The 144,179-nt window shown below is 43.7% G+C and overlaps 4 protein-coding genes across 5 annotated transcripts in view; 2 read left to right on the top strand and 2 right to left on the bottom strand.

The window, feature by feature from the left end:
- Positions 1 to 550, top strand: part of dtymk (deoxythymidylate kinase (thymidylate kinase)) — a 50,265-nt gene extending 49,715 nt beyond the window's left edge. Inside the window, exon 6 of the mRNA XM_059951067.1 lies at positions 1 to 550. This exon is cut by the window's left edge and continues 576 nt beyond it. The gene's annotated coding sequence lies outside the window, so the exon portion shown is untranslated.
- The window catches only part of atg4b (autophagy related 4B, cysteine peptidase), an 84,063-nt gene extending 25,446 nt beyond the window's left edge, over positions 1 to 58,617 (bottom strand). Inside the window, exons 1-8 of one of the 2 annotated variants that reach the window (XM_059951041.1) lie at positions 58,548 to 58,588; positions 42,144 to 42,273; positions 27,126 to 27,227; positions 11,099 to 11,170; positions 7,437 to 7,535; positions 7,023 to 7,124; positions 3,242 to 3,314; positions 608 to 687 (exon numbers count right to left, since the gene is read on the bottom strand). In XM_059951041.1, coding sequence (XP_059807024.1) covers positions 608 to 687; positions 3,242 to 3,314; positions 7,023 to 7,124; positions 7,437 to 7,497 — 316 coding nt within the window. In that variant the 5' untranslated portion in view covers positions 7,498 to 7,535; positions 11,099 to 11,170; positions 27,126 to 27,227; positions 42,144 to 42,273; positions 58,548 to 58,588. Of the gene's footprint in view, positions 1 to 607; positions 688 to 3,241; positions 3,315 to 7,022; positions 7,125 to 7,436; positions 7,536 to 11,098; positions 11,171 to 27,125; positions 27,228 to 42,143; positions 42,274 to 58,547 lie in introns of both variants that reach the window. The other variant, XM_059951033.1, reaches the window with a different exon arrangement.
- Positions 58,618 to 62,501: 3,884 nt separating this feature from the next.
- Positions 62,502 to 68,741, bottom strand: LOC132381549 (uncharacterized). The gene is made up of 2 exons (XM_059951054.1): positions 68,603 to 68,741; positions 62,502 to 65,678 (listed from the first exon to the last, which is right to left on the bottom strand). The coding sequence occupies exon 2, from the start codon at positions 63,456 to 63,458 to the stop codon at positions 62,502 to 62,504; it is 957 nt and encodes a 318-aa protein (XP_059807037.1). The 5' UTR covers positions 63,459 to 65,678; positions 68,603 to 68,741.
- On the top strand, positions 65,898 to 125,024 carry thap4 (THAP domain containing 4). The gene is made up of 5 exons (XM_059951115.1): positions 65,898 to 68,805; positions 90,857 to 91,010; positions 94,891 to 95,000; positions 107,285 to 107,388; positions 122,152 to 125,024. Exons 1-5 carry the CDS (start codon positions 68,781 to 68,783, stop codon positions 122,266 to 122,268), a joined length of 510 nt encoding a protein of 169 aa, XP_059807098.1. The 5' UTR covers positions 65,898 to 68,780; the 3' UTR covers positions 122,269 to 125,024.
- The last annotated feature ends 19,155 nt before the right edge of the window (positions 125,025 to 144,179 follow it).

Raw genomic sequence — 144,179 nt, 5'->3', positions numbered from 1 at the left:
AACTAAGCATACATGTTCTCCTGGGCTCCAGTGTTTTTCTTCCAATTAATTTCTGGGAAAACAAAACATAAAAGGCTCATTCTATACCCTACACCTCAGTAAACAGCCAGCATTATCAAAAGACCCCAAACACTCTCTTCCTTCTCCTTTTGGGCAAAAAATACAAAAGCCTGAAAGCATGTACCACCAGGCTCAAGTACAGTTGCTATCATGCTGTTATTAGACTTGTGAACAGACCTCTTGTACGATGAGACCTCACAATCCACCTTGCCCTTTATTGTTCACCTGCATATCACTTTTTCTGTAGCCTTTGCACTTTATTTTGTATTGTTATTATTTCATTTTCTTCTACCTCAATGCACTGTAATGATTTGATCTGTAATAACAATATGCAAGGTAAGCTTTTCCTCAAGTATTGCTCCCCTGATCAGAGGAACACAGCAGGCAATGCCCAAGTTTAAAACCTCATTTGAAAGATTCTGAATTGGGGTTGCACCTGCCACCCTGCCTTTGCCGCCCCATCAGAAATAGCAGAAAATAACAGCGCAAACTCAGGATGGTGGCAGAAATACAGAATATTGCAGATTCGTTCTGTGGTAATACTCACTGATGCTGTCAATTATTACTGTGTTATCCATTGCCACGTGAACTGCCAGTGAGCTCCAGTTGTCAAAAAATGTCAGCTTCCTAACAAAATTAATATTCTTATTCAGTGTGAGTCATGAAAAACAAATAAGCACACACACAACAAAGACAGCATCATGTAGATCACTTCAAATGGTCAATTCCAACTCTCGTATAGCTGGCCGAACAGACCATTCATCCAATCAGAAACGGTGGTCCTCAACTTCCAGTTAGTTGTCACTTCATTCCCCTTCCCACTCTTGCCTTGTCCTTAGCCTCCCACATCATTTAATGAAGCTCAACACAAGAGCAGCAACCTTAACTGAGACATTACAGTCCTCAGGCCTCAACAATGAATCCAGTGGTTTCAGACAACCCTCTGTTCCTTTCTTGAATCTTGTTTTCCAGCTGATTTGACTTTTCTTCCTCCTCTTCTAGAATTTCAAATGTCATTCATCTCCTATTTATATACTGATACTCCAGATACGTCCTGTTACTAGGATCTGATAGCCTCTGTAGGCCAAGAACCAATCTCACCTGATCTCCACCTTTTCACAGATTCTTTTTCATTCTCTCCACTTCTTTCTCTCTCCGTAATGTTAAACATACAGTAGTGCTAAAAAATTTGTGAACTCTTTTGAATTTTCTCTATTTCTGTAATAAATACGACCTAAAATGTGATCAGATTTTTACTTAAGCCCCAAAACTAGATAAAGAGAACACAATTGAATAAATAACACAAAAAACATGTGAAAAATAATCCAATTTTGCATGTATTTGTTGGAAAAAGTATGTGAGCCTCTTGGAAATTAGAATCAGGTGTTTCAATCAATGGGATGATAATCAGAAGTGGGTGTGGGGGCAGCCCTGCCCTATTTAAATAACATAACTTGGGTCTTCAATATCAATATGTGATATTCATCACACAAGTTTTTGGAAATGTGCCATGCCTTGATCAAAGGAGAATTTTGAGGAGCTCAGAAAAAAAGTTGATGCTCACCAGGCTGGAAAAGGATACAAAACCATTTCTAAAGATTTTGGGCTCTACTAATCCACAGTCAGGTAGATGGAGGAAATTCAATATTCAAACACTGAACAATGGTGTGCATGGCAGGACTGCAAGGAAAAAATCATTACTCTTCCAAAAAGGACTTTGCTGCCCGTCTAAAGTTTGCTAAAGATCACCTGGATAAGCCAGAAAGCTATTAGAAAAATGCTCTGTGGAGGATGAGTCCAAAATAGACCTTTTTGGCTTAAATGAGAAGTGTTATGTTTGGCAAAAGCAAACACTGCATTCCAGCATAAGAACCTCAATCCCATCTGTGAAATACAGTGGGATTTCACAGATGCCATGGTTTGGTTCTGCGATGCTGCCTTGGGACCAGGACAGCTTGCCATCATTGATGGAACATGAATTCTGAACTGTACCAGCAAATTCTACAAGAAAATGTCAGGGTATCCATTCATGAACTGAAGCTCAATAAAGTGGGTTAACATAGAAATCTACAGCACATTACAGGCCCTTTGGCCCACAATGTTGTGCCGACCATGTAACCTATTCTAGAAACTGCTTAGAATTTCCCTACTGCATAGCCTCTATTTTTCTAAACTCCATGTATCTACCCAAGAGTCTCTTAAAAGACTTCATTGTATCCAAAAGACCCTTCGTCATGCAGCAAGATGACGACCCTAAACACACAAGTCAGTCTACCAAAGAATGGTTAAAGTAGAAGAAATTTCACGTTTTGGAATGACTGAGTCAAAGTCCTGACCTTAATCCTATAGAAATGTGGTGGAAGGACCTGAAGCAAGCAGCTCATGCAAGGAAGTCCACCAACATCCCTGAGTTGAAGCTGCTTTGTAAGGAGGAATGGCCTAAAATCCCTCCAAGCCGATGTGCTGGATTGATCAACAGTTACTGGAAACGGTTGGTTGAAGTTATTGCTGTACAAGGGGGTTGTACCAATTACTGAAAAAAAAGATTCACACACTTTTCCCAGCAAATACATGTAATTTTGGATTATTTTTCTCAATAAATAAATTAACAAGTATATTTTTTGTGTTATTTATTTAATGGGTTCTCTTTATCTAGTTTTTAGGACTTGCATGAAGATTTGATCACATTTTAGGTCATATTTACGCAAAAATAGACAATTCTTAAGGGTTCATAAACCTTCTAGCACCACTGTATTTCATTTGTAATTGTTCCCAATTATCCAATGCGTTAATTCTGAATTTTCTCTGCTGTTGGTGCCTGACCTGGGTAATAGCTCTGTTTTACCTAACACCATTGTATGTACCTTTGCAACTATAAACTCCACTTCTAAAGAGTCATTTATTATTATTGCATGTAAATGGAGTCAATCTTTACATTATCTAAGCATTATGAGTTAACATTGGTACGGATCCAGTGAAATATCACTAGTGTATTTGTAGGTTAAAATTCCCAAACCACTTTAGAACATTCTTATCTTCAAAACGAAAGCATTTTCAAAATGATGCACATTAACAAGAGGAACACCATCTTTGCATATTATTCAATAATTGTAGAACACCACTTATTCTCACAATGTTAGCCAGATTTCCAAATGCTGCTGCTGAAAGGATTCATACTTACTTCAATACTTGTGCTGCAGTATTTGGACCATACCACTGACCAATCGACTTCCCCTCTCCGACTCCCATTTGAGCTAATCCAGGACAAAAGAGACAGTCACAACGTTTTCTTTCCCTAGATGCAAATTCCCAATCAATGCATTTACTCAGATAACCAACCCCTCACACTGTATATTGTTGGTGGATGGCCCAAAATTAATATAAGCATTAATTATGTATTCAGCTGTGGCTTACCAATAAAATATATCGAAACACCAAAACTTAATACCTAAAATTATAAAATAATTTTTTGAATGTATTGTTAATTATGAAAAAACTAAATAGCAACACAATTTAAATACTTAAAGTGCAGTAACCATGTTCAGATTAAAACCTAACGCATATCTGTGGATGAAGTCCTGACTCCAGCTTCTATGCTCAAAGCTCATTACCGAGTGATCTTGGGAAGAAGTTTCCACCTCTACGATAGTGAGTCATGGTGTATGAACCAGAACTGAAGCTGATCGCTCAGGATCATCTGTCCGATACTTCTGCCTCTGTACTGGAAGAAGTTCCCTTTCTATTTCTAGTTTCAGTTTAATTACTTTTACCAGACTGTCCAACCAAACTCAACTCCAGTGTAGTTTAATCACCTGTTTTTATAAGGTGTTGATGCACTGTGTATAGCACCCGGTGTTATATTTTGACAGACACACTGTGCCTTCATATCCATTTATTACATCATTTCATCAGTTTGACCAAAATTCTAATTCCAATTCAAGTAGGCCTCAGTTGCTAACACCCCCATGTCAAAAACAATGGAAGTTGTTTTTTTGTTGCCTATAGGGGAGAACAGGCAAAGGAAAGAAAACAGCAGGCATCACATTGTTTGGAGGATACATTCCAGACTTGGATCATGGAAACATGATGTTTCCAATAAAGGTAATGGAGTTTTTTTTTTAAACGATGCACTTTTAATATTGCATACCACATAAACAAACCATTTAGCCCAATGGTCAATATCTCTTCAAGAGATTCCTCCTACTTTAATTGCATCTTCTATTGCCATCTTTGTACACAGTGTCTATGCAAAAGGAATTGCATAGAATTGCATCTTTGTACACAGTGTCTATGCAAAAGTGATACACTTTGGAAGGATAGACTTGAAGGCAGAGTACAAAGTTAATGACAGGATTCTTAGCAGTGTTGAAGAACAGAGAGAAGGATCTAGGATCCAAGTCTATAGATCCCTGAAAGTTGCCATGCAAGTCGAAAGGATAGTTAAGAAGGCATGTGGTGTACTGGCCTTCATTAGTAAGGGGTTTGAGTTGAAGAGTCACAATATAATGTTGCAGCTCTATAAATCTCTGGTTAGACGTGAAGTGTTGTGTTCAGTGCTGGTTGCCTCATTACAGAAAGCTGTGGAAGCTTTAGAGGGTCCAGAGGACATTTACCAGGATTACAGAACATGTCTTATGAGAAAAAAATAGAGCAGTTGGGGTTTTTCTCTTTGGAACAGAGGAGGTGGACAGGTCAACTGACAGAAATGTGTAAGATAATGAGATTTAGACAAGCCTTTTTCCCAGGTGGAAATTGCTAATATATAATTTATATATACTTTTAAGGTGATTGGAGCAATGTAATGGGTTTATCAGAGGGAGGTTTATGTTACACAGAGTGTGGTAATTACATGGAACACACTGCCAGGGATGTTGGTAGAAGCAGATACATTAGGGACACTTAAGAGACTCTTAGAAAGACACATGGATGGAAAAAATAAATGAAAGGCTATGTGGGAGGGAATGGCTAGATTGATCTTGGAGTAGTTTTAAAGGTCAGCACAGTATCGTGTGCTGTACTGTTCTATATTATATGCTGCATTCCCTAGTCCAAAGCAGCAAGCTTCACTTTTCCCAATAAAAAATATAAGGTATATTAAATGCTCAGTTAAATAAGTAACATCTCATAAATCCAACAACATTTAGTTCTTTACTGCTTATACATTAAAGACACTAAGCAGGGTACGTAGAGAAAGGCTAAATGCAAAGTGGAATCTTGAGCAAATCAAATTATGAACAGACTCAACACTTTGATATTTTTATTGCAGTCTGTATTAACTAATAATGCAGAAAAGAGGTGGTGCATATTCAACTCATTTTGAGTTCAGAAGTCAATGGAACCAAACACACCTGTGCAGCATGAGTAAGGGTAAATTAGACATGATTTTTCAGTCATTCACTAGCACAGTAATACCAAAGGTCTGATTGTTGATGTTCCCACAGCAACAACTATTTCTATTTACAAAGTACTTTGGTATGAAGAAACCAGAACCTAAGGTTTCATGCATTCTAGTTGGAAGAAATTTCTGCTCGTCAAAGTTCAAAGTAAATTTATTACCAAAGTACTTCACCAAATACAACCATAAATTTTCTTCATCTAAATATCACAATGAGCAGGGGCCCCTGCAGAACGCCACTAGTGGGCAAAATACACTCCATCTACTGCCACCCTCTCTTCAGTGGGCAAATGTATACACCATATATTTTCTTGTGGCATACTCAATAAATCCAATAACTATAATAGAATCAATGAAAGACTGGACCAATAGGATGGATAACTAGTGTGCAAAAGACAACAAACCATGTAAATACAAAAAAAAGAAAGCAATATTAATAAATAAATAAATAAATAAGCAAGCAAGCAAGCAATAAATATTGAGAACATGAGATGCAGAGCCTTTGAAAGAGTCCATAGGTTGTTTGAACAGATTAATGATGGAGCAAGTGAGGTTTTCTCCCGATTCACCATATACAACACTGAGTCGCATTTTCTTACAGGTATACTCAATAAATCCATAGAATAACCAAACCAGAAACAGTGAAAGACTGCACCAACTTGGGTGTTCAACCAGTGTGCAACAAATTGTGCAAATACAAAAAGAAATAACAATAATAAATAAATAGGCAATAACATCAAGAATGTGAGATGAAGGGTCCTTAAAGTGAGTCCATAGGTTGTGGGAACATTTCAATGGTGGGGCAACTGAAATTGAATGAAGTTACTCCTGTTTGTTTAAGAGACTGATGGTTGAGGGGTAATAACTCTTCCTGAACCTGGTGGCGTGAGCCCTGAGGCTCCTAAACCTTCTGCCTGATGGCAGCAGCGAGAAGAGAGCATGATTTGGGTGTTTGGGGAGGGGTGGTCCCTAATGATGGATGCTGCTTTCCTGCAACAATGCTCCATCCATCCAGATGAGTAACAAGTTCACAACTGAAAGATTAAGCAGGTTCAAGTCAAGTGTAGAGAGGTAGAGATGGGTATTGCTTGCATGCAAATGTTACTGTATTTTACTACATGGTAATGTTAATATTTTGCTAAAATATTCTAAACTTAATATACTATACAGGTGAAATCCATGTTACGACTGTTCAGGTAATGAAATTCACTGACACAGAACTCATAAATCACCACTAAAAAAAAATCTGAGATTTAGATTATAATTCACTCTCAAGGAATCTGTGTCTCAATTTGATCATCACTTAACTAGAGATGCAATAGCTATGATTACAGGCAAGAGAGTTAGAAAAGGGAGACGGAGAATGTTTATCTTAAAGTTGTGAAACGACATGAATTCATTTCAAAGGAGTGTTGAGGGAGCAAATCTCAACAGTTTAGTTAGATTGGATAAATATGACAAAATCTATAAGGATTATGGGTGAATAACTGACAATGCAAACATATTCAATGCACCATCTAACTCCCATATCTTTCTTCTTACTACACTGTAGTGGTAAACAGCTCACCTATTTGATGAATGGAGTAGTAGCTATCCTTTTTGTCAAGAAATGCATTCAGTACACTGTAATATTCATCTCTTTGCTGTTTTCCATTTTCCCACCTCCAGTCTGCAAAGAGAAGAAAAGTAAGGAAATAAAATTCTACTGAAAAAGGCAGGAAGCTGATTTTGAAATGTACAGGATTACTGCGATATTCCCTGCAACTCTTCAGTACCACACGGAAACAGATGGAGATGAGACCCACTTACTCTACCTTTACGAATGGAGACAGTAATTGCTGAATTCTGTCCAAAGTTCTAATTTATAACTCTATTCACTGACAGACACAAAAACAATCCATTTTTCCACCATTAAGTTTCTACCTTGCCCATTTACCCAAATGATTCTGAAGCAAGGTCTGAACTAGTTCATGAAACTCACCTCGACCCAAATGTCTGCAGATGAGAGCCTGAGCCAAGATCATCTGTCCACATCGCAACATGCAGCCCCAGCCATTATCGGAGGTGGGCCCTGTGCCTCCTGTTCACATCACAAGAATTAATATTGACAGCATGCAATAAATACCATATATTTATTATAGTAATTAATCTTTTCTGGGAAACTGAAAGGAAGAAATCCAGTCACAGGACAAAACAAAATCACAATAACATTTTTCAAATCTGGGGAGAAATTTTGCAGAGCTATGTTCAAAATATCTTAAAACTAATGCTGTAATGTGTCAAACACCCACCAAGGCTGTTAACAGAAACCAAATAGGACATGCTGGAAGTATCCAGCAGATCAAACTGCATCTGTGAAAAGAGAAACTGTAACACACTAAATGCTGGAGGAACTCAGTAGGTCAGGCAGCATCTATGGCGAGGAATAAAGACTCAATGTTTTAGGCTGAGAGCCTTTAGCAGGACTGGAACGGAAGAGGAAAGAAGCCAGAATAAGAAGATGGCGCAGAGGGGTGGAAGGAGTACAAGGTAGAAGGTGATAGGTAAAGCCAGGTGAGGGTAAGGTAGGTGGGTGGGTGGAGGGGAATCAGTGAGAAGCTGGGAGGTGACTGGTGGAAAAGGGAAAGGGATGAAGAAGGAAGAATCTGAGAGGAGTGTGGACCAAGGGAGAAAGTGAATGAGGAGGGGCATCTGCCACCTTCTAGCTTCCCCTCACTCCAGCTTTTTATCGTGGCTTCTTTTCCTTTACTTTCCAATCTTGATTAAGTGTCTCATTCCGAAACATCAACTCTCTACTCCTCTCTGGAGATGCTGCCTTACTTGCTGAGTTCTGCCAATATTTATGTGTGTTACTCTCGATTTCCAGGATCTGCAGAATCTCTTCTGTTTAGAAAACAGAAACAGAGTTAACATTTCACACGGAAGAACTTTCATCAGAACATCAACCTGAAACATTCACCATTACTCTCTCTCCACAAATGCTGTCTGCCTTGCTGAGTGTTTCCAGCATTTTCTGTCTTTATTTCAGTCAAGAAGGGCTGAAAGGTGGCCAAATAAAAATGTTTAAAATGATGAAGAATTTGGTAGGAAAATATAAAAAGGTTTCTATTTTTGCATAGAATCCAAAGCTAGGGATCATAACTACAAGGAAGTTATGAATAAATCTGGTTAAAGGTTCAGGAGTAACATATTTAAATAAAGAATGTTGAGCGTGTTAAACATACTGCCAAATAAAGCAGTTAAACAGAAGTAGATGAGTGGAGGAGGAAGAAATATTCTGAGAAAATAAGATGAGAATGAGTGGGAGAAGCTATAGACAGACTAAATGTCTTTAACTGGAATGTATAATAGACAATAGACAGTAGGTGCAGGAGTAGGCCATTTGGCCCTTCTAGCCTGCACCGCCATTCACTGTGATCATGGCTGATCAAACACAATCAGTACCTCATTCCTGCCCTCTCCCCATATCCCTTGACCCCGCTATCTATAAGAGCTCTATCTAACTCTCTCTTGAAAGCATCCAGAGTCTTGGCCTCCACTGCCTTCTGGGTCAGAGCATTCCACATATCCACCACTCTCTGGGTGAAAAAGTTTTTCCGCATCTCTGTTCTAAATGTCCTACCCCTTATTCTTAAACTGTGGCCTCTAGTTCTGGATTCACCCATCAGCGGGAACATGCTTCCTGCCTCCAGTGTGTCCAATCCCTTAATAATCTTATATGTTTCAATCAGATCCCCTCTCATCCTTCTAAATTCCAGTGTATACAAGCCCAGTCGCTCCAATCTTTCAACATATGACAGTCCCGTCATTCCAGGAATTAACCTTGTGAAACTACGCTGCACTCCCTCAAAAGCAAGAATGTCCTTCCTCAAATTTGGGGTCCTGGTGGGGTCTCACCAGGGCCCTGTACAGCTGCAGAAGGACCTCTTTACTACTATACTCAATTCCTCTTGTTATAAAGGCCAGCCTGCCATTAGCTTTCTTCACTGCCTGCTGTACCTGCATGCTTGCTTTCATTGACTGATGTACAAGAACACCTAGATCTCATTGTACTTGTATTTGCATAAGTGAGTGGATTACCTAGGATTAATAGAATAACAGCCATTCAGCTCCTCAAGGCTGTCCTGCCATTCATCATGTAGCTTAAGTCCATCTTCCCAGCAGAGATCCATAACTTTTAATATCATCACTTTTTTTTCAAATAACAAAAGTATTGTGAATGTTAGAAATCTAAAATCAAAACAGTAAATTCTGGAAATACTCAGCAGGTCAGGCAACATCTGTGGAGTAGAAGGCAGAATTAATATTTTAGGTCATTTACCAATTTCCCTCAAGCCAGAACGAGTTTGACAAAAAAATGTTTTGAATGTTTAAAATTAGTCCCAGGTTATGTTTTTCTTTGGAGAAAGTGTTCCAAATTCCCATAAATACTGGACTTCTCCAAAGATGTTCCTGCAAAACATAGCTCCAGGATAAATGTCACCTTGCGCTCAAATGTTCCCACACTAATTTAATCAATGTACCACCAAAGTCAATGTCATCAAACCTAGATTCATACTTCTCTACTCCCTCATCCAAATTAAGTGCAACAAATTCTATTAGTGATGATATTCAGCTAGAAAACAGCATTATGAAATAGATTAGTTCAGATTCTAACCTGTAGTTCACTGCAGGATTTCAATGGTTTAGTAATAAATACTATCCAAACATACACTTCGTGGCCACTTTATTTGGTATCTCCTCTCCCTAATGAAGCAGCCACCGAGTGTAGGTTTGTGGTTTTCTGCTGCTGTAGCCCATCCATTTCAAGGTTTGACATGTTGTATGTTCAGAGATGCTCTTCTGCACACCACTGTTACAATGCATGGCTATTGGAGTTACTGTTGCCTTCCTGTCAGCTTGAACCAGCCTGGCCATTCTCCTCTAATCTCTCTCATTAGCAAGGCGTTTTTGCGCACAGAACTGTTGCTCATTAGATTTTTAAAATTGATTTTCTTACCAGTCTCTGTATACTCGAGACTGCTAGAGTATCTCAGCAGTTTCTGAGATACTCAAATCACCCCATCAGGAAGCAACAATCATGGTCAAAATCACTTAGATCTTCCCCATTCTGATATTTGGTCTGAACAACTGAACCTCTTGATCATGTCTGCATGCTTTCATGCATTGAGTTGCTGTCACAAGATCTACATTAATGAATAGATGGCCACTGAGTATATATAGCCAAGCTACTGGCATACCATTTAAGTAGCATAATGTGGCAATTAGGAAGTTAGTAGAGCTGTTGCTTCACAGCTTTAGCAACTAGAATTCCATGCTACCTCCTTTGATGTCTGTATGGAGTTTGCATGTTTTGTCTGTCATAGATTTCCCATAGATTCTCTGGTTAGTATGTTAATTGGCTAATGTTAATTGCCTCTAGTGTGTTAGTTAATGGTTGAATATGGGGGTAGCTGTTGGGAGAGAATAAACTGAGATTAGTGTAAACATGTGTTAGGAAACTGACACAGTCTCAGTGGACAGAAGGGCCTTTATGATTTGGTAAAAAGCATTTGGACTATCTCCAAAATATTAATTTAAAGCAATGCAAGGTGGCTTAACAAACTAATGAATTTTAGCTGGTTAAGACCAGTGAGTACTTACCGATAGGAGAGAAATTCTTCCTGTAGGTAAACCAGAGTCGTGAAGTGACGTCTGCAAAGATCTCATCTTTATCTGAAAAGTAAAGACTTGGATTAAAACACCTACTGGATTTTGTAATGCAGACATTATCTCTGCTCTAATCCATGCCCCCTAGATTTTGACCTGACTTATTAGGGAAGTAAGTCCTTTCTTTTTCAATCTTTTTATTAAGTTTTAATAATGTATACATAGCAGTCATAATAGTACAAAGAGAGTGGGATTACATTATTGGTAGTTGATACATGTTGATATAAGCTATAAGTAACACCAATATAGTTGACCTCCCAAGCTCTTAACATAAACATGATATAAAGAAACAAAAAGATTGAAAAAAACAATGAAAAAAATCCCCAAATTGAAAATAAAATATCAAACACAAGGTAAACTAAACTAAACAAAACAAAGCTGGGCTGATTTTATCACATCAGATACAATCATTAATGTCGTCAACTCTGCTCCCTATATTTAAGGTTAATACAAAGGAATCAGAAAAGGTCAAATTACATTCTATGAAAATATTGAATAAATGGTCTCCACATGTCTTCAAATTTAACTGAGGGATCAAAAGTACCACTTCTAATTTTTTCTAAGTTTAAACAAGATATGGTTTGGGAAAACCATTGAGATATAGTCCAAGGGTTAATCTCTTTCCAATTCAATAAAATGGATCTTCTAGCCAGTAAAGCAGCAAACGCAATAATCCGACAAGCTGAGGAGGGTAAATCCATCATTGGTAGAGCAAAAATTGCAGTAATAGGATGAGGTTGTAAATCACTATGCAAAACTGTAGAAATAGTATCAAAAATATCTTTCCAAAAGAGGGCAAGACCAAAACATACGAGTCAAAGAAGCTACCTCAGAATGACACCTATCACAGATCAGACTTGTATGAGAATAAAAACGAGCTAATTTATCTTTAGACATATGTACCACTTTAAATTGAATCAATGTATGTTTAGCACAAACAGAAGAAAGGTTAACTAATTGAAAAATTTTCTCCCATTTCTCTATGGATAAGGAGAGTTGAAGTTCCTTCTCCTATTTGTTCTTAATTTTATCAGATATACCTGACTCTGCTTTCATAATCATATCATAAATGATTGCTATTAAACCTTTTTGAAAAGGTTTAAGCCTAAAATTTTTTCCATAATATCAGTTGGATATGAAATCGGAAAAGTAGATAAGAGTATTCAAGAAATCTCTAATCTGTAAATATCTTTAAAAAAAATGGGATCAGGGCAAATTATATTTATTAGACAACTGTTCAAAAGACATGAAACAGTTATCCAAAAAGAAATCATGAAAACATATTATACCCTTCATTTTCCATACCGAAAAGGCTTGATCCATAACAGAGGGTTGAAAAACAATTAGACGTAATAGGACGTGACAGAATAAATATATTCAAGCCAAAAAATTTACGAAACTGAAACCATATTCGTAATGTATATTTAATTATTGGATTAACCATTTGTTTGTTCAATTTGGAAAGAAAAAAGGGAAGCGAAGTCCCTAAGATGGAAACCAATGAAAATCTTTGTACAGAATTACATTCAATTACCCATTGTGAACTTACATTTATATCCACACTCTGTGTCCAAAATCTTAAATATCGAATGTTAATTGCCCAATAGTAAAATCTGAAATTTTGGCAGTGCCAAACCACCATTCTTTTTGGATTTCTGTAAATATTTTTTACTTAACCTAGGATTTTTATTCTGCCATATGTAAGAAGAAATTTTAGAGTCAATAGTATTAAAAAAGGATTTAGAAATAAAGATTGGTACTGCTTGAAAAAGAAATAAAAATTTAGGCAAGATAATCATCTTAATAGCATTAATTCAACCAATCAATGATAAAGACAATAAGGACAATTTAGTAAGCAATTGCTTAACCTGGTCTATTAAAGGTAAAAAATTGGCGTTAAATAAATCCTTATGCTTTTCGGTAATTTTAACACCCAGGTAAGTAAAAGAGTCCGTAACCAATCTGAATGGTAAACGTCAATAAATTGGAACCTGCACATTTAAAGGGAAAAGTTCTCTCTTACTAAGATTCAGTTTATAACCAGAAAAGTTACTGAACTGAATGAGCAGGGATATAACAGCAGAAATAGTTTTCTCAGGATTTGAAATATATAGTAACAAATTGTCTGCATATAATGATAACTTGTGTATCACATTCCCACGGGAAATGACAAGTATAGTAGGTGAGTCGCGAATAGCAATAGCTAAAGTCAAGTCAAGTCAAGTCAACTTTTATTGTCATTTCGACCATAACTGCTGGTACAGTGCATAGTAAAAATGAGACAACATTTTTCAGGACCATGGTGTTACATGACACAGTACAAGAAACTGGAATGAACTACATAATAAACACAGAGAAAGCTCCTCTAGACTACAGACCTACACTGGACTTCATAAATTGCACAAAAACAGTGCAGACATTACAATAAATAATAAACAGGACAGTAGGCAAGGTGTCAGTCCAGGCTTCAGGTATTGAGGAGTCTGATAGATTGGGGGAAGAAACTGTTACAGAGTCTGGTCGTGAGAGCCCGAATGCTTTGGAGCCTTTTCCCAGACGGCAGGAGGGAGACAATGGAAATCATCAGAAAGGACAATTCTCAATTGGGCAGGAAACAGCAGGACTGGTTTGAGCCCCATTCGAAAGAGTTCCGACATCAGTGGCTTAAAAGCCATTTGTTCCTTCAAAACTTTGGGGCTGAAATCTTCAACGAAGCGAAATTTGAAACTTTGAACTTCAAACATGCCTTTCCGCCGAGCAACACGTATCAGACGATCCTTGATGTGAGCATAATGGAAACGAATAATAACTGGTCTTGGTTTAGATTCAGTAGAAGGTTTCGGATGTGAATGCAATCGATTAATGGAGGGGCATCCAGAACTTCTGTGCCAAACACATGGAATATGAATTGAGAAAAGGACTTGATAGGATCACCCTTCTAGACATCTTCAGGAAGACTGATTATCTGTAGATTCTGTCTTTGGGATCGGTTTTCGAGGTCGGTAACTTTTAATTTATAATGATCCAGCTGTTGAGACATCAAAGATAAATTTTGTCCCTAAGTTGTAATCCTTCGATCTCTCTGCCAAGCTCTGAAATTCTTGCTTGTTGTAGTTCAAACTCACGTTTAAACGATTTAAAATTATCCTCAACCGTCTTTAAAACTCCTTCAAACACAGAAAATTTATGACTGAGTTTTTCATCTAAAAGCTTCGACATTGTTTCAAAAGTTAAAGTAGGTTGTTTAGATAATTTCGGATTTCTTTTTTTCCATTAGCATCAGATTCTTTCCCGTTTTTAGCTTCTCATGATCTGGTATTCATTTCAAGCAACTTAAAGTCAAAGTCCAAAAATACGTCTATAACATAAACCCTTTAGTGTAGGTAAAAAACAAAGTAAATAAGGGTAGCTAGGGGTAATAAAAGTAAAAGGAATGGAGCGAAGCCAAAATGAACCTCACGCCATGAGCACCGCCAGGAGAGCTGCATCCTTTCCATTCTTTCTAAGTCCCGACCAGAATTTTGAAGACCTCAATTAAAGTATCATTCAATCTCCTTAGTTCAAAAGGAGAATTGCAGTTAATGCAATCTCTCCTCATAGCTACAATTCTCCAGTCCTGTTAGCATCTGCTTAAATTTCCTCTGCACTTTTTCCAAAGCAAGCCATATATTTGTTATAATGTGGAGACCAGAACTATAGGCAGAACTCAAGCTCGGGCCTAATTCAGATTATATACAGTTCTAGTACAATCTATTTGATCTTATTCTCAATGGCTCAGTTACGAAGTATAGCATCCAACACATCTTTTTAACTATATATATATTCATTCCAAGGTGCTTCTGTTCCACCACATGACTCATTTTCTTTTCATTTAAATTTCTACCTTGCCTTGCTATAACTCCTGAAATTCATTATCTCACACGTCTCTGGATTAAATTCATCTGCTACTTCTTTGCCCAAATGACAAGAACATCTATATCGCTTGCAACCTGAAGCTTTATTTTCCTCATTATCCAGTTCAGGCCAATGTTTGGACCCTATACAATAGGGGCACTGATTAGTAGGTCAATGCTCAGAGCACTGGGCAAGAACTCTAGCTCTTCATTGAAACCATGTAATAAGAATTAGCCTAAGAGGGAATATGTAAGTTCATGTACTACTTGTCCATTTTATTTAAGGCTGTTGATACATTGCCAGAATAAACAGAGATATTGATTAATAAAAAACATAAGTGTAACATGGGATTAGAGTTTATTAATTTATTCAGAGCATGTGGGATTACTTAATCTTTACACTTGAAATGAGGTTACTGAGTCACTGTGTTACCATAGTTTTTTTGTTGCTCCAGATCCAATGCAGCACCATTACTTTGTACTCCTTTACACTAGAGTGCTGGGAATGACATTAAACTATCTTGAACCTTGAATGCAATAATTCCAAGGAGGGACTTCTCCAATTTTAACCCAGCAACAATCAAGGAATAGCAATATACTTTTAATTTGCTTTATACTTATAACTCAAGACAGGGTCTTACAGATGGAAATAACTCCACGTGCCATCTGCCCTTGTTGCTCGAGGTGATAGAGTTCATTGGACTGCGCACCTGCCATTGAAGTCTGGGTGAAATGCCGCTGTGTATTTGGTATTTTCTGTGGCTATCATTGCTGGTGCGAGTCAACGTTTTAATGCATTGATTTTAATGTGTTGGACGGATGTTTGCCTTTGACTGTTATTTCAGTTCTTGCTATTCTACCACATCCCTTTGGATGGATAAAGAAGTGGACACCAACCTTTTTAAGCCCAAGATCCCCTACCTCGGCCTTAGTGAAAGGCAAGATCGACCTACTAAATAGTTCAGAGAAAAAACAGCTCAGATTGCACTTCCGACTTGAGGCCCTTTATTTGGGCTAATTGTATTTTACTTATATAAAATATTTTTGTCAAACTTTCAAATTAATTTAACCAAGAAAACACTGTAACTAGCATATCAAACAGCCCACGGCGGAATCGAGCTCATCCAATAATGCCTTAATAAGTGGTGCTGAAGCGCTTTTGCTCGAATCAAGTTTATCAGTTTGACCACCAGTGTGATTACATGAGAAAAATCCACGAATTTCCCAGCCAAGGCCTGCTGATGAATCACACAGTGATAATCCAGGAAGTCGGGAAAAATCAGGGTCATTACAACACATGGCTATAAAAACCAACTCGTACACCACGCATTGCTGGGGCCCCAGCAGTAGTAATTGCCACCAGTTTATGAATAGGGATGTCATTTTCACGGACATTTTTTAAACTCATTGTAAATATCCTCACCTCTTGTTCTCTCCTTTAAGTACAAAAGATTGAAGAAGTCCTTTTTTATGAAATCCTGGAAAGCCATTCTGACAAATACAACAAGCTGAGCTGTTTGCATTACATCCAGGGATTCATCAAACTGTCATGAAAAATATTCACAGAGTGACAAGTCCTTTAACAATTGTCATTCCACATCCTCTGAGCAGCATGCTTGCTGGGCCTTCAACCCCGATTTCAGCTCCTCAACTTTCCTGGTATTGGTAAACTAAATGAGACACTAGTATAAGTTTCAGGGGTACGCAAGCTAATGACACCACTGTTTTTGTTTCCCATTTCTTGTACCTTTGGGGAATGTTGGAATTTAAAGGGGGAGAAGGGTTGTAATTTGAGCATTATAAAGATAAGTTAATACCAATTAGGATCATGGAATTATAGCAATACTCCCGCTACAGAAACTGTTAATAAAGAGCGATTGTTTCCGGTGTTGCGGGGTTTTCCTTCTGATCTTTTCTGCCCGGTGCGCATTAGTGAAAACTTCTGTATGCGAATATTGTTTTACCATCCTAGATAAAAGTTTTTTCCTTTTGGACATGAAATTGTCAAGTGGTTCTTTTTCAAAGTAGAAGTTACTACATATTTGCATCAAAAGGTTTGTCAGGCATAATGTATTTGTGTATTTATTTTTCGTTTCTTTTCAGGATCTACTGGGGAAGTCTCAAAGATCAACCGGTCAATCGCGATCGACTGGTTGGTGACCTCTAGAATAAAGGTTCTGCGGTCAGTCAGAAGGTGTCGCTTTGTTTAGTATGATGTATGGCTTTCTCTCATCACCTTAACAGTAGCTAGATGGTTAAGCTTCAAGTTAATGGTGACTGATGTTGACTAATGAAAGCTGATGTTGGGTATAAATATCAGGAGAAGGTGCTTCGCTAACTACTGCCCAGCAGCTGCACAGCATTAATGTTATTGATTGCTCAAAGCCTGAATATTATCCACACTGCAGGCAAACACAGACTCTTTTAGAAGGAGGTAAAAGTGAAAATGAACACTACAGGATTATCAAAAAATGTTCTCACTTCCAACCTCATGAGAGGGAGAGAGAAAGAGAGAGACAATCACTGATGAAACAACTGAAGACAGTCAAATGAAGGAAAACACACAGAGGACTTCTTCCTATCATGCCTGGAAATTCCTGGGAACTGGGATTTGATCTACAATTCTGGTATTTTGAAAATATCAGAGCTCTGGAGATTTGGAGAAAACGTCTTGTCACTGCTAAATGAAAGATCAATTCCTTTCAGAACAATGCATGGGAATCTGTTGTTGGACCCAATGCTAGGCACCAGGCATCATACCTTTCAATTGGTGCACAAGTATAACTGCTGGCAATGTGCATGCTTTACTTAGAGCTTACAGAACTATTTAGGGTCAACTGAGTGGAAAATCCCAAAGAAGTTTTAATGCTAGGAAAGATCCAAGACAATGAAATTTTGTCAAACTAATTTTGCTAGGGTTCTTAAAATGCCAGAGTTGATCAAATACTACTTTGATTGCAAGGGGAGTTATTTTGATTGCACCTATGGAATTTAGCCCTTTTGTTTGTGTTAGTTGCAAAAACTTAACCGTGGGCTGGAGCTCCTGCTTCCAGCAAGTCAATGTAAATATCTGTTTACTAGTAAGCATGGCTAGATAGCACTTTTAGTGACTCAATGGCATTAGAAAAGCGGGAAAAAACTGGACACCCTTACTTTTATTGACATGACATTACTGAACAATTTTCCTTGCTGGGTGAATATCTGTGTTGTAAATTTTTTGTAATCTTGGCCACCAAAACCGCTAGAACACATTTTCAGGTCTTCAGCATTTCAGTCACCATGCACTGAAATGCTGAAGACCCCAAGTCCTTACCAAGTTAATGTTTAACACATCTGATACATTAAAATATGCCTTATTTTCTGTTTGCCGATGATAATATCTTTGTTATAGGATATAGTATAATCAATAAGAGGGAATAGCAAGAGAAAACTGAGATAGACAATTTATTTGGTACTTCTTTTGGCCGTAAATGCTAAACAGGTGATGCATCATGGCTTCCTCAAGATCTTCATCCTGGACTGCAAAGCTTTGATCTTATTAGAAGACTCCAAGATTAATTATTAATATTGTATGCTGTGTTTTGTAGTTGATTAACATGCACATAATCAGGTATTATACCTTTATTGGACTGCTCTTCATTTTTAGGTATGTTTAGCACTGCTCCTAGCATGCTTTTCTGCATTTTACTTTGAGTGATGATTGATCTCCCTTTCTCTTCTTTGTACTGTCAATCTCCCCTCTCAGTCATGATGCACGGTTTCAACTGGACACATTCACAATTCCTTTCCCTTCCACAGATGTTATGCAACCACAGAGTTCCCCTAGCAGATTGTTTGCAGCTGAAGATTCCAGGAGCTGTATACTCTTGTGTCACCTTAAGGACTGGGTTACCTAGTGAGGAAAGTGTACTCTCTGGATTTCAGGCAAATCTGAGAATTCTGATAAAGGATTTTGAGGATCTTGGCAGAGTAGATTAAGGAAAGGTGTTTCTCCTGACGGGGCATTTAGAACCAAGAAAATAGGCTCAGGACAGACATGTCAGTTAGGTTCAGAACAGACTAAGATGAAGAATTTGTTGTATCATACAATGATCTATCTTTTGGAGTTCTCAGTGCTGAATAAGTATAGTTAAGCTGAGTCTGGTCACTTGCAGTCCATAAAAGTAAGGTTGTGAGGATCAGTACGGTAAACATTGAGAACAATGACCAGATTAACCATTATTTACTGGATAGTGAAGACTCCATGGGTATGGAACCGCTTCCATCTCTAATATTCCCTCTCAAACTTCGTAATGTGCAACATGTAGAGGATGATGGAGGAGCACTTAATAAAAACTTGCAAGACAGAACTGAATAAAAGTTTGAGGAGAAAAAGAATGATACAGTTTATGGGTAGAAAGCAAACAGAGCAATACATTACTCTAATTTGAGGCCGCACAGATGCTGAATGGTTTTCTTCTCAGGCAGCCTGCAAACAGAGGCCAGTAGGTGAGGTACAAATTACAACAGATAATAGAAAAGGAATGTTAAAAGGGCAATGTTACGATGGTCATAGCAGGTTTCAATATAGAAGTATATTGTGAAAATCAGGTTTGTGCTGGATCCCAAGAGAGTGGATTTGCAGAATGATTATGAGATGGCTTTTTAGAACAGCTTGTGGTCAAGACCATTAGGGAGAAGGCAATTCTGGATTGGATGTTGTACAACGAACCAGATTTGTTTAAGAAGCTTAAGGTAAAGGAACCCCTAGGAGGCAGTGATCATAATATGATGGAATTCACTCTGCAGTTTGAGAGGGAGAAGCTAAAATCAGATGTATCAATATTAAGCTGGAGTAAAGGGAACTACAGAGGCATGAGTGAGGAGCTGGCCGAAATTGATTGGGAGGGCAATTCCCTGGACCTGATTGCTTCATTTTCACCATGGATGTCCATTCTCTATATACTCCTACCCCCCATCGAGGCCCTTAAAGCTCTCCAGTTCTTTCTTGACAACAGACCTGACCAGTTCCTCCTCCATCACCACCCTCTTCTGTCTTATGGTACTAGTCCTCACACTCAATAAGTTCCCTTTTGGTTCCTCCTATTTCCTCCAAACCCAAAGAGTAGCAATGGGCATCTGTATCGGCCCTAGCTATCTCTGCTTTTTTTGGCAACTTGGAACAGTCCATGTCCAAGCCTTCAATGGCAATGCTCCCCAACTTTTACTCCACTGCATTGGGGCTACTTCATACACCCATGCTAAGCTGGTCAATTACATCAACTTTGGCTCCAACTTCTACCTGTCTGTAAATTTACCTAGCCCATTTCTGACATCTCTCTCCCCCTTTTCTCAATCTATCTGTCTCCACCTCTGGGGACAAACTGTCTACAGATAACTTTTATAAACCTACTGACTCTCACACCTATCTTGAATATAACCATATAACAATTACAGCACAGAAACAGGCCATCTCGGCCCTTCTAGTCCATGCCGAATATACTTCTTCCCACCCTGTCATCTGTAAAAATGCTATTCTCTTTTCTCAGTTCCTTTGTTTCCACTGCAGCTTTCTCAGGTTGAGGCTTTCCTTTCCAGGACATCAGAGACATCCTCCTTCATTTCCTGGACATGCGTCCTCACCCCATCTTCCTGCTGCCTTAACAGAGATAGAGTTTCTCTAATCCTTACCTACTCTGCATCTAACATATCATTCTCTCCATCTTCAAAAGGATCCAAATGTCAAACACACCTTCAACCCCCCCCCCAACTGTCCGCTTTCCTTAAAGATTGCTCTCTCCCCATTTCCCTTGTTCACTTGCCCCTCCCCATTAAGCTCCCTCCTGGCACTTAATCCTGCAAGCAGAAGTACTACACCCCTACCCATTTGCCTTCTCTCTCACCTCCATTCAGGGCCCCAAGCGGTCCTTCCAGGTGAGGCAGCACTTCACCTGCAAAACTGCTGGGGTTGTCTATTGTATCCAGTGCTTCCTTTGTTGCCTCCTGAACATCAGTGAGACCCGACATAGATTGTCAAGCACCTTCTCTCCACCCACAACAAGGATTCCCTGATGGTCAACTACTTTAATTCCAGCTTCTCATTCCCATATGTCAGTCCATAGCCTCCTCTATTGCAATGATGAGGCCAATCTCACTTTGGAGGAGCAACACCTCATATTCTGTCCAATTAGCCTCCAACCTGATGGCATGAATGTCAATCTCTCTAAATTCCAGTAATATTTCCTTCTCCCTCTTCTTCTATTCTTCACTCTAGCTCCCTTCTTACCTCTTCTCTTCTCCTTACCTGCCGATCACCTTCCCTGGTGCCTCTCCACCTTCCCTTTTTCCCATGGTCTACTCTCCTCTACTATCAGATTCCATCTTCTCCAGCCCTTTACCTTTTCTACCTATCATTTCCCAACTTCTTACTTCATCGCCTTCCCCCACCCAAAGAGAGTCAAAGAAGTAAGAATGGATTTTTTTCAAACTATTTCTTATCTGAGTTTGGAAAAAATTAGAAGCACTATTTTTGACTCATCAATTAAATTTGAAGAAACTTGGGGACCGTTCATCCGACATTTTCATATGAATTAATTTGGCCTTTCCCAGACCTTCTCTCTGTTTATTCTTGTTCAGGTATGGAGTTCCGGAGTTCTTTGACACTATCATATACTTATAAACTGTTATTATTGCCCATGCTAGTTTTAGTTTAGTGTTTGTTTCATATATATATTTTCTTTCACACATCTCTAATTTTTTTTTTCTTTTTCTTTTGATGATTAGTTTTGTTTTTTTTTCATATATAATTATATAGACTTGATTGATTAATGTACTTTTTTGTTGTTGATGTTTAATAGGATATCATTATCCTATTATTAATGTAATCTTAAGTCTATTGTATTCATAACCTATTCATTATTATGTTATGTTTTTTTTATATTTATATGAAACTCAATAAAAAGATTGAAAAAGAAAAAAAAAGAATGGATATCCGATCGCTGGAAAATTACGCTGGAGAGGTAGTAAAGGGAAACAAAGAAAATGCAGGTGAACAATGTAGGTATTTTGCTGTGGAAGACACCAGCAGCATGCCAGAAGTTCTAAAGCATCAGGAGCCTGAATTGGGTGCAGCTGCTACTACTGTGGAGAAGGTCCTTGGCAACTGAAAAGTCTGAAGATAGATAAGTCACCGGGACCAGATGACCACACTCCAGGGTTTTGAAAAAGGTAGCTGAAGCATTAGTAATGATCTTTCAACAATCACTAGATTCTGGAATGGTTCTGGAGGACTGGAAAAGAGCAAATGTAATTCCACAAAAACAGATGGAGGCAAAAGAATGGAAATTATAGGCAGGTTAACCTGATTGGGAAGGTGTTAAGAGTCCAACTAGAGACATGGGACAAAAAAGGCCAAAGGCTTCCTTAAGGGGAAATCTTGCCTAACAAATATGTTGGAATTCTTTGAGGAAATAACTGGTGAGGTAGACAGTCAGTGGATATTGTTTACTTGGATTTTCAGAAGGCTTTAACAAGTTGCTGCACGAGACTGCTAAACAAGAGTACACTGTATTACAGGAAAGATACTGGCATGGATAGAAGACTGGCTGACTGACAGGAGGTAAAGAAAGGGAATACAGGGGGTGTCTTCTGGTTTTCTGCCAGAACCCCTGTTCCACAGAGTTCAGTGTTGGGTCCGCAACTTTTTACATTATATGTTAATGAGCTGAATGACAGAATTGATTATGATGATGATGATAATAATACTACTACAGTGAATTCTGGTCAACTATGACAGCTACTTATTTTGGACAAATCTTAAAGGACAAAAACTGATTGAGAAAATAGCCAGGATTCCCTTTGTTTATTTTGGATACTACGCCACTCAACTGGGACAGGAGACTGTTACCAAGCAGTTTCTAAATAGCGTCAATCCTGTGCTTGGAGCAAATAATTTTAAAATGGGGGTGTGTGTGTGTGTGTGTGTGTGTGTGTGTGTGTGTGTGTGTGTGTGTGTGTGTGTGTGTGTGTGTGTGTGTGTGTGTGTGTGTGTGTGTGTGTGTGTGTGTGTGTGTGTGTGTGTGTGTGTGTGTGTGCGTGCGTGCGTGCGTGCGTGCGTGCGTGCGTGCGTGCGTGCGTGCGTGCGTGCGTGCGTGCGTGCGTGCGTGCGTGCGTGCGTGCGTGCGTGCGTGCGTGCGTGCGTGCGTGCGTGCGTGCGTGCGTGCGTGCGTGCGTGCGTGCGTGCGTGCGTGCGTGCGTGCGTTTGTTTAAAGCAGTGATTTCTGTCACTAATATTTGGCGAGAAATGAGTAATAAGACAAATTCAGTACTGGTTTGCTCACTGCAGTTTCAAACATTACTACTTGGAAATGTCAGAAATGGCCAGGAGTGAAGATGAAACAATTTCACTACTTCAACAAGTTAAGAATTATGATGGATTTGAAGGTATCAACAATCATTTTGAATGTTACTTTTAGTCCCCAACAGACACTTAGCTCTCAGCTGTAGCTCCAAGTAGCTGTTTGCGTGGGACAGTGGGCACTCTCTGGTACACCACTTTGAAGGTGGGCTAAACCGGGTGAGGGTAGCTAGCAGGCCTCATACCACGGTAAGATAGGGGCACATCTGTCTTAGCACTCGGTCAGCTCAGATCCAATGGCCAGGAAGGCGATTCAGTAACAGTATGTGGAGAACAAAGGGCATGACGAGGGACAAAAGAGATCACAGTTATCCACTGCAACCAAGGAAGATCCCAATTGTGATGTCTACCACCATATCCGTACTTCCAAGGTCAAGAGAATGAAACTGCCCCAGTGCAACCTTTTCACTTTAAAGAACTTCCACAGGCTTCCTGTCTTCATTGGATACAACGCACAACCAGCAGTAGTACTGCTAGTGTTCTAATTTGTTCTGTATTTCATTTAAATACAGAATTTGCTACTGGGCCAAAAATGTATTGGTCCTGATGTGTTCTATTTAACTGGAATCCACTTATTTGTAGAGCACTTTTCATACTAACAATGTAGTTCAAAATGTTTTATAATGGGAAACATAAAAATAAAAGACAAAATGTTAGTTAAAAGCAAGGCCAAATAAATAGATTTTGAGTTGGCATTTAAAAGTGTCAGCTGATTCTGCATCCCTTACAGTTTTAGGTGTTGAATTCCACAGTTTAGGAGTGTAGCTCAAAAAAGCTGACTAGCAATTATCTTTCAAGGGGGATTGTCTAAATTTAAGGACCAGCAGAAGAAGACCTGAGAGTCTGAGCAATCCTGTCCCTGACTATTGAGAGCTTTAAAAGCAAGTCAGAGAACTTGATGATCAATTCCAAAAGATACAAGAAGCCAATGGAAAGTAGCTCGGATGGGAGTGATATGCTCACTTATCCTGGTTTTAGTTAAAAGTCCAACAGTGACGTCCTGAATGAGTTGAAGCTTGCCAACAGATTGTTTTGGAAGGTCAGTAAAAAGTGCATTGCAATAATCTATTCAATATAAAGGTGTGAATTAGTTTTTCAGCATTATAAGGTGATAGAAACTGATGTATCTTTGCAATTATTTCTTAAATGTAGAAATACTGCTTTTGTCACTTTCTTTATGTGGGACTTAGCAAAGGGAGCCAAGTTCTCAAGTTTATCAGGAAGTTCATCTTGTTTGGCTTTGGGACTAACTGAGGTATTTCAGTTTTATGTTCATTTAGTTTTGGAAAATTATTGCTCATTCACTTGTCTATTGCAGCCATACCAGAAGTCAGAGACGATGGGGTGTTATCATCATCAGGCTCGACCAAGATGTACAATCGTGTGCCATTTGTTTAACTGAGGAAATCAAGTTTACGCTCTCTAACGATGTCTCCTAAGGGGACAATAGGGGACCAAGACAGCTTCCCTGAGCAAAAGCATCTTAGAGAATTGGTCCTCCAGTTTATTTACATATTTATTGAGATATGATATGGCATGGGCCCTTCTGAGCATCTGGGGGAAACCCGCGTGATCACAGGGAGAGCGTACAAACTCCTTATAGAAAGCAGCAGCAATTAAACCCATGTCACTGGTACCATAAAGTGTTGTGCAGCCATACCATTTTTAAAGCATCTAGGAGATGTTGTGGTCAATTACGTTGAAGATAGCACTTAGATCTAGGAGATTTAGAACCGAGTTGGCATTAGTGCTAAGCCTAAGGTTACTAACAATTTTGGTACAGGCTGTCTCCTTGCTGTGGCCTGCTCTAAATCCTGACTGAAACTTTTGTAGAATACTGTTCTCATTTAGAAAGTTGTTCAGTTGGTTGAAAATGACTATCTCAAGAATCTCGCCCAGGAAGAACAGATTTGATATAGGTCTGTGGTTAGCTAGTACCTCACTATCAAGGTTTGGCTTTTTAAGTAGGGGTTTGACAGCCACAGTTTTGCAGAATTGTGGAAAAACTCCAGATTGAAAGGATGTGTTAATAACTTTTCTAACAGAATTGAAAAATACTAAAAGAGTCCTTAAAAAATGTGGTAGGAATAGGGGTGAGACACCAAGTAGATGGCTTACTCTTTGTTACAATCCTATAGAGTTCTGAACTGGAAATACTTGTAAATTTTGACATGGTTGCCATCATTTTACAATGTTTGTTATAGAGGTTACCAGTATTTGTAGTTAATTAAAGTAATTTTGGTGTAACAATATATTGCAAATTCCTCACATTTTGTGGCTGATGCTTGACTGAGGATATTACAGGTTGGGGCAGGTTCAACAATTGGTTTATAGTTGAGAATGATATTCTTGAATCATCACTATTCTCTAATCACCTTGGAAAAATGGGCTCATATTGCAGAGCACATAGCAGCATTAAAGGGGGCTAGTTTTTCCCTTGAAAATATTACAGTGGATTTCTAGCCCAGTTTTCCTCCATTTTCTCTTAGCTATGTTTTTCTAGATGACTTCTTTGGGCCACAATGTTTAATATATTCATCAAATTATTGTTGAGAACCATTTCATGAGGCTGCTAAACAAAATCAGGGCCCATGGTATTACATGAAACATACTAGTACAGTTATAAGATTGCTGACTAGCAGGAGGTAAAGAGTGGGAATAAAGGAGGCCTTTTCTGCCAGACTGCCAGAACCCCTTTTCTGTAGAGTTTGGTGTTGGGTCCACTACTTTTCACTTTACATGTTAATGATCTGAATGACAGAACAGATGACTTTGTGGCCAAGCTTGTGGATGATACAAAGATCAGTGAAGGAGCAGGTTGTGTTGGAGAAGCAGTGAGTCTGCAGAAGGATTTGGACAGATTAAGAAAATGGCAGGTGAATTATAGTATAGGGAGGTATATAATCATGTACTTTGACAGAAGGAATAAAGGCAGACATTATTTACTAAAGGGGATTGAATTCAGAGATTGGAGCTGCAAAGACATTTGAGAGTCCTAGTGCAGGTTAACTTGCAGGTTGAGCTGGTAGTGTGAAAGGCAAATGCAATTTTAGCATTCATTTCCAGAGGACTAGAATATAAAAGCAAGGATGTAACTGGTCAGACTGCATTTGCTTATTGTAAAGTATCCTGGGCCCTGTATGTAAGGCTGGCATTGGAGGAAGTCCAGAGGAGGCTTATGAGAATCATCCCAGGAATGAAAGGGTTAACATATAACAAGCTTTTGATGGCCAATCTGAACTATCTAATAATGGAATAAAAATACTTGCTATAAAAATACAATGTAGTTAGGTACTGAGCAATACTTACCTGTCTAAATGCTTCCAAAAGGAAATGGAGTTTTATCAACACGCACAAAATGATGGAGGAACTCTTTATGTTGGCTGTACTCTTTTCTGTAGATACTGTCTGGCCTGCTGAGTTCCTCCAGCATTTTGTGTGCGTTGTTTTAGATTTCCAGTATCTGCAGAATGTCGTGCTTGCAGTGGAATTTATCATTTGGCTAGAATGGTTAGAATGCTGTATTCCTCGCCCAGCATCTTCCTGAACTTCCAACAACAATTTCTAACACTGGCAGCAGCTGCCCACCCAGCCCAAAACTAAAATTGCACCAGCTGCTGCTAACTTTTCTCCCAAGTTATAGTTGCAAGCCATTTACCGAGTCTTTTCCTACCTGTGAGTGCACTATACTTGGTTCCTAAAATCCAAACAGGCTCTTTTGTTTCCGGAAAGTCTTCAAAATCACCAAACCTCAAGGTATCGTACGTTAGAGTAGCTGTAAAGAAAGAAGAATGGTTACAGTATCAATCTAAAAAGGTTTGCAGAGAATGCTACAGAATTTTCAATTTCCCTTGTTGTCAACCTTTCTTTTCTGAATGCACTATATTACAATATCAACTAATGACAATGCTTTGTCCATCTCTCATTCCGTTGTTAACTTGGTGGGATATTAAAACCGAGGTGGATGGACTTGCCAAGATGAAAAATGGATAAAGACGATCAGATTAAGACAGTATAAAGGAGGAGGTAAACCACATCGGAGAGGAGAACAGCAGGATAAGCTAATGCAAATAGATCACAGGATACTATCATAGTGCTGTAGAAAAGTGAGGAATGAACAGGGGTTAAGAAACCAAATGGAAAGTTAAACACAAAAGCAGTTGGCTACAATCAGGGTTCTGCTGGAAGAAGTCATCATAAAGGAGTTTGGGGAAGAGGGAAACAGGGCACATGGAAATGCTTCACATACGTTACAAGTGAATGAGTGATGAGCTGGAAACATCAGGTAAGTGGTTTGAGTGTTGCCACCGTCATATTGTTTTTCTTCTGGTCAGATATCACATGCACCATCACTCATGATCTGTCATTATAAGTGATGGATTGTTAGTGAAAGAACCATGGTAGACAAAAGAAATCAAAGATTTAGTCAAGAGGAAAGAGGCACACTTAAGGTTAAGGAAGCAAAAATCAGGCAGAACTCTTGAGTTATAAAGTAGCCAGGAAGGAGTTTAAGAGGGCTAGAAAGGGACATGAGAAGGTCTTAGTATGTAGGATTAAAGAAAACCCCAAGGTGTACTATACATACGTGAAGAACAGAAGGATGAGTAAAGTAAGGATAGAGCTGCTCAGGGATAGAGGAAACATGTGCCTAGAAGCAAAGGAGGTAGGGGAGGTTCTTAATGAATACTTTGCTTCAGTGTTCATGAAGGAGAGGGACTTTGATAGATGAGGTCACCGTAGAACAGGCAAATATGCTGGAATACGTCAAGGTTCCGAAAGAGTCAATGTTGGAGCTTTTGAAAATCATTAGGATAGATAAGTCTCCAGGGCCAGACAGGATATACACTGGGTTACCACAGGATGTGAGCAGAGGTTTCTGGGAAGTCAATGAAGGTCTGCATCCTCCCTGCCCAAAGGAGTATGTCAGAGAACTGGAAGATGGCAAATTTTGTTCAACTATATCCTGGGAAAGCAATAATCCTGGAATTATAGACCAAGAGAGACCAATGTGCCTTACAGCAGTGGTAGGCACACTCAGAGAGAATTTCTAGAGACGAGTATTTTGAGAAGCAAAGTCTTATTAAGAATAGTCAGCATGGCTTTATGAGTAACAGGTCGTGCCTCATGAACCTGAGTTTTTTGAGATGGTGACAGTGCAAAGTGATGAAAGTAGAGTGGTGAGTATGGTGTATATGGATTTTAGTAAGGCACTTAACAAGGTTTCCCATCTAGAAAGTCATGAAGCATGGGATCCATGGAAACGTGACTGCATGGACTTGGAATTGGCTTGCCCACAGAAGATGCAAGGTGGAAGTAAATGGAGTGCATTCTACCGGGAGATCCGTCAGTATTGGTGTTCCACAAGGATCTGTTCTAGAATCCCTGCTCTTTGTGATCTTTAAAGTAACTTGGATCAGGAAGTGGAGGGGTGGGTTAGTAACTTTGTAGATGCCACAAAGGTTAGTGGTGTTCTGGATGGTGTGAAAAGTTGTCATAGTTTACAATGGGATATAGACAGGATGCAGAGCTGGGCTATGAAATGGCAAATGTAGTTCAATCCTGAATGTGAAGTGATCCATTTTGGAAAATCAAACTTAAAGGTGGAGAAACAGGTTAATAGAAGGACTCTTACTAGTGTGGAGGAACAGAAGGATGTTGGGGTCCAAGTCAATCAATATCTCAAAGCTGCTGTGCAAGTTGATAGGGTAGTTAAGAAGGTTTATGGTGTTTTGACTTCCATTATTAGGAGGAATTAGTTCAAGGGACATGTCGCTGCTCTATAAAACTCTGGTTAGACCACCCTTGGAGTCTTGTGATCTTGTAATAGGAAGGATCTAGAAGCTTTACAGAGGGTGCAGAGAAGACTTACCAGGATGCTACCTGAATTAGAAAATATGTCCTATGAGGCTTTTCTCTTTGGGGCAAAGGAGGATGCAAGGCATCTTGATAGAGGTGTACAACATTATAAAAAGGCATAGATGGAGTGGACAACCAAAACCTTTTCCCCAGGATAGCAATGGACAGAACCAGAGGATGTCTGTTTAAAGTAAGCGGAGGAGAGTTTGGGAAAGCTGTTTCCCCCAAAGTATGTGTCTGAAATGGCTTATACAGTGACAGAGGCTTATACAGTAGGGGTATTGAAGAGACTCTCAGATACACATGCAGATATAAGAATAATGCAGGGTTATGGGCTGTGTAGGAGGGTAAGGTTAGATTCATCGTAGAGTAGGTTTGAAGACCTTCTCACAAAGGTGAAGAAAAGGAAGCTGAGATGGTATGGCTAGATAACAAGATCCAGTGGCCTTGCTAAGACCGTTCTACAAGAAACTGTGGAAGGGAAAAGAAAGAGAGGCAGACAGAAGAAAAGATGGACGGACATTAAAGAATGGACAGGGAAAACATCTGCGATGACCCAGGCCCTGGCACACAACCACGATGGTTGGAACAGATTGGTGATGGCGCCCTGACGACTCCACCAGGAGTTAAGGGTGCAAGAAGAAGAAAAGTTGATTTATATAGGGTGGTACAACATGCGCTGATTTTGTTCAAAAGAACATGGCACTGAACTCTGGATGAATTTCTCTATCGATGACTACCAGGAATGAATACTCTGTTTTATAATACTGTAGTAGTATTGATAGTGATATAAATCGTTCTGTATTTACTTTAAATACTGTATTTACTCAGATAAATGGTAGTTTGTCTTTTTTTTATACCTTTGTAACTATTTCAATGGAATTTCAGCTGATTAGTACGGCCGCTTAATTGGGCCAAATGTCCTCGTCCCGATGTGTCCCAATTAGCCAAAGTCCACTGTATTTGTATCAGGCCACTCCCTCGGCCCCTAAAGCTCCAGAAAAAAAAAAGTCTTCCAAGTTTATGCAACCTCATAGCTAAAACCCTAATCCATGAAACATCCTGGTGAACCTTTTCTGCATCCTCTCCAAAGTGTCACTGAGGATTCTCACCACCTAGGACATGCCCTCTTCTCATTACTACAATCATGGAGCAGATATAGGACCTTGAAGTCATACACTCAATCATCCAGAAACCATTTCTTCCTTTCCATCATCAGATTTCTAAATGGTCCTGAAACACTATTGCATGGCATGGTGTGAAGAGGGGAGTGTAATGTGGCAACGGTAACTACTCATAACACTCCAAAGGTTGGATGATTAAAAGTTTATGCAGCTGCAACATGACTTGCCAACTTTTATACTCAGTGCTCCGAATGATGATTATAAACATGTTACATGCCTTCTTCACCACCCTATCCACTTGCGTAGCTATTTTTAGGGAGCTGTGAACTTACTTCCCAATATCTCTCCATTCATTAATGAAGCAAAGGTTCTTCCTTTTGCATTTGATCTCCCAAACTTCAACACATCATCTGACTTCATTAAACACAATCTGTAATTTTTTTCCTACCACATTTCCAAAGAATCTGCATCTTGCTGTATCCTTTTGATACCTGTCTTCATTATCCGCAATTTTGCTAATTTTTTCTCATCTGCAAACATACTATCCAGACAACTTACATTTTTGTCCAAATTATTTACAAAACAACTGAGGTCCCAGCACTGATCTCCCAGCACGGAACACCACTGGCCATGAGCCTCCAGTCACCATAAAACCTGTCTAATACTACTGTCTTCAATGGACAAACCAATTTTGAATCCAATCTACCAACTCATCATGAATTCCATTTATGTTGATTAGCGTATCATAAGGGATCTTGTTCAATGCTTTATTAAAGTCGATGTTCACAATATATATTGCCCTACTTTCATTAATTAACTTTGTCACTTCCTCAAAAAATCATAGAACTTGGCTTTTCCCACACAAATCCATGCAGACTATTGCTAATAAGTCATGCTTTTCCATCACAAATAAATCCTATCCCTCAGAATCTTCCTCATTATTTCCTTATCTCTGACGCACGGTTCATTGGCCTATAACTTGCTGGATTATCTCTACTGCTGTTATCAAGGGAAAGGAACAACACTGGCTATTATCGAGTCCTCTGGGACCTTGCCTGTGGCTAAAAAGCTTCCAGAAATCTCTGTTAAGCCACAGCAATTACTTATTTTGCCTGTCTCAATAACAGGGGTAGATCCCATCAGGCCTTGGAAACATCCATCTTAATGCTCTTCAAAAGGCCTACAACCCATCCCCCTTGATATCAACATATCCTAGAAGATCAACAGACCCATCCCTCATTTCGCTATCCTCCAGATCCTTCTTGTTGGTGAAAGCTGATACAAAGTCCTCATTTAGTGCCTCATGCATTTCCTTTGGCCCCTCTGCCCTTTCCCTAGCTAAATGTATGCATAAAATGAGTTGGGTTTTTGTAATCCTACTTGCAAAGTAAATTTTATGGTCTCTGAATTTCCTGTTTAAATTCTTTCTTCTTTCTTTACATTCATCTAGGGTCTTGTCTGATTCCTAAACCTAATAAACACTCTTTCTCTTTTTCATAAATTTACATCTTGCGACATACAACATATCTGAATCTTGCTATCTACTGTTGTGTGGCTCTGACCAACTGGCCTTTAAACAGCCAGATGTGGATTTACCCAATAATAATCACTCCCAATCTTCTCTCGACAATGTTAACCATCTGCACTCAACAGGTCAAGTATCTTCTTTGGGAGGAAAGGAACTGTTGGCATAAGCTGAGCAATGGACCTTGATGGGCAACTTTTTGATTTATACATCTGAAACCGTGAACCTTGAAACCCTTGTTATGAATATAACAAGTTATGGTGTCAGATGTTATTAGGATTTGTTCATAAACAAAAATTAAGAGGCAAAGGAATAATTTTTGAGTGAAGTTGTTGATTTAAATATCCTTTTTCTATTATCCTTTTTCAAAAATTAACATGCAGTTGAATTAATCTATAATTATGAATTAGATAAAAGCCTAAAATCTGTAGATGCTAGAAATCTAAAATGAAGACAGAAAATGTTTGGCCTGCCTGTTCTGCTGAGTGTTTACAGCATTTTCTGTTTTTATATTGAATCAGTTCAAATGTCTACTACTTGATTGATACAAGTGAATTGCAAGAAACTTGCACTGAGGTAGAATAAACTTTGTAACAATCTCAGTAAAAGCACTTGCTTCACTAACAGGAAATGCACACTAAATTAATTTTTATATACAAAAAACCCTAGGTAACAACCTTCTCTGTTGAGTTACTCTTTGCCCCTTTGCTGTATTTCTAGTGAAATAATGACATCTCCCTAGAGAGGTTCACAAGAACTCACAGATTAGCTTTGCATTTTACAACCCTCCAACTTGCAAAGCCCCCTCCCTCTCCACCTTAATACCCATCCTCTGGCTCTATTAGCCTAACGGTCTACATTAGCAAAGTACAGTATTGATCACAAGATGGCCTACTGCACTAGTAAGGCTGCTTTACATCTTTGAATCTCCAGTGCACAATTAAACTACACAATATTCCACCAGAATGCCCTTTGACTTTTCAAATAACTAAGTAGAATCACAAAAAAAGTTAAAATTTACAATTTCATTGCTTGTAAAACAGACAGACAGACTTTATTAATTCCGACGGAAATTGGGTTTTGTTACAGTTGCACCAACCAAGAATAGTGTAGAAATATAGCAATGTAAAACCATAAATAATTAAGTAATAATAAGTAAAATTATTCCAAGTGGAAATAAGTCCAGGACCAGCCTATTGACTCAGGGTGTCTGACACTTCGAGGGAGGGGTTGTAAAGTTTGATGGCCACAGGCAGGAATGACTTCCTATGATGCTCAGTGTTACATCTTGGTGGAATGAGTCTCTGGCTGAACGTACTCCTGTGCCTAACTAGTACATTATGGAGTGGATGGGAGACATTGTCCAAGATGGCATGCAACTTGGACAGCATCCTCTTTTCAGACACCACCGTCAGAGAGTCCAGTTCCACCCCCACAACATCACTGGCCTTACGAATGAGTTTGTTGATTCTGTTGGTGTCTGCTACCCTCAGCCTGCTGCCCCAGCACACAACAGCAAACACGATAGCACTGGCCACCACAGCCTCGTAGAACATCCTAAGCATCGTCCGGCAGATGTTAAAGGACATCAGTCTCCTCAGGAAATAGAGACGGCTCTGACCCTTCTTGTAGACAGCCTCAGTGTTCTTTGACCAGTCCAGTTTATTGTCAATTCGTATCCCCAGGTATTTGTAATCCTCCACCATGTCCACACTGACCCCTTGGATGGAAACAGGGGTCACCGGTGCCTTTCTGACATTATAATTGTACAGGGTCACAAGAGGTTGCAGAGGGTTGTAACTCAGCAGCTCTATAATGGAACAATTATCGCTGCCATCTTCAAAAGGCAGAGATTCATGAAGGTGGAATTCATTGTGAGGATCCTCACCATCCAGGACCTATCCCTTCTCATTACAGTATTACCATCAGGGAAAAAGCATTGGAGCCTGACAATACACGTTCAATGCAGAAACAGCTTCCTCCCCTCTGCTGTCCATAAAATACCTCATTATTTCTTTGTTTTTGCATTATTTATTTTGTAATTTATAGTAAATTACTTAGACTTTACTGCTACCACTAAACAACAAATTTGACATCATATAACAAAGATAATAAACCTGATTCTGACACCTGAAAGCATTTTTCACACCTCTTTGACTCATTACTTGAATTATTCCAACAGAGACTTCTGTCTGCGCTGTTGGTCTCTTTAATGAGACATTGTCCAGGAAAAAAGCCTTTACAGATACAGTAATCACCATTCACAATAATAAAGTCCAAATTCAGGAGACAAAATATTGTAATTTTCTATCTGTGGTAAATATTTTGATTGCAACATTTGACATTCTATTTTATTCTTCCCTTCTAATTAATGATTAACCTTCTAATTAACCACATTTCATTAACAAAATTATACTACATAACATGAAATGCATGAGGCCGACTACAAATCTTTAAGACAAAATTATTACAGCCTTTTAAAAGTAAACAGAGGGAATGCATCTCATGTTGGTGCATCTCGTTTTGCACATGCAAACACGTGAATTCTAACGTGATCAGAATGGCTAGCGTCCTTGTGCGAATAAAATTTTGAAACATTTAACTGAAGACTGTGAATATACTGTACATCAGTTCACAATGTTTAAATCTGAGTACAAATAACTTATAAGCAAGATAGAGATGGAGAACCACATATTAATGGACAGGTTCCCCTTCATCAACTCTTGTCTGCATGTTTCGTTGCCTAACTAAATCATAACCAAAGACCCTACCCACTCCAGACTCTCTCTTCTCACCTCTCCTACTTGGCAGAAGATATAAAAATCTGAAAGCACATACCACCAGGCCTCAAGGTCATAAATTCAACCTACCAATTTTACATCAAATCTTCCAGCTTACAAAACTAACGAGAATGCTGGAAATAGACAGTAGGACAGAGAGAGAATGAAAGGTCAAAAATGTTCTGAATTGCAGAGAAGGTGACCAGGAGACAAAAATTAGATAGTGGGTTTCATCAATCACAGATGTTCAGCATTTAGATTTTATTTTTAAAAAAAGAGATAAATGAAAGTACCAGAACGTTGATGAACAAAGCCCCACAGATACTGGAAATCATATGCAACCACAGAAAGCTGGAAATGCCCATAAAATCCAGCAACATAAAAAGAGAGCTCATGTCCAGGTTGATGGATCTTTCATTGGAGAAAACTAGATGGAAAGTCTGGATATCTGAAATTGCTGAATTCCAAACCCTGACAGTGGCAATGCAAGCCAAAAATTTAAAAAAGGACAAACATGGAACATAGAAAACCTACAGGCCCTTCAGCCCACAACGCTGTGCCAAACATGTACTTACTTTAGAAATTACCTCAGGTTACCCGTAGCTCTCTATTTTTCTAAACTCCATGTACCAGTCCAGGAGTCTCTTAAAAGACCCTATCGTATCCGCCTCCACCACAGTCACCAGCAGCCCATTCCACACACTCATCACTCTCTAAAAACTTCCCCCTGACATCTCCTCGTATCTACTTCCAAGTACCTTAAACCTGTGTCCTCTCATGTTAGCCATTTTAGTCCTGAGAAAAAGCCTCTGACTATCCACACAATCAATGCTTCTCATCTTATACACCTCTATCAGGTCACCTCTCATCCTATGTCGCTCCAAGGAGAAAAGACCAAGTTCACTCAACCTATTCTCAGAAGGCATGCTCCCCAATCCAGGCAACATCCTTGTAAATCTCCTCTGCATCCTTTCTATCGTTTCCACATCCTTCCTGTAGTGAGGCGACCAGAACTGAGCACAGTACTCCAAGTGGGGTCTGCCCAGAGTCCTACATAGCTGCAACATTACTTCTCAGCTCTTGAACTCAATCCCACGATTGATGAAGGCCAACACACCGTATGCCTTCTTAACAACACAGTCAATCTGCACAGCAGCTTTGAGTGTCCTATGGACTCGGACCCCAAGATCCCTCTGATCCTCCACACTGCCAAGAGTCTTACCATTAATATTATATTTTGCCATCATTATTTGACCTACCAAAATGAACCACCTTACACTTGCCTAGGATGAACTCCCATCTGATACTTCTCAGCCCAGTTTTGCATCCTGTCAATGTCCCACTGTAACCTCTGACAGCCTTCTACACTATCCACAACACCCCCAACCTTTGTGACATCAGCAAATTCACTAACCCATCCCTCAACTTCCAGGTCATTTATAAAAATCACGAAGAGAAGGGGTCCCAGAACAGATCCCTGAGGCACTCCACTGGTCACCAACCTCCATGCAGAATATGACCCAGCTACAACCACTCTTTGCCTTCTGTGGGCAAGCCAGTTCTGGACCAACAAAGCAATATCCCCTTGGATCCCAAGCCTCCTTACTTTCTCAATAAGCCTTGTAATGGGGTACCTCCATCAAATGCCTTTATGAAATCCATATACATTACATCTACTGCTCTTCCTTCATCAATGTGTTTAGTCACATTCTCAAAAAATTCTATCAGGCCAGTAAGGCACGGCCTGCCTTTGACAAAGTCAAATACTATTCCTAATCATATTATGCCTCTCCAAATGTTCATAAATTTTCCTCTCAGGATCTTCTCCAACAACTTACCAACCACTGAATCAAGACTCACTGGTCTATAATTTCCTGGGGTATCTCTACTCCCTTTCTTGAATAAGGGAACAACGTCTGCAACCCTCCAATCCTCTGGAACCTCTCCCAGCCCCACTGATGAAGCAAAGATCATTGCCAGAGGCTCAACAATCTCCTCCCTCGCTTCCCACAGTTGCCTGGGGTATATCTTGTCTGGTCCTGGTGACTTATCCAATTTGATGCTTTCCAAAACCTTCAGCACATCCTCTTTCTTACTGTTTATATGCTCAAGCTTCTCAATCCGCTGTAAATCATCCCTACAATCGCCAAGGTCCTTTTCCATAGTGAATACTGAAGCAAAGTATTCATTAAGTACCTCCGCTACCTCCTCCAGTTCCATACACACTTTTCCACTGTCACACTTGATTGGTCCTATTCTCTCACATCTTATCCTTTTGCTCTTCACATACTTGTAGTATGCCTTGGGGTTTTCCTTAATCCTGCTCAACAAGGCCTTCTCATGGCCCCTTCTGACTCTCCTAATTTCATTCTTAAGCTCCTTCCTGTTAGCCTTATAATTTTCTGGATCTCTATCATTACCTAGTTTTTTGAACATTTCGTAAGCTCTTCTTTTCTTCTTGACTAGATTTTCAACTGCCTTTGTACACCATGGTTCCCGAACACTACTATCCTTTCCCTGTCTCACTGGAACGTACCTGTGCAGAACGCCACACAAATATCCCCTGAACATTTGCCACATTTCTGCTGTGCATTTCCCCGTGAACATCTGTCCCAATTTATGCTTCCAAGTTCCTGTCTTTTAGCTTCATATTTCCCCTTACTCCAATTAAAACATTTTCCTAACTTGCCTGTTGGTAAAGGAGATAGACTTATGATCACTATATCCAAAATGCTCTCCCACTGACACCTGACCAGGTTCATTTCCCAATACCAGATCAAGTACAGCCTCTTGTGGGGCATTTGACAAGGTGCCCCATAAGAGACTCATCCAGAAAGACACGAGGCATGGAATCAGTGGAACCTTGGCTGTTTGGGTAAAAAACTGGCTTACAGGAAGAAAGCAGAGGGTAGTAGTGGAAGGAAAGTATTCTGCCTGGAGGTTGGTGACTAGTGGAGTGCTGCAAGGATCTGTCTGGGACCCCTGCTCTTTGTGATTTTTATAAATGACCTGGATGAAGAGGTGGAAAGATGGGGGAGTAAGTTTGCGGATGACACAAAGATTGGAGGAGCTGTAGGTTGTCGAAGCTTACGAGAGGATATAGTCAGGATGCAGAGTTGGGCAGAAAAGTGGCAGATGGAGTTCAATCCGGAAAAGTGCGAGGTGATGCATTTTGGAAGGACAAACCAGAAGGCTGAGTACAGGGTTAATGGATGGCTACTTAAGAGTGTGGATGAACAGAGGGACCTTGGGGTTCAAATCCATACATCCCTCAAGGTCGTTCTAAAGGTTGATAGGATAGTTAAGAAAGCCTATGGGATGCTAGGACATTAATGGGGGCATTGAGTTCAAGAGTAGAGAGGTCATGTTGCAACTCTACAAATCTCTGGTGAGACCACACTTAGAGTATTGTGTTCAGTTCTGGTCACCTCATTATAGGAAGGATGTGGAAGCTATGGAGAGGGTGCAGAGGAGATTTACCAGGATGTTGCCTGGATTGGAAAACAAGTCTTATGAGGCAAGGTTAGCAGAGCTGGGACTTTTCTCTTTGGAGTGTAGAAGGATGAGAGGGGACTTGATAGAGGTCTACGAGATTATGAGAGGCATAGATAGGGTGGATAGTCAGTACCTGTTTCCCAGGGCACAAATAGCAAACACCAGAGGGTGTTTGGAGGGAAAGGTAAGGGAGGGAAGTTTAGGGGAGACATCAGGGGTAAGTTTTTTTTACACAAAGGGTTGTGGGTGCCTGGAATGACTTGCCCGGGATGGTGGTGGCTAAAACATTAGGGGTATTTAAGAGCCTCTTGGACAGGCACATGGATGAAAGAAAAATAGAGGGTTATGGGGTAGTGTGGGTTTAGTACTTTTTTAAAGGAATATATGGGTCAGCACAACATTGAGGGCCAAAGGGCCTGTACTGTGCTGTAGTATTCTAGTGTCCCTCTTGTAGGCTTATCTACATACTGTGTCAAGAACCTTCCTGAACACACCCAACAAACACCACCCCATCTAAACCCCTTGCTCTAGGGAGATGCCAATCAATATTGGGGAAATCAAAATCCCCCATCACAACAACCCTGTTATTACTGCACCGTTCCAGAATTTGTCTCCCTACCTGCTCCTCAATATCCCTGTTACTATTACTATTGGGTAGTCTATAAAAACACCCAGTAGAGTTATTGACCCCTTCCTGTTTCTAACTTGCACCCACAGAGACTCAGCAGACAATCCCTCCATGAGTTCCTGAAGCCGTGACACTATCTCTGATCAGCAGTGTCATGCCCTCACCTCTTTTGCTTCCCTCCCTGTCCTTTCTGAAACATCTAAAGCCTGGCTCTCTAAGTAGCCATTCCTGCCCCTGAGCCATCCAAGTCTCTGTAATGGCCACAACATCATAGCTCCAAGTACTGATCCATGCTCTAAGTCAGGGGTGTCAAACTCATTTGAGGTCTCGGGCCAGATTGAGCAAAATGCAGCTTCATGCGGGCCGGATCAGTCGGACGTGTGTGAACACAGCTTTCGTTGCCTCCGTTTTTTCAGCCTGCTCTCATGTGTCTCAGTCTCTGCTATAACTACAAAGTGTTTCACTTTACAAATTCCGTTTCTTATGAAGAAGACTGCCGAGCAAGACTGCCGAATAAACACTAAAAACCCTGAAAACCTGGTACCTAAATAAACTCAGCATTAGCCATATCATACGCCATAGGCGCTTCGATTACTGGGGCCAGCTTTAATAGTAATTAGATATTATCTCGCAGGCCAAAGATAATTTCACCGCGGGCCGGATTTGGCCCACGGGCCTTGAGTTTGACATATATGCTCTAAGCTCATGTGCTTTGTTCATGATGCTTCCTGCATTAAAACAGACACATCTCAAACCATCAGTTGAAGCGCATCCTTTCTCTATCACCTGCCCAACTTCCCTCTCGCACTGTCTGCAAGCTTTGAGCCATCCACCCCTTCCTCTGACTCTTCAGTTTGGTTCCCAACGCACCCCCCCAGCAATTGTAGTTTAAATTCTCCCCAGTAGCCTTAGCAAACCTCCCTGCGAGGCTATTGGTCCCCCTCCGATTCAAGTGCAACCCATCCTTTTTGTACAGGTCACGCCTGCCCCAAAAGAGGTCCCAATGATCCAGAAATCTGAACCCCTGCCCCTTGCTCCAATCCCTCAGCCACACATTTATCCTCCACCTCACTCTATTCCTATACTCACTGTCACGTGGCACAGGCAGTACTTCTGAGATTACTACCGTTGAGGTCCTGCTTCTCAGCTTCTTTCCTAACTCCCTGTAGTCTTTTTTCGGGACTTCTCCCTTTTCCTACCTGTTGTTGGTACCAATATGTACCATGACCTCTGGCTGTTCTCCTTCTCACTTCAAGATATCGTGGATGCGATCAGAAACATCCTGGACCCTGGTACCTGGGAGGCAAACTACCATCTGTGTTTTTTTCCTGCGTCCACAGAATCGCCTGTCTGATCTCTTAACTATAGAGTCCCTATCACTACTACCTACCCCTTCCCTTCCCTACCCTTCTGAGCTACAGGGTCAGTCTCTGTGCCGGAGGCACAGCCACTGCTGCTTCCCCCAGGTAAGCCATCTCCCCCAACAGTACTCAAACAGGAGTACTTATTGTTAAGGGAGACAGTCATTGGGGTACTCGCTAGTATCTGACTCTTGCCCTTCCCTCTCCTGATGTTACCCACTTATTCGTCTCCCGAGACCCCGGTGTGGCTACCTGCCTATAGCTCCTCTCTATCACCTCCTCATTTTCCCTGACCAGACGAAGGTCAACAAACTGCATCTCCAGTTCCCTAACCCAGTCCTTAAGGAGTTACAGTTCGATGCACCTGCCACAGATGTGGCTGTCTGGAAGGCTGGGAGTCTCCCAAACATCCCACATCCAATACTGAACCCCGGCTTCACAGACATACTTCCTATTCCTATTCCTCCCAAGTAACTTACCTTGCCTCGACCCATTATTTGGGCGCCCATACCAAACTTCCTCAACCATCTCAGGTGAAAGAGGTGCTGTTGTGCCTTTTTCACCACACAGCTGGTGTGTACAGACCACGCGAGGTCTTAGGTGATGTGGATACCAAGGAACTTGAAGCTGTTTACCCTCTCAACCCCAGACCCATTGATGTCAATAGGGGTTAGCCAATCTCCATTTTCCTGTAATCCACAACCAGTTCCTTTGTTTTTGTGACATTGAGAGGTTGTTTTCTTGACACCAGTGTCAGAGAGATGACTTCTTCCTTGTAGGCCACCTTGTTATCATTTGAGATACAGCCAATCAATGTAGTGTGTTACGAAATGTTTCACTCAAATGGCAGAAAATTAGGAACGATCTCAATTAGCATTTCCTGATAATAAACAAACTTGATGACAATCACTGTTCCTAAACCTCACCTTAAAAAGGCTGCAGAGTGAGTTTGAATTTTGATTTTGCAGTAACACACTGATTGAATGGTTTAATGTGTTTGAACTCTCTACAACTTGGAAATGGGTGCAGGTGAATATCCAGTCTTGGTAAGTTTTCTGAGGCCAAACAACTTCCAAAATTCACAGTTTACACTCTTTTCAGCTGACAGCAAGTAATGTTTCACTGAAGGTTACAAGGTGGAAAAGAAATATTGGTTATTTGGTTTCCTAGGAACTGTGGCTCTCCACACATAATGGGAGAATCACACAGTGCAAGGACATTCAACTCAACCAAAATTCAGTTGCAAGACTGACAGGAAAAATTATGGACAGCCTTGATGGTTTGTGTTTGTGACAGGTACACACCCTAGAATGGAAAGATTGGCCAACCTAAGCCAAGCACCCTCGAAAATAAGTTAAAAAGACATGCTCTAAAACCCAAGTCAAGTTAAGAACAGAAGTGAAGATCAGTCCATATATTAAAATATCAGGACAGGTTAAAAAAAAGTGCAGGGAATGAGAGGAGACAGTTTAACTTTAAAGGGAAAAAAATCTTACACAAACTTGGAAATAACAAAGTAACACAAGTAGGGATGGAGCCAACTAGGAACCAAAATGAACAACTATATCTGGAGGCAGAGGGCTCAAATATTCCACACGTCATTACCATGAAAGCTACTGCCAAATTCAAAGTAGAGACTGTTGACATACTCAATAGGTTAAAAATTGTAACACTCAAGAAACAGGAGGTTCATGGTTGTGCTTTAATCTGAACACCATTTCCCTGCCATTTCCACATCATCAATACTTTTAATATCCGTAAATCGACCAATCTCCATTTGAACACAATTAATGACAGCCATCCAGGGTAAGCAGTTTCAAATATTTACCCCTCTTTAAGTAAAGGAACTTCTTTACATTTCATTCCTAAAAGGCCTTAGTTAGAGACTCCCTCAGCAGGGGAAACATCCTCTCCATACTTACCTTGTCTGGGACCGGGTGAAGTTCAAGATGCTTTGTCTGCATGTGTTTTTTTTCTCTTTCTCTTTCTCTGAGCAATGGTTTTTGGTCTTTTTTTAAACTGGGTTATTCGAGTTTCTTGCTTTGTGGCTGCCTATAAGCAGATGAATTTCAAGGTGTATAATTTATACATTCTTCAATAACAAATGTGCTTTGAATCTTTGAACCTTTGTCAAGCCCCCCCCCCCACCCTGAATACTCTGTATACTGTATCTCTACTCCCATTTTCCTCGGCAATTCAATCCCTTCATATAATAGACCATCCAACAGCCAGTCTGGAAAATCTGTGCCATACTTTCTCTTGAGCAAGAATATCCAGATTTAGGTAAAGAAACTGAAATTGATAAAAGATCTTAGAAAGTATGTGTTTATGCAGTCACCTGCACCTCATAAAGGTTACAAATTTCTGCTAACAAACTGCAAATGTTTCTTTTCCACAATTCTGTCCACCCTGCCCATGTTTGCACTGAATCTAGGTAAGAAGGCCTTACTCTCATATGTTACGTGTCTATGCTCAGATGTACAGAGCAACTTCATGATGCAGGGGAGAGAAACGGTTGAAATTTGTTATGAATGTACAGCTCTGAGGGGCCGAAGGGGTGGGAGGAGCCCCCTCCTTCCGGAGAATCGCAAGATCACTATTAATTCGGGTCTCAGACCCAGGAAATGAGAGACAATGCAATGGTTTTGACCATTGTTCTTAGAGACACCTGTGTGAATTGCATGTCCCTGCTACCTGACAGCTACCAGGGACATGGACACCCTCGGGCAATGTGGAGGTGGGGATTGCATCACCCTACTTTGATGGACATCTACAACTGGGCAAGTCAAGATAAAAGGGGACTGCAGGAGGCGGTACCCCAGCGACGCACCGAAAGGACACACCGTCGCTCAGCACTCCCGTGCTAGCGGGAAGCCATTCAAAGCCACGTGCGTTCCGTTCACCTTTGCTTGGTGAGCGGGAGGCTGATAACACCGAAAAGGACTTCGAACTAACAACGGGGAACCAACGCTCCCCTGATTCAACGGAGTTGCTTCATAAAGACCCGAGCAAGTTTTCCTTTCTTCACCAATCTCTCTCAAACACGTGAAACCTGGCGATTCCCAAAAGGCTGAAGCCTGCAGACTTCTGAGTGACTTTTATATTTCCAACGGACAATATATTATCCCCTAGACAACAGTCGAGCTTATTTCTTAATGATGACTATTACTATACCCGCGCTTTAGATTGAGTATTGACGACGTATATTATCTGAATGTTTGTATTAACCTTACTTTTGGGCCCCCTTTATAAATAAAAACGTTTGAAAATAGTGCCATCAGGCTTCAACGGACCTCTCTATCTTTGCTGGTAAGTGATCCAGTTACGGGATACGTAACAACTTGGGGTTTCTCATCTCGGGATTTGACACCAAATTGGGAGGCCAGTGAATCGGGCTTATAAGTCCAAACTTGAATCTGGTTACGCGGGTAGCCAGACGGGAAACCAGCAAAGATGGACGTGGGTGAATTTATGAAAAACCCAACTGTGGGGGCACTAGAGGCGGCCACCAAATCAGACTTGTAAATTTGGTGAAGGGGTTGAACCTCGCAGAAGTGAGGTCATCCATGAAAAAGCGGGAGGTGCGAAGGGCCATAACTTAGTATTACATTGGGAAAAATGTGTTTGAAGCTGAGGTATTGGAAGATATCCCTGAAAAGGTACCATCAAGTGGGACGGCTCAGTTAGAGGTGGAGAAATTAAGGTTGGAACATGAAATTAAGTTAAAAGAGCTGGAAGCAGCTGAGAGAGAGAAAGAAAGGGCAGACAGAGAAAGGGAGCAGGCGTTTCACCTGAAGGAGCTAGAGGTGAAACGGGACCATGAGCTCCAACTAAAGGGGTTAGAGGTGAAAAAGGAGCAGGACCAAACTAAGAGGCAAAGACAGCATGAAATTCAGCTAAAAGAGCTAGAAGCAGCCGAAAAAGAGAAGGAACGAGCGGAAAAGCAAAGAGAGTATGAGGAGAAAGAGAAACAGAGGAAACATGACTTGGAGATGGAGAAGATAAGTAACGAGCGAAGAGATCAAGGGTTAGACCGAGCGGAGCGGTTTAATGTTAGTAGGGAGTTGAGATTGGTACCTCCGTTTGAGGAGACAGATATTGATAGTTATTTCTTGCTTTTTGAAAAGGTGGCAGTAAATCAGAAGTGGCCAAAAGAGCAGTGGGTGGCGTTGTTACAAAGCGTGTTAAAGGGGAAGGCCCAACGAGCATATGTGGCGTTGTCCCTGGAGGAGGGAGAAGCGGAGAATTATGCTGAATTATGCGGAGGCCATTCTCCGGACTTACGAATTGGTACCTGAGGCGTATAGACAAAAGTTTAGAAATTTAAGGAAAGGGTGGAATCAAACGTATACCGAGCTAGCCCACGAGAAGGGGGTGCTCTTGGACCATTGCTGCACCGCGGAAAGGGTGGACGAGGATTATGGGCATCTCAGGGAGTTACCTTTGATTGAGGAATTTAAAGGTTGTGTTCTGGAGGAGATCCGGATGTATTTGACTGAGAAGCCGGATAAGTCCATCTCAGAATTTGCTAGGTTCGTAGATGAATATGCCCTAACCCACAAGACAAAGTTTTCCTCGAATGAAAGTTCCCAGAGAGACCGTGGGAACGATCGAGGAAGTCCGCTGAGTGAGGCAGAGGTCCCGCCGGGAGCTAGTGGTAAGGTTGAGGGGGAAAGGCAAGACAGCTAGAGATTTCCAGGCTTGACCTGTTTTAATTGTGGAAGGGGAGGACATATTGCATCTCGGTGCTTTGCTACGTGAAAGGAGCCAGAAAAAGGGAAAGCAGCGGTCCCTATTTGGCATGCAGTGGTAGTCAGAGAATCGGCAAGAGGGTGCCGGGTAAGCAGAGTGCGCGAGGGGTCTGAGATTTATCTGTCACATGGCACCGTGTCGTTGAGGGAGGGGGACCCACCAATTCCCGTACGGATTTGGAGAGACACGGGGGCGGAGCTATCACTGATTAGCCGAAAAGTGTTAAAATTTGGACCTCAGACGGGAGAGGTAGCCCTGAGAGGAATAGGAAAATGGACCAGAGTGGTGCCTTTGCATCGGGTCCTTCTAGATTGTGAGTTGGTGTCGGGACCAGTGGACCTGGGGATCCTGCCGGAGTTGCCGGGAGAAGGCGTGGACGTCCTTCTGGGGAACGACTTAGCGGGTGGGAAGATGTGGGGTGCAGCCGTGAAGCTGACAACCCAGCCTGCGAGGGTTGAGGCCACTTCCTCAGATCCTAAGATCTATACCGCATGCGCGGTCACTCACAGCCTGTCGAGAGCGGCAGCAGTTTTGATTTGGCCCAGAAGTCTTTACCGACCCTGTGCCACGAGGGTTTAAAGACGAAGAATAGTAAAGTGAAAGGGGGTAAGGGAGAGGAGTTAGATCTGCCCTTAGCGAAGAAAAAGGTCCTAGAGGTAGGAAATAAAGATGAGAAACAGATAAAGCTGTTAAAAGGTCCAGAGTTGGACATGGATGATCTGTCTGGGGTGGCAGCCCTGTTTGAAGAAGTTGAGAGTTATAAAGGTGTTCCCGATAATGAGATGAGGGCAGTCCTAGAGGGAACGGGTACCCTTGCCTTGAGGAAGTCTGCTGGAGTGGCCAAGGAGGTTGTTTCAGCTCGCAGGGTTGCGCCTTCCCCGGATGGGAGCTGCCTAGAGAGTAACTGGGAGGATCAGGGGAATTTTGGTATTGAAAGCCTGGACGGGGCCCATGTCCCGTTTGAGTGTGTCCAAGATGGGGATGCACGTGATCCTGAACCGAGTCCCAGAGCTCAGAAAAAGTCTGAGGTATTTGATTCAGCTGTACGAGACGGCCGTCCTTTTGGATCAGATAGACCTGGTTCGGGGAAGAAAGGGTTAACCTTGGTAAACGTGGGAAGTGTGAGTTCCCCGTTGGTCGTGCTGAAGGGGGTGCTCAGAGCTAATATGGAGTTTACAAATGGAGAGATAACTGTTGTTGTGGAGGGGAACGGGAAATCTGTAGTTGCCAAATCGAATGAAGAAAATTTAAAGTCTAGATTGATGCCTGCGCATCGATTACAGGTTGACTTGGAATGTAAAGGTGCCCCACACGCTATTGTTATTCAAGAAAGTGCTGTGGAGGAAGCCGAAATTTAAATGCGGCCTGAGGGAAAGGTTCAAACTGAAACCCATCAGCCTGCATGGTCTTGACAAAAGAGTTAGCATTAAAGAATTGGGTGGGAATTCACAGGATGGTCTAGGTTTGGGACACGGAGTTAAGAGAATAACCCTTATGGGAATGAAAGGCGGGAGAGTACCTCGCCAAATTACCCAGGTCCCCCACGAAGGAACTCACCGGAAAAGAGGTGACGGTTAATGGGGGGCGCCAGTTTTAAATAGAACCACCGGCTGTATGGGATTTTGACAAAGCATGGGAATAACAAAGACAAACCCCTTGGAACCCTACCTGTTAAATGAAGTCTGATGCTACCAGCCTCTAATGTTACAATATTAAAAGGGAGCGCCACAGTAATTGTTAACCATCTAGATGCTGAATTAAATGTATGACTGTATGGCTCTGTAGTTAAAAGAAAAAGCTTGGGTATTGTGTTAGATTAAAAATCCTGTAAGACTCTGTACAACTCCGTTTTTAACCGCTGGTAAAAAACGTTTTTTTTAAGAGGGGAGGTGTTATGAATGTACCACAGCTCTGAGGGGCCGAAGGGGCGGGAGGAGCCCCCTCCTTCCGGAGAATCGCAAGATCACTATTAATTCGGGTCTCAGACCCAGGAAATGAGAGACAATGCAATGGTTTTGACCATTGTTCTTAGAGACACCTGTGTGAATTGCATGTCCCTGCTACCTGACAGCTACCAGGTACATGGACACCCTCGGGCAATGTGGAGGTGGGGATTGCATCACCCTACTTTGATGGACATCTACAACTGGGCAAGTCAAGATAAAAGGGGACTGCAGGAGGCGGTATCCCAGCGACGCACCGAAAGGACACACCGTCGCTCAGCGCTCCCGTGCTAGCGGGAAGCCATTCAAAGCCACGTGCGTTCCGTTCACCTTTGCTTGGTGAGCGGGAGGCTGATAACACCGAAAAGGACTTCGAACTAACAACGGGGAACCAACGCTCCCCTGTTTCAACAGAGTTGCTTTATAAAGACCCGAGCAAGTTTTCCTTTTCTCACTGAGAGAAATGATTCTTAAGGAGTCCATTTAGAATGTGCTGACACAGAAAGAACGTGCAAAGCAACTTGCAGGGCAACGTATAAACCAATTTGCAAAATCAGGATGAAACAATAGCTTGCTGATTAAAGAAGCGATACGGGTAATGGGAAGACATGCTTAACGGTTGAACAATAACGGTGTTAATGCGCTGAGGCTGATAAGTGGGCCAAAGGGTAATCACATTTGTAATTTTGTAATGAGATTAAGGAAGAATGTCTGCACCTCACATGGGTGCAACTCACAAAGTCGTAAACAAGTAGGGTATAAAAAACTGTGCAAAGTGTAATTCGGCACTCAATCTAGCAGGAGCTGGTTGGGTCCGACTCTGCAGACTCGAAAAATAAAGTTTACCGTTCTGCAAATTGCTGAGACTCAGTGTGTTTCTGACAACGTGGGGGCTCGTCCGGGATCCACACTCCGGCCGCGGTGGACACGAGGAAGGACATCGGAGACGGTGCACCCCGCCGAGTTTGGCAGTCCCTGACTCCTTGCTCGTCGCTCCAACGCGGCTTGAGCGAGTGATATCCGGACAGCGCAGAGCGGTAAACGGGGAGAAGGGGACAGTACCTGGTACTGGAAGTCCCCAGGACGCACCGGGTAAGTGCCTACTATTATAGTAGAAGGGTGCGGGAATAAGTAAGGACGGAGAAGACCGGGATCGCTACCCGGGGGTCCTCCTGATAAAAGTCCTTGGGACGCACCGGGTAAAGTGCCTACTGTTGCAGTAGAAGGGTGCGGGATTAAGTAAGAGCGGAATAAGATGGGAGGGGGTGGCTCTAAAAAGAAAGAGGAGACGGAGAAGACTGGGACCATACCCGGGGGTTCCTCCTGATAGCCCCCTCGGTAGAATGTTTGAGAATTGGGGATGTGGAAGACTAAAAGGGAAACAAAAGAAAAAAAATGATACAGTACTGTTTAATTTGGTCGAAACAGCCGATAGAAAAACCTGCGGTCTGGTGGCCGCGGCTTGGGTCTGAGGAGGATTGGGTACGACAAGCCTTAAACATTTACGTTAATTCAAAACCAAATGTAAAACCGGAAGAAATTGCTTATGCTTTTTGTTGGGCTCCCTGGCCAGGAGTAACAACAAGGAGTTTTAAATTGGGCATTAAAGGGGAGCGGAAGTGGGACCCACTCGATCATTTACCCCTTCCCTATGTCCAGCCTTCTGCGCCCCTTGCGGGAGCAGAGGGAGGACGTGAAGAAAGTGAAGGAACAGAAGAAATAGACCCGGAGAGGGAAGAGAGGGATATTAGGGAAAAAGCAAAAGCAAGGATCGAAACAAGGAGTGTGACAGGAGCAGATAAGAAAAAGAAAGACGAATTAAAAAAGGAAGAGGTACAGCTGTGTCCCCTTCGAGAGGTTCCAATGGGAGGAGAACGGGGAGGAACAGGATTTGTAAACGTCCCTCTGACAAGTACCGAAGTACGAGGATTTAAGAAAGATATGAAAACTTTATTAGAAGATCCAATGGGACTGGCAGAACAGTTGGATCAATTCTTAGGACCTAATGTTTACACTTGGGAAGAAATGCATGCGATTATGGGAATGCTATTTTCTGCACAAGAGAGGCAAATGATACGTCAAGCTGCAATATCAATTTGGGGAAGGGAACAGCCGAATGAGTTACCGGGGGACCGGAAATTTCCAGTAAACGACCCACAGTGGGACAAACAAGCAGAAGAGAGAAGACGGCAATATCCCATTGCCATGGAAGGGAGGAGGGGATTACAACCTGTAATTGAGACATTAGTATCAGATGGACTCCTGGAAGAATGTATGTCACCCTTTAATACCCCCATCCTACCGGTCCGAAAGCCCGACGGCACGTATCGAATGGTTCAAGATCTGAGAGGCTTAAATGCGGTGGTCCAAACACGATACCCGGTAGTGCCTAACCCCTATACATTAATGAGCAAAATACCTCCTGAACATGAATGGTTCAGTGTGATAGATCTAAAAGATGCCTTTTGGAGTTGCCCGTTGGAGGAAGGTAGCCGAGATATGTTCGCATTTGAATGGGAAAATCCCTTCACTGGGCGGAAGAAGCAACTCCGGTGGACCGTCTTGCCCCAAGGGTTCACGGAGTCCCCAAACCTATTCGAACAGATACTGGAGCAAGTATTGGCTGGATTCCATTGTACCGAAAAGAACCAACTATTACAGTATGTCGATGACCTACTACTATCGGGACCAGCAGAGGAGGTAGTGCGAGACGATACTATAAGACTCCTGAATTACCTAGGAGAAAAAGGATTGCGGGTGTCCAAGAAACTGCAATTTGTCGAGAAGGAAATAACATATCTCGGACACAGTCAGTAAAGGGCACCGCCAAATAACCCCAGAAAGAATAGCGGGAATAACTAAAATACCGCTTCCCAGGACAAAGAAGGAAATAAGACAATTTCTGGGCTTAGTGGGCTATTGCCGGATTTGGATAGAGAATTATACCTCCCTGGTGAAGTTTATGTACGACAAATTGGCAAAGGAAGACCGGGGAATAATCAGCTGGACCGAAGAAGAAGAACAGAAGTTCAGGAAAATAAAAGGGCAACTAATTCGGGCCCCGGTATTAACACTGCCAGCACTGGAAAAGCCCTTTCAGCTGTATGCAACAAACAATGAAGGAACTGCGTTAGGAGTACTAACCCAAGAAAAAGGAGGAAAGCGGCAACCTGTGGCCTTTTTATCAAAAATGTTAGACCCGGTATCCCGGGGATGGCCGACGTGCATACAAGCCGTAGCGGCAGCAGCCGTACTAGTAGAAGAAGCACGGAAATTAACCTTTGGGGGAAGAATGACGGTGTATACCCCGCACTCCGTTAGCACCCTCTTAGCCCAAAAAGCTCAGCGGTGGTTGACGGACTCTCGCATACTGAAATACGAAACCATTCTGATGGTCGGGGATGATTTAAGCTTTGAAAAGAACAATAGTTGTAACCCGGCACAGTTCTTATACGGGGAATCAACAGGGGAGCCCGACAAACATCAGAAGGCGAGTGGAAGACCCCCGACGGAAGGCAAGTACTGAATAAGGAAGTAACTCGTCATATACTGCAACAACTACACCAACAAAGCCATTGGGGAGTGCAAGCTATGTGCGACACTATCCTAAGGGACTATGTTTGTAAAGGGATATTCACACTAGCTCAACAGGAGGTGTGGGGCTGTTACACCTGCCAAAAGGTAAACAAGAAAATGATGCGTGCCACCCATAAGGGGGGACAAACACTAGCCGTCCGACCGTTCCATCGGATCCAAATAGACTTTACGGAACTACCACAAGTTCAGAGATGGAAGTACCTGTTAGTAATTGTGGATCACTTCACTCGGTGGGTGGAAGCATTCCCAACCACTAAAGCGGACGCCCCTACAGTGGCACGGATCCTATTAGAAAATATAGTCCCGAGATATGGAATAATGGGGTCTATTGATTCAAATAGGGGAACACACTTTGCCTCAAAAACACACCAGCTAATCTGTGACGCCTTAGGAATCCAGTGGAAGCTGCACACCCCCTGGCACCCTCAGAGCTCAGGAAGAGTTGAGAGGATGAACAGTACTTTGAAGACGCAATTGACAAAACTAATGATGGAACCCAAGCTACCCTGGACCAAGTGTCTACCCCTGGCCCTACTAAGAATCCGCACGGCTCCTCGAAAAGATATAGGAGTATCCCCTTATGAAATGTTGTTTGGCCTTCCATATTGGAACAAGGTGGAGGGCTATCCTTCCCTGCAAGGGGGAGATGTCTTTGTAAGGGACTATTTACAGGCACTGTCTCGTTCTTTTGCAGAATTGCGCAGGAAGGGGTTACTCGCACAAACCCCACCTCTGGACTTCGCACTCCACCGAACTCAGCCCGGTGACTGGGTCCTGATTAAGACTTGGAAGCCAGAGAAGTTACAGCCGCAGTGGGAAGGCCCATTCCAGGTGCTACTGACCACCGAAGCCGCAGTAAGGACAAAAGAAAAAGGGTGGACCCACGCCGCGAGAATCAAGGGATCCGTAAAGCCCGAAGAAGGTGCAGAATGGACTTGCGTCCAGGGAGAAGACCCGATGGTGCTAAAGCTCAAAAGACGGACAGAATGAACTTTGGGACTGTAATGTATATACTGCTATTGTTGAGAAGCGCTGAAGGGGGATGTGATAAGTGCAGGACGACGGTAAGGGTGGGCATGACGGTTTTTCCAGGGTCCTTTGTATCACACGCGCATGTAAACGAGAAATGTTATGACTACAACAAAAAGGAGGAGTATGTGGAAAGTTTAATCTAACCAACTGCAGCTTAAAGATAGATGACAACGGAAAGGTGGTTCAAAAAATATCAGATAAAATAAGGAAACTGGCCCACGTGCCGGTACAGACCTGGAAGCCGCTGGGGTATTGGGACTGGCTGGACGGATGGTTGAAAGGAGGCTGGTGGCGAACCGCTTTAGGGGTTATAGGAGGGGGATTGATGGTCCTCCTTCTGCTACCATGTCTGATCCCCTGCTTGCGGGAGCTAGTAGCTCGGGTGGCAAGACAAGTCATGCAACCAGGGGCCCCAGCTGATCCTGTTCAGGTACTCCTACAAAGGGAAATAGAGCTAGAGGAAGAAGCCTATGTAAACCCGTGGCAAAAGCCCAACTGATAGCACATTCTAAAAAGAAAAAGGGTGGATTGAGAGAAATGATTCTTAAGGAGTCCATTTAGAATGTGCTGACACAGAAAGAACGTGCAAAGCAACTTGCAGGGCAACGTATAAACCAATTTGCAAAATCAGGATGAAACAATAGCTTGCTGATTAAAGAAGCGATACGGGTAATGGGAAGACATGCTTAACGGTCGAACAATAACGGTGTTAATGCGCTGAGGCTGATAAGTGGGCCAAAGGGTAATCACATTTGTAATTTTGTAATGAGATTAAGGAAGAATGTCTGCACCTCACATGGGTGCAACTCACAAAGTCGTAAACAAGTAGGGTATAAAAAACTGTGCAAAGTGTAATTCGGCACTCAATCTAGCAGGAGCTGGTTGGGTCCGACTCTGCAGACTCGAAAAATAAAGTTTACCGTTCTGCAAATTGCTGAGACTCAGTGTGTTTCTGACACTCACCAATCTCTCTCAAACACGTGAAACCTGGCGATTCCCAAAAGGCTGAAGCCTGCAGACTTCTGAGTGACTTTTATATTTCCAACGGACAATATATTATCCCCTAGACAACAGTAGAGCTTATTTCTTAATGATGATTATTACTATACCCGCGCTTTAGATTGAGTATTGACGACGTATATTATCTGAATGTTTGTATTAACCTTACTTTTGGGCCCCCTTTATAAATAAAAACGTTTGAAAACGTTTGAGGTCAACGGACCTCTCTATCTTTGCTGGCAAGTTATCCAGTTACGGGATACGTAACAAATTTAATCTGGAGAACTACAAAATGATACATTCACGTTGTAAGAATACATTGAGATAATGTAGTTTCCCTGACTGAAGCAAGAGCCTGGCTGCATGGGTACACATTTTTGAGATGACAGGACAGATTGGGAAACATTTAAAAAGGTAGAGGTTCCTGGGCTTTATATATAGTAGCATAGAGTACAAAATAAAGGAGGCTTGCTGAAATTACAGTAGATTCCATTAACTGGGCCATCGGTTAATTCACGCAGCTGCTAATTTTGGATCAACACTTAAAGAACAAAAACTAATTGACAGAATAGCTGGGATTCCCTTCATTTATTTGGGACAGCAGATTATTGCCTACCAGTTTTTAACTAACATCAGTTGTGAGTACTTGTTAGGCACGAAACAGTGCTTAGAGCAAACGGTTTTTAAAATAGTGTCAGTAGTGTGTTTGTCACTGATCATTGGCGAGAAATAAGCAGTTAGGCAATTGGAAATTGTTTTGCTCACAGTGGTTTCAAGCAATCAGGCTTGAAGATGCCAGAAGCAGCTGGGAATGAAATTAAAATGATTTCACTACTTCAGCAAGTTAGGAATTACAAAGAATTTGCAGTTGTCAACAATCATCTTGAATGTTACAATGGAAATGAAGATTTGGAGGATGACCTCATTGAAAGTATTGTACGAGGACAATCCATTATCTGCTCATAGAGTCAGTACTGACTTTCATCTTTTACAGACAATCAAAAGAATTCGTCCATCGATAAGTATCAGGAACTGACAGTTTTATAGTACTGTAGTTTATTGGTAGTGTTCTAATTGGTTTGGTATTTCATTTAAATACTCAGTTAAAAATAGTTTGTGTTTTTATACCTTTTTAACTATTACCATGAAACCTCAGCTAATTGAGGTAATCGCTTAATTGGGCCAAAACGTACTGGTCCCAATGCACCCCAATTAACTGTAATCCACTGTATATAAAACAAATTCAGAAGCAGCTCATTATTTTATACGATAATGGACACCTTGTCAAAAGAAAGATGCAAGTGTTCTACAGGGGATCTATCCACCAGGCACCTGAACAGTTCAGTTACTGCTGCAGAAGGTTAAGTGTGGCAGTTGAAGTAGCTATTTCTGCTGGGATCATCAAATTCAGCAAACATGGATTCAATAGGAGGAAATGCAAACTCTCTCAATTTGCTTGACAACTCAGAAACATGATTTTTAATGTATTTTTTGAACAGTGGTACATGATGCAGTAAAGTTGAGAATGAGAGACACCAATTATGTGGATAGTCTGGAAAATCTGAAGTAGCACACCTTAAGAGAAGAAAAAGATGAGAGGTGATTTGATAAAAAATGATTATCAAGGACAGAGTGGTTGAAACCCAGAGGACAAAGACAAGGTGACTGGCAAAGACATCAAGAAAAAATATTCTCAGACATTTACTAGTGTATAAACTTCTTGCCCTGACTGCCCAGCCAGACAGAAAGATGATGATTCCCAGATGGGTGTGTACAACCAAGTATCAGCCATTCAAGAACATGATCACTCTTATGTGCGTGCACTAAACCGCTTTCTTTTGTGTAGATAATTGACCCAATGAGTGAATATGCACTCTTTGCATCCAACAATGTAATATAGGGAGTGGCTGAGCAGAAATTGTATTAAATGAGTTGCTCCATTTGAACAATATAAAGTACTCATTTTATACATTCATTCAGAGTAAATAGGATTGTTGGAGTTCTTCATTCAAGGCCAGATTTTATTGCCTACTCCTGATTGTGTTTGAACTGAGAGACTTGCTAGACCGTTTTGGAAGACATTTTAGAGCAAACCACAGTTATCTGCTAGTTTTGCAGCTAGTGTTACTAGGCCTAGCCACTTCATTTTAATTCCAGATTATTAATCCACAGTTGCTGCAATGGAATTTCAAGTCAAGTCAAGTCACTTTTTATTGTCATTTTGACCATAACTGTTGCTACAGTACACAGTAAAAACGAGACTTTTTCAGGACCATGGTGCTACATGAAGCAGTGCAAAAACTATACAGAAAAAAAACACTAGACTACAGACCTAACCAGGACTGCATAAAGTGCACAAAACAGTGCAGGCATTACAATAAATAACAGACAAGACAATAGACACAGTAGAGGGCAGTAAGTTGGCATCAGTCCAGGCTCTGGGTATTGAGGGGTCTGATAGCTTGGGGGAAGAAACCGTTACATAGACTGGTCATGAGAGTCCAAATGCTTTGGTGCCTCTTCCCAGATGGCAGGAGGGAGAAGAGTTTGTATGAGGGGTGCATGGGGTCCTTCATAATGCTGTTTGCTTTGTGGATGCAGCATGTAGTGTAAATGTCTGTAATGGCAGGAAGAGAGACCCCGATGATCTTCTCAGCTGACCTCACTATCCGTTGCAGGGTCTTGTGATCCGAGATGGTGCAATTTCCGAATCAGGCAGTGATGCAGCTGCAGAATTTGAGTCCATGGATTGTTATTCTAACCCTGAATTATTAGCCTGATTATTTAATCTGCACTACAGCACACCTTAAAAATGATAATATTGTGCAGAATGACAATGACAGCCTCATTTCAGTGATAATGAAAAGGTCATGAAGCCACACAGGAGTTGAACATGAAATCTGGATACGCCAATCAGGATTTGAAATGAGTGAAGTAAAACTTCAGATTTAGTTATTCAGATATTAAACCAGGTGGTAAAGCTTTGGTACTATAGGAGCATCTTGACAGAGCAGAAGAGGTATCAGCAGGATATCCCTGAACTTAAGGTCCAGGCCGCTGAAGATTGCCAAGAATTAAGTAAAAGGCATGGTGATGCATGAAGTCAGAGTCAGAGGAATGTGGAGCTTTCACAGGCGAGAGTTTAATCCAGAAGGTGGTGGGAAGACAATTGAGAAGTTTGAAGCTAAAGATTTTCCAGATCAGACACCAACATAGATCACTGAATACCTGGTTGTAGTACACAAGCACTAGAATTTTAGACAAAAATTAAGTTAAAGGGATTGAGGGCAGGCAGGATTGCAATATGGGACACCTGCTGATGAACTATGAGGAAAAAGAAATCTACCAAGGTAATCCCTCAGGTCAAGGAAGACCTACTTCTGCAACCATTCTTTGTTTCCCAAAATGACTAAGTCATATGGGTGGAGGTAGTAGGATGAAGGAATTCATGAAGTCTGAAAGAGCTGGCCAGTTGTAGAACAAACAGAGAAAGTGAGCTACCTGAAATTGTTGAATGTGAGAGTCAGAAAGACAGTGTTCCCAGATGGAAGATAAAATGCTGTTCCTCAGGCTTACCGTGAATCCACAGGAAGAACGGTTGGAATAGGAGTGAAGTGATTAAAGTGAGCTCGGGCTCAGTCCTCCATATTGACAGTGTGCCAGAAAGTGGCCAACACATCTGCTCAGTATTTTCTTCAATTATGACCTATATTCAACAGCATTTACTGTATATGTTCTGATGTCCATATTTTTCCTCTGTCATCCAACTACCCTCATTAACCCATTATCATGTCATGTCCTATCAGAGATATTTCCCTTGCCCTGTCCGTTTCCCCATCCTCTTTGCACCCCAAACCTAACTTGTGTTTTTTCCACTTTCCCAGTTTTCATCAAGGGTCTGCAACCTGAAACATTAACTTTTCTCTTTCCCTGACTTGTCAACTGTATCCAGCATTTTTATTAGAATACCCAAGTGGGGACTAGCAAATATTTTGTCAATAAACTAGGTTAAGGCAAACGACAAAAGAGGCAGCATATGTTTTTTGTAATGCACAGAATCCAGAGCCAAGACTCTTGTTTCAGGGTCAGAAGTGACAATGGGTTGTATGACTTGCGCAGCAACTATGGTAGTTGGTGGAATTTCTAGCAAGAGCAAGATAGGTTCCCAATATTGAATTGCAGAAGACAGTGACTCAAACAGTTGTTTGACAACTCAAAGGAGAGTGAAGGTGTGAAAGGCACCTGGACTTTAGTTGCATAAATGCAAAGCAGGAGAAGGTGGAAGCATGGGACAGTCAGAATATGGCCAAAGCCATGCTTGCAGTACAACTGTGTCAGTAAGAAACTTACATCATTCATTTGTTACATTCTATCCAAGGCCATTGACTGACTGAAGAACAAGTAGATAAGAAAAAGAGGTAAGCAAATATTGTTGGGGGACTTGGTGCAAAAGGCCATTTGAGGAGAAATGATAGAATCAGCCAGTGTATCAAATGCTGTCAAAAGATAATCAAGGAGATGGAGGAGGATGAATCCAACCTAAAAGGCTGGAGGATTTACAGCATACTCCTAAACTATGACATCAAATTTGGATAAATCTGTTTCATTGCTGCACCAGAAGCAGGAAATGGATTAAAGATATTCAAATGTGGAGTTATGCAAAAGAAGCTAACATAACTTTCAAGGACAAAAGGATAGGAAGATTAGAAATGTGCTATGAAATTCTAATTTCAAAATAATATCTCATTAACAGCTGAATTCTGATGAAAGGTCATCTATCTAATTGTTTCCAGTATTGGCACTATTTTTGTTTCTGGATTACACTTCAACAGTAATCACTGTCTGAAGAACTGACATAAAAAGAATCCAGTCACCAATTTCACTCTTACAGCATCGTGCAAAGGACACCCCAGAGGATCTATACTGAAAGGGAGATGCAATGATCCAGTCGACTCAACATCCTGCGGGGAACAACCGGTGGCTCCTAATTGCCTGCCAGTGTGACATGGATCAAAAAGAAATAAGACAACCAAAAACAGTGCATTTTTTATTTACTGCCTGTCAGACATCTAAGATTATAAGAGTGAATACTTTCAGCAAAATGCGTTTTTATAGGCAGCTTTATTTTTGTACCCTGCTATTGTCTTCTTGAAATATTGTTTTCACAGTAGATTCTTAACATCAAGTGCTAGTAAAAAAAAGTCTAAGGTAACCAGCCCTCTATTCTTTCCTTCTCACTTACAAGTATCAACACGTAACCAACCACACATGAACACACTTAAGACTGAGATCCAAAATACTATACAGAGAATCATATGTGCGAACTCATACCCTGCCACACGGCAGTTTGCGTAGCAACACGCCATACAGTGCCAAGGAAAATAAAGTGCAATTTAAAATGAGTCTAATGCTTTGCATTAAACAATAGGGAACGCCACAAACCACTTCAATGGAACCAGAAAATGAAACTACTATAGGAACGACTTCTACAATGACACGATAGCAAACATACAAAAAAAAATTATAACATTACGAAATCGTCGATCTTGGACTGGCAAAGGCCAGACTGGAAAGCGGAGCAAGAGAACGCCATGTGATGATTATGGGACAGAGAAAAGCCGGGGATGGTGCATCGCTCCACACAATAAGTGTGTCCCTGGAACAAGACAAGCCAGAATGGAGGGGACACAGACAGGAGAGGCCAGGCCAGGTCACATTTCGGAGAGACGCCCCGGATCTCATAAAGCGGTGAGACACGTTGCACCACGCGTCCTGAAGCACCTGCTGGATGGGCCAAAGACCGAGTGCGACGTCGCTGCCAACAGGAGCGGAGCAGCAGATAGCCCACCCCGCTCACTGTCAAGCCCGGTCCGCGGGCGAAGGGTGGGCGTTGGTGAGGGAGGGGGACACCGCACCAGCTGACACGCAACAACGGAACAACATCGGCAGCTGCGCCTCTCATAAATAACCCGAGAAACTCAACCAGACGAACCCCTGGCCTACCTGCATCCATTGTGCACACTCCTCTCCCGGATACACTGGGCACCACCCAGCAACGCTGATTGACAGCAGCGGTGAGCCAATCCAAGCATTCGCCTCGGCTTGCGGTGCTTGAGCCGCCCCTCGAGAGGGGGCGGTGACTAGCAGATGCGGTCCTACGCTGAAAGTGTCCGGCCAGGGAGACTGCCGGAAGTTCCGTCGGCGCCATCTTGTCGTACGGAAAACAGACAGGCTTTGGCGCAAGTCGAATCAACTCGGGGTTTGAAGAATTTACATCGGCTAATATTTATTTCATTTTGTGAGGAAAAGTGTTGTTTATCATCCGTTTCTTATGCGATAGCAATAACTCCCACGTGGTGAGCTTGTGCACCATGGCGAAATAGGCTTTTGCCCGCTCCTTTCATAGGAGTTATTTTATCAACAATGTGTTCCAAACTTAGACCATTTTCCGAATCTCCACACAATTCTTTAAGTTTAAGCAAGTTGCTAGTTTTCGCTTCAGGACCCTTCATGCTCTTAGTTTTCAACTTAAGATCTGAAAGCGATCCCTCTTTGTTCAAACAGCATTTTGAATTCTGCTTTTTCACACCACACTCTTGAATAACAATAGCGAGTGGGGCACCTTTACATTCCAACTCAACCTGTAATTGATTCACAGGCAAAGTGTTACCAAGCCATTGTCTCTGTAGCCTGGATGCTGCTTCTGACATCAATCCAGACTTTAAAATTTCTTCATTCAATTTAGGAACTACACTTTTCCCTTTTCCTTCAATAATAAGATTCACATCACCACCTTTTATCTCCTCACTAACTTTTAACACACCTTCGAGCACAAACAACTGGGAATTCTCACTTCCCACTATTACCAAGGTTAACCCTTTCCTCACTGAACCAAGTCCATCTGACCCACAAGGACTGCATTCCTTTTCAACTGAATCAAATACCTCAGACTTTTTCTGAGCTCCATTACTAGGTTCAGTACCACGTGCATCCACATCTTGAACACACTCAAACGGGACATTTGCCTCTTCCAGGCTTTCAATACCCATACCCTTTTCAAATTCTAAATTCCCCTGATCCTCCCAGCTGCTCTCTGGGCAACTCCCTTCTGGAGTAAACTCAACCCCGTGGGCTGAAACAACCTCATCTGCCAACCCAGCAGACTTCTTCAAGGTAATGGCATCTTTTTCATCTAGGACTGCCCTCATTTCATTATCGGGAATGTTACGTACCCCGTAACTGGGTCACTTACCAGCAAAGATAGAGAGGTCCGTTGAAGTCTGATGGTACTATTTTTAACAGTATTTATTGATAAAAATACACAAAAAATAATATCAATGCAAACATACAGATAATATACGTCGTCAATACTAAATCTAAAAGCGCGGGTATAATAATAATAAGAAACAGCTCTATCGTTGTCTAGGGGATAATGTATTGTCCGATGGAAATATAAAAGTCACTCAAGTTCATTCAAGCTGCAGCTTTTCGGTTGGAGAGAAAGACGGAGGTTTAACTTGCCCATTCCTTTTATGATGTCAATCCTTAGAGAGTCGTTGAGGGACTGATTTCCCCTTTGTGGTTAGCTAAAGCCATGCTTCCGTGGTAAAGACCCCACCAATTCCGAGGCAAATGGAAAAAGATGCACGTGGGCTTTTTCACCGGCTTTCGCTATTACGCTGTTACAGGAGTTCTAGCATTTCTTCTGGTGCGTCTGAAGGGGCTGTTCTCCAGACCCTCTTTTATCCTGACTCACAGGGTCTCAGATGTCAATCAGGTTGGAATGATGCAATCCCTCCACCAACCTCCCCCTCGGTTCATTGCCTGGGGGCTTCGATGAATCATAACAGTATTCAATACACAATTCTGTCTCCAAGAGACAATAGCTGTTATCAATGGTTCTGTCTTTCGGAGGCCAGGACACATTCCAAACTCTTAGTGGATTCTGCATGTCTTTCTCTCATTTCCTGGGTCTCCTGAACTGACTTAATAGTGATCTTGCGATTCTCAAAAAGGAGGGGGCCACAGACGTTAACACCCCCTTTCTTCAACGCATTTTTTACCATCGGAAAAAAACGAAGTAATACAGAGTCTTACAGGATTTTAGAATCTAACACAACACCAAAGTTTTTTTTCTACAGGGTAATACAGTTAATCATTCAATTCAGTATCTAGGTGGTTACCGATTGCATTGTCACTTCCTTTAATACCTTAACATCTTGTACCTTACTAAAGTCTTGTAGCATCAGAGTCCAATTTAGTAACCCAACTATTTGTAGGTCTTATTTTTCTTTAGCAAACAAAAACTAAAGAGTTGTGATCTTAGCTTACGGGTATACTACAAAAGTTCATGCAAATACTAATCTTTATGTTGCTTTCAAACTTAACAGGCAGGCTTCCATTTGGTTGTCTTTATTATTCACGTGCTTTGTCGAAATCCAGTAAAACCAGCTTTTGCCATTTAAAAATGGCGTCCCCATTAACCATCGCCTCTTTTCCGGTTAATTCCCACTTGGGGAGCTTGGGCACCCTGGCGAAATAGGCTTTCGTCCGCTCCTTCCATAGGAGTTATTTTATCAACAATGTGTCCCAAACTTAGACCATCTTCTGAATTTCCACCCAATTCTTTAATTTTACGCAAGTTGCTAGTTTTCTCTTCAGGACCCTTCAGGCTATTAGTTTTCAGTTCAAACTCTTTGTTCAAACAGCATTTCAAATACTGCCTTTTCACACCACACTCTGGAATAACAATAGCGTGTGTGGCTCCGTTACCTTCCAACTCAATCTGTAATTGATTCGCAGGCTTTGTGGTACCACGCCATTGTCTCTGTAGCCTGGTTGCTGCCTTTGATATCAATCCAATCTTTAAATTTTCTTCATTCAATTTGGGAATTAAATATTTCCCTTTTCCTTCAATAATAATATTCATCTCCCCACTTTTGATCTCCGCATTAACTTTTAACACACCTTCGAGCACAAACACCTGGGACCTCTCACTTCCCACTATTACCAAGGTTAACCCTTTCTTCCCTGAACCAAGTCTATCTGACCCATAAGGACTGCATTCCTTTTCAACGGAATCAAATACCTCAGACTTTTTCTGAGCTCCATTAGTAGGTTCTGTACCACGTGCATCCACATCTTGGACTCAAACGGGACATTTGCCTCTTCCAGGCTTTCAATACCCGTACCCGGTCCAAATTCTAAATTCCCCTGATTCTCCCAGCTACTCTCTGGGCAACTCCCTTCCAGAGTAAACTCAACCCCGCGGGCTGAAACAACCTCGTCTGCCAACCCAGCAGACTTCTTCAAGGTAATGGCATCCTTTTCATCGAGGACGGCTCTCATTTCATTATCGGGAACACCTTTAGAATTTTCAACTTCTTCAAACAGTTCTGCCAAACCAGACAGATCATCCATGTCCAACTCTGGACCTTTTAACAGCTCTATCTGTTTCTCATCTTTATTTTGTGCCTCTAGAACTTTTCTCCTCGCTAAGGGCAGGTCTACCCCCTCTCCCTTACTCTCTTTCACTTTCCTATTTTCCGTTTTCCCCTCCTGCTGGTACAGGGCCGGTAAAAACGTCTTGGCCAAATCGATACTGGCCTGATTTAAACTGCTCTCTGTCTCAGCTGCCTTTCTCGACATGCTGCGAGTGATCACGCATGCGGGATAGATCTTGGAATCTAGGGGCGGAGCGGCAACACTCACCGGCCGGCTCGTCAGCGTCATTGCTGACCAAACCTTACCACCGGTTAAATCATTACCCAGAAGGACGTCCGCGTCAGTTCTCGGGAATTCTGATCGTACCCCCATTTCAACTGGTCCAGAGACTAACTCACAATTCATAATGACCCTATGCAAGGGCACCATTTCCGTCCCTTTGCCTATTCCTTTCACAGCTACCATTCCTGTCTTGCGACCAAGCTCTAGTACTTACTGCTAATCAATGATAGTTCAGCCCCCCGTGTCTCTCCAGATCCGTACTGGAACTGGTGTGTCTCCCTCCCTCACAGATACGGTTCCGTTTGACATACAAGTCTCAGATCCTTCTCGTACTCTGTCTACCCAGGGCTCTCTTGTCGATTTACTGATTAACACAGCACATCCAATAGGGACTGCTGCTTTCCATTTTCCTGTCTCCTTCCTCGGAGCAAGGCACCTAGATGCAATATGACCCACCTTTCCACAATTAAAACAGGTCAAGTCAGGAACTCTCCTGCCATCTTGCCTCTCCTTCTCAATCTTACCACTAGCTCCCAGCGGAACCTCTGCCTCAGCCGGCGGGCTTTCTCTACCGTTCCCACAGTCTCTCTGGTAACTTTTATTTGAGGAAGACTTTGTCTTGTGGGTTAGGGCATATTCATCTGTGAACCTAGCAAATTCGGAGATGGACTTATTCGGCTTCTCATTCAAATACATCCGGATATCATCCGAAACACAACCTTTAAATTCCTTAATCAGAATTAACTCCCTGAGACGCCAAAAATCTTCTTCCACTATTTCTGCTGCACACCAACGATCCAAGAGCACACCCTTCTCATAGGCAAACTTGGTATACGTCTGATTCCACCCTTTCTTTAAATTTCTGAATTTCTGTCTATAGGCTTCAGGTACCAATTCATAGGTCTGAAGAATGGCCTCCTTTACTTTCTCATAATTCTCAAATTCTTCCTCCTCCATGGACAACGCTGCATATGCCCGTTGTGCCTTCCCTTTTAACACACTTTGTAACAAAGCCGCCCACTGCTCTTTGGGCCACTTCTGATTCACTGCCACCTTTTCAAAATGCAAGAAATAACTATCAACATCCGTCTCCTCTAACAGAGGTACTAACCTCAACTCCCGACTAACATTAAACTGCTCCTCTCGGTCTGACCCTTGAGCTCTTCGCTCTTGCCTTAACTTCTCCATATCCAAGTCATGTTACCTCTGTTTCTCTTTTTCAGCTGCTTCCAGCTGTTTTAACTGAATTTCATGCTCCCTTTGTTTCTCAGCTCTTTCCTGCTCCTTCTTCACCTCCATCTCCTTTAGCTGGAGCGCATGCTCCCTTTGCTTGTTGGCCCTTTCTTTTTCCTTCTCAGCTGCTTCCAGCTGCTTTACCATTGTCATGTTCCAACCTTAATTTCTCCAACTCTAACTGAGCTGTCCCACTAGCTGGTACCTTTTCAGGGATATTTTCCAATACCTCAGCTGAAAACACATTCTTCACAAATATAATACTGAGTTATGGCCCTCCGCACCTCCTGCTTTTTCATTGACAACCTCACCTCTGCGAGGCTTAGTCCTTTCGCAATATTTATCAATTCCAACTTTGAGGCCGCCTCTAGCGCCTCCAGAGTCGGGTTTTCTATAAATTTGTCTACGTCCATCTTTGCTGGTTTCCCGTCTGGCTACCCGCGCAACCAGACCCACATTTGGACTTAAGCCCGATTCACTGGCCCTCCAATTTGGTATCAAATCTCGAGACGAGATCCCCACTTTGTTACGAACCCAGTAACTGAGTCACTTACCATCAAAGATAGAGAGGTCCATTGAAGTCTGATGGTACTATTTTTAACAGTATTTATTAGTAAAAATACACAAAAATAATATCAATGCAAACATAGAGATAATAAACGTCGTCAATACTAAATCTAAAAGTGCGGGTATAATAATAATCAATAAGAAATAAGCTCTATCGTTGTCTAGGGGATAATGTATTGTCCGATGGAAATATAAAAGTCACTCAGTTCATTCAGGCTGCAGTCTTTGGTTGGAGTTGAGAGAGATTTTAGAAACTTGCCAGCTTTTCCTTTTTATGATGTCGATCCTTCGAGAGTTCCGTTCGTGTAGCTGGTCACGTGTGGCCACTCCTTTTGCTAAGCCGTTCTTCCATGGTAAGGCCCCAATTCCCAGGCAAGGGAAAAGGACGCACGTGAGCCCTCCACCGGCTGTCGCTATTAAACACTGTCACGGGATTTCTAGCGTTTCTCCTGGTGCGTCTGAAGGGGTTGTTCCCCAGACCCTCTTTTATCCTTACTCACGGGGTCTCAGATGTCAGTCAGGTTGGGATGATGCAATCCCTCAACCAGCCCACTCTGGTCATTCCCTGAGGGCTTCAATGAATAGTACAGTACTCAATACACAATTCCATCTCCAAGAGACAATAGCCGTTATCAAGGGTTCCGTTTTCGCTGAGGCCAGGACACATTCCAAGCCTGTGTATTCTGGACGTCTCTCTCTCTCTCATTTCCTGGGTCCCAGACCCGAATTAATAGCGATCTTGCGATTCTCAAAAAGGAGGGGGCTACTTTGTACCCTTCAGCCCCTCAGAGTTGTGGCACATTCGTAACAATGTATATAATACGTCTATTAAATAGTTGTTTTAAAGAAAGTAATGAGGTAGTGTTCATGGGTTCAATGTCCATTTAGGAATTGGATGGCAGAGGGGAAGAAGCTGTTCCTGAATCACTGAGTGTGTGTCTTCAGGCTTTTGTACCTCCTTCCTGATGGTAACAGTGAGAAGAGGTGGGTTGCTGGGTGGTGCAGCTTGTTGGGCTGGGAGGACCTTTTCTGCACTGTATCTCTAAATATTTAAATAGTGTCATAAAGAGATGCAGTGTGAAATAGGCCCTTTGGCTCACCATCTTCACTGACCATGAACCACCCACCCAGTCACACAATCCTACATTCTCGTGTAGGCTCTCTCCATATTCTTATCCACTCAGTCCCATGTTCTACCACTCAACAATAAGGGGAGTTTATTGTAGTTAATTTGCCTACCAGTCACGTCTTTGGGTTGTGAGAGGAAGTCCACGCAGTCATAGAGGGAATATGCAAACTCCACACAGACAGCGTCTGAGATCAGGATTGAATCTGGATCGTCAGTGTTTTGAGCAAATGGCTTACTAACTGTGCATTGTGATGGAACAAGATGTGGCAAAATGCAACCATCATAATCTTTGATTATCAGTAATTAGTACCACAGTTAGCCATTCCGACAATGCATTTAGGCTACTGATGCTGATTACCTAGTGAAAGCATGGTACAGGTCCACCAGCCCATGATATCCCGTCAACCTCTTAATCTACTCCAAGCTCATTCTAATGCTTCTCTCCCACTCAGTTCTTCATTTCTTTTCATCCATGTGGGCTAAAGGTGGAAGTAAAATTTATTATCAGAGTACATACATGACTCCACATACAACCCTGTGGGCGTACTCAGCAAACTGAGAGAATAGTAACTAAACAGGATCGATGAAAGAGCAAGAAGACAACAAACTACAAATACAGATATAAATGAATAGCAATAAATAACGAAAGCATGAAATAACATTTCTCTTAAATGTCTGTAATATATCTCCTCTACCACCAACCCTGGCAATGTGTTCCACACACCTGCTACTGTGTGTGTGTGTGTGTGTGTGTGTGTAAGTAAAATAAATCTACCTTGGTATCCTGCCTATTACACTCTCCTCCAAAATCTTAAAACCTTAAAATCGAGCCTGAGAGTATTAACCATTTCTGTGATCCACTATCAATGCCTCTTATCAACATATACACCATCAGCAACTCTCATCCTCTGCTTAAAAAGAAGCATCTCTAAAACCGTCACAGCCTTTCTATAATGACGTGACCAGAAGTGAACATGATACTACCAAGAACTGTTTAACTGGAGTTTTAAAAAGCTGAACTCAGTCCCGCAACTAATGCTTTTTTAACCACGCTATCTTGTGTGCAACTTTGAGGGTTTTAAGGACATGAACCCCTAGATCCCTCTGTTCTTCCACAAATGTTAAGAACCCTGCCATTAACCCTGTGCTCTGCCTTCAAGTTCAACTTTCCAAAATGTAACAGTTCACGCTTTTTGGGATGGAACTCCACTGCCACTTCTCAGCCCAGCTCTGCATCCTATCAATGTTCCATTTTAACCTATGGCTATCTTCTGCACTATCCACAACATGACCAGTCTTCGTGAAAACTTACTAACCTACCCCTTCACCTCCTTGTCCAAGTCATTTACTGTATAAAATCACAAAGATCAGGGCTTCCAGAACAGATGCCTGTGGACACCACAGGTTATTGACCTCCAGGCAGAATGTGCTCTATCTACCACCCTCTGCCTTTGTGGGCAAGACAATTCGGAATCCACACAACCAAGTTTCCCTGGATCCCATGCCTCCTAACTTTCTGAACGAGCCTACCATAAGGAACGTTGTTGAGTGACTGGCTTAAATCCATATACACCACATGCACTGCTCTATCTTCATCACTTTTGTTTGTAGTCTCTAAAAACTCTCTCTGGCTCTTGAGGCATGAATTGCTCCTCATAGAGCCATGCTGATTATCCTCAATAAGATGATGATTCTCCAAATGCTCATAAATCCTGTTCCTAAGGATTCTCCCCATTATTGTGCCCACCTCCGACATAAGATTCACTGGTCTATAAATCCCAGGATTATCCCCATTACTTTTATTGTACAAATGAATAACTCCAACTTCTACTACTACAGGATACTATTCCTGTGGCCAGTGAAGACACAAAGATCATCACCAAAGGCACAGAATTCTCTTTGCTCACTTCCCGTAGTAGCTTGGGATATATCCCATCCAGCCCCAGGGACTTATCTATCCTCATGTTTTTCAAAAATTCCAGCACTTTCTTCCAGCATATTATCTTTTACAACACCTGCAGTAGCAAGGGCACAACAGAGGGATTAGGTTTTTCTCACCTACCTGCTTAATGTTCTGATACTCTGGACAGGTAACTTGAATTTGTGATTATGCCCGTGGATCACTTTGACCCACAATCTGGGCTCTTGGGATTTATGACTTGCCCAAGTTCTAGCTTGAAAGAATGTACACTCTGGCAGAATGTACATTATTTAATTCAGCACCAAGTCGTGATGATGAAAAGTACCTTTGTGTTTAGATTTCTAGTCGGGCAACACAAAGTAGCCCTTGGCCTGTATTGAAAGATATATCAGGGAGCTCAAGATGAGCCAACACTGTAATTACTATGTACCTGAGTTCAGACTAGAATGCAAAGAACTTGCTGAGGCTTTGTGTCATAGTATAGAAGCAGCCCCTCAGCCTGAAGTGACCATCAAGCACACATTCACACTTAGTCCATTTTGTTCTATCCAACTCTCCCAGATTCTACCACTCACACTAGTAGGCACCTGTTCAGGCACAGGCCTGGGCAGGGTTGTATGGGAGACCGGCAGTTGCCCAAGCTGCAAGTTCCCCTCTCCACGCCACCGATGTTGTCCAAGGGAAGTGACCTTCAGATCACTAGACTGATGCCTTATCCACTAGGCCACGCGCCAACACACTAGGGGTAATTTATAAACCTGAAGCCCTTTAGGATGCAGGAAGAAATTGGAGTGGTGATGGAAATGTTCAAACTTCGTGCAGGTGGCACTGAAGTAGAATTGAATTTGAAGTAGAATTGAACCCAGATCACTGGGTTCAACTGAAGTAACAGTACTAGCTGGAATTCCAAAACACTTTTTAGCATTTGTATGTTGGTGTGTGGCCAAATGGTCTGAAGGTCACTAGTTTGAGCCTCAGCTAAGGCAGTGTGTTGTGACCTTGAGCAAGGCACTTAACCACACATTGCTCTGCGATGACACGGGTGCCCAGCTATATCGGCCCTTGCCCTTCCCTTGCACAACATCGTATCATTTATAAACTCTGTTTTTATACTTGAGATTTTTGCTACCGCCACATCAATTGATTGAAGACTCAGATACAACTGTGTGCTTCCAATTGGAGGTGCGCGTTTACTGCTGAAAGGAACGAACGCGGCCACAGGCCCAAACAAAACAAAACTATACAGATGTGTATTGTACAGCCATAACACAAAAGGTTCTGTATTGACACTGGAAATCCAGCCCAGCTGAAGGGTCTTGGCCCGAAATGTTAACTATTTACTATCCGCACCTCAGCCTGACCTGCTGAATCCCCCCAGTATTTTGTGCATGTCGCCATTTCTCCCGCACCGGAGTAACACTATTACATCCAGCTGTTTGCTGCAAGTGAGATTCATTGAAGCTCTGCCCGCTCCCCACTCACCCCGTGTGGTCAAGCTCCTGCAGCCCTGCGCTGCTTTGTGAGGGCAGTGAATTGGTGTTACTGAAGGTGGCGAAGGGCAGGGCGCGGTGCGACCGGAGGCGGAACGGGCACCGAGCGATTGACTGCGACGTGCGACGGGCAGATCGTTGCCGGCAGGTGTTGCCACGGCTCGGCGGGCATGGCTGACAACGTGGCAGGAGCAGGTAAACAAACAAATAGGCCGTTGTTTTGGATCCTGCGCTTCCGAATTTACTCTGCGACTGTTCTCATAGGTTTCCCGCAGTCTCGGTATTCAGGAGCCGGATGCTGCCCGCCGGTTTCCTCGGGGCCTGTGGGCAAATCGCCACCAAGCCGCGGGGCAGGGGGTGCTGAGTGAGGAGGGGGTTAAACGGCGGATGGGGGTTAGTGGAGGGAGACTGGGTAGAATTAAGTCATGGTTGGGGATAGGGAATGTGATCATAGGGGGATTGGAGTTGTAGATGTTAGTGGTTGCGTGGGCTGGATGGGGAATAAAGACAGATTGTGCGGAATGAGGAAAGGAACCCAGTCCTTTTTTTCATTAGCAAGTCCAGCTTTAAATTCGTCCATTTTACTTCAATAGCCTGGATGTTTGCTAGGAGTATGCTGGCAAGGGGGGACTTGGAAACAACAATTTCATCTGCAGACCAGCTCTACTACCATGTTTCCTGGTTGAGTGGCTGAGATTCAGCTGGGGCTATAACATTGTTGGAGGTGACATCAATTACATATATATACATACATTTATGGGCATGAGAATGGCATTATTTGATGGTTAGGTCCAGGTGCATAACAGATTCATTAGGTACAGGGGGTACCCAGTAAGGTGATCACTGAGTGCATTTCTGCTGGTGGTGTCTACTATTGAAAACATCATTGCATTTTCATTTTGCACATTGCATAAGTGTGAATGAATATTGTCTTAGCTGCTCTAATAGTTCAGTGTATGTATAATTATAAAATCTGAAGACGTATAAAGCCATTGAAAGTTACATGTTTTATTTCACCCACCCCCTGTTCATCTGAGTAAATATATTGATTTCATGTTCTGGCTATTTGAGCCTGAAAAATAATTAAAATTGGTGAGTTCCTTAATTATGGGTACCAACTTAAACTGGGCTTGTTGACACTATGTTTTTGTGCTTATTTTTTTTATCATGTTATTAGGTGGAAAATTTTACTTTACTGTAGTTTCCCTTTCTTCATACCCTTATTATGAAGAACTTATTAAGGAATTTAATGTAAAGGAACCCTTGGGAGGCAGTGGTCATAATATGGTTGAATTCATACTGCAGTCTGAGAGGGAGAAGCACAAGTCACGTGTATCAGTATCACAATGGAATAAAGGGAGTTACAGAGGCGTGAGAGAGGAGCTTGCCCAGGTGGATTGGAGGAGGATATTGGTGGGGATGACAGCAGAGCAGAGATGGCTGGTTCCTGGGAATAGTTCACAAGCCACAGGATAGATATGTCCCACAGAAGTTGTTCTCAAATGGCAGGAGTAGGCAACTGTGGCTGACAAGGGAAGTTAGGAACTGCTAAGGAAAGGGCATATAAAGTAGCAAAAATGAGTGTGATGTTGGATGATTGGGAAGCTTTTAAAATCCAACAAAAGACAACTAAAAACACTATAAGAAAAGATGAAATATGAGGGCAAACTAGCCAATAATATAAAGCAGGATACTAAATTTTTTTCAGTTATATAAAGAGTGAAAGGAAGATGAGAGTTGATATTGGACCACTGGAAAATGATGCTGGTGAGGGAGTAATGGGGGACAAAGAAATGACAGATGAACTTAATGCGTACTTTGCATCAGTCTTTACTGTGAAAGTCACGAGCATTGTGCCAGAGGTCCATGACTGTCAGGGAGCAGGAGTGAGTGCCATTGCTAATACAAAGGAAAAAATACTAGGCATACTCAAAGGTCTTAAGCTGGATAAGTCATCTGGACTGTATGGACTACATCTCTGAGCCCTGAGAGAGGTTGCTGAAGAGATAACAGATGCATTGGTTGTGATCTTTCAAGAATCACTTAATTCTGGCATGGTCCCAGAGGACTGGAAGACTCCTTAAGAAGGGAGGAAGGCCCTAATATAAAGAAAGGAAATTATAGGCCAGTTAGCTTAACCTCAGTGCTTGGGAAAGTGTTGAAATCTATAATTAAGGATGAGATTTTGAGGTACTTGGAGTCTAATGATAAAGTAAGTCAAAGTCAGCATGGAGCAGTATGTAAAGGAAAATCTTGCCTGACGAATCTGTTAAGAGTTCTTTAAGGAAGTAACAAGCAGGGTGGACAGAGGAGAGGCAGTGAATGTCATTTACTTGGATATTCAGAAGGCATTTGATAAGGTGCCACACATGAGGGGCTGTTTAACAAGATAAAATCAGATGGCGTTACAGGAAAGATTCTGGCATGGATAGAGGAATGGCTGACAGGCAGGAGGTAACAAGTGGGAATAAAGGGGACCTTTTCTGCTTAGCTGCTAGTGACTAGTGGTGTTCCTCAGGGGTCAGTATTGGTACCGCTGCTTTTCACATTGTTTTCAATGATTTGGATAATGGAATCCATGGCTTTGTGGCCAAATTTGCAGATGATACAAAGATGAGTAGAGGGGTAGGCAGCGCTGAGGAAGCAATACAATTGTAACAGGACTTAAGACAAATTGGAAGAATGCGTAAAAAGTGGGAGGTGGAATATAGTGTTCACAAATATACGATAATGCATTTTGGTGAAAGGAACAATAGTGCGGACTGTTATTTAAATGGGCAGAAGGTTCAAACATCAGAGGTGCAGAGGGACTTGGGAGTCCTTGTACAAGACTTCCGGAAGGTTAATTTACAAACTGAGTCTGTGCTAAAGAAGACAAGTGCAATGTTGGCATTTATTTAAAGGGGAATAGAATGCAAAAGCAAGGGAATAATGCTGAGGCTTTATAAGGCACTAGTCAGGCTGCACTTGGAGTACTATCAACAGTTTCGGGTCCCGTATCTCAAAGAATGTGGTTGTCATAGAAGAGATTTAGGGGAGGTTCAGGAGGATGATTCAGGGAATAAAAGGGTTAACATATGAAAAGCATTTGGCAGCTTTGGGCCTGTACTCCCTGGAATTTAGAAGAATGCATGGGGATCTCATTGAAACCTACCAAATGTTGAAAAGAACTAGACAGCGTGGATGTGGAGAGGATGTTTCCTATGGTGGGGGTATCCAGAACTAGAGGGCACAACCTCAAAGTTGAGGGGTGGCCTTTTAGAACAGAGGTAAGGAGGAATTTTTTTTAGCCAGAGAGTACTGAATATTTGTTACAGACTGAAGAGGAGGCCAAGTCCGTGCATATATTTAAGGCAGAAGTTGATAGTTTCCTGGTCGGTCAGGGCATCAAAGAATCTGGCGAGCAAGCAGGTGTATGGAGTTAAGTGAGATCTGGGATCAGCCATTATGGAATAGCAGAGTAGACTCAATGGGCTGAATGGCCTAATTCTGCTCCTATGTTTTGTAGTCTTATATGTGGTGAGCCGGGTGAGATCATGATACACTGGCTCATTGCAGATAAAACATTAGGTCTTAGCACTTATTTAGAGTCAATCTATCCAACCCACATATGACCTGATTATAGATGATAGTGTCAGTTCTGGTATCGAAAAATTTAAGCCCTTTGGTTTAGGTTCAGTTTAGTCATGGTCAGAACATGTTTTACTTGTACATTTAGTATGATCTCTGATTTATATTAGTTATCTTTAATGAAAGTGAATGGTCAATTACATCACAATTAAGATTTGAACAACATTGAGGAGCCCTTGTGTTGACAGAAATGCTCTGACAGAGAAGATGAAGCCTGAACACTAATCTCTTGGGCATAAAGATCATGCATTACTGTTTCCAACAATAAAGCATTTCTTTTGGAAAACTGGCCAGAATTTATCCTGCATACCAGAATAGGTTACCAAATAATTATCCCATTGTCTTTATGAAAAATATAGTTGGTATGTTTACTCTGCTACACAGTGATATTACTTCAAAAAGACTTTTAATGTCTGTAAGGCCCTTTGAAATATTTCTCAAAGGATATGACGTAAATGCAAATCGTTTTCTTTGTGTATGCCTCCCTACTCACTCCTGTTCACCTCTCTCCTCTATTCACTGACCTGTCTTCGCTCTGCTCACTCTGCTTTCCTTGCCCATGCTTAATTCAGCCAGCAGTCAGGCAGTAAGCAGAGGAGTAAATGTTGGAATCAGAACGAAGGTCTTTCAAGATGCAAGCCCTGGAGCAAGAGTACATTTACAACCACTTACTCTGTTGCTAACTCTGAGAGCCGAATCTGATTAATGGTGTAGCTGTGAAAGTACACTGTAGGGGGCAATAGTAAGATGCCAAAGTGGCAGTTCCTGTGCAGACAAAAATTTGGATTACTTTGTTGTGTAATGTGTCACATGACATGAATTGTATGACATGTTTCAGATTTTAAAAGAAATTTCTGAAACCATTAACTTGACTAAACATTGTTATTGCAGAGGTAATTTCTCAGTCTCCTGTTATTGCTGTCAGTTGTACATTTCAGACTTGCTCCCATGAGAAAACGAACTGCAACACACACAAAATGCTGGTGGAACGCAGCAGGCCAGGCAGCATCTATAGGAAGAAGCACTGTCAACGTTTCGGGCTGAGACCCTTCGTCAGGACTAACTGAAAGGAATGATAGTAAGAGATTTGAAAGTAGGAGGGGGAGGGGAAAATGCAAAATGATAGAAGACTGGAGGGGGTGGGGTGAAGCTGAGAGCCAGAAAAGTGATTGCCAAAAGGGATACAGAGCTGGAGAAGGGGAAGGATCATGGGACGGGAGGCCTAGGGAGAAAGGAAGGGGGAGGGGAGCACCAGAGGGAGATGGAGAATGGGCAGAGAGAGAAAGAAAAAAAGGGAGGGGGAAAAAAACAAAAAAAACAAACAAATATATCAGGGATGGGGTAAGAAGGGGAGGAGGGGCATTAACGGAAGATAGAGAAGTCAATGTTCATGCTGTCAGGTTGGAGGCTACCCAGCCAGTATATAAGGTGTTGTTCCTCCAAACTGAGTGTGGCATCATCTTGACAGTAGAGGAGGCCATGGATAGACATATCAGAATGGGAATGGGATGTGGAATTAAAATGTGTGGCCACTGGGAGATCCTGCTTTCTCTGGTGGACTGAGCATAGGTGTTCATCAAAATGGTCTCCCAGTCTGTGTCAGGTCTCACCAATATATAAAAGGCCACACCAGGAGCACCGGATGCAGTATACCACACCAGCCGACTCACAGGTGAAGTGTCGCCTCACCTGGAAGGACTGTCTGGGGCCCTGAATGGTGGTGAGGGAGGAAGTGTAAGGGCAGGAATAGCACTAGTTCCGCTTGGAAGGATAAGTGTCAGGAGGGAGTTTGGTGGGAAGGGATGGGGGGGGGGGGGATGAACGGACAAGGGAGTTGCATAGGGAGCGATCCCTTTGGAAAGCAGAAAGGTGGGGAGGGAAGGATGTGCTTGGTAGTGGGATCCCGTTGGAGGTGGCGGAAGTTACGGAGAATTATACATTGGATCCAGAGGCTGGTGGAGTGGTAGGTGAAGACAGGGGGGAATCCTATCCCGAGTGGGATGGTGGGCGGATGGGGTGAGGGCAGATTGCGAGAAATGGGAGAGATGCGTTTGAGAGCAGAGTTGATGGTGGAAGAAGGGAAGCCCCTTTGTTTAAAAAAGGAAGACATCTCCTTCGTCCTGGAATGAAAAGCCTCATCCTGAGAGCAGATGCGGCGGAGACGGAGGAATTGTGAGAAGGGGATAGCATTTTTGCAAGAGACAGGGTGGGAAGAGGAATAGTCCAGGTAGCTGTGAGAGTCTGTAGGTTTATAGTAGATATCAATAGATAAGCCGTCTCCAGAGATAAAGACAGAAAGAACAAGAAAGGGGAGGGCAGTGTCAGAAATAGACCAAGTAAATTTGAGGACAGGGTGAAAGTTGGAGGCAAAGTTAGTGAAGTCAACGAGCTCAGCATGTGTGCAGGAGGCAGCGCCAAGGCTGTCGTCGATGTAGTGAAGGAAAAGAGGAGGGATGAAAAGAGGGGAAAATGAACTGTTTGTGATAGTCTATACCAGGGGTCGGCAACCCGCAGCTCCGGAGCCGCATGCGTCTCTTTCATCTCTGTGCTGCGGCTCCCTGTGGTTTTGGAAAATAAATGATGAGTATTTAATTAAAATGTATTTTATGTTAGTTTGCTAGTTTTTGAAATGTAATTCTAAATTTGAAGATTATGGTGATCTTGTACAATCTAAATAAAACGTGTTTTTTGTCGCTATTAATGTACGTCACCACAACCAATGCCTGAAACCCGCCAGTGCTCGATTTCTTTAATTTTTCGATCCAAGGTAGGCTAACTATGGAGAATTCTAAAAAAAGAAAAGTGACTGAAGAAAACAGAACGTTTAATGATACGTGGGCAGATTCATTTGCTTTCACTGCTGACGAGACTGGTTTACCGGTATGCTTAATATGCAATGAGAAACTAGCAAACAACAAAAAGTCAAAAGTCGCAAGACATTTCCAGAATAAACACGCAGCCTTTGCTCAAAAATATCCGGATGGAGATGAGAGTAAAAAAAGTCGTTTCGGAACTGCTGCGGAAGTTTGATCTGAGCAAAAATCGTTTCAAGAAGTGGATGAAGTCTGGAAAATCAACTACATATGCTAGTTTTGTTGCCGCTCAGGAAATAGTCAGGCACGGGAAGCAGTTTACAGATGGTGAATATATAAAAGAATCTTTCATTAAGATTTCAGAACATCTATTCACGGACTTTAAAAACAAGAGTGAAATTGTGCAGAAAATCAGGGATATGCCCCTCTCTGCAAAGACTGTCAAAGACAGAACCATAAAAATGGCAGAAGACATCAGAAGACAGTAAATTAAAGACATCAATTCAGCTGTGGCCTACTCAATTGCCTGTAACGAGTCTAAAGACAAAGGTGATATTGAACAAATAGCGCTGTTCTGCCGGTATGTAAACTCTGCCGGGCCACAGGAAGAAATGATTGAGTTGATACCTCTAAAAGGCCAAACACGGGGGGAGGACATCTGTGAGGCTGTCTTGAATTGTTTAAGAGCCAAAGTAATAAAGACCACCCACCTGGTGTCAGTAGCTACTGATGGGGCACCAAGTATGACAGGGGCGCACAAGGGATTTGTGGCTTTCCTGCAGAAGTCGCTGGACAGAAAGCTGCTGACTTTTCACTGCATCTTGCACCAAGAGGCACTGTGCTCTCAAACATTTCCTCCGGAATGCACAGAAGTAATGGATGTTGTCATTCAGATTGTCAATAAAATAATGGCAAAAAGTTTAAATCACCGTCAATTCTGTTCGTTACTGGACGAGCTGGAAAGCGCATAGTCTGATCTCCTGCTGCACAACAATGTCCGGTAGCTGTCAAGAGGGGAGGTACTGAAACACTTTGTCGCGTGTCTGGAAGAAGTGAAAACTTTCCTGGGCAGCAAAGGGCTCACCTTTCCTGAGCTGGAACAGCCAGAGTGGCTGGAAAAGCTACACTTCATTGTAGACATGACAGCGCACCTGAACACGCTGAACACAGCTCTTCAGGGGAAAGGACACACAGCCCTGCACATGTTGGAGAATGTATTGGCATTCCAGCGCAAGTTGACAGTGCTTGCCAGAGATTTACAGAATCTCTTGTCAGAATCTCAGAATCACATTGTCTCACTTCCCCAATTTGAGAGAGTTCAAACAAGCTCACGACATGATAAATTCGGAGTATTTACATTCTGCGGTCATCGCAATGCAAACATCGTTTGGGAAACGCTTCTGTGAGTTCATAGAGGTAAAAAACACATTATCCTTCCCGGTCACTCCCCTAAGCATCGATCCATCCCTACTGAATACGACTGCATTGGCAGGTGTGAGTCAACCTGATCTTGAGATGGAACTGGCCGACAAAGTCATATGGGTGTCCAAGTTTAGACGCTTGACAGCAGATCTTGAAGATGTTGCCCGTCAGAAGGCCGTTCTTGCTCAGAATCACAAATGGAGTGATATTGAAAACCTTCCTGGACAAACTTGAGTTAGAAACATGGAATGCTATCCCCGACATTTATGTAAACATTAAAAAATATGTGCTTGGAGTACTGTCGATCTTTGGATCCACATATGTATGTGAGCAGGTGTTCTCCAACATGAACTTTATTAAAAACAAACATCGCGCACGCCTCACAGATGACAGCTTGTGATCCTGTGTAAAGATGAATGTGACGTCATACAGCCCTGATGTGCAGACGCTGTGCGCTGAGGTCCAGGAGCAGAAATCTCATTAACCAAGTATGATAAATATTTTAATTGCCTATTATTTTACGTATATTCATATGTTTTCATTGTTCAGTGAAATAGTCCTTTTATTTTTCAGGTTGACAGCTGGCTGACGTTATTTTTGGTTTGCTGCTGGCGGACAATTTAAGTTTGGCGTTTTTCATAAATACAAGAAGGACTCAAATAGACATTGAGTATTTTACCTAAAAGAAACCTTCAACCCAACGTCTTTTTTTTCGGAGTTCAAAATGTTTTTGTTGCATGCAGAAATGTAATTTTGTTTTCTCTGCAGGAGATCATTGATTTCATAAATGCAACACATTATAGTTTGTTTATACATAGCATAAAGGCAAAAAAAAACATTGTATGCAGTGTTATTTCATTTTAAATGTCAAACAGGTTTTGTGGCTCCCAGTGTTTTCTTTTCTCTGGTAGACAGGTCCAAATGGCTCTTTCAGTGGTAAAGGTTGCCAACCCCTGGTCTATACAATCTGGACATGTCTGTCCTTTGCTTCAATTATGTCACTCAGATTGCATCCATAGTGCAGCTGTGAGGCATCTGGGTGACTGTTACATGGCCCAGCCCTTGGTGCCCAGTGTCAGCAGGACCCTGCGTGATGGTCCTTCCCCAAAAAGCCAATGCAGTGGTTGCACCGAATGTCATTATTCCTGCACTCTGCGGTCAGCAGCATTTGTTTGCAGGCCTCTCTTGGCACTGGAAGACTCAACAGGTTTGGGGCAGACCAAAGTGCATCTTTTATTGAGTTGATGACCATTTGATGTTTGTCTTGATGTGCACTTCCGTAAACAGCCCACCGATCAGAGTCCTCAATACCCCTCCATTGTGCAGCTGCTCAGGACAAACTTCAGTAACAATCCTTTGAACCCCTCTTGACAAATGCACAGACCAAGAAAAGGTGGACCAGTGTCTGATCAACACCATAGCCATTCAAGAGCAGCATGCAATGGGAATGAGGGTCTGGCTGTGCAGGAAGGATCTGTCTGACCAAGAATTGTCTTCTCAGTGCTAACATAGATTCCCAACCCTTTTAATGCCATGGAGCTTTACCATTGACCAAGCGGTCTGTGGACCCCAGGCTTGGAATCTCTGGATTAAGTGTTTAAACGATATACTTTTTCTTGGTTGGTGGTACAAGCAAAAATTGAGGGGCCCCTGTGATACTGTGGGATACTGTGTCTCAGAAAGGATGAACCCTGAACTCTGCTCTTGGACATTAAAAAATCCTCTTTTACTGTTTCCAACAATAAAACATTTATTCCTAGAAAATTGGCCAGAGTTTATCCTGCAATACCAGACCAGGTAACCTGGTAATTATCCCATTGTCTTAGTGTAAAATGTAGCTGGTTTGTTTATTCTAAAAATCTAAATTGAATGATAACTTATGGAAATTGCCCATTTCTATGACCATGGCATCTTGTTCGATTTGGAGCATTTAGCAACAGTTTGAATTGACTTAATTACATGAGTTTTCTGCAAGTGTGTAGTTTTGTCTGACATACTTTGTCAAAACACTGCAGATACTAGAATTCTGAAACAGGAAAAAATGCTTAATGTTTTGGTCAGGTAGCACTTGTTGAGGGAGAGCTGGAATTAACAGTTTCCTGGGAATTGAAAGGTCATATTTTTTTATTTGAGAAACCTGGTGGGGTGGGCCTGGGAGTAGAGAACAAATACAAATGTGTAATGGAAAGACCTGTTGTAACTACAGGTCAATGAAAAGAATCTATGCCCATTGAATAATGAACCAGCACTTGTGCTACTTGGTTGGTTTCTAGGACAACTCTCTCAGTGCTGTCTTACCAAAAGAATGAATGACTTTTCTGGTCTTCTCTCTGTACCCTTGGGCAAGCAGATGTTGTTTTCTTGTACTTGGTTTTGCATTACAGTGCATTGGCTCATTTTAATTACAGTAAGAAGTAGTCTTGTTGTTTTGCATGTGAGGAAAATGCATGCCTCGAGAGCTTGGGGATTGTTTCTGCAAGGGAATGTGTCTATTACCATTGGCAGAGGAACATTGCCTTAATGACAGCTGTGGGGATAATGCATCAAGTAATCTCTGGAAGTCAATAGCAGTGGCATTTCCCTAAAGTGTAGGCCATGATGTTACAAACAGATGAAGACACTAAAACTGTTTTAAGGTGTGTAGAAGAGCAAACTACAGCAGTACTAGGTTTACCTAAATATGGCAAATCGATATGTGAAGCTACAAAGCAGGATTGCATGCATGGTCTTCAATGGAAGCAGCGTGTTTTAACCAACTATATGATTTGTACAATGACCAAATCAAATCAAGTGTAATTATCATTCAACCATACATGGATACAGCCAAACAAAACAACATTCCTCTGGGGCCAAGGTGCAAAACATGCACAGCACATTCAAAATAGCAAACAAAAAGACACTTGTATTGTTAAAGTCCCTGAGCGACATGTCGCGCAAATTAATGGTACAGTTCCCGGTGACCCAGCCTGTCATTCCACTAATTGAACACTGGAGGGCAGCACTGATGGGAGCATGTGGTGAACTACATATACCTGTCTGGACACGCCCCCCGCTGACTGCTCCTGTGGCTCCTCCCACTGACCCCGGTATAAAGGCGATCGAGGCCTGAGCCCGGCCTCTCAGTCTCCAGGATGTAGTATGGTGGTCACTCACTGCTTGTTCCTTCTTCCAGTCAATGAAAGCTGATATCTCGCCTTTACGTCTCAGAGTGAGTTATTGATGGTGCATTAGAGAGGCTGGCCCCAACTGAGCATGGATGCCACGCTACCCTTCATCTGGCGTCTCTTCACCTGGACTGCAGCAGCAGGCAAGCCCACGGCTTGCGGTCTAGTGCTACAGCCGAGACTATGCAGCACCCATGCCACCTCTGTCACCACCAAACAAGGCAACAGGCCTGCAGTGTCTTACGGGGTCTCGCGATCACAAGAGAAACATCCAAGGCAATCACCCACGGATCAGGTCAAAGCTCTGCATTTCTGCCCCATTCAGATGTGAATGGTGGGCAATTAAAATCAGTAATAGGGAGGGGGGTTAAGCGAGAAGGAGAGTCTGATCTTTTTTTATGATGATGATGGAGGTCAATGTATGTGGAAAATGTCAGGAAGACTCTGCTCCAAGTCCAGAAATTGCACATTGATGTGACAATGGGGATCTCCTCACCACCATTTATAGAAGATGATCTTCACATTTGTGTGATGTAAGACATAGGAGCAGAATTAGGCCATTCAGCCCATCAAGTCTACTCTGCCATTTCATCATGGCTGATCCATTTTACTTTATTGTCACCAAACAATTGATACTAGAGCATGCAATCATCACAGCGATATTTGATTCTGTGCTTCATGCTCCCTGGACTACAAATCAAAGTAAGTATAATAAAAATTTAAATTATAAATCTTAATTAGAAAATAGAAAAGGGAAAGTAAGGTAGTGCAAGTCAGGTCCGGATATTTGGAAGGTACGGCCCAGATCCGGGTCAGGATCTATTCAGCAGTCTTATCACAATTGGAAAGAAGCTGTTCCCAAATCTGGCCATACAAATCTTCAAGCTCCTGAACATTCTCCCGGAGGGAAGAGGGACAAAAAGTGTGTTGGCTGGGTGGGTTGTGTCCTTGATTATCCTGGCAGCACTGCTCCAACAGCGTGTGGTGTAAAGTGAGTCCAAGGATGGAAGATTGGTTTGTGTGATGTGCTGGGCTATGTTCACGATCTTCTGCAGCTTCTTCCGGTCTTGGACAGGACAACTTCCATACCAGGTTGTGATGCACCCTAGAAAAATGCTTTCTATGGTGCATCTATAAAAATTAGTGACGGTTTTAGGGGACAGGCCAAATTTCTTCAGCCTTCTCAGGAAGTAAAGGCGCTGGTGGGCCTTCTTGGCAGTGGACTCTGCTTGGTTAGACCAACTCGGGTCATTTGTGATATTCACACCGAGGAACTTAAAGCTTTTGACCTGTTCCACCTGCATACCACCGATGTAGATGGATGGGGTCGTGTGGTCCACTACTCCTTCTGAAGTCAACAACCAATTCCTTTGTCTTGCTGACATTGAGGGATAGGTTATTGTCTTTGCACCATGCCACCAGGTTCTTAATTTCCTCTCTGTACTCAGACTCATCATTACCCAAGATACAGTCTACAATTGTGATGTCATCAGAAAACTTATATATTGAGTTTGATGGAAACTTGGCCACACAATCATGGGTGTACAGTGAGTACAGCAGGGGGCTGAGTACACAGCCTTGTGGGGCACTGGTGCTCAGAGTGATTGTAGAGGAGAGCTTGTCCCCTATCTTTACAGCCTGGATCCTGTCTGTGAGGAAGTTGAAGATCCAGCTGCAGATCTGAGTGCTAAGACCCAGGTTCCAGAGCTTAGGAATCAGTTTATTTGGAATGATGGTATTAAAGGCAGAGCTGTAGTCGATGAAAAGGAGCCTTACGTATGCGTCTTTATTCTCCAGGTGTTCTAAGGGGGAACGTGGTGCCAGAGAGATGGCATCTGCTGTTGACCTGTTGCTCCGGTAGGCGAATTGCAGAGTGTCAAGGTTGACCGGTAGGCTATGGTTGATGTGTGCCATAACCAATCACTCGAAGCACTTCATAGCAATTGATGTCAGAGCCACAGGTCGATAGTCATTCAGGAATGTCACCTTGCTTTTCTCTCTCAGTTCCAATCTCCTGCCTTCTCCCCGTAACTTTCATGCCCTGACTAATCAAGAACCTATCGACCTCCACCTTAAATACATCCTGTAAGAGCCATGCATCAGTTTTCTATCTGCATTGTATTCTGTGTTGTGTGTTTATTATGTACGTTATGGTAACTAGTCTTGTGAATGGGGGGAGTGGTAAAAATGAGGGGAATAGGTTACATATTTGTGTCTTATTCTGGGCAGTTTAGTTTGGAGTTGAGGACAGAAGAGGGTCGTATCTTTTGGTGGCTGCTTAATTTGCACTTTGTTGTGTTGAACTGCATCACTTCACGATTGTTTTGCTAGTTGCTAATAAAGTATCAAGTGCATTTCTTCAACTTTATGGAACATCATTACTGGATTGATCGGAGGTTGTGTTACACGAGGACAACACCCCGAGGGGACCACCAGTGGCGACATTGGTTTCTTAGATAGTTGTTAAATTCTGTCAACAAAAGATTTCAACAGTTATTTGAAACAAAATCAGCAATCAGACATGTCTGTGACATTAGATGCTTGTGGCAAGAACGACCTTTTGTTGCTTTGTGTGGTGTTTTTGGGCTTGGAACACCGTTTGGAATGGTCATCACTGACTGTAATCTGACTGGCTCTATCTTTGGTGTTTGCCTAAGAGTTTGGAGCTTGGTTCTGTTGAACTTCTGAAATACTTTGAGTGCTGACATTTGTTTTCTCTGGTTCATGCACTTAATTCATGATTCAAGCTGGAAGCAGTGACCTTGAAGTAAATACTAAAAAAGAAATTAAACTTGCTGGGAAAACTTTGGCAGCTAGAATTGACAGCATTTGAAAGGACTATAATAATATTAAGATTAAATATTTAATACCATTAATTAGAAGTCTTTTACAGCTACTGCAATCTCATTCGGATGATTTGAAAAATCTTTGTGAAGATGTTGCTAAGCAACATTACTTGCTGTTGTCTTTAATACCAATCTCAGAGCAAAATAAACAAATGGAAAGCTTTGCAAATATTGATATTTGCAAATTATTAATACAATCACAGCAGAGGCCGAACAATGGTCGAAACAAATATGGAATATTGAAGGGCAAAATTGCTAGATAAATGAAAATATTTATAAAGCCACAGAACATGCTGCGGCTGATTTTCAGGATGACATGCACCCTAAAGACAGAGCATCTCGTGCGTGCATTTGCTAGCAGAGCGTCCTGTACGTTTGATACCTTCCTTGCATGCATTAAAATGGAAGCTGATTTAGCTGTGTTATTCACATGACAGCAATTATTGAAAGACAAACATACGTTGGAAGATGAGCAGATGGAAGAACAGCTATAGAAAGGAAAGGAGCAGCTATGGAGAAGGATGGAGCAGCTTAAGTTGCAGGAAGAAATTGCAGCACAGATGGCCAAAGTTAAAGTGCTAAGGGCTATGTGTGTTAAATATGCTCCAGCAGGACAGTTCTATGCTGCGAGTTCCTGTGTTGACATGGCACAGAGAAAATCCAATGTACTCAATGTGGATACATTTGCTCCTCAAATGTCTATGAGCTACGAGTTTAGACCCAAAGGGTAGCTCAGGGTGTGCACTCGGGAGGCTTACTGAACACATGCCATGTGTAACGGCAGAAGGTGCTTATGAGGACATTAATTTACAGTATGATGACTGTTTTCAGATGATTAAAGTCTAAATAATGCGCAGAAGGCCATTAGGACATGAAAGAAAATAACAAGCTTAGTGGTGTAACAACGCATTGCATCTCTGCCTGAAAGTGAGATTAAAATTTTCAATTGTGATCCATTGTAGTATCATTTGTTTATGAGGGCTTTCAAGAATAACATTGGAGGCAAGACTGGCGACTGTGGCGACTGTCTCTATTTCCTCGAACACTTCACTGTCAAAGGTTGCCAGCAGTCCAACGTCGGGGAAGGATATCTAAAGGGCACCTTTTGGTTATGAGCACAAATTTGCATCGGTCTACATGGAAAGAGGTTTTTTTGGCTGCATATCAAATCAGAAGACAGGAAAGCTCTTCAAGACAACATTCTTCGTTCTTTTTCTTAGAAGCCATTGTTCTGCAATGACAGATGTTCGGTATATTTGACAGCTGGACAGGCCTATTAATATATTGATTGTTGTAAAGAGGTTACCTTGTATGCTTGGGGATAAATGGAGATGTCTTGCCTGTGAGCTACTAGATAATCACAACCTTGAGGCTACTTTCACCAACCTTGCTGAGTTTATTGAAAAACAAGGGAGGATTTAGAAACATGGAAAACCTACAGCATAATACATTAATAATAAGCTGTGTGGAACATGTCCTTACCTTAGAAATTACCTGGAGCTACCCACAGTCCTCCTACTTTACTGAGCTCCAAGTACCTGTCCAGGAGTCTCTTAAAAGATCTTATCGTATCCGCCTCCACCACCGTCGCCAGCAGCCCATTCCATGCACTCACCACTCTCTACGTAAAAAACTTACCCCATGACACCTCCTCTGTACCTACTTCCAAGCACCTTAAAACTGTACCCTCTCATGCTAGCCATTTCAGGCCAGGGACAAAGCCTCTGACTATCCACATGATTGACACATCTATCAGGTCACCTCTCATCCTCCGTCGCTCCAAGGAGAAAAGGCCGAGTTACTCAACCTTTTCTCAGAAGGCATGTTCCCCAATCCAGGTAACATCCTTGTAAATCTCTTCTGCACCCTTTCTATGGCTTCCACATCCTTCCTGTAGTGAGGCGACCAGAACTGAGCACAGTACTCCAAGTGGGGTCTGACCAGGGTCCTATATAACTGCAAATTACTTCTCGGCTCCTAAACTCAATCCCACGGTCGATGAAGGCCAATGCACTTATACGCCTTCTTAACCACAGAGTTAACCTGCGCAGCAGCTTTGAGTGTCCCATGGACTCGGACCCCGATTTCATGGAAATCGTACGGAATCGCTTGGAAAAGTACGGAATATTTCACCACCTGCAGTAAGCAAGGGTAAACTAAGTCACAAATTCATTCTAAAGCTAAAGAAAGCAACTTTACCACTACAGTGAGAAGTGAAGTAAAACTGAGCCCAGGACTGAAGAAAGGATTTGTCTGCTCTGTCAGGGTGAACATACTTGGGTTCATGCTCTCAGCTGGAGAAAAGGGTTCGTAATGAGAAGGTTGCCCTCCTAAAGGAAAATGGTATCTGCTTTGATTGACACGTCAGCAAAGACTGCACGAAGCATCTTTCATGCAAGGTATGCAGTGACAAGCATCGCAGCATTCTTCATACTCACTGATGCAGATTCGAACCGAACCATGAAAGAATCAAACACAGCAGTAAATAATGCCCTGGTATCTGATGATCGTGATTGTAAACTTCCTGTAATTCCAGCTCAGGTGAAGTCTAAGAAGGTAACAAGGCAGTGATTACTTATGCTTTCTGAGATCAAGGAAGCACAGTGAGCCTCGTGAACAAGCTCAACCTGACAGGAAAAGGAATACGCATTCTCTTACGCACCATGAGTCAGGAGAAGGTTGTGAACACCTTCATCGTTTCAGGATTCAGGTGGCTGGTTTAGATAGTGTGAACTGCCTAACATCTATACGCAGGAAACTATGCCTGTCTACAAAGGAACATCCCTTGTCAGAGAAATCTTCAGGAATGGTCTCACCTAGAGCATACTCATTTGCCAGAAATTGAGCTACTGATAGGGATGAATTTGCCTAAAGCGTTAGAGCCATTGTAAATGATTTTCAGTGTTAATGACTGGCCCTACACAATCAGGACAATGCTGGGTTGGACTGTTAATGGACCATTGAAAGGAGACCATGGTGGTCGGAGAGGTTCCAATCGGTCACAGCTGACAGTTAATAGGATTTCAGTTTTCCACTTGAATGAGCTTTGGCAGCAGCAATTCAAAACCGATTTCCCTGAATGCAGTCAAGGAACAACCTGGTTTGTCAAGAGAAGATCACGATCTAAGATCAACTGCTTACCAGACAGAGGATATTTGTGTGAAATGTTAAGATTTTATGTCTCTGGGGTTTTGGTGGTTTGTAATTAAAATTATTATAATTAATAGGGAGCTGCAGTGTTGGAGCTTTCCATCAGCATTGTATTCTTGTTGCTTCTTTATTATGGTAGTTAGTCACATGGGTGGGGCCGTGTAAAAGTGAAGGGAATAAGTTATGTATTCGTGCTCTGTTCTGGGCTGTTTAGTTTGGAGCTGGGGACTGACAGATATAACTTTTGGAGGCCGCTTTATTTCATCACTTCAAGATTCTTTTGCTACTTGCTAATAAAGGATCAAATTCACTTCTTCAGCTTTGGGGAACATCATTATTGGAGTAATTGGAGGACATGTCATACAAGCATAAGAATCCGCAGTGGCGTCGGCTTGTTTGAGATGCCGAATGAACTGGCCTCCACAGCTGCCTTTGGCAACAAATTCCACAGATTCACAACCTTCTGGCTGACTAGTACCATCTTGCAATCGCCACATAGCCCTCCAAACCACTCCTGTCCATGTACTTCTCCGGATGGCTTCAATTTAGTAATTTAGTAGCCTCCATCAACCACTGTTTCTGATATTTCATTCCAAATATGTACCACTCTGCACGGAGACTAATGTCCCTTTTAGATCACTGATCAGAATCAGGGTTAGTATCATGGCATATGGAGTGACATTGGTTGTTTTACAGCAGCAGTACATTGCAATGCATAATAATTTCAAAAACTATAAGTTATAAATAAGATGTAAAATGTGTAGTGCAAAAAGAGAGCAAAAGAATGAAAAAAAAAAGTGAAGTATTGTAAACAAGAGAAAGTCTGCAGGCGCTGGAAATCCAAGCAACACACACAAACTGCTGGAGGAACTTGGCTATTCAGGCAGCATCTATGGAAAAGAGTATAGTTGAGATTTTGGGCTGAGACCCTTCATCAGGACTGGAGAAAAAAAGATGGAGTCAGATTTAAAAGGGTGGGGGGTGGGGAGATTGCAATGAGGCCACACTCAGGTCGGAAGAACAACACCTTATACTGTATTCTGTCTGAGTAGCCTCCAACCTGATGGCATGAACTTCAATTTCTCGAACTTCTGGTAGTGCCCCCCCCCCTTCCCCTTTCCTTCACCAATCCCAATCCCATGGCCTTCTGTCCTCTCCTATCAGATTTTTCCCCTTCTCCAACCCTGTATCTCTTTCACCAATCAACTTCCCAGCTCTTTGCTTCACCCCTCCCAGTTTCACATATCACCTTGTGTTTCTTCCTCCCCTCCCTCAACTTCTAACTCCATCTTTTTTCCTTCAAGTCCAGCTGAAGGGTCTCAGCCCATAACGTCAACTAACCTCAGCCTGGCCTGCTGAGCTCCCCCAGCATTTTGTGTGTGTGTCAGTGAGCAATTTATAGATGTCCATTCAGAAATCTGATGGCGGAGGGGAAGTTGTTCCTGAAATGTTGTGTGTCTTCAGGTTCCTGTACCTCCACCTCGATGGTAGCAACAAGCAGACAGCATGTCCTGTGTGATAGGATGCTGCTTTTTGAGGCATGGCCCTTTAAAGGTGTCCTCTATGCTGGGGTGGCTAATGCCCACAATGGAGCTGGATGCATTTACACCTTCCTGCAGCTTTTTTGGATCCTGTGCAGTGGCCCCTCCATAATTATGCCCTCTTGGTTTTTAACCCCTCCTTTCTGGAGGGATGGAGATTACATGCTTTCACACTGTCTATGTCCCTTGTAGTTTTATATATCTGTCAGGTCACCCCTCAATCTCCCTCTTCCAGAGCTAAAGTCCTAGTCTACACAATCTCCCCTCAAGGTGTGCCTTAGGGGTGGGGGGGTATCTCCTTGTCCATAAGTATGGGCAACAACCTGGTAAATCTTTTCTGTGCTCTTTCTAATTTAATACCATCTTTACTATAATGGTTAACCAAAACTGTACACTGTACCTCAAATGCAGCATCATTTTCCGGCTACTGTATTCAATGTCCTGACTGATGAAGTCTGGCATAGTAAACATCTTCTTCACCACCTTATCTATATGTGACGACACTCACTAGGTCTTACCACTAAGATCTACCCTGGCTTAATCTTCCAAAATTCAATACCTCACATTTATCTGGAGTGGAGGTCATGTGCCAATCCTCAGCGAACATACCCAGCTGATCTAGATTTCCCTGCAACACTATCTACAACAGTACTGTACCTATTTTTAGTATCATTTGTAAGATTACTAGCCATGCCCTGTACAATCATGGTCAAATCGCTTATATAAATAACAAACAACAGCAACCCCCAAGACTCACCACATGATCTATAGTCTCCGGTCTAAGAAATGACCCCGATCTCATATTCTCATATAAGAGGTCTGTTCATGAGTTTCATAACGGGGCGGGGGGTGGTGGTCGTGGTAGAAGCTGTCCTTGAGCCTGGTGCAACATGTTTTCTAACATTTGTGCCTTCTGCCCATTGGGGGGGGGGGTGGAGGGGGTTCTGTTGGCTTTTCCAAGGCATTGGGAAATGTCCATGGAGAGGAGGCTGGTTTTTATGATAGAGGATGCTGCGTTCAGAACCCACTGCAATTCCATTTTATTTATTGAGATACAGTGGGAATAGGCCCTTCAAGCCGCACCACCCAGTCATCCCCAATTTAACCCTAGCCTAATTGTTGGACACCTTACAATGACAATTAACCTGTCAACCGATATGTCTTTGGAAATGGGAGCATCTGGAGGAAACCCACACATTCAAGGGGAGAACGTACTAACTCCTTACAGACAGCAGTGGATTCTTGTGTTCTTGGGCAGAACAGTTACCATACCAAGCAGTGATGCATTTGGATTCTTTTTATGGTTCATCTGAAACAATTAGTGAGGGTAATTGAGGATATTCTGAACTTCTAGCCTCCTGAGGAAGTAGGGGCAAATTTGTACAAGAGATATTTGCATAATCTAGATAAAGCAACATCTCAGAATAAAATCAGATTTATTTTCATTGATGTACACTCAGTGTCCACTTTATTAGGTACCTCCTGTTTGTAGTCTTCTGTTTGTGTATCCAATCCTCTTCAAGGTTCAACATATTGTGCATTCAGAGAAGCTCTTCTGCACATCACTCTTGTAACATGTGATTATTTGAGTTACTGTCGCCTTCCTGTCAGCTTGAACCAGTCTGGCCATTCTCCTCTGACCTCTCTCATTAACAAGGTGTTTTCACCGACAGAACTGCCACTCACTAGTGTTTCTCATACCATTCTCTGTAATCTCCAGAGACTGCTGTGCGTGAAAATCCCAGGAGACCAGCAGTTTCTAAGATACTCAAACCACCCCGTCTGGCACCAAAGTTGCTTAGATCACATTTCTTGATGTTTGGTCTGACCAACAAATGAACTTATTGACCCCGTCTGCATGCTCTCATGCAATAACATGCTGCCACAGGATTGGCTGATTAGATATTCTCATTAACGAGCAGGTGTGCATAATAAAGTGCCCACTGAGTGTGTGTCGTGGAGTTTGTTGCTTTGTGGCAGCAGTACTGTGCCAGACATTAAAAAATTACTACACAAATAAGTGGTGCAAATCAACAACAGTGAGGTGGAAGCAGTGTTCATGGGTTCACGAACCGTTCAGAAATCTGATGGCAGATGAGGCCCTACAACTGGGGTTCTCAGTCTGGGGACCACAGACCTCTTGGTTAATGGTAGGGCTCCACAGCATAAAAATGGTTGGGAGACTCAGTTGTTATGCTGAAGACTTACTGTGTAACTACTGCAACTTGAATTAATCTTCCCAGAAGAGCTAATCCAGCCATGGGGTAGAATATCTACCACCTGAATAAGGGGGTAGCTACCCAGTAGTTGTCTGAGTGTAGGGAAACAACAGATTATACAGTGGGAAAGAAGCCAGTCAGCTCAATCTAACTTGAGGTTCTGTAGTTAATCGTGGATTTTTAAGTATAGTTCTGCTATTGTGAAATGTTAGTTATATGACATCTTTGACATCCTCTCCCAGTAAAATAGCTTTAGTTCTTCACGTTTAACTTGGAGTTTCTATTCCCTTTTGGAAAGATTGGCAAAGAGCATTTGAAAGTCTAGGTGAAAAATGCAACATCCAATCATCAAGGCCAGTGGGTCCCATGGTTACAGACTATATACTTGTGTATGGGGAAGTACAGAAGCATGATATTCCTGTAGGGCACATGAATGTAAGGTACCCTTGGCATCAAGAACATTTAAGAGGGGCCAAAAATGCAACTGTGACAAAAGCAGGAAATTGATGTTCTAAGTATACCGAGAATGGCCAGTTGTTACTGACCAATTCGAAGTTTGAGGTATGGGTGGGTGAGAGAATATGCAGGGTGAGAGAATATGCAGACTGAAAGTAAATCACAGGTCTTGGGATGTTTCAACCCTCCAACCAGGAGCTATACTTGATGGGAGTAAGCTTGAGAGAACTGATATACAACTACAATGATTTGTCAGGTTCCCAACTATTTACATGTCATAGTCCCCTACCATTAACCAAAGAGTCCATAGACTCAAGTTAGGAGCCCCTGTTCTAACCCTTCATCTTTCTAATGTTGATATTGTCCCTGACTCAAACTCTTCCTTGGCAGCTTGTTCCACATACGTATAACCCTCTGCATGAAATGGGCCCCTTTTAAACCTTCCCCTCTCACCTCATATCTATGCCCATTAGCTTTTGATTTCCTTTTTCTGAGAAATTGACTGTGTACATTCACTCTCTCTATGAAACTCATAATTTTTATACAGCTCCATAAGGTTACTCTACTTCTGCTCTCCAATGAATAAAGTCCTATTCTACCGTGTCCTCTGTTCCCTTCAACTATATGCCTCTCCATTCCAATCATGGAATTACTTCTTTTAGAGTTGGGGGGTAGGGGTATTTTCTACCCCTTAACCTACATCACTAGAAATGGTTGTGATTCACTTTGCTCAGCACAAATTTGCTGCCCTTGTTCCAAAAGGCAATGGAGGACAAGTGATTGAAAACTGATTGATGGACAGTGATGTTAATGGACATGGGGATAAGGTAGGAAATGGTGGAGTGATAGAAAATAATCCGTGTTAATATTAAATAGTAAACCAGAATTAAGAGGTCAAATGGCCTACTCCTGCTCCTATTAACATTTTTTTAATATTTTGTTCTTCAGTAGTTCATAAAAGACAAGTCTTCTTACTGTTTTCGTTGCTTTGTTTTCCTCCTGTAGTTCATTTGAACCCAGCCATTGAGCCTCTCTCTTGGATGTTGGGTACCTGGATTTCTGACCCTCCTGGGGAAGGTTGCTATCCAACTATCAAACCTTTCAAGTACATGGAGGAAGTCCAAATCACGCACGTTGGTCAACCCATGCTAAATATTTCGTAAGTCAAAATGTCTTTTTACACAGTCACAATGTCAGCTCTGCCCAGTTGCTATACACTGTGGGAGATTTTGTTACAGTATTAAACTTTTATTTCCAGGATTTGAGGGGAGTGCTGATGATATTTTGCACAGAAGATGGGGTGTTACAGTAGCGTAGCAGTTACCACGATGCTATTATAGCTCAGGACTTCAGAGTTAGGAGTTCAGTTTCAATGTCCTCTGTAAGCAGGTTTGTATGTTCCTTCCCATGTATGCGTGGGTTTCCTCTGGGTGCTCTGGTTTCCTCCCATTGGCCAAAGACTTATCAGTTAGTAAGTTAATTGGTTATTCTAAATTGTCAAGTGATTAAAGTTCAAAATAAGTTTATTATCAAAGAACATTTATGTAACCACTTACAACCCTGATCTTAATTTTCTTGCAGGCATTCTCAATAAATCCATAGTGGAATAATAACTATAATAGAATCAATGAAAGGCCACACCAACTGTTCATTTAACAAGTGTGTAAAAGACAACAAACTGTGCAAAGGCAAAAAGAAGTAAATAATAATAAATAAATAAGCAATAAATATCGAACATGAGATAGAGTCCTTGAAAGTGAGTTCATAGGTTGTGGGAACAGTTCAGTGATGGGATGAGTGAAGTTATCCCCTCTGGTTCAAGAGCCTGCTGGCTGAGGAGCAATAACTATTCCTGAACCTGGCAGTGTGCGTCCTGAGGCTCCTGTACCACCTTGCTGATGGGAGCACCAAGCGAACATGGCCTGGATGGTGGGGGTCCTTGATGATGGATGTTGCTTTCCTGTGATGGCGCTCTGTGTAAACGTGCTCAGGGGTGAGGAGGGCTTTACCCATGCTGGACTAGGCCGTATCCACTACTTGTAGAATTTTCCATTTAAGAGTGTTGGTGTTTTCATACCAGGCTGTGATGTAACCAGTCAATATACTCGCCACTACACATCTATAGAAGTTTATCAAAGGTTAAGCTATGGGCTTAATCAGTAGGTTACCGGTGATGTAACTGGAAGGCCTGTTCCACGCTGTATCTCTAAATTTAAAAAAATAAAACTGAGAAAGGTTTCTAATACTTGTAGATTAGAATATAACATCAGAAAGCTTGTACTCTCATTGATCAAATTTGCGGCTGATCTAGCTCAGTACCATTTTTCTGCTATATTCCTCGAATCTCTCCATATTCAGCAATCATGATCTGCTGAGCAGGATGAACAGATTTCATACTCTGTTAGGAACACTACCCCAGTTCCTTTTACTTTCTGCTTGTCCTTTCTAAGTGTTAAGTACCTTTTGAACATTCAGCTCTCCACTCTGGCATGTAGTTTCTGCAATAACAGTTGGATCCTATCCAACTACCTCTGTCTGTGCAGGTAATTCATCAGTTTTCTTGTGAACACTACATACATGTAGATATAGTACCTTTTAATTTTGTCCCTTTAAACATTTTCAGAACTTTTGATTTTGCCTGTTACTTTTCTCACTTTCATGAAGTTTCCCTCCTTCCTGAATTCCTCCTCACCCCCTTCCTAGCTGAAATGAAATTCTTCCTGCAAGGAAATTAATTATGATCCTACTGAGGTGCAGATTCTACCTGTCTCAGAAACAGCCTCCAATCCTCATGGTCTAAACCCTCTCTCCTGAATGATTCATTTTCTATATCTTCCTTTTTCTATACTACTCAGCAGGTGGTACCAGAGCATGACCGTCTTGTTTTTAAAACTGGCTCCTGAACAAAGGAAGATCTCATCCTTTTGCCATCTCTTAGTGCCAATACAAACAACTTTGGGTTGTTCCCAAGCTCTCTTCAGAACACTCTGCAGCCGACTGGTGACGTCCTTCCACTCTGGAGTCACTTGCAGAGCAGTAGTAATAGTTGTCTTTCCCCCGACCTATTGAAACCTCAATCAGCCTTGCTGTTTCATGTTGCTGTGCAACTGAGGAAGATTGTTCAGTGCCTGAGGATGGTGAACGACTACAGAGTACAGAGGCCTTAATCCAAAAGATCCTGTCTGATTCTGTTATTTGTTGGATGTACTTATGGAGTATTTATTACAGAATGCAAGATATTTGTTGAATTTACTATGTTCTTTAGTTTTACACAGGCAGATGAACTTGCCTCTGTTTATTTGAGATGCAGTGCTGTTTTAAGCATCAATTCTCATGGGAAACTTAGCCACACATATTTAATATGTGGAATTTGCAATCACTTTGATCAGCGGAATGAACAAAGGGTGTGTTAATAGGATTTTATTAAGTAGTGTGGACGGAGGTGCTTCTGGAGGCTGTGAAATGAATTTGGTGTAATATCAGGGGATTACAACATTCAGCTGTCTAATGCCACTACTTGTGTATATGTGAAGAATTGATATTTTTAAATGGAGTAGCAATGGTAGCGGTAAAACTGAAATAACCCAGGACCTTTTGACTTGGGTAATATCAAACTGGCAATTTGCCACACAATTGGATCTTACTACTTTTAACACCTAAGCACATTTTTATTTCACTAGATTTTTTTTTACAAGTTACACAATATTATAATAAACTGTCTGGTGAACCCAGTGAGTTTAAAGGAAGCAGGAAATAAAGGGTGCTTCTGACACTGGTGATAGCCTTGTTCCATGACAGCGAACCCAAACGATGCACACTTGTTGGGTTGGAAATGGGGGCATATATGTACCTTGATAATAAAATTTATTTTGAACTTTATAACTAAAATCTTTTCAAACACAGATGGGGAATGTCTTTTTCACAATTTGTATGAATGACTTAAATGAATACCCCTGTTAGCTGATTAGCCAGGTGAGGAAGTGAGTCTGAAGTCTCTCCACAGGGATTTGTATGAATGAGCAAGCTGATGACAAAGGGATGTGATTTAGGAAAATGTGAACAGATAATAAACAACTTTTGAACAGAAAATAGTAAACATTAATGTACAAATAGATAGATACTGGTTTAGGATTCAGCAAAAGTAAACATGCAAATACAGCAAGCAATTAGTGTATTGGATTTTATTGCATGTAGCTTGGAGCACCACAGTTATAACAGTATAACAAGATTGTAGGGACATTTAGAGCATTGTTGGTACCTGGATAGAGGGAGATACTTGGCCTTGAGGTCTATGCAGTGTAGATTGATTGGATTGATTCCACGGGACAGTCCTGTCCCATGTAGAGAGAGCATAAACTTGGTAGTTCAGAAGAACGCAAGGTGGGGTGATAAGCTTATTGAGATGTACACCATTTCAAAGAAATACCAAAGGGCTTCCTTTAGTGGGGAAACTTAGAACCATGTTCTCAGGATAAGGAGTGAGGCGAGTAAACTTGGTTATCTTTGGAAGTCTCTTTCTCACAGGTTATGGATCTTTAGATATTCAGTGTATTCGAGACACAGTTTTTGGATGAGGGAATCAGAGGATATGGGGATCAGACGGAAAAGTCAAGACACAACATCAACCACAGCCTTGCAGAATGATAGGACAGACACTGGGATTATTTCGTCTATTCCTATTTCTTATTTAGTATATTCTTAAAGTTGTATAAAACTTTGCATCTCGTATCTCCTGAGCTGAGCATGATAAAAGAAGAGCACAGAAAGAAAACAAATTAATCACTAAGGTATGACATCCTTCAGAAAAATGATAAGCAAAAAAAACTCCTTATTTTGAGATGGGTATCAGATGTGTTTTTGTCTCCTGCGAGGTAACTGGTTGAACTGTATGATGGTGGAGGTAATTCTTTTTAAACTCGAATGGCCCTGCTTGGGGAGTGTCTGAGAGGTTCAATTTTAGCTTGGGAAGCCGCACTTGCTAGTAACAATTTTCGATCTTTTCAGCTTTTCCAAACTAAGTTTCCTCATTTATTTCACAGATTTAATGGTTTCAATCCTGAAACTAGGAAGCCAATGCACAAGGAGTGTGGCTTTATCAGAATCAAGCCTGGCACCAACAAAGTGGCATTTATCAGCGCACAAAACACAGGTAGAGTACTACCTGCACTGAATACTCTAGTACACTTTGAAATGAACCTCTTCCTTCAGAGGATAATTGAGCTGCTGTGTATTTACATTTTATCTTAATTATAGAATCACTGTTGAATGAGTCAGGTTCCTGGTGTATGTGTGTGGAAATTCATTGAAACATACAATATAATCTGCAAAACACATTACATTTCAACATTAGTTTCTTTTCAGAAGGATACTTTGGTAAATTCATAGGTGCCTTTGGTACAGAGACAGAGAACTCAGTATCTCATTGAAATGGATTTGGAACAGTAAGGGCAACTAAAAGGCAGGCTCCAGCCAATCATGAGCCATTAAAGACAGTTTATTGATATCAATCTATAAGTGCCTTTTCTTTCCCCCCCCCCCCCACCACCACCCCCAAAGAGACAGCTGAGGACTGTCCCTGACAGGGTAAAACCTGGATGACCATGAGGATAATTGTTATTGGATCAGTGAGTGAATGGCAGCTATTAGGGAGTGAAAATAGAGAAAAGATGTTGCATAATGCAGTGGAGGAAGACATGCCCAGCAAGTCAGGCGGGGGGTGTTCTCCAGTTGCAGAGATAAAGAAAGAAAAGAACCACGAGCTAAAGTAGCATCACAGATGAACAAGTGATGCAGAGAAATCAAGTTTCATTAAGTTGTAGAATCAAATACGTAGTCCAGAAGGTTACAATATGTTTGGTCATTATTCTTTTCAGCTTATTCTTATGATCATCCTGGTTTTCTGTGATCTTTCCTGCAATGTAACAAGCTTCTTTTCTGTGCTTCCAAGTTCAACCTGAATCTGTAACTCTTTTTCTCTTCTTAGGTATGACCTGATGATTATTTCCAGCATTTTCTTTCAAGAGGTGAATTAATCTTTAGAACTATTGGGATGCAAATGCATCCTTGGTCCCATATGTGCATATAATGCAGTGGTTGCATGTTGCAATTTGTTTCTGAAATCAGGTTTGTTGACAAACTAGCATTGTCCAATTAAACGAGGTGGTTAAGCACCACCTGTTGAAAGGGCAACTGACATTCAGTGTCAAGTTCGAAGCCCTTATGGTAAGTTGAATTTTGGATTTAAACGTTAACTCTGTATCTCTTTCAACAGATGCTGCTTGATCTGCTATGTTCTCATTTCAGATTTCCAACTTCAGTTTTCTGATAACTTAATGAAACATTTTGATGATTTTCTACTCATTTTTTCTCTTCCTCATGAGTGTTAGCTGCTTTTTTTTGTTTATCGAGCTGACGTTTGTCGTGTGTTCACTGAAGCAGATCGATTGTTTATTAATGCCCCTAGTTCTTGCCCATTTCTGTTTTTTCACCTCTATTCTTCCTCATCTGCTGGCACTAAAACTCAAATCACAGAGTTGTCACAGGTGGACAAGTTGAGATTAAAGAATTCTCAAAAATGTTACTGTCAAGGCTGTCAAACTCTTAATGGGATGCTCAGTGAAGAACACATACTTCAGGATGCTCTTCATTGAATACATCTTTGCATTGAGCACTATCATCCCACAAAACTCAACACTAATATACAAGACCTGGGCCACGATGCTCGCTGTGTAACTGGATCCTCAATTTCCACATTTGAGGATTGCCAGCAACATTTCTCCACACCCACCACTAGTACAGGTGCCTCACAAGACTCTGTGCTTCGCCCCCTGCTCTACTCACTTAGTACCTATGATTGTGTGGCTAAGGACAGCTCCAATGGCATATTCAAGTTTGCTGACATCACCGCTGTTGTTGGCTGAATCAAAAGTGGTGACGAATCGGCATATAGGAGGAAGATTGAAAATCCTGTTGAGTGGTACCACAACAACAGCCACTCACTCAATGTCACCAAAGTCAAAGAGCTGATTATTTACTACAGCAGGAAGAAGCTGGAGGACCATGAACCAGTTCTCATTAAGGACTGGAGGTGGAAAGAGGGTCAGTAGTTTTAAATTCCTTGGCATTATCATATCAGAGAATCTGTCCTAGGACCAGCAATTGTGCCATCTCAAAGACAGTGCCTCTACTTTCTTAGAAATTTGCATGTCACCCAAAACTTTTTTTTAAAAAAGCTTCCATAGCTGCACAATGGAGAGTCTTCCAACTAGTTGCATCACCTGCTAGTATGGGAACACACCTATGTTTGGGAATGGAAACAACTACAGAAAGTGGTGGACACATCACAGCCAAAGCCCTCCCCAACATTGAACACATTCACATGGAGCACTGCCACAAGAATGCAGCATCCATCATCAAAGACCTCCACCAACCAAATCATGCTGTCTTCTCACTACTACCGAAGCCTTAGGTCCCACTCCACCAGGTTCAGGAACAACACTTTCAGGCTCCTGAACTGGCATGGATAACTTTAGTTGGCTCAGCACTTGAACTGATTTACAACCGATAGGTTCACCTTCAAGGATTCTTTACAACTCATATTTTCTGGTTTTTTTATTGGTTTTGCACAATTTGTCATCTTTTGCACATTGGTTATTTGTAGGTCTTTGTTATTGTATAGTTTTTTTTGTAAATTCTATTATATTTAGTTTCCTGTAAATGTTTGCAAGAAAATGAATCTCAAGGTATTATATGGTAACATGTACATACTTTGATAATAAATTTGCTTGGGACTTGGAAACTTTGAAGCTCCTATCACTTGAGAATGCTTCCCTATAGTCTAGTGTGTTCATATTAAATCATTAATGGATTAACGATTTACAAAAGCAAAATAAGTGAAAAGAAAAAAAATAGAATTAATGCAGAGTCTTGGTGCAGGGTCTTGACCTAAAATGTCAACTGTCCACTTGCCTCTATGGGTGCTGCCTGGCCTGCAGAGTTCCTTCAGCAATTTGTGTTTTTTTGCTCTAAATCGCACCATCTACAGCTTATTGTGCAAACACGAGGAAATCTGCAGATGCTGGAAATTCAAACAACACACACAAAATGCTGGTGGAACACAGCAGGCCAGGCAGCATCTATAAGGAGAAGCACTGTCAACGTTTCGGGCCGAGACCCTTCGCCAGGACGTCGACAGTGCTTCTCCTTACAGATGCTGCCTGGCCTGCTGTGTTCCACCAGCATTTTGTGTGTGTTGTTTACAGCTTATTGTGTGTGTTTTTTTTGCTCCAAATTACATCATCTGCAGTTTATTGAGTGTCTAATCTACTTTTACCATGGTTGCTTCTGTTTTTGTTATTTTTAGGAGCAGTACTGTTTCCTTAATGAACAAGTTGTATTCATATATCAAATAAAGTAAACACCAAGTTTATCTGCTTTTATTGGTGGTGATGCTAGTAACTGAAATCATGAGGGCTTGCCCTGAGTTGCAAAGAGAGTTATCAGAACCAGAAGATGGCACCACTACAACCGTGGCACTTCTTTTATACTGCAATGAAGTGTCAGTTCCCGACCATAGGATCTGATTTGGGGCTTGGAAAGCTTTGTAATTTTAAACCCTGTGCTATTGCATATCAACTTTCCTTTTTTCTTTTACTTTAAATAAAATACAGATGTTTTTATGAGTAGGATTTCAGCAGCGAAGTACAGATTACTCTCCTCCCTTGTTTTCTGGCTGTTGCATTAGAATGTCATGAGTAACGTGACCAAGTTACCATTCTGCTTTTCCAACGCCAGCTGCATCTCTTAAACCAAGTAATAACACGGCTGTTCTTATGTCTTCAAAGTTTCTGGCAACCCCCTCAAAAGAAAAATTCCACTGTGAAAAAAAAAGCAGCACAACTTGTTAACCCATCTCTAATCCACTGCAGTGAATCACGAAAAGTTTGAGAGTCAGCTTTCAACCGGCTCAGAACAGGCATGATTTTGGATTCAAACATTGATTCCTCTGGAACTACATCAAATTGTGAATTAATTTCTGTTAGTGTCTTTGTACTCTGTGATATTCTTGCTGAATAGAATAGAAATTGAACGTAGTCAATCAGCATTGCTTAGGTTCCTCTGTATATATTTTTTTATAACTTGCTTTTGCTGGCATGGTGATCAGAGAGTCCTTTGAGGATAGATATTATCCAAACAGAAAACTCATTTTTGTTATACAGATTTGGCATCTATCTATTTTTCCCCTTTATCTCTAAGCCTGAATACCTCTGGACGTTTGTCTCAGAATTGTTTGCTTTTTTAAAAAAATATAAAAATGCAACCAACCAGCCTGAAGTGAAAATGTCTTTTGAAGAAATAGTGTGTATTTGCATGAATATACTAAGTACCTCATGCTAAAGCAAGAGAAACTTATCATTGTTTGCTGTTATAAATTCCTTTTGAGCTTTCTATATTTCATACTATCTCATTGGTAAGTTCCCAGCCCCCTAAAAAGCAAACGGCATTTGATCTTTCATTAGCTGTCATAATCTTTCACAACACTTTTTATATAACCTGCAGGACCTTGAACACCTAAGCATCAAATGGCACCCGTTGTATTACCTAGGGAGTTTTCATCCACAATCCTCACTGGAGTTTACATACCACCAGTGGCCGACTATAGTCAAGAGCTTGAGATACTGTATGATGCCATCACTAAACAAGAAGTAGTCCATCACAACGCCTTTTAAATCATATTCAACCAGGTTTGTTTGAATAAAACCCCACCCAGGTGCCATCAGCAGATAACCTGTAGCACCAAAGGTGCCAACACACTAGACTACTGTCATACTAAGATGATGAATGCCTACCATTCCATGCCCAGATCACATTTTGGGAAATCTGATCACTTGCCTGTCCTCCTACCTGCATTCAGGCAGAGGCTAAAGAGCAAGGCTGCAGAGATGAGGACAACGAAGAGGTGGTCATGGGAGGCAGAGCAGCAGCTGCGGGATTGCTTTGAGCTGGTGGATCTGAATGAATACACTATGGTGATCATGGACTTTATAAAAACAGATGTAGATGAGTGGTTTCTCATATTCAGTCTTTCCCAACCAGAAACCCTGGATGAACCATGAGATCCACAATCTGCTGAAGACTAGATCAGAGGCATCCAGTTCTGGTGACCAAGGAAGTTACAAGAGGTCTAGGAACAACCTCTACAAAGCCATTTCACGGCTGAAGTGGCAATTTCAGTCAATGAAGGAAGCTCAATGGTGACAGGGCTTGAATATTGTCACCTCTTATAAAGTAAAATCAAGCAACATGGGCAACAACAGGGCTTTGCTTCCAGATTAACTCACTGCCTTCCTAATTCACTTTGACCTTCAAAACATGGAGGAGCCATCACAAACTCCCACAGGTCCTGATGATCTTGTGATTTCAGTCTTTGAGGCTGATGTATGAGCATCCTTCAGAAGAGTGAACCTGTGAAAAGCATCCAGGGTACCTGGCCCTGTACTAAAAACCTGAGCTGTTCAATTGGCTGGAGTGTTCACTGAAATCTTTAACCTCTCACTTTGGCAGTCTGAGGTACCCACCTGCTTCAAGCAGGCTTCAGTCATGCTGGTGCCAAAGAAGAACATGGTAATCTGCCTCAATGACCATGATCCAGTACTCTTACCTGAGAAGCAACTTGGATCCATCCAACTTGCCTACTGGAGCAACAGGTCCACAGCAGATGCCATTGCCTTGGCTCTTCATTCAACCCTGGAACATCTGGACAGCAAACATGCATGCATCAGGGTGCTCTTTATTGACTACAGCTCAGCATTCAATACTATCATCTTTCAAAACTAATCAATAACCTTCAGGACCTTGGCCTCAGTACCTCCTTGGGAAGTTGGATCTTAATTTCCTCACTCGCAGACCCCAGTCAGTTCAGGTTAGCAACGACATCTCTACCACAATCACCATCAGCACAGATGCACCACAAGGCTGCGTGCTTTGCCCCTGCTCTACTTGCTTTGCACTTATGACCGTCTGGCTAAGCAGAGCTGCAATGCCATATTCAATTTTGCTGATGGCACAATTGTAGGTTGAATCAAAGGTGGTGATGAATCCGTATGTAGGAGGGAAATTAAAAATCTGAGCGGTGCCACAACACAACCTCTTACTCAATGTCAGCAAGACCAAGAAGCTGATTTTTTTTACTTCGGGAGAAGGAAACCAGAGGTCCATGAGCCAGTCCTCATTAGAGGATCAGAGGTGGAGAGGGTCAGCAACTCTAAATTCCTAGCTGTTACCATTCCAGAAGACCTGTCCTGACCCCAGCACATAAATACAATTACAAACAAAACACAGCACGGCTTCTACTTCTTAGGAGTTTGCAAAGATTTGGAATGACATCTAAAACTTTGACAAACTTCTACAGATGTGTGGTGGAGAATATATTGACTGGTTGTATCACAGCCTGGTATGGAAATACCAATACCATTGAATGAAAAATCCTACAAAATGCAGTGAAATCAGCCCCGTAGATCATGGGTAAAACCCTCCCCACCATTGAGCACATCTACGTGGAGTGTTATCACAGGAAAGCAGCATCCATTATTAGGGACCCCCACCATCTTGGTCATGCTTTCTTCTCACTGCTGCCTTCAGGAAGAAGGTACTCACACCACCAGGTTCAGGAACAATTATTACCCCTCAAGCATCAGGCTCCTGAACCAGAGGGAATAACTTCACTCGCCTCATCAATGAACTGTTCCCACAACCTTTGGACTCACTTTCAAGGGCTCTTCATCTCATGGTCTCAGTATTTATTGCATATTTGTTTGTTACTATTATTTCTTTCTTCTACTTGCAAAGTTTGCTGTCTCTTACACACTAGTGGGGTCTTTCAATGATTCTGTTTCGGCTACTATACTGTCTCTTACACACTAGTGGGATCTTTCATTGATTCTGTTTTGGTTAGTATACTGTCAGGGATTTATTGAATATGCCCATCAGAAAATGAACCTCAGGGTTGTATATGGTGACATATGTACTTTGATGATAAATTTAGTTTGAACTTTCTTGTAATCTGTCCTATCCTTACAAATGTGTGGGATTGTGGCCATAATGTTTTCACTGTTGACATCAGCACATTTGTCTCTTTGTGAATTCCAGCACAGAAATAAAGTAAATAAAATTTGTATGGCAGATAGATTTTTACTTGCATGAGTTTGGAGCAGCCTCTGTTTCCCTGAATTCTGTGTTCACCACTGTGAGTCTCCAAGCTAGACAATGGAGATGATTGATGTGCATTTAGTTGGAGCAGCTTTGTTGAGACTAGCATTTGGGATTATTAGTAGTGCAGTATTTTAGTTTCCAGTGTGCTAATAAGACTGTATTGTTTGGAATATTTTCCACTCCTTATTTTGGAACTGTCTTTACTCAGCTAAATGTTGTGAATTTCATTTTTGCATCCATACTCACACTACATCCCAAACGTGAATCAATCCTTTCCCCGAGAGTTCTCTATAAAGTTCCTTCCTCTTGCCTTAAAGCTATAGCCTTTTGTATTTAATATCCCCACCATGCATAAAAGATAATGATCTTTCCTGTGCCTCTCATTATTTCATTTTCTCCATGCGGTTGCTCCAACGAAAATAGTCCAGTTTCTCTCCATAAGTCCAGACAACATCCATTAGAATCTGTTTCCAACAAAATCACACCTTCCCTGGAATGTGGTGACCAGACCAGCATGCAGTACTCCAGCTGTGGCCTGAACATTGATCTGTATAGTTGCAATGTTACCTTGCAGCTCTTGATGCCACTTTTGGAATAATGGACTTGAACCTCAATGTTCATCAACATTTCTTAGTACCCTATCATTTACTGTACTTCTCCTACCCCAATTTGACTTCCCAAAATGGATCGTATCACACTTGTTTAGATTAAGTTCCATTTGCCCAACTTTCAATGATCTTTACCCTGCTGTACCCTTAGACAGCCTTCCTTACTATCTATAACACCCCTGATTTTTATGCCATTTGCAAACTTTTAATCGTACCTCTTACATTCACATGTAATTATTAATATATATCACAATTAATGGAAGACCCAGCTCCAACCCCTGTGGTACAGATTTCCAATAAGCAAAACGTTTCTGCTCCACTACTCTTTGCTTCCTATCAACAAGCCACTTCTGGATGCTGTTTTCCAGATTACCTTAAATTCCATATGTCAACCTTCTGGACGAGCTCATTATGCTGGACCTTGTCAAATGTCTTACTGAGTTCTAGGTAGGCAAGCTCTACCACTCTGCCTTCATCAGTCATTTTAGTCACCTCCTTAAAATCTCAGTGAGATTTCTGAGACAGAGTTTCATCTGCACAAAGCCATGCGAGCAATTCCTTGACCATCCCTTAGGATTTTCTGCGTTAATTTCCTTATGATTGATATAAGGCTCACTGGCCTGTGATTGTTTGGTTTAACCCATTTCCCTTCTTTAGCTGTTAGCTTCTATAACCTGTGTTCTGGTACCTCACCCATGCTTAATGATGAATCAAAAATTTCTGTCAGGGCCCCAGGTGTCTTCTGCCTTGCACCCTGAGATAGATTTCATCTGGCCCTGGCAATTTAGTCACACTTATATGTTCTAAGACATCTAATATCTTTAGCTTCTTAATACTGATATGGTCCTGACTATCAAAGTTACCCAAAACCTTCCTCGTCCTTCTTTGTGAGTATAGATGAGATGCTTTTTAAGGGCCTTGCCCACAGCTCCTGGCTCCACATTAAGGGGATCTACTCTTTCCCGCTGGCTCTTGCTCCTAAAGGAATATCTTAGGTTCTTCTTCATCTTAACTGCTAAGGATATCTCATGGCCACTTTGTGCCCTTCCCTAAGTGCTCCCCTTTGCTCTCTCTGTTTTTTAAGAGTCTCACTCAATTTCTGTTGCCTATATCTGTCATAGGCCTCCTTTTTTAAAAAAAAATCTATCCTTTATTATCCAAGTTTCCCTAACTGCACCATCTTTGGCCTTTTCGCTCTGAACTGGAACACACCCTGTGGTCTTATAATTCACTTTTGAAAGATTCTCACTTGTCACTGTCACTTTACCTACAAGCATCTTCCCCTAATCTGCTTTCTGCAGATTGTCTCTTATACTGCTATAATCAGCTTCCCTCCAATTTAGGACCTTAACTTGAGGGCTGACTTTAACTCTTTCCATAACTACTTTGAAACTTACATAAATATAGTCAGTGTTCCTGAAGAGATCCCCCTCTGACACTTCTCCCACCTGCCCAATTCCTTTCCCTAAGGTAAAATCAACTATTGTCACATTTCTCTGTTTGGACAATCCACCTTTTGTCTCAGAAAGAACTCTTGGGCACACTTTGCAAATTCCATTCCATCTAAACCTTTGCAAGAAGGCAAATCCCAGTCAGTATTGGAGAAGTTAAAATCCATTTTTGTTACAACCGCGTGCGCAAGTGCCTATTGTCTGATTTGCTTCCATACAGTATCTTTCCTCTAGTTCCCACAGACTGTAGCATGCTTATTGTATAATCCTTGCACAGAGATCACCCTCTCTTGATGCTAAATTCTATTCGCATGGTCTTGTTTAGTGATTGTACTCTGCAGTTCATGTCTATTAAAAGGACGAGGAAAAACCAAAAGCAGTGGATTGTATAAGTTTCCTCCTGCATCACTGCTATTACTCTAAACTCTAGTCCTTTTCAGTTTTCACAGTTGTTGTTGCTCTGGGCCAGTTTATTCTCTTTCTTCTGGTGCAGTATGAATGGAATTGTTTGCTGTGAAGGCTCCATAATATATCGACTGCAAAGATTCCTGTTTGACCCTATTCAAGTATTGCATGTACTCAAATTACCGCAGGTCTACCCATCAGACTGAAGGTGCTGCACTTGGTGAGGCCATGCCACTGCCTGCATCAGAGAGGTGTTGGATCGGAGAAGTCGGTACACAAAGGCGATGTACGGTCTAACTGCGAGTGATCATCTTACTCACTTTTTTTGTGATGGCAAGACCCTGTTGGTCATTGTTAATGTGGATGCTGCAAGTCCGATTCACTGATTTGTGGGCGGACGGTGAGGGAACTGCATGGTCTTGTTTGTAGTGAGGACCAAGCCTCAGGTGTCACCTGTTCTCTGTTGCCAAGGAGAGAGGTGCTGGAGTCGGTACGCTGCACCGGGGTCAGGGGTCAGTGCGCTCCAGCGGAACGTCACGGTGTCCAAGCTGCAGCCCCACGCTCGCTCGACAACTGTATTGTGTTTGACTGCTGCCACGTGCACGGGCTCTGGGTCTTGGACATTTTTTTGTGTGACTACTGTCTTATATGTGCTCTACGTGTCTTGTGCTGTGTGTACTGTGTTTTGCTCCCTGGCATCAGAGTAATACCGTTTTGTTTGGCTGTATTCATGTATGATTGAATGACAATTAAACTTGAAAGTTGAGTATCATTTATGCAGAGCCTTTCAAGACTTTAGTATGTCCCAGAGTGATCCTTTCATTGTCTCTAAATGTCAGACTTTTAACTGTTGTTTTGTAGCAACAGTACAGTGCTACATGTGCTACATAGTGTGACATGTTGAAATACAACCCCTGGTGCAGAAAGAAAGCAAAATAGTGAAGTAGTATGCATGGACTGTTCAGCAATCTGATGCTGGAGAGGAAGAAGCTGTCCCTCAAACAGTGAGTCTATTTTTTTCAGGCTCCTGTACCTCCTCCCTGATGGTAGTAATGAGAAGGGGACATGTCCTGAATGGTGAGGGTCCCCAGTGATGGATTCACCTTGTGAAGCGGCTTGTGAAGATTTCCTTGATGGCGTGGAGGCTGTGATAGAGCTGGCTGACTTTACAACCCTCTGCCGGTTTTACCAACCCTATCCATTGGCTTCTCCATACAAGATGGTGATGCAACTGGGCAGAATGCTCTTCACCGCAAAATTTGCTACCAAATCTCCTCAAACTCACTGAGATATAGTTTCTGGCATGTCTTCTTCAGAATTTCATCAGTGTGTTGGGCCCAGGATAGATCTTTGGGGATGTTGACACTCAACATAACAGGTGTAGAATCTATTTATTTGTGACCTTTATACAGTTGGCCCTCTTTATCCATGAAGGATTGGTTCTGGGACCCCTCGCGGATACCAAACATCGCGGATGCTCAAGTCCCTTATTCAACCTGTCTCAGTGCAGTGGACCTTAGGACCCAGCGGAACCCGAAACCTTATTTAACGTGACTCAGTGTGGTGGACATTAGGACCTGACGTCAGAGCTCTGTATCCACAGTGTTTCTATTCACAAAAATAATAACGATCACGTTTGAAAATAAAATGGAAATAATAAAGCGATTGGAAAGAGGTGAAATGCCATCGATCATTGGAAAAGCGTTAGGCTACATCGGTCAACAATCAGAACAATTTTAAAGGATAAAGTGAGAAAGGCCCTGCCTCAATGAAAGCTACAATCATTATTAAGCAACGAAGTGGTTTAATTATTGGGTTTTGGGTTTTTGATCCTCCACATCAACCTGGCATGGTGGAGAGCACACTTGGGAGCAACCTGTAACTGCTGGTGCTGAAACCTATGGCCTTAACCATTTTATATGCACAGAAAGGTAAAATATATACTATATACTAAGACAAACATTTGACTAACTGACGCTAAATAATACTGGATGTACCTGTTCCAACTTAGTAAGATAACTTGCGGTTTTTCCCGATCCCGATCCACGATAACCCAAGCACATCCTCCCATATACTTCAAATTATCTCTAGATTACTTATAATACCTAATACAATGTAAATGCTATGTAAAATAGTTGTTATACTGCATTGTTTAGGAAATAATGACAAGAAAAAAAGTTTGTACATGTTCGAACAACAAGTGCTGGAAGAGCACTTCCGGGTTTTCTCGATTCACGGATGCGGAATTCGTGGATAAGGAGGGCCGACTGTACTTAATTGTTCCATTCCAGACTGACCTTTGTTGCTCTCTGTAAACTAGAAGTCCAAACTGCCTGTATCATGATTGGTATCTCCTGATGAATGCTGAGCTTGCTAGCTCCTGGTTTGTGTATCTCATTTTTCACCCCGTTCCATTATCACCTCAGTAACATAAACCCTTCCCTTAACTCTGGCCAGCTGAGATCGCACTATTGATGACTGTGCTGTGAGCTGACAAGGCCTAAAATCTCCCAGAATAACTTTGCTCTCTCTCTCTTCTTTCCCCTTCAAGATCTTGCTTAAAACCAACCAATGTGACTTTGTATTAATTTTTTTCTGCTGCTGTTTCTATGAGATATTTTGGAACACTTTTACTGCATTAAAGGTGCTCTATATAAATGGAATTGATGTTAACGCATACCATTGGTTTGTATTAGGAACATTTCAGAAAGCTTTTCTGTGGAAATAGTTTATAAACTAATATTTTTTTCTGATGCAAGGTATTGTGGAGATTGAAGAAGGAGAGGTGAAGGATCATGAGTTGACATTGTCCTCGCATTCTGTGGCTCGAATGTCCTTTGCAAAGGAGCCACATGTCCAGCAAGTAAGCATGGGGCTCAAAGGTCTGGGGTTTTTGCTATTACAACAAGAGTTCCTATTTATTGCTATTATATTGTATTAAGTGGTAGTGATTGTAACGTAGTGGTGTGACTATATGGTTAATAGGCTGACCTCTCTATAGTTTCCTATTGGAAACCTTCTCCAATTCCAGTGTTGAAGGAATGCTCTGTTGTAAAAGTGAAATTACTTTCATCAGTGCCCAGATCCATGAGAAGTAATCCCAGCTAGCTGCCTTTAAAGTAAATAGAAATATTTCAGAGGTTTTTCAAAGCTTTTATTTGAGGTTAACTTCTGTAAAGGATCTTCTCAAGGTCAGTATTCTCATAATGAAAAAGAGCAATCCACTGTGCTCACAGGACCATCATTAAGTGACTTGTGATTCCATACGTTAGATTATATTTATCCCACAACTAATTTAAAGCAAAGTCATGTATTCACATACTTTGTTGCCCATTTGTGGATTCAGCTTCTTGTGAAGTGGCTATGATTGAACCGTATTGGCTGGAAAATGTCATGAGTATGAGGAAGTAGTTGCTTCCTTCAAAGTGTTGGCACCTTGTGCGGCATTACCTGGTTAATGTGCACAATTCTGTCTGATAAACAACTGGTAAACTTTGATCTAGCTGATTTTTCCCTGAGCACATCCTGAAGTTATCTCCTTGTTTGTCCTTCCACTAATCCTTTTCGACCTCTCACTTTGTATCCCCTGCTCTTAGTTTTAATTCAATTTCTTTGGTATTTTTGTCTTCACTATTTTCCCATTGTGAATATTTTTTGTGATACCTGCTTCTTGCTCTGTCTGCTCTCCAGTATTATATTTGACCCCAAGAGCTCTGACTGCGTATCTCACTATTCACAGAGTTTGCCTATTTTATCCTGTGGCATCAGCTGACTACTGCCTAAGGATCCTATCTCTACTGTTGAAACTGTTGCTCTAAGTTCTTGTTCTCCTTGACTTGGCTTTTCCAATATAATCAAGCTGAACTTTAAATACCATTTCAGTTAGGTGGCACCTGTTTTACAGGAATATAATTGAAAGAGTTGGGTCTTGTTGACAAAGTGAGCTTAGAAAGACACAAGATAAGAAAGCAGTCTGACAGATTCTTTGTCAGTAAGGTCATGTTGGAGATTGAGGGTCAAGGGTGAGAAATCCAAGAAAATGTTGATGGATTTAAATCAAAAACTGATGTTAGTTTTGTACTCACTGTTGTTTTGATAAAAGCAATCCAGCTACTACTGGAAGTGAATGGTAAAGCCAGTAAGCTGATCTATCTGAGGCTTCCGTGGTCAGAATTGACCAGCTTCTATCTGTCTAGATATGCAAGCCTGGGCAGTACAATGAGAGCAAGCTGTTGATCATGTAGTAAGCTCCCACTCTCCATGCATCTGATGAACCCAAAGGAATGGCAGAGACCGATACAGTTTGGTACCAGCAGCATTATAGGAATTGCCAGTCAGCATCAAACTCAATGTGAGACTGCCTTAGGGACTCTAGCTCTGGATTTTTCCCTCAAGGTTCACTCCCGAAACCTTCCCCAATAGTGGGTGTAGCATCAAGGCAGCGAAGGTTTGAAATCAGAGTTTTTCTTTTTCTAGATGAGCTGCCAACCACGACTGCCAAGCCCCATCTGCCCAAAGCCACTAGTTTTAGGGTGGCAGTAACCTACGTTTTCCCTTTCTCCTGTCAGTAGAAACATTTTTGCTGGACTTAGTAGCTAAGCCACACACGAAGGCCAGGAGCTGGACCTGGTTGTCAGATGATTTGGGGCACACGCCCATTGTGAGTATTAAATAGGTAGTGGGAGCTTATCCCGATTACCACCTCTGGCTATAATAACCTTAAATTGGTCTATATTCATAGGTTAAGGCAGCAAACATGATTTGGTACAATTGGGATCTGCCAGGATGGGATGGAGTAAGGCTTTTTATGGGAACAAATGGATTAAGTACAAACTCAAGTTCTTCAAAATGCTGATCCTTGGAATTGTGCAGATTCGTCCTTGCCTTGGTATAGGATGAATATGCACACATCAGTATTTAATTTCAGATTGTTTAAAATGAAAAGCAACTGAAATCCACTCATTTTCCTCATTCTAGTGTTAACTAGATGGGGAGGAATGATGACAAGTATAAAATGTGAAGAATAATCAAGCTCAGGCTGAATGTGTCCTCGCCCAAATGTTCTTTGTACTAGGGCATGTATTGATTGCTGGAGCTTTGTGCCAAACTACCCCCGCCAAACTCAAGGCCTGTTTTTTCCCCCCATCGATAACTCTTTAAAACTCAGCATATTCCAGAATTCAGAAATTTCTCCAGGCATTGAAATTTGGTACTGAATGCAGTTCTTCAGTAGGGGAGCCATATTCACCACTGTTTCTCCCAGATCTGCAAATAGATTGACCTAGTCACACTCACAAAACTATACCCTACAGACAATGTGCTGGATTCTCCTCCTAATCTTTCTGTACATTTCGTTTAACTTGAGGATGTGGGACCAGAGGGAGTACAATGAGAAGCTTTGACTGCAGATTACTTGGTCTCATGGTATTGTTAAATATGACCAACTTAATGTCCTCCTGAATGCCAGCTGCTGTCTTTCCCCACCTGATAAATGAGTGCTCCTCCAAATATGAATGACACTTTGAAAAATCGGTTTGAAAATGACAAGGCCATAAGATGTACTGTAGAGTGGAATTTCAATAACCGTCACCAAGAATGGCTGACCAGTGTCAGTACTAACTGAGCTGGCTAAATATTGAAGGATACAGCTACAGACTGGAGCTGTGACAGATAGTGAGTGACTTAACGTGAGGGATGAGCTCTTCCTCATCAGTCTACCCCTGGAAGCTGTATCTGTCCATGACAGAAATGACTGCTGCAATGTGTTTATAGAGACAAAGTCTTATCGTCAGATTGAATGCACTTCCCTCATGTTGTGTAACATTACAATAAATCTAAATAGGATGGACTCAGATCAGGTCCAGCAGTTCAGAAACTGGGTATCAATGAGGAGCTGTGGACAATTAACAGTTGTAGAACTAGTATTTCCACTATCTGTAAATTCATTGTTGGCTAGATCACTCACCTTGTTGTTGCAGTTAAGTAGGATTGATTATGGCTCGATGAGTACATAACCTTACCTAAATATGAGCTATCAACTTGTCGAAGCTACAACATAGGATTTCACTTTGCCTGTCAAAATGTATTGAAACCTGAGAAGGGCAAGCCTATCTAATGGATGACGATGTCATACCTTGTCATAACAAGGGCATGAAATGCGTAAAGAGTTAGCTAAACCATCTCAGATACTGCTCTGATTAACTGCCTTGTGCTTCCTTGCTTGTCCATCTACTGAAAAAGTCTCCTCGCCCTTGTAGTCTTTCATATCTTTGATGTGCAGAAAGTCAGCCACTTCCACAGCAGGATGCTAAATAAAATCAATTCTCGTTCCTCCTTCAGTATGATTCAACAGATTGTGAATGAACATTGCAGTTCAGAAATATAACTTTGAACACTAGAACACTACAGCACAGTACAGGCCCTTCAGCCCTCGATGTTGTGTCGACCCATATATTCCTTTAATAAAAAGTACTAAACTCACACTACCCCGTAACCCTCTATTTTTCTTTCATTCATGTGCCTGTCCAAGAGGCTCTTAAATGCCCCTAATGTTTTAGCCTCCACCACCGTCCCTGGCAAGTCATTCCAGGCACTCACAACCCTCTGTAAAAAAACTTACCCCCGATGTCTCTGCTAAACTTCTTTCCCTTTATTTTGTACATATGCTCTCTGGTGTTTGCTATTCGTACCCTGGGAAACCTTGCCTCATAAGACTTGTTCTCCAATCCAGGCAACATCTTGGTAAATCTCCTTTGCACCCTCTCCATAGCTTCCACATCCTTCCTATAATGAGGTGACCACAACTGAACACAATACTCTAAGTGTGGTCTCACCAGAGATTTGTACAGTTGCAACATGACCTCTGTACTCTTGAACTCAATGCCCCCATTAATGAAGCCTAGCATCCCATAGGCCTTCTTAACTATCCTATCAACCTGTGCAGCAACCTTGAGGGATGTATGGATTTGAACCCCAAGGTCCCTCTGTTCATCCACACTCTTAAGTAACCAACCATTAACCCTGTAGGCCTTCTGGTTTGTCCTTCCAAAATGCATCATCTCACATTTATCCGGATTGAACTCCATCTGCCACTTTTCTGCTCAACTCTGCAGCCTGTCTATATCCTCTTGTAACCTTCAACAACCTACAGTTCCATCCACAACTCCTCTAATCTTTGTGTCATCTGCAAACGTACTCACCCATCCTTCCGCCTCTTTATCCAGGTCATTTATAAAAATCACAAAGAGCAGGGGTTCCAGGACAGATCCTTGTGGCACTTGACTAGCCACCGACCTCCAGGCAGAATACTTCCCTTCCACAACTACCCTCTGCTTTCTTCCTGTAAGCCAATTTTTTATCCATACAGCCAAGGTTCCACTGATCCCATGCCTCATGACTTTCTGGATGAGTCTCTTGTCGGGGGCCTTGCTAAGATCCATGTAGACCACATCTACCACCCTACCCTCATCAATTTGTTACCTCTTCAAAAAACTCAATTAGACTCGTGAGGCACAACCTTCCCTTCACAAAGCCATGTTGATATCCTTGAGTAGACTGTACTTCTCCAAATGCTTATAGATCCTATCCTTAAGAATCCTTTCCAGTAGTTTGCATAACACCAACATAAGACTCACCAGTCTATAGTTCCCAGGTTTCTCCCTATTACCTTTTTTAAACAAGGGAACTACATTTGCTATTCTCCAATTCTCCGGCACTTCCACTGCAGCCAAACAGGATTCAAAGATCATAGCTACTGCTCCAGCGATCTCTTCTCTCACTTCCCACAGCAACCTGGGGTATATCACGTCCGGCCCCGGTGACTCATCAATCTTGATGTTTGTAAGAAGATCCAACACTTCTTCTTCCTTTTTGCCCAGCACACAGGCCTGTTCTATTTTGATCTCATCCTGATCAAGGTCCTTTTCATCTGTGAATACTGAAGCAAAAGTATTCATTTAGGACCTCCCCAACCTCCTCCGCCTCCAGGCACATGTTGCCCTCTTTATCCTTCATTCTTATCATCCTTCTGTTCCTCACATACGCATAGAATGCCTTTGGGTTCTCCTTAATCCTACATGCCAAGGCCTTCTCATGCCCCCTTCGAGCTCTCCTAAGTCCTTTCTTAAGCTCGTTCCTGGCTACCCTATATTTTTCACGAGCCCCTCCTACTTCCTGCTTCTTATATCTAACAAATGCTTCCTTCTTCCTCTTGATGAATTGCCACATGTTTTGTCAGCCATGGTTCTCTTTTCCTACCATTTTTTCCTTGTCTCAGTGGGACAAACCTATCCTGAACCCAGCACAAGTGGTCCCTAAACTTCCTCCACATTACTTCTGTACTTTCACCCTTGAACATTTGTTTCCAATTTAGTTCCTGCCTCATCCCTTCATAGTTAGCCCTTCCCCATTTTGTCTGTTTTTATCCTTTTCCATAGCTATGCTGAAGCTAAGGGAGTTGTGGTCACTCTCACCAAAATGCTCCCCCACCAAGAGGTCTGTTACATGACCAGGTTCATTACCCAGAACTAGATCCAGTATGGCCTCTCCTCTCGTCGGCCGGTCCACATACTGTGTCAGGTATCCTTCTTGAACACACCTGACAAATTCAGCCCCATCTATCCCCCTTGCAGTCAGGAGGTGCCAGTCAATATGAGGGAAGTTGAAATCACCTGTAACTACAACTCTGTATTTCCTGCACCATACTAAAATCTGCCTGCTTATCTGCTCCTCGGTGTCCCGAGGGCTATTTGGGGGCCTATAGACTACTCCCAGCACAGTGATTGATCCCTTCCTATTTCTGACTTCCACCCACACTGGCTCCGTGGATACTCCCTCTGCAGAGCCCTCCCTTTCTATAGCCGTGATACTATCCCTGACCAGCAATGCTACTACCCCCCCCCCCACTTTTCTATCTCCCATCCTATTCCTTTTAAAACACCTAAACCCGGTTTCCCCGCTAACCGAAGGTAGAGTGTTCCTGTGAATTAGTTCGTAAGCCGGAATGTCGTAAAGTGAAGAAGCAATTATCATTTATTTATATGGGAAAAATCTGTGAGTGTTCGCAGACCCAAAAAATATCCTAGCAAATCATGCCAAATAACACATAAAACCTAAAGTAACAGTAACATATAGTAAAAGCAGGAATTAACTGATAAATACACAGCCTATATAAAGTGGGAATACTTTTCTGCAATGATTGTAGCACTGTCCACCACAGCGAAAATCTCACGCGAGCACTCTTTCTAGTAACCTTTAAGCTATGAAGCTGCCAAATCATACCAAATAACACATAAAAATACACAGCCCATATAAAGAAGAAATAATGTATAGTGTAGTTTCACTTATTGGAATTGGGAAGACGGTGAGCACACTGATGGTGTGTTAGGCTGAGTCGTCAGAGGTTGGGGTGGTGGGACACTGGGGTGTCATCTCATCATCATCTGTTTCCATCAGGGCAGGCAGGTCACCTTCTTCTATGTCTGCCTGCCTCGATGTTGAAGGTCGAGTTTTGTCGTCTGCTGTGGCTGACGTGGAAGGCTTAAAAAAGGACAGTATGCTTGACTGCTTAGCCTCGCACATTTTTCCATCATACAGTTCTTTGTAAGCACTCAAACCATTCTGTAAATATGCCCTAAATCCAAGTACCCTTTCAAAATTAAAGTCATATTTTTCTGCAATCATTGCAGTGAAAATCTCACGCAATTGCTTCACGTTCAGTTCCTGGACAACTTCACTTTCACTACTGCATTCGGCTTCTATTGTTATCCTTTCCTCTTCATCAGCTCTTCATCTGTCAGTTCTTGATCATGGGATGCCAAAACTTCTTCAACATCATCTTTGACAACTTCCACAAATCCTTAGCCAAACTCACAATGTCCTTACTTTGTTCACCATGACCGAAACGCTTAATTATGTCTAGCTTTACACTAAGTGTAACACCCTTACGCGCTCTTTTAGGCTTTTCCAATACCTTAGAACTCATCTTGCTAACGGATACACAAAATAAATCGACATAAAGCACAGATGCTCACAGGCGCGTGTTTAAGCAATGGAGGCTAGAATGTAGTTCCAGGGGAGGAGCTTGGCTGCTCGGCGAGTGCTGCCTTTTTTCGTAACAGTGCAAAAACATTCTGTTAGCGAAAACAGGTAACTAATGTAAGTCTTTCGTAAAAGTGAGGTGTCGTAAAGTGAATGTTCGAAAAACGGGGGACACCTGTACCTGCATCAGCCAATCCTGCCCTTCCTCCAGCCAAGTTTCAGTAATGGCCACAACATTGTAGTTCCACATACTGATCCATGCTCTAAGTCCATCTCCTTTATTCCTAATACTCCTCGTGTTGAAATAGACACCTTTCAACCCCTCTAACTGGCTACATTTATGTTCTGTCCCCTGCCTGTCCTTCCTCACCAACTCAGAACACATAGCACCATGCCCTTGTCCTTCTACCCTAATCTCTGCACTCACATTCTGATTCCCGCCCCACCGCCAAACTAGTTTAAGTCCTCCCCAACTGCTCTAACAAACCTGCCTACCAGGATATTGGTCCCTTTCTAGTTCAGGTGCAGCCCGTCCTTTTTGTACAGGTCAGACCTTCCCTAGAAGAGATCCCAATGACCCAGAAATCTGAACTCCTGCCCCCTGTACCAACTCTTCAGCCACGCATTCGTCTGCCATAACTTCTTGTTCTTCTGTCTCGTGGCACAGGCAGCAATCCCAAGATTACTACCCTTGAGGTCCTTCTTCTAACTTCTTTCCTCGCTCCCCATATTCCTTCTTCAGGACCTCATCCCTACTCCTATCTATGTCATTGATCCCCATGTGGACCACAACATCTGGCTGCTCACCCTCTCTCCTGAGAATACTGAGAACTCGATCCAAGATATCGCAGATCCTGGCACCAGGGAGGCAACAGACCATCCGGGATTCTTGATCTCTCCCATAGAACCTCTTATCTGTCCCCCTTACTATTGAATCCCCTATCACTGCTGCTCTTCTCTTTTCCCTCCTTCCTCTCTGAGCTGAGGGTCCAGTCTCGATGCCAGAGACAGGAGCCTCTAGACCGAAAGGCAAAAGAGCAAAATGTAGGTCAGGTGGCATCTATTTCAATGAAGCTCGGTTATAAGCTCAAGGAACAACAATTCAATCATTTCAGGTAACTATCCTTTCTAACTTTTATCTGAGCTGGCCGGTTCTCATGTCATATTGTAACTTTAGCTCAATGTCATGTTCCGCAAATGCTTCTCGACCTGCTTGCTCTTCCAGTGTTCTCTTATTTCAAACTTCCACTTCTGCAATATTTACAGTAACATATTTTTCAGAAATATTTAAAAGCAGTCAAAAATATGTTCTGATTTGCCTCCTATCAAAGTCCATCGGCCTTCCAGGAATGGGCCTGGAATAGTGTGGTACGTGCCTGATCATTGTGGCCACCTTACCCAATGCCCAGATGTGGAGGTTTAGCTTTTTTGGCTTTACAGAGATGGGGACAATGAAATGACTGCACATTCCATCTTCCTTTCGGCAGAATGAAGGCCAAAGCCCACCCATTCACTTCTGTCAGAGATTCTGTCTCCCTGTGTCCAATTTCATCTTCATTTGCCGAGTCTGGTGTATTTCGAATGACCTTTGGAAAGCTCCCAGCATAGTGCCAAAAGAAATGTCCGCATTTCTAACTGCAGTCTAGCCTCTGCAAACATCACCAGGCCACCCCAGTATACAGTACATCCCTTAGACCAATAATTTCTTCATAATTACTGAACCAAGTCATGCATGTTGAACGTTCATACCATCCTGCTCTACACTAGAACTCGAACTTGCTGACTTGCATAATTTCATCCTTACTTGCAAGCTGTCTAGAGGTTTTACTTCGACTGATGAACTTCAGGGTCCAGATGAAGGCTCTCAGCTCAAATCATCAACGTCCTTTTTCTCTCCACAGATGCTAACTGACCCACTAAGTTCCTCCTGCACTTTTATTTGTTGGTTGGTCCAAATTCCCACATCTGTAGTCTCTTGCATCTCCAGAGATCTTACTTTTTGGTGAAGTAATTAACAGCATAAAAAGGATAATATAAATGCAAACTGTTCTGTAAAACTTCATGTTATACTTTTGCCCTGCCTCAGCAGAGCTGTTTAATAAATCCATCCCTATACTTGCTAAATTAGTGCAGGAACAATTGGAAAATCTGGCACATTCAGGTCTTCAGGTGCCAAACTAGCAGCATTTCTGGACTGTCGGGTGTTATCACTGTTTAATCTCCAGCACCCTTTTAATTCACTTTTATTTAAGGTGTTATAGAGTGGCGTGAATTTTGCAGTGAAGAAGGTAAGTTTTAATGGAAAACGGGGCCGCATTGAGTTCAGTGAAGCAGGGAATCAGGACCCTGGTTTATCACAGAGTGCATGGTGTGTCAAAAGAGAGTGGGAATCAGTGTTCAGTGAGCCCAGATGCTGAATCATTGAGATTTATGAAAAATGTAAGAGTGCATTTTTTGGAGTTTAGTACAGTAACATTTGCTGGCTATGTCATTCACCTGAGTCTGAGCAAATACTTGCACGCAGCTGGGCCTATGATGTAGAACAACAGCAACACAGTCATTGGAGTAAAACTGTATCAATAAAGTGAATTTGATCTCAGTTTAAAGCAAGTGGAAATGTTATAACTTCGTATCACTGAAGTTGCGTGGGTGGCTTTTCCTTTGCACAGCATCCTTCCTATCTGACATCGATCAGTTATCTCTCAGTCTGGCTCTGCTGAGCTGGGCAGGTTCTGGTCACAGTGACAGATAACCCTGAGGCTCAGAGTTGCAAGTTGTTGAAATGAACATTGTCACAGTCAAATATTCCTGCAACAGAGTTAAGGTTTTTCTGGTGCTTCAGCTACTGAAGCAGTGTAGAACTTGTGTTTTGAGTTCTACTTTTAATGCAATGAATCATCTATAATCAACTGATCTTCAGAAAGATTTAAGTATTTGCTTTCATTTGCTGACTTGGTCTAAGTGCTGTGGGTGTCTCAGTTTCCTTGTCTCCACCATATCTGTTTTTGAGATGAGCCTTTTCTATGACGTCTTCCTTTTTCAGAGAACAGAGCTTCTTTTGCCACCCACCCCCCTTTCCTGTTGATGGAACCATCACTAGAATCTCTATTTCCCAGATCTGTTTTTACCCCACCTTCCCGCAGGCAGAAAAGGGATAAAGCTCCCCTGCCCTTGTTCATCTGGCACATCATTCTTTAAAGTTCCCAACACCAGCCACCTCTTTACTCCTCATCCCTTTCTGCTTTCTGCAAGAACCACTCTCTGTAAGCTCCTTGTCCGTTCATCCCACTCTCCCCCTCCCCAGGCATTTTCTCTTGCACCCGTCCCTCTCCACCATCCAGGGCCCAAAACAGCCCTTCCAAATGGAGGCAGTCACTCACATGCATCTCCTACAAGTTGTCATTTTCATTGTCATTTCGACCGTAACTGCTGGTACAGTACATAGTAAAAATGAGACAACGTTTTTCAGGACCATAGTGTTACATGACACAGTACAAAAACTAGACTGAACTGCGTAAAAATACAACACAGAGAGAAAAAAAACACTATACTAGACTAGACCTACCCAGGTCTACAAACATCTTTCCTCTATCTTTCAGTCCAGTATTAACTCAAAATGATCATTGTCCATTTCCCTCCATAGATGCTGCCTGACCCGTTGAATTTCTCAAGCAAGTTGTTACTAGTGACTCTTACTGATTGATTGACATACAGCTTGGAACAGGTCTTCAAACCACACTGCCCAGCAGTTCTCCCCCGCCCCCCCCCCACTTAATCCTAGTCTAATCACGAAACTATTTACAATGACCAATTAATCTACCTACTGGTACGTCTTTAGTATGTGGGAGGACACTGGAGCACTTGGAGGAAACCCACGCCATCATGGAGAGAACGTATAAGCTCTTTACAGGCAGTAGTGGGAATTGATCCCCGGTTGCTGGTAGTGTAAAGGGTTGTGCTAACCATGATACTTCCGTGTACTACTCTTCCTCAGATTGTTTGTTTGCCTTTCCAATTTTGTGCTAAAGGAGTTGAATGCTCTGTGTGCCTTGGATTCTATTTTTTTTAAATTTAGAGATGCAGCACATTAAAAGGCCCCTCTGGACCAACGAGCCCACACTGCCCTATGACACCCGTGTGACCAAGTAACCTACCTACCGGTACGTCTTTGGAATATGGGAGGACATCAGGGCACACAGAGGAAACCATGTGGTACAAGTTCCTTATAGACAGCGGCAGGAAATGGACCCGGGTCACCACCACTGCAACAGCATTATATAACCACTACGCTACCATACTGCTCCTATGCCCAGATCTTAGTTCCTGGGGAGAAATGATCAGCAGGTGGAATTAATGGCTTTGTGGCCAAGTTTGCAGCAGACACGAAGGCAGTTGGAGGAGCAGGCGGTCTGCAGAATGGGCAAAGAAATGGCAGCTGTGTATGGTCATGCACTGTGGTAGAAGGAATAAAGGTGTAAACCATTTGCCAAATGGGAGAAAATTCAGAAACCAGACATGCAAAGGAACTTGGGAGTCCTCATGCAGGATTCCCTAAAGGTTAACTTGCAACTTGAGTCGGTGGTGAGGAAGGCAAGTGCAATGTCAGCATTCATTTTGAGACAACTAGAATATAAAAGCAAGGATGTAATGCTGAGGATTTATAAACATTGGTCAGACTGCACTCGGGAGTACTGTGAGTAATTTTGGGCCCCATATCTAATAAAGGATGTACTGGTATTGGAGAGGGTCCAGAGGAGGTTCATGAGAACGACCACTTATAAAAGGGTTAATGTATGAGGAGTGTTTGGCTCTGGCCCTGTTCTTGCTGGAGTTTAGAAGAATGAGGGGTATCTCATTGAAACCTATTGAATATTGAAAAGCTTGGATAGAGTGCATAAAGAGAGGATGTTTCCTTTAGTGGGGGAGTCTAGGACCAGAGGGCACCGCCTCAGAATAGAAGGATGTCCCTTTAAAACAGAGATGAGGAGTAGGTTTTTTTTATCCAGGGAGTGGTGAATCTGCAGAATTCATTGCCACAGACAGCTCTTAAGTCCAGATCATTTGGTATTTTAACCCTTACATACTTTTCATATTCTATACATTCACAATATAATCCAGGTCAATTTTGACCCGGCCCAAGAATCTCATTATAACTGGTGTCTATACCAAATTTTGAACCACAGATCTACTTAGAATGTATAAATAGCCTATCTGATATTAATAAATCAGTGATTAATCCTTAATTAATGTTTCAGAGATCTAAAATCCATTTCAATAGTTACGGGTCAAATTTGACCTGGAATAGCCTCAATGTACAAAAACTTGTAGTACCTGTACAAAAGTATAAAATTTTTAATTATTTTCATTTTTGTGCATTTTGGATCACTTTAGGAAAAGTCATCATATTTTGGCTAAAAAAAATGGCATTAAGGGTATTTTTACTGCTGTCAAATGTCAAAACAGGTCAAACTTGACCGGAACAGTATGTAAGGGTTAAATCTGAGGTTGATAGGTTTTAAAGGCATTAAAATTTATGGGGAGAAGGCAGGAGAATGGGGTTGAGAGAGCTGATAAATTAGCCATGATGGAATGGTGGAGCAGACTCAAAGAGCCAAATGGCCTCATTCTGCTCCCAGGTCTTGTGCTCTTGCCTCACAGTAGCAGCTGGATTTTGTTTTCTGTCAGCAGGACCACCTCTAAAGACTTCTCTTTAATGAGTACAAGGTACAGTGTAAGGCAGGAAATGCAATATTCCAGAAAGACTCAAGTCGACCAAGTGTCTTTCCTGCTTTTCAGTGGTTTAGCTTTTAGAAACAATCACTCACCAATGTAACTCCTGGTACACATCTACAAAGTCATGAAATAGTTGATGGCATTTTGCAGCTTCTTGACGTAAGAAAGAAAGAAAGAAAATACAACCATAATCAATGGGGAGGGTGTGGTGGGCATGATGAAGAGCTAGGGATTCTAAAATCATCACTTTGGTTCTGACCCGTGGAATGTACGCAACACTCGTTTGCGGCGCTTGCCCATACTCAGAAAAGAGTCACCAAAGCTCACTCATGTTCAGCACACACATTCTCATGAAAAAAGGTAATTCACCTGGTAATAACCCCTTAAATAGATCATAAGATGCAGGGGGAGGCTTAGACCAGTTGACTCATTGAGTCTGCTCCACCATTTGATCATAGTTGGATTATTTTCCCTCTTAACCCCACTCTGCTGCCTTCTCCCTGTAATCATTTATGCCTTACTAATTAAAAACCTATCAAACTCTACTTCAAACATACCCAATGAATTGTGCCCCCACCATCTGTGGTAATGAATTTCAGATTCACCACCCTCTGGGTAAAGAAATTCCTTCTCATCTCTGTTCTAAAGAGACCTCCAACTGAATAGTGACTGAAAGGGTTAACAGAGCAATGAGGTGAGGAGTAGTCAAGAGAGAGCAAGGGTGAAAGGTCACGTATGGTTTGTCCTTTAGGCCAGGCAAACCACAGGAAACAGGAGAATAAAAGGACTTCTAAAACTGTTAACACAGCAACAAGGAGTTTTTGACCAGCTGGACAATTTCAGCCTCTCAAGAGGCATTAAATATGAATAACTAATGATAAGTTATCTGGCCTTGTGGGGTTCGAAGATGTATATTCTATACTAAAACCTGCTCTGATTTAAAACCTCAACTATTTGTAACTCAGTGGAAAAGCCTGCATACTGTTTGTCCATATGCATGTGGATAGATTGCTTGCATCTTAACGTTTTTGCATTATGTATTGACTGTGCTGTGTTCAACACCCCCAGCGTAGATTTTGTTAAAGAATTCTGGGTTGAGCCTCCCCGATTAACCTTTTGGTGGAACTCAGTTGACCTTTGCTCACACCAAAGGATCTTCTGTGTTTATTTTGTCCCGCAAAGCACTTAACATAGAAAATACTTTTGAAACGTAGCTGCAATTGTCAAGATAAAGAAAATATAAAATGGAGATAAAATATAACAGTTGTTAATGGCAACTGGTTCATCTTCTAGAAATGTCAACTAAGATGGGGAGAGCCCCTAGCTCATTGCATTTGTTCAGTGGAATCTTTAATGCTCTGAATTATGTGAGCAGGCATGTGGACTATTGTTTTAAAATTATATATTAAAAATTAACCTTATTGAATACAAGGTACTGGATGTCAGCCAGGATCGCATTTGAATTTTGGAGTGTGACATCAATCCTTCTGAAGTGAGAATGAGACAAGCCAGACTATTTCCCACTGGCATCTTTCCCAATTCTGATGAGGCAGCCTAAACCTAAAACATTAACTCTGTACCTCCTTATCTGATGGTAACAGTGAGAAAAGGGCATGCCCTGGGTCCAAAAACCAAAACATTAACTCTGTTTCCCTTTCCACATATCTTCCTGACCTGCTGAGTTTGTTTTTTGTTCAGGTTTCTAAGTGCTGCAGTTTTTGTGATTTTTTTTATTTATCAAAAATGAGTTCTTGATCACTGTATTTTAGATAGAAATTATTGTTCCTTTATCTTTATTTTCATGAAATATCCCCACTGTCAATAAACTTTCCTTGATTTGTATTTTTACTTTCAGATTTCACGGACATTCAGACTCACAAAGGAGGGGAAATTGGAGCAAACTGTTTTCATGGCAACTGATAAACAACCTCTGTTGCAGCATCTGCATGTAACCTATACACACAGTTCCTAACAAGGTGTATGTAATGTAAGATGTTAATGAGGTACAAATGCTTTCCATTTACAGTGTAGCCTCATTATGTTGGAATTTTACACATGGGCATTTAGAATTGATTGTTTGACCACAGGAATGGAATTTACTATCTGTTGTGTTCATTTTACAAAATAGGGAATGTCTCCTGATTTTATGCCTCATCCTTATGAGGGGATGACCTTTGAAAGATTGTTGAACAATTGTAAAATCTTTCTATTGAGTTGATGGCAAGAAGTGGCAATCAGAGAAACTTGTGTGATGTTTTTGCCTCATCTTCCCAGACAAATAATATTTTATGTACTGTTCACTAGTTAAAAATCAGGTGATCAATAGATAACTTGGTATCAGGCAATCTTGTACTGCTAGGTTACATCTGTCACATTGAAGCTCTCTTTTAATTGACGTTCATTCTGGGCTTTTTTGTGGGTCTCGCTCCAGGTCACACACAAGGTCTCAAAATGAGGAACTGGTATTGCACTCATCTACTCAATACATAATTATGCTTCACAAATAGATTCCACTACTCCCAAGCATGTAATCTAGATGGACTCCATTGCTGGCAATAACAGAAACTACCTTAGCCCCATCAGGTGAAAGGATGAAGTTGCTTCTCATCTCAGTGCTAAATGGTTATCCTCTTGTTTTGAGGCTGTGTCCTCTAGCTTTAGATGCCCCAGTCAGAGGAAGCTGCACCTTTCATCCACTGTGTGAAGTCCAATATGATTGTTTTGTATGTTTTAATGAAATCGTCTCTCATTTCTAAACTCTGGAGAATACAGGATCACCGCGTAATATTCCTTCATGGGGCAATTTTCCTGTTCCTGACACCCTAGTCTCAGCCATTCCTGGGATCAATCTGGTGACCTTGTTTGGCCTCCTCTGCCATTATTATATCCACCCTTTGGGAGATCAAACCTATGCACAATAGTCCAAGTGCAGTTTCAACAGGGCCTGATATGGAGCTGATCCTTTGAGGACATCACCTCATTAATGTATCAATCATTACAAAGCTTGAAAATTACTAATGAGAGATAAGGCCATATTAGGCACCTCAGTAAGTTTCTTTATAATCCATAGGATGTTTATTATGTTGTTAAGATAACGTTACCAATGTAATGTATGTTCAGGGTCTAGTGATAAAGTGCCTTTTTCTTCAATTGACTCATTCCCTGGGGGAAGATGCTGCCATGGTGATGCAAGCTTGACACCGAAGACTGGTTTGCAAGTGAAAAAAATCATGAATAGGTTTAACATAAGTGGGAACAATTCTGAGCTAGAGAATCCTTACTGGAACTTGGAGTGGTCAGCACAAGTAACAATTCATACTTTCTTGTGTAAATAAATATCTACAAACTATTGTCTCTAGAATGTTGTAATGTAATAACATGATTCAAATAATGCAGCACAGTAGTACAACCCCAGTGACCTTGATTCAATTCTACCACTGTCTGTAAAGTGCTTGTACATTCTCCCTGTGACCGCTGGGGTTAGTAGGTCAATTAATCACATGAGTGTAATTGGCAAACTTGCATGTGGGTAAGCTGATTTAGAAAACCAAGATCTCTATGCATACAAGTTACTAAAAGCCAGTGTAAATGTACAAAAAGTAATGAAGCAAGCTTATGAAATGTTGGCTTTCTCTTCAAGGGTAAAATTCAAAAACTGAAAATGCTGGAAATATTCAGTGGATTAGGCAACTCTTGTGGAGGGAGAAATAGAGTTAACATTTCACTTTCATGTTTATCAAGTGTGTATTAAGTTGTAGTGATGGGAGGGAGTGGTGAAGGGGGAAAGGTAAGTTTGCAACTTAAACTATGTTTGACTTTCACTTTTAGCTGTTCTGATAAAATGTGGCAAACCTGAACATTAATTTTGTTCCCCTCTCCATGGATGCTGCCTGACCTGCTGTGTATTTTCTGTTTAGTTTCTATTCCAGCATTCTGACATTTGCATTTTTTTTTGTTTTTGAAAAGATTGTTACCTTGATCACACCTTATCAATGTTTGGCAGATTTGAGTAACTGATGCCATGGTTAAAAGGTTTACATTTATTAAACTGGGCTGCATTACTTTTGTCTTGTGAGTTTAGAAATTTTTAAGGTAATAATTTTAAATACCTTAAAATTAAGGGATTAGATGGGATAGGTAGAAAGAATAGTAGGGAAATTCTCAGTGAATGGAAATATTTTTCTGCATGCTGGATTTCAGTGCTTCAAAAGGCTATCAGAGTCAAGGCAGGGGATTTTGGGTAAGGGTAGTGAAGAGCAGGTAGCAAAGATGGGTTAGTGAGTATGTTATACAGTAAATCTTCAATAATCCAGCACACTTTGGACTTTGGTGCTGGACTGGCAAAATTTCTGGACTATAGCATTTAACTGGAATGGTCATTACCTCTCAACCATCAAGCTCTTGAACCAAAGGGGATAACTTCAGTCAATTTCACTTGCCGCATCATTGAAATGTTCCCACAACCTACGGACTCACTTTTAGTGACGCTTCATCTCATGTTCTCAATATCTATTGTTTATTTATTTACAATTATTTCTTTCTTTCTTAGATTTGCAGTTGTTTGTCTTTTGCACACTGGTTGAATACCCAAGTTACTACAGTCTTTCTTTGATTCTGTTATAGTTATTATTCTATTATGGATTTATTGAGTATGCCTACAAGAAAATGGATCTCAGGGTTGTATATGGTAACATGTATTTTGACAATAAATTTACTTTGAATTTAATACTCCAACATACTTTAAATTTTCTACTTTTATGGATGCTTCAGTAGATCACATTAAATTTTGCAGCTAGCTAAAAGAGGAAAAAGACCCTGGTGTTTTAAAGGGTGCCTGGGAACCAGGAACAGTTAACCTTGTGCCAACCCATCAATATTTCCAAATGATCCTATAACAGATTACAGGATATTTTTGTGTATTGAATTAAATGGTTTAAGAAACTTGAGGGAGGCACATAGAGAATTAAACCTCTGTTAAATGTATCCACTTGGATTAGTGAAGAACATTTCAAACCTTGATCCAAGAGTACTGGTTTTGTATTCCCATCGTTTGTTTCACATAATATACGAACTACCTATACCTTAATCATCTCTACAACATTCCTTGGGGTGGTCTTCCTGTCTTGTGTTATTTAAATGGAGCAGAACTTTGTAATACAAAGGGATTTGGTGCTGCTGGTACATGAAGCACAGAGTCAGCATATAGGGATAACAACTAGAAATGAAATTTTGTCCCTTATTCAGCAGGGTATGGAGTTTAAATATCAAGAAACCAGGGCCCCAGTGCATTACAGGGAACAAAGGAACTGGCACCCAATGAGCCAGATGTCAAGTCAGTGAGTATTGGATTCTCTAGACCTTTTTCAGAGAGCATCTGTTTAGAGACACAGAAGGGACCGAAGGTGCTGGAAATCCGAGAGCAGCACAAAACGCTGGAGAAGTTTGGCAGGTCTGGGAGCCTCCAGCCTCCATGGAGGGAGTCGATGTTTTGGGCTGAGACCTTCATTGGGTTAATATGTTATGAGCTTATTGTTAACTTCAGGAAGGGGAAGGAGAGTGAACATTGGGGATCAGCAGTGGAAAGCATCAGCAGCTTTAAATTCCTGCGAGTTAACATTGAATTACCTGTCCTGGGCCCAGCATATAAATCTTTAATTATAAGGAAAGCGCACTAGCATCTTTAATTTCTTGGGAGGTTAAGGAGGTTCAGCTTGTCTTCAAATACTATCAAACTTCTACAGATGTACTGTTGAAAGCATCTGATTTGCTTGTTGTAAAGTGTCCCGTGATTAGGCTAGACTCAGTGGTTTGCTGGTGGCGCAGCTTGAAGGGATGTAAAGGCTTAATCTCTGCTCTATCTCTAAATAAATAATCACATCGGGGTCTAATATGGCAATTTGAATACTCAAGAATGTAAGAAGTTACAATGTAAGTAGTGGATTCTGCCAATGTATCATGGGCACATTCCTCCCTATTATTCGTGGTATCTAGACGAGGCAACAAGACTACATCATCCAAGACTCCCACAGTCTGAGCCATACCATCTTTTTGCAACAGCCATTGAGCAGGAAATGCAGAAGCCTGAAGTTCCCCACCATCAGGTTCAGGAACAGCTCCTTCCCTTCAATCATTCGGTTCTTGAACAAACTGTCAAAACCCTAATCACCAGTTTAGCAAACTAGAGTCAATTTTAAAAGAAAATGGATTTTTAAATTCTAATTGTTTCCTTGTAATATTGTTTATTTTTCTTGTGAATGCTGCTTGTTTTCATATGGCTGTGATGCTGCTGCATTTTTTCCATTGGCCCTGTGCATTACCTGTACTTGTATAAATGACAAACTCGATATTGACTTTGCTATGTAAATTTGTGGTTTGTTTCTGGTTCTACATCCTTTGCTGATTAGATTTACCTTTGGGGCAGTTAAACAATTTTGTATCAGCTGTTAACCTTGTCCCTCCCTCAATTTCATCGTGTTGGCTATAATATGTGACAGCCTTGCATTGGCCAAACATGGAGCCTCACTCAGGAATTAACTGCTTTCTATTCATTTAACCATGAATATGATGCCTAGTTCTTAAAATATCTTCAACTTCACATGAACCTGAAACCTCTTATGGCATTAAAAATTGCTTTTCAGAACAAAACTTTAGAGTTTTCTTGCAGATTGTGAGACTGAGATTGTGATTCGGATTTATTTGTCATGCACACAGTGAAAAGCATCCTGTTTGTTAACAGCCACTGCACCTGAAGATGTGTTGGTTGTAGCCTTTAACTGTTGCCTTAGATTCTGGCACCAGTGTAGCATTCCCACAATATTCAGCAGAACAACACAAGCAACAAGAAGAAAACAAAACAGCAGCATCAAATCAAACCTCATTCCTACCTTTCCACCCAAGTAGGCCCCCAATTCCCACCTTCCCACCCAAGCAGGCCCCCAATTCCCACCTGCCCACCCAAGCAGGCCCCCAATTCCTATTCCCACCCAAACAGGCCCCCAATTCCTACCTTCCCACCCAAACAGGCCCCCAATTCCTACCTTCCCATCCAAACAGGCACCCAATTCCCACCTTCCCACCCAAGCAGGCCCCCAATTCCCACCTTCCCACCCAAACAGGCCCCCAATTCCCACGTTCCCACCCAAACAGGCCGCCAATTCCTACCTTCCCACCCAAGCAGGCCCCCAATTCCTACCTTCCCACCCAAACAGGCCCCCAATTCCTACATTCCCACCCAAACAGGCTCCCAATTCCTACCTTCCCACCCGAGCAGACCCCCCAATTCCTAACTTCCCACCCGAGCAGACCCCCCAATTCCTACCTTCCCACCCGAGCAGACTCCCAATTCCTACCTTCCCACCCAAACAGGCCCCCAATTCCTACCTTCCCACCCGAGCAGACCCCCAATTCCTACCTTCGCACCCAGACAGGCCCCCAATTCCTACCTTCCCACCCAAACAGGCCCCCAATTCCTACCTTCCCACCCAAACAGGCCCCCAATTCCTACCTTCCCACCCGAACAGACCCCCAATTCCTACCTTCCCACCCAAGCAGGCCCCTAATTCCTACCTTCCCACCCAAGCATGCCCCCAATTCCTACCTTCCAACCCAAGCAGGCCCCCAATTCCTACCTTCCCATTCAAACAGGCCCCCAATTCCCACCTTCTCACCCGAGCAGGCCCCCAATTGCCACCTTCCCACCCAAGCAGGCCCCCAATTCCTACCTTCCCACCCAAGCAGGCCCCCAATTCCCACCTTCCCACCCAAACAGTCCCCCAATTCCTACCTTCCCACCCAAACAGCCCCCAATTGCTACCTTCCCAGTCAAGCAGGACCCCAATTCCTATCTTCCCACCCAATCAGGCCCCCAATTCCTACCTTCCCACACAAACAGGCCCCCAATTCCTACCTTCCCACCCAAACAGGCCCCCAATTCCTACCTTCCCACCCAAACAGGCCGCCAATTCACACCTTCCCATCCAAACAGGCCGCCAATTCCTACCTTCCCATCCAAACAGGCCCCCAATTCCTACCTTCCCAGTCAATCAGGCCCCCAATTCCCACCTTCACACCCAAACAGGCCCCCAATTCCTACCTTCCCACCCAAACAGGCCCCCAATTCCTACCTTCACACCCAAACAGGCCGCCAATTCCTACCTTCCCATCCAAACAGGCCGCCAATTCCTACCTTCCCACCCAAACAGGCCCCCAATTCCTACCTTCCCACCCAAGCAGGCCCCCAATTCCTACCTTCCCAGTCAAACAGGCCCCCAATTCCCACCTTCACACCTAAACAGGCCCCCAATTCCTACCTTCGCAGTCAAGCAGGCCCCCAATTCCTACTTTCCCACCCAAACAGGCCGCCAATTCCCACCTTCCCACCCAAGCAGGACCCCAATTCCCACCTTCCCACCCAAACAGGCCCCCAATTCCTACCTTCCCACCCAAGCAGGCCCACAATTCCTACCTTCCCACCCAAACAGGCCCCCAATTCCTACCCTCCCAGTCAAGCAGGCCCCCAATTCCTACCATCCAACCCAAGCAGGCCCCCAATTCCTACCTTCCCACACAAACAGGCCCCCAATTCCTACCTTCCCACCCAAACAGGCCCCCAATTGCCACCTTCCCACCCAAACAGGCCGCCAATTCCAACCTTCCCATCCAAACAGGCCCCCAATTCCTACCTTCCCAGTCAAGCAGGCCCCCAATTCCTACCTTCCCAGTCAAGCAGCCCCCAATTCCTACTTTCCCACCCAAACAGGCCGCCAATTCCCACCTTCTCACCCAAGCAGGCCCCCAATTCCCACCTTCCCACCCAAGCAGACCCCCAATTCCTACCTTCCCACCCAAACAGGCCCCCAATTCCTACCTTCCCACCCAAACAGGCCCCCAATTCCTACCTTCCCACCCAAGCAGGCCCCCAATTCCCACCTTCCCACCCAAGCAGGCCCCCAATTCCCACCTTCCCACCCAAGCAGAGCCCCAATTCCTACCTTCCCACCCAAACAGGCCCCCAATTCCTACATTCCCATCCAAACAGGCACCCAATTCCCACCTTCCCACCCAAACAGGCCCCCCAATTCCTACCTTCCCATCCAAACAGGCCCCCAATTCCCACCTTCCCATCCAAACAGGCACCCAATTCCTACCTTCCCATCCAAACAGGCCCCCAATTCCCACCTTCCCACCCAAACAGACCCCCAATTCCTACCTTCCCATCCAAACAGGCCCCCAATTCCTACCTTCCCACCCAAACAGGCCCCCAATTCCTACCTTCCCACCCAAACAGGCCCCCAATTCCCACCTTCCCACCCAAACAGGCCCCCAATTCCGACCTTCCCATCCAAACAGGCCCCCAATTCCTACCTTCCCACCCAAACAGGCCCCCAATTCCTACCTTCCCACCCAAACAGGCCCCCAATTCCTACCTTCCCATCCAAACAGGCCCCCAATTCCTACCTTCCCATCCAAACAGGCCCCCAATTCTTACCTTCCCACCCAAACAGGCCGCCAATTCCTACCTTCCCACCCTAACAGGCCCCCAATTCCTACCTTCCCAGTCAAGCAGGCCCCCAATTCCTACCTTCCCAGTCAAGCAGGCCCCCAATTCCTACCTTCCCATCCAAACAGGTCCCCAATTCCTACCTTCCCATCCAAACAGGCCCCCAGTACCTACCTCTCCAGTCAAGCAGGTCCCCAATTCCTACCTTCCCATCCAAACAGGCCCCCAATTCCTACCTTCCCATCCAAACAGGCACCGAATTCCCACCTTCCCACCCAAACAGGCCCCCAATTCCTACCTTCCCAGTCAAGCAGGCACCCAATTCCTACTTTCCCACCCAAACAGGCACCCAATTCCCACCTTCCCACCCAAACAGGCCCCCAATTCCTACCTTCCCAGTCAAGCAGGCCCCCAATTCCTACCTTCCCATCCAAACAGGCCCCCAATTCCTACCTTCCCATCCAAACAGGAACCCAATTCCCACCTTCCCACCCAAACAGGCCCCCAATTCCTACCTTCCCAGTCAAGCAGCCACCCAATTCCTACTTTCCCACCCAAACAGGCACCCAATTCCCACCTTCCCACCCAAACAGGCCCCCAATTCCCACCTTCCCACCCAAACAGGCCCCCAATTCCCACCTTCACACCCAAACAGGCCCCCAATTCCCACCTTCCCAGTCAAGCAGGCCCCCAATTCCTACCTTCCCACCCAAACAGGCCCCCAATTCCTACCTTCCCAGTCAAGCAGGCCCCCAATTCCCACCTTCCCACCCAAACAGGTCCCCAATTCATACCTTCCCACACAAACAGGCCCCCAATTCCTACCTTCCCATCCAAACAGGCCCCCAATTCCTACCTTCCCACCCAAACAGGCCCCCAATTCCCACCTTCCCAACCAAACAGGCCCCCAGTTACTACCTTCCCACCCAAACAGGCTCCCAATTCCTACCTTCCCATCCAGACAGGCCCCCAATTCCTACCTTCCCACCCAAACAGGCCCCCAATTCCTACCTTCCCACCCAAAGAGGCCCCCAATTCCTACCTTCCCACTCAAACAGGCCCCCAGTTACTACCTTCCCACCCAAACCGGCTCCCAATTCCTACCTTCCCATCCAGACAGGCCCACAATTCCTACCTTTCCACCCAAGCAGGCCCTCAATTCCCACCTTCCCCCCGAAGCAGGCCCCCAATTCCCACCTTCCCACCCAAGCAGGCCCCTAATTCCCACCTTCCCACCCAAGCAGGCCCCCAATTCCCACCTTCCCACCCAAGCAGGCCCCCAATTCCCACGTTCCCACCCAAACAGACCCCCAATTCCTACCTTTCCACCCAAGCAGGCCCCCAATTCCTACCTTCCCACCCAAACAGGCCCCCAGTTACTACCTTCCCACCCAAACAGGCTCCCAATTCTTACCTTCCCATCCAGACAGGCCCCCAATTCCTACCTTCCCATCCAGACAGGCCCCCAATTCCTACCTTCCCACCCAAACAGGCTCCCAATTCCTACCTTCCCATCCAGACAGGCCCCCAATTCCTACCTTCCCACCCAAACAGGCCCCCAATTCCTACCTTCCCACCCAAAGAGGCCCCCAATTCCTACCTTCCCACCCAAACAGGCCCCCAGTTACTACCTTCCCACCCAAACAGGCTCCCAATTCCTACCTTCCCATCCAGACAGGCCCACAATTCCTACCTTTCCACCCAAGCAGGCCCTCAATTCCCACCTTCCCCCCGAAGCAGGCCCCCAATTCCCACCTTCCCACCCAAGCAGGCCCCTAATTCCCACCTTCCCACCCAAGCAGGCCCCCAATTCCCACCTTCCCACCCAAGCAGGCCCCCAATTCCCACGTTCCCACCCAAACAGGCCCCCAATTCCTACCTTTCCACCCAAGCAGGCCCCCAATTCCTACCTTCCCACCCAAACAGGCCCCCAGTTACTACCTTCCCACCCAAACAGGCTCCCAATTCTTACCTTCCCATCCAGACAGGCCCCCAATTCCTACCTTCCCATCCAAACAGGCACCCAATTCCCACCTTCCCACCCAAACAGGCACCCAATTCCTACCTTCCCATCCAAACAGACCCCCAATTCCTACCTTTCCACCCAAGCAGGCCCTCAATTCCCACCTTCCCCCACAAGCAGGCCCCCAATTCCCACCTTCCCAACCAAGCGGACCCCCATTTCCCACCTTCCCACCCAAGCAGGCCCCCAATTCCCACCTTCCCACCCAAACAGGCCCCCAATTCCCACCGGCCCACCCAAGCAGAAACCCAATTCCCACCTTCCCACCCAAGCAGGCCCCCAATTCCCACCTTCCCACCCAAGCAGACCCCCAATTCCTACCTCCCCAGTCAAGCAGGCCCCCAATTCCTACCTTCCCACCTAAACAGGCCCACAATTCCTACCTTCCCACCCAAACAGGCCGCCAAATCCTACTTTCCCACCCAAACAGGCCGCCAATTCCTACCTTCCCACCCAAACAGGCTCCCAATTCCTACCTTCCCTCCCAAACAGGCCCCCAATTGCTACCTTCCCACCCAAACAGGCCCCCAATTCCTACCTTCCCATCCAAACAGGCCCCCAATTCCTACCTTCTCACCCAAACAGGCCGCCAATTCCTACCTTCACATCCAAACAGGCCCCCAATTCCTACCTTCCCACCCAAACAGGCCCCCAATTCCTACCTTCCCACCCAAACAGGCCCCCAATTCCTTCCTTCCCACCCAAACAGGCCCCCAATTCCTACCTTCCCACCCAAACAGGCCCCCAATTCCTACCTTCCCATCCAAACAGGCCCCCAATTCCTACCTTCCCACCCAAACAGGCCCCCAATTGCCACCTTCCCACCCAAACAGGCCGCCAATTCCCACCTTCCCATCCAAACAGGCCCCCAATTCCTACCTTCCCAGTCAAGCAGGCCCCCAATTCCTACCTTCCCAGTCAAGCAGGCCCCCAATTCCTACTTTCCCACCCAAACAGGCCGCCAATTCCCACCTTCTCGCCCAAGCAGGCCCCCAATTCCCACCTTCCCACCCAAGCAGACCCCCAATTCCTACCTTCCCACCCAAACAGGCCCCCAATTCCTACCTTCCCACCCAAGCAGGCCCCCAATTCCCACCTTCCCACCCAAGCAGGCCCCCAATTCCCACCTTCCCACCCAAGCAGGCCCCCAATTCCTACCTTCCCACCCAAACAGGCCCCCAATTCCTACCTTCCCATCCAAACAGGCACCCAATTCCCACCTTCCCACCCAAACAGGCCCCCAATTCCTACCTTCCCATCCAAACAGGCCCCCAATTCCCACCTTCCCATCCAAACAGGCACCCAATTCCTACCTTCCCATCCAAACAGGCCCCCAATTCCCACCTTCCCACCCAAACACGCCCGCAATTCCTACCTTCCCACCCAAACAGGCTCCCAATTCCTACCTTCCCATCCAGACAGGCCCCCAATTCCTACCTTCCCATCCAAACAGGCACCCAATTCCCACCTTCCCACCCAAACAGGCACCCAATTCCTACCTTCCCATCCAAACAGACCCCCAATTCCTACCTTTCCACCCAAGCAGGCCCTCAATTCCCACCTTCCCCCCCAAGCAGGCCCCCAATTCCCACCTTCCCACCCAAGCAGGCTCCCAATTCCTACCTTCCCACCCAAACAGGCCCCCAATTCCTACCTTCCCACCCAAACAGGCCCCCAATTCCTACCTCCCCAGCCAAGCAGACCCCCAATTCCTACCTCCCCAGTCAAGCAGGCCCCCAATTCCTACCTTCCCATCCAGACAGGCCCCCAATTCCTACCTTACCATCCAAACAGGCCCCCAATTCCCACCTTCCCACCCAAACAGGCTCCCAATTCCTACCTTCCCACCCAAACAGGCCCCCAATTCCTACCTTCCCACCCAAACAGGCCCCCAATTCCTAACTCCCCAGCCAAGCAGACCCCCAATTCCTACCTCCCCAGTCAAGCAGGCCCCCAATTCCTACCTTCCCACCTAAACAGGCCCCCAATTCCTACCTTCCCACCCAAACAGGCCCCCAATTCCTACTTTCCCACCCAAACAGGCCGCCAATTCCTACCTTCCCACCCAAACAGGCTCCCAATTCCTACCTTCCCTCCCAAACAGGCCCCAAATTGCTACCTTCCCACCCAAACAGGCCCCCAATTCCTACCTTCCCATCCAAACAGGCCCCCAATTCCTACCTTCCCACCCAAACAGGCCGCCAATTCCTACCTTCACATCCAAACAGGCCCCCAATTCCTACCTTCCCACCCAAACAGGCCCCCAATTCCTACCTTCCCACCCAAACAGGCCCCCAATTCCTTCCTTCCCACCCAAACAGGCCCCCAATTCTTACCTTCCCACCCAAACAGGCCCCCAATTCCTACCTTCCCATCCAAACAGGCCCCCAATTCCTACCTTCCCACCCAAACAGGCCCCCAGTTGCCACCTTCCCACCCAAACAGGCCGCCAATTCCCACCTTCCCATCCAAACAGGCCCCCAATTCCTACCTTCCCAGTCAAGCAGGCCCCCAATTCCTAACTTCCCAGTCAAGCAGGCCCCCAATTCCTACTTTCCCACCCAAACAGGCCGCCAATTCCCACCTTCTCACCCAAGCAGGCCCCCAATTCCCACCTTCCCACCCAAGCAGACCCCCAATTCCTACCTTCCCACCCAAACAGGCCCCCAATTCCTACCTTCCCACCCAAGCAGGCCCCCAATTCCCACCTTCCCACCCAAGCAGGCCCCCAATTCCCACCTTCCCACCCAAGCAGGCCCCCAATTCCTACCTTCCCACCCAAACAGGCCCCCAATTCCTACCTTCCCATCCAAACAGGCACCCAATTCCCACCTTCCCACCCAAACAGGCCCCCAATTCCTACCTTCCCATCCAAACAGGCCCCCAATTCCCACCTTCCCATCCAAACAGGCACCCAATTCCTACCTTCCCATCCAAACAGGCCCCCAATTCCCACCTTCCCACCCAAACACGCCCCCAATTCCTACCTTCCCACCCAAACAGGCTCCCAATACCTACCTTCCCATCCAGACAGGCCCCCAATTCCTACCTTCCCATCCAAACAGGCACCCAATTCCCACCTTCCCACCCAAACAGGCACCCAATTCCTACCTTCCCATCCAAACAGACCCCCAATTCCTACCTTTCCACCCAAGCAGGCCCTCAATTCCCACCTTCCCCCCCAAGCAGGCCCCCAATTCCCACCTTCCCACCCAAGCAGGCTCCCAATTCTTACCTTCCCACCCAAACAGGCCCCCAATTCCTACCTTCCCACCCAAACAGACCCCCAATTCCTACCTCCCCAGTCAAGCAGGCCCCCAATTCCTACCTTCCCATCCAGACAGGCCCCCAATTCCTACCTTACCATCCAAACAGGCACCCAATTCCCACCTTCCCACCCAAACAGGCTCCCAATTCCTACCTTCCCTCCCAAACAGGCCCCCAATTCCTACCTTCCCACCCAAACAGGCCCCCAATTCCTACCTTCCCATCCAAACAGGCCCCCAATTCCTACCTTCCCACCCAAACAGGCCGCCAATTCCTACCTTCACATCCAAACAGGCCCCCAATTCCTACCTTCCCACCCAAACAGGCCCCCAATTCCTACCTTCCCACCCAAACAGGCCCCCAATTCCTTCCTTCCCACCCAAACAGGCCCCCAATTCCTACCTTCCCACCCAAGCAGGCCCCCAATTCCCACCTTCCCACCCAAGCAGGCCCCCAATTCCCAACTTCCCACCCAAGCAGGCCCCCAATTCCTACCTTCCCACCCAAACAGGCCCCCAATTCCTACCTTCCCTCCCAAACAGGCACCCAATTCCCACCTTCCCACCCAAACAGGCCCCCAATTCCTACCTTCCCATCCAAACAGGCCCCCAATTCCCACCTTCCCATCCAAACAGGCACCCAATTCCTACCTTCCCATCCAAACAGGCCCCCAATTCCCACCTTCCCACCCAAACACGCCCCCAATTCCTACCTTCCCACCCAAACAGGCTCCCAATTCCTACCTTCCCATCCAGACAGGCCCCCAATTCCTACCTTCCCATCCAAACAGGCACCCAATTCCCACCTTCCCACCCAAGCAGGCCCTCAATTCCCACCTTCCCCCCCAAGCAGGCCCCCAATTCCCACCTTCCCACCCAAGCAGGCTCCCAATTCCTACCTTCCCACCCAAACAGGCCCCCAATTCCTACCTTCCCACCCAAACAGGCCACCAATTCCTACCTCCCCAGCCAAGCAGACCCACAATTCCTACCTCCCCAGTCAAGCAGGCCCCCAATTCCTACCTTCCCATCCAAACAGGCCCCCAATTCCTACCTTCCCACCCAAACAGGCCGCCAATTCCTACCTTCACATCCAAACAGGCCCCCAATTCCCACCTTCCCACCCAAACACGCCCCCAATTCCTACCTTCCCACCCAAACAGGCTCCCAATTCCTACCTTCCCATCCAGACAGGCCCCCAATTCCTACCTTCCCATCCAAACAGGCACCCAATTCCCACCTTCCCACCCAAACAGGCACCCAATTCCTACCTTCCCATCCAAACAGACCCCCAATTCCTACCTTTCCACCCAAGCAGGCCCTCAATTCCCACCTTCCCCCCCAAGCAGGCCCCCAATTCCCACCTTCCCACCCAAGCAGGCTCCCAATTCCTACCTTCCCACCCAAACAGGCCCCCAATTCCTACCTTCCCACCCAAACAGACCACCAATTCCTACCTCCCCAGCCAAGCAGACCCACAATTCCTACCTCCCCAGTCAAGCAGGCCCCCAATTCCTACCTTCCCATCCAAACAGGCCCCCAATTCCTACCTTCCCACCCAAACAGGCCGCCAATTCCTACCTTCACATCCAAACAGGCCCCCAATTCCTACCTTCCCACCCAAACCGGCCCCCAATTCCTACCTTCCCACCCAAACAGGCCCCCAATTCCTTCCTTCCCACCCAAACAGGCCCCCAATTCCTACCTTCCCACCCAAACAGGCCCCCAATTCCTACCTTCCCATCCAAACAGGCCCCCAATTCCTACCTTCCCACCCAAACAGGCCCCCAATTCCTACCTTCCCACCCAAGCAGTCCCCCAATTCCCACCTTCCCACCCAAGCAGGCCCCCAATTCTCACCTTCCCACCCAAACAGGCCCCCAATTCCCAACTTCCCACCCAAGCAGGCCCCCAATTCTCACCTTCCCACCCAAACAGGCCCTCAATTCCTACCTTCCCATCCAAGCAGGCCCCCAATTCCCACTTTCCCACCCAAGCAGGCCCCCAATTCCCACCTTCCCACCCAAACAGGCCCCCAATTCGTACCTCCTCACCCAAACAGGCCCCCAATTCCTACCTTCCCACCCAAGCAGGCCCCCAATTCCCACATTCCCACCCAAGCAGGCACCCAATTCCTACCTTCCCATCCAAACAGACCCACAATTCCTACCTTTCCACCCAAGCAGGCCCTCAATTCCCACCTTCCCCCCCAAGCAGGCCCCCAATTCCCACCTTCCCAACCAAGCGGACCCCCATTTCCCACCTTCCCACCCAAGCAGGCCCCCAATTCCCACCTTCCCACCCAAACAGGCCCCCAATTCCCACCTTCCCACCCAAGCAGAAACCCAATTCCCACCTTCCCACCCAAGCAGAAACCCAATTCCCACCTTCCCACCCAAGCAGGCCCGCAATTCCCACCTTCCCACCCAAGCAGGCTCCCAATTCCTACCTTCCCACCCAAACAGGCCCCCAATTCCTACCTTCCCACCCAAACAGGCCCTCAATTCCTACCTCCCCAGCCAAGCAGACCCCCAATTCCTACCTCCCCAGTCAAGCAGGCCCCCAATTCCTACCTTCCCACCCAAACAGGCCCCCAATTCCTACTTTCCCACCCAAACAGGCCGCCAATTCCTACCTTCCCACCCAAACAGGCCGCCAATTCCTACCTTCACATCCAAACAGGCCCCCAATTCCTACCTTCCCACCCAAACAGGCCCCCAATTCCTACCTTCCCACCCAAACAGGCCCTCAATTCCTTCCTTCCCACCCAAACAGGCTCCCAATTCCTACCTTCCCATCCGAACAGGCCCCCATTTCCCACCTTCCCACCCAAGCAGGCCCCCAATTCCCACCTTCCCACCCAAACAGGCCCCCAATTCCCACCTTCCCACCCAAGCAGAACCCCAATTCCCACCTTCCCACCCAAGCAGGCCCCCAATTCCCACCTTCCCACCTAAACAGGCCCCCAATTCCTACCTTCCCATCCAAACAGGCCCCAAATTCCTACCTTCCCATCCAAACAGGCCCCCAATTCCTACCTTCCCACCCAAACAGGCCCCCAATTCCTACCGTCCCACCCAAACAGGCCCCAATTCCCACCTTCCCACCCAAACAGGCCCCAATTCCTACCTTCCCACCCAAACAGGCCCCCAATTCCTACCTTCCCACCCAAGCAGGCCCCCAATTCCCACCTTCCCACCCAAGCAGAAACCCAATTCCCACCTTCCCACCCAAGCAGAAACCCAATTCCCACCTTCCCACCCAAGCAGGCCCCCAATTCCCACCTTCCCACCCAAGCAGGCTCCCAATTCCTACCTTCCCACCCAAACAGGCCCCCAATTCCTACCTTCCCACCCAAACAGGCCCCCAATTCCTACCTCCCCAGCCAAGCAGACCCCCAGTTCCTACCTCCCCAGTCAAGCAGGCCCCCAATTCCTACCTTCCCACCCAAACAGGCCCCCAATTCCTACTTTCCCACCCAAACAGGCCACCAATTCCTACCTTCCCACCCAAACAGGCCGCCAATTCCTACCTTCACATCCAAACAGGCCCCCAATTCCTACCTTCCCACCCAAACAGGCCCCCAATTCCTACCTTCCCACCCAAACAGGCCCCCAATTCCTTCCTTCCCACCCAAACAGGCTCCCAATTCCTACCTTCCCACCCAAACAGGCCCCCAATTCCTACCTTCCCATCCAAACAGGCCCCCAATTCCTACCTTACCACCCAAACAGGCCCCCAATTCCTACCTTCCCACCCAAGCAGGCCCCTAATTCCCACCTTCCCTCCCAAGCAGGCCCCCAATTCTCAGCTTCCCACCCAAACAGGCCCCCAATTCCGACATTCCCACCCAAGCAGGCCCCCAATTCGTACCTCCTCACCCAAACAGGCCCCAAATTCCTACCTTCCCATCCGAACAGGCCCCCATTTCCCACCTTCCCACCCAAGCAGGCCCCCAATTCGCACCTTCAAACCCAAACAGTCCGCCAATTCCCACCTTCCCACCCAAACAGGCCCCCAATTCCTACCTTCCCACCCAAACAGGCCCCCAATTCCTACCTCCCCAATCAAGCAGGCCCCCAATTCCTACCGTTCCACCCAAACAGGCCCCCAATTCCTACTTTCCCACCCAAGCAGGGCCCCAATTCCTACCACCCCAATCAAGCAGGCCCCCAATTCCTACTTTTCCACCCAAACAGGCCCCCAATTCCTACTTTCCCACCCAAACAGGCCCCTAATTCCTACCTTCCCACCCAAACAGGCCCCCAATTCCTAACTTCCCACCCAAACAGGCCCCCAATTCCTACCTTCCCACCCAAGCGGACCCCCAATTCCTACCTTCCCACCCAAACAGGGCCCCAATTCCTACCTTCCCACCCAAACATGCCCCCAATTCCTACCTTCCCACCCAAGCGGACCCCCAATTCCTACCTTCCCACCCAAGCGGACCACCAATTCCCACCTTCCCACCTATGCAGGCCCCCAATTCCCACATTCCCACCCAAGCAGGCCCCCAATTCCCACCTTCCCACCCAAGCAGGCCCCCAATTCCTACCTTCCCATCCAAACAGGCCACCAATTCCTACCTTCCCACCCAAACAGGCCCCCAATTCCTACCTTCCCATCCGAACAGGCCCCCATTTCCCACCTTCCCACCCAAGCAGGCCCACAATTCCTACCTCCCCAATCAAGCAGGCCCCCAATTCCCACCTTCCCACCCAAACAGGCCCCCAATTCCTACCTTCCCATCCAAACAGGCCCCCAATTCCTACCTTCCCACCCAAACAGGCCCCCAATTGCCACCTTCCCACCCAAACAGGCCGCCAATTCCCACCTTCCCATCCAAAGAGGCCCCCAATTCCTACCTTCCCAGTCAAGCAGGCCCCCAATTCCTACCTTCCCAGTCAAGCAGGCCCCCAATTCCTACTTTCCCACCCAAACAGGCCGCCAATTCCCACCTTCTCGCCCAAGCAGGCCCCCAATTCCCACCTTCCCACCCAAGCAGACCCCCAATTCCTACCTTCCCACCCAAACAGGCCCCCAATTCCTACCTTCCCACCCAAGCAGGCCCCCAATTCCCACCTTCCCACCCAAGCAGGCCCCCAATTCCCACCTTCCCACCCAAGCAGGCCCCCAATTCCTACCTTCCCACCCAAACAGGCCCCCAATTCCTACCTTCCCATCCAAACAGGCACCCAATTCCCACCTTCCCACCCAAACAGGCCCCCAATTCCTACCTTCCCATCCAAACAGGCCCCCAATTCCCACCTTCCCATCCAAACAGGCACCCAATTCCTACCTTCCCATCCAAACAGGCCCCCAATTCCCACCTTCCCACCCAAACACGCCCGCAATTCCTACCTTCCCACCCAAACAGGCTCCCAATTCCTACCTTCCCCTCCAGACAGGCCCCCAATTCCTACCTTCCCATCCAAACAGGCACCCAATTCCCACCTTCCCACCCAAACAGGCACCCAATTCCTACCTTCCCATCCAAACAGACCCCCAATTCCTACCTTTCCACCCAAGCAGGCCCTGAATTCCCACCTTCCCCCCCAAGCAGGCCCCCAATTCCCACCTTCCCACCCAAGCAGGCTCCCAATTCCTACCTTCCCACCCAAACAGGCCCCCAATTCCTACCTTCCCACCCAAACAGGCCCCCAATTCCTACCTCCCCAGCCAAGCAGACCCCCAATTCCTACCTCCCCAGTCAAGCAGGCCCCCAATTCCTACCTTCCCATCCAGACAGGCCCCCAATTCCTACCTTACCATCCAAACAGGCCCCCAATTCCCACCTTCCCACCCAAACAGGCTCCCAATTCCTACCTTCCCACCCAAACAGGCCCCCAATTCCTACCTTCCCAACCAAACAGGCCCCCAATTCCTAACTCCCCAGCCAAGCAGACCCCCAATTCCTACCTCCCCAGTCAAGCAGGCCCCCAATTCCTACCTTCCCACCTAAACAGGCCCCCAATTCCTACCTTCCCACCCAAACAGGCCCCCAATTCCTACTTTCCCACCCAAACAGGCCGCCAATTCCTACCTTCCCACCCAAACAGGCTCCCAATTCCTACCTTCCCTCCCAAACAGGCCCCAAATTGCTACCTTCCCACCCAAACAGGCCCCCAATTCCTACCTTCCCATCCAAACAGGCCCCCAATTCCTACCTTCCCACCCAAACAGGCCGCCAATTCCTACCTTCACATCCAAACAGGCCCCCAATTCCTACCTTCCCACCCAAACAGGCCCCCAATTCCTACCTTCCCACCCAAACAGGCCCCCAATTCCTTCCTTCCCACCCAAACAGGCCCCCAATTCTTACCTTCCCACCCAAACAGGCCCCCAATTCCTACCTTCCCATCCAAACAGGCCCCCAATTCCTACCTTCCCACCCAAACAGGCCCCCAATTGCCACCTTCCCACCCAAACAGGCCGCCAATTCCCACCTTCCCATCCAAACAGGCCCCCAATTCCTACCTTCCCAGTCAAGCAGGCCCCCAATTCCTAACTTCCCAGTCAAGCAGGCCCCCAATTCCTACTTTCCCACCCAAACAGGCCGCCAATTCCCACCTTCTCACCCAAGCAGGCCCCCAATTCCCACCTTCCCACCCAAGCAGACCCCCAATTCCTACCTTCCCACCCAAACAGGCCCCCAATTCCTACCTTCCCACCCAAGCAGGCCCCCAATTCCCACCTTCCCACCCAAGCAGGCCCCCAATTCCCACCTTCCCACCCAAGCAGGCCCCCAATTCCTACCTTCCCACCCAAACAGGCCCCCAATTCCTACCTTCCCATCCAAACAGGCACCCAATTCCCACCTTCCCACCCAAACAGGCCCCCAATTCCTACCTTCCCATCCAAACAGGCCCCCAATTCCCACCTTCCCATCCAAACAGGCACCCAATTCCTACCTTCCCATCCAAACAGGCCCCCAATTCCCACCTTCCCACCCAAACACGCCCCCAATTCCTACCTTCCCACCCAAACAGGCTCCCAATACCTACCTTCCCATCCAGACAGGCCCCCAATTCCTACCTTCCCATCCAAACAGGCACCCAATTCCCACCTTCCCACCCAAACAGGCACCCAATTCCTACCTTCCCATCCAAACAGACCCCCAATTCCTACCTTTCCACCCAAGCAGGCCCTCAATTCCCACCTTCCCCCCCAAGCAGGCCCCCAATTCCCACCTTCCCACCCAAGCAGGCTCCCAATTCTTACCTTCCCACCCAAACAGGCCCCCAATTCCTACCTTCCCACCCAAACAGACCCCCAATTCCTACCTCCCCAGTCAAGCAGGCCCCCAATTCCTACCTTCCCATCCAGACAGGCCCCCAATTCCTACCTTACCATCCAAACAGGCACCCAATTCCCACCTTCCCACCCAAACAGGCTCCCAATTCCTACCTTCCCTCCCAAACAGGCCCCCAATTCCTACCTTCCCACCCAAACAGGCCCCCAATTCCTACCTTCCCATCCAAACAGGCCCCCAATTCCTACCTTCCCACCCAAACAGGCCGCCAATTCCTACCTTCACATCCAAACAGGCCCCCAATTCCTACCTTCCCACCCAAACAGGCCCCCAATTCCTACCTTCCCACCCAAACAGGCCCCCAATTCCTTCCTTCCCACCCAAACAGGCCCCCAATTCCTACCTTCCCACCCAAGCAGGCCCCCAATTCCCACCTTCCCACCCAAGCAGGCCCCCAATTCCCAACTTCCCACCCAAGCAGGCCCCCAATTCCTACCTTCCCACCCAAACAGGCCCCCAATTCCTACCTTCCCTCCCAAACAGGCACCCAATTCCCACCTTCCCACCCAAACAGGCCCCCAATTCCTACCTTCCCATCCAAACAGGCCCCCAATTCCCACCTTCCCATCCAAACAGGCACCCAATTCCTACCTTCCCATCCAAACAGGCCCCCAATTCCCACCTTCCCACCCAAACACGCCCCCAATTCCTACCTTCCCACCCAAACAGGCTCCCAATTCCTACCTTCCCATCCAGACAGGCCCCCAATTCCTACCTTCCCATCCAAACAGGCACCCAATTCCCACCTTCCCACCCAAACAGGCACCCAATTCCTACCTTCCCATCCAAACAGACCCCCAATTCCTACCTTTCCACCCAAGCAGGCCCTCAATTCCCACCTTCCCCCCCAAGCAGGCCCCCAATTCCCACCTTCCCACCCAAGCAGGCTCCCAATTCCTACCTTCCCACCCAAACAGGCCCCCAATTCCTACCTTCCCACCCAAACAGGCCACCAATTCCTACCTCCCCAGCCAAGCAGACCCACAATTCCTACCTCCCCAGTCAAGCAGGCCCCCAATTCCTACCTTCCCATCCAAACAGGCCCCCAATTCCTACCTTCCCACCCAAACAGGCCGCCAATTCCTACCTTCACATCCAAACAGGCCCCCAATTCCCACCTTCCCACCCAAACACGCCCCCAATTCCTACCTTCCCACCCAAACAGGCTCCCAATTCCTACCTTCCCATCCAGACAGGCCCCCAATTCCTACCTTCCCATCCAAACAGGCACCCAATTCCCACCTTCCCACCCAAACAGGCACCCAATTCCTACCTTCCCATCCAAACAGACCCCCAATTCCTACCTTTCCACCCAAGCAGGCCCTCAATTCCCACCTTCCCCCCCAAGCAGGCCCCCAATTCCCACCTTCCCACCCAAGCAGGCTCCCAATTCCTACCTTCCCACCCAAACAGGCCCCCAATTCCTACCTTCCCACCCAAACAGACCACCAATTCCTACCTCCCCAGCCAAGCAGACCCACAATTCCTACCTCCCCAGTCAAGCAGGCCCCCAATTCCTACCTTCCCACCCAAGCAGGCCCCCAATTCCCACCTTCCCACCCAAGCAGGCCCCCAATTCCCAACTTCCCACCCAAGCAGGCCCCCAATTCCTACCTTCCCACCCAAACAGGCCCCCAATTCCTACCTTCCCTCCCAAACAGGCACCCAATTCCCACCTTCCCACCCAAACAGGCCCCCAATTCCTACCTTCCCATCCAAACAGGCCCCCAATTCCCACCTTCCCATCCAAACAGGCACCCAATTCCTACCTTCCCATCCAAAC

This window comes from Hypanus sabinus, chromosome 2, assembly GCF_030144855.1.
Source record: "Hypanus sabinus isolate sHypSab1 chromosome 2, sHypSab1.hap1, whole genome shotgun sequence".
In the NCBI taxonomy this organism is placed as follows: domain Eukaryota; kingdom Metazoa; phylum Chordata; class Chondrichthyes; order Myliobatiformes; family Dasyatidae; genus Hypanus; species Hypanus sabinus.
The sequence above is the reverse complement of the archived record's forward strand: the minus strand, read 5'-3'. Positions and strand labels throughout refer to the sequence as shown.

What these genes read in the sequence shown, in the direction of transcription:
- LOC132381549 (XM_059951054.1), bottom strand. Translation starts at nt 63,458, where the DNA reads ATGGAGAAGTTAAGGCAAGAGCGAAGAGCTCAAGGGTCAGACCGAGAG.
- thap4 (XM_059951115.1), top strand. Translation starts at nt 68,781, where the DNA reads ATGGCTGACAACGTGGCAGGAGCAG. An exon ending in CAACCCATGCTAAATATTTC is followed by an intron (nt 91,011 to 94,890) that starts GTAAGTCAAAAT and finishes TTTATTTCACAG; the next exon opens with ATTTAATGGTTTCAATCCTG. An exon ending in TATCAGCGCACAAAACACAG is followed by an intron (nt 95,001 to 107,284) that starts GTAGAGTACTAC and finishes TTCTGATGCAAG; the next exon opens with GTATTGTGGAGATTGAAGAA.